The sequence below is a fragment of the Scardinius erythrophthalmus genome, assembly GCF_964197995.2.
Source record: "Scardinius erythrophthalmus genome assembly, chromosome: 23".
Classification (NCBI taxonomy): domain Eukaryota; kingdom Metazoa; phylum Chordata; class Actinopteri; order Cypriniformes; family Leuciscidae; genus Scardinius; species Scardinius erythrophthalmus.
Genome location: NC_138243.1, coordinates 30,293,810 through 30,437,988, shown reverse-complemented (window position 1 = coordinate 30,437,988; position 144,179 = coordinate 30,293,810). Strand labels below are relative to the sequence as shown.

The 144,179-nt window shown below is 36.1% G+C and overlaps 7 protein-coding genes across 13 annotated transcripts in view; 4 read left to right on the top strand and 3 right to left on the bottom strand.

Moving 5' to 3' along the window:
• cplane1 (ciliogenesis and planar polarity effector 1) overlaps positions 1-14,368 on the bottom strand; it is a 60,876-nt gene extending 46,508 nt beyond the window's left edge. Inside the window, exons 1-13 of the mRNA XM_081353699.1 lie at positions 14,230-14,368; positions 13,478-13,607; positions 12,235-12,370; positions 12,039-12,158; positions 11,155-11,393; positions 9,077-9,183; positions 8,320-8,476; positions 8,130-8,233; positions 5,990-6,172; positions 5,003-5,252; positions 3,970-4,119; positions 1,555-2,225; positions 1-75 (exon numbers count right to left, since the gene is read on the bottom strand). The exon at positions 1-75 is cut by the window's left edge and continues 116 nt beyond it. Coding sequence (XP_081209825.1) covers positions 1-75; positions 1,555-2,225; positions 3,970-4,119; positions 5,003-5,252; positions 5,990-6,172; positions 8,130-8,233; positions 8,320-8,476; positions 9,077-9,183; positions 11,155-11,393; positions 12,039-12,158; positions 12,235-12,370; positions 13,478-13,558 — 2,273 coding nt within the window. The 5' untranslated portion in view covers positions 13,559-13,607; positions 14,230-14,368. The remainder of the gene's footprint in view (positions 76-1,554; positions 2,226-3,969; positions 4,120-5,002; positions 5,253-5,989; positions 6,173-8,129; positions 8,234-8,319; positions 8,477-9,076; positions 9,184-11,154; positions 11,394-12,038; positions 12,159-12,234; positions 12,371-13,477; positions 13,608-14,229) is intronic.
• Positions 14,369-27,410: 13,042 nt separating this feature from the next.
• On the top strand, positions 27,411-28,319 carry ora5 (olfactory receptor class A related 5; the record flags this gene model as incomplete). The annotated part of the gene is made up of 1 exon (XM_081353958.1): positions 27,411-28,319. One exon carries the CDS (start codon positions 27,411-27,413, stop codon positions 28,317-28,319), a length of 909 nt encoding a protein of 302 aa, XP_081210084.1.
• Positions 28,320-30,904: 2,585 nt separating this feature from the next.
• On the bottom strand, positions 30,905-78,480 carry nup155 (nucleoporin 155). Of its 6 annotated transcripts, none has more exons than XM_081353678.1 (34): positions 78,339-78,480; positions 77,328-77,496; positions 76,224-76,361; positions 74,577-74,673; positions 74,433-74,503; positions 74,145-74,237; positions 70,762-71,028; positions 69,445-69,518; positions 69,273-69,364; positions 66,068-66,165; positions 65,224-65,492; positions 62,220-62,390; positions 62,027-62,137; positions 60,919-61,013; positions 59,542-59,627; positions 59,363-59,425; positions 57,930-58,080; positions 57,749-57,815; positions 56,781-56,896; positions 56,591-56,694; positions 54,020-54,153; positions 53,178-53,369; positions 51,768-51,906; positions 45,655-45,790; positions 44,514-44,667; positions 43,712-43,816; positions 43,465-43,619; positions 42,625-42,754; positions 39,495-39,608; positions 38,575-38,695; positions 37,563-37,673; positions 36,344-36,480; positions 31,734-31,840; positions 30,905-31,658 (listed from the first exon to the last, which is right to left on the bottom strand). In XM_081353678.1, exons 2-34 carry the CDS (start codon positions 77,467-77,469, stop codon positions 31,520-31,522), a joined length of 4,179 nt encoding a protein of 1,392 aa, XP_081209804.1. In that variant the 5' UTR covers positions 77,470-77,496; positions 78,339-78,480; the 3' UTR covers positions 30,905-31,519. The 6 variants fall into 6 exon arrangements, with proteins under 6 accessions (XP_081209804.1, XP_081209806.1, XP_081209805.1 ...); XM_081353680.1 differs by having other exon boundaries at positions 54,020-54,150; positions 78,339-78,476; XM_081353679.1 differs by having other exon boundaries at positions 70,762-71,025; positions 78,339-78,468.
• Positions 78,481-80,206: 1,726 nt separating this feature from the next.
• Positions 80,207-113,253, top strand: sgsm1b (small G protein signaling modulator 1b; the record flags this gene model as incomplete). Its single annotated transcript, XM_081353957.1, has 25 exons — positions 80,207-80,213; positions 80,302-80,345; positions 83,678-83,753; positions 87,203-87,365; positions 88,118-88,273; positions 88,620-88,687; positions 91,546-91,688; positions 93,004-93,135; positions 93,726-93,850; positions 93,935-94,002; positions 94,870-95,033; positions 95,112-95,238; positions 97,398-97,524; positions 98,045-98,109; positions 98,188-98,333; positions 99,555-99,683; positions 101,272-101,442; positions 101,526-101,597; positions 105,853-107,199; positions 108,375-108,499; positions 109,145-109,227; positions 110,014-110,123; positions 110,226-110,322; positions 111,225-111,392; positions 112,842-113,253. The coding sequence occupies 25 exons, from the start codon at positions 80,207-80,209 to the stop codon at positions 112,928-112,930; spliced, it is 4,002 nt and encodes a 1,333-aa protein (XP_081210083.1). The 3' UTR covers positions 112,931-113,253.
• Positions 113,254-122,911: 9,658 nt separating this feature from the next.
• triap1 (TP53 regulated inhibitor of apoptosis 1) lies at positions 122,912-125,563 on the top strand. Its single transcript, XM_081354123.1, has 2 exons — positions 122,912-123,208; positions 123,356-125,563. The coding sequence occupies exons 1-2, from the start codon at positions 123,062-123,064 to the stop codon at positions 123,431-123,433; spliced, it is 225 nt and encodes a 74-aa protein (XP_081210249.1). The 5' UTR covers positions 122,912-123,061; the 3' UTR covers positions 123,434-125,563.
• srsf9 (serine and arginine rich splicing factor 9) lies at positions 125,101-133,521 on the bottom strand. 2 transcript variants are annotated; one of them, XM_081354122.1, is made up of 5 exons: positions 133,360-133,521; positions 132,269-132,452; positions 131,976-132,181; positions 128,335-128,507; positions 125,101-126,595 (listed from the first exon to the last, which is right to left on the bottom strand). In XM_081354122.1, exons 2-5 carry the CDS (start codon positions 132,424-132,426, stop codon positions 126,374-126,376), a joined length of 759 nt encoding a protein of 252 aa, XP_081210248.1. In that variant the 5' UTR covers positions 132,427-132,452; positions 133,360-133,521; the 3' UTR covers positions 125,101-126,373. The 2 variants fall into 2 exon arrangements, with proteins under 2 accessions (XP_081210248.1, XP_081210247.1); XM_081354121.1 differs by having other exon boundaries at positions 125,182-126,595; positions 132,269-132,620; positions 133,360-133,508.
• Positions 133,522-136,786: 3,265 nt separating this feature from the next.
• On the top strand, positions 136,787-139,773 carry gal3st1b (galactose-3-O-sulfotransferase 1b; the record flags this gene model as incomplete). Its single annotated transcript, XM_081353956.1, has 2 exons — positions 136,787-136,887; positions 138,627-139,773. 2 exons carry the CDS (start codon positions 136,787-136,789, stop codon positions 139,771-139,773), a joined length of 1,248 nt encoding a protein of 415 aa, XP_081210082.1.
• Positions 139,774-144,179: the final 4,406 nt, after the last annotated feature.

Genomic DNA, 144,179 nt, shown 5'->3' with positions numbered 1-144,179 from the left:
TGACCTCTTTGGTGGCGTAACTCCTCCTGGTACCGCAAAGCCAATCTGTACAGCTCACGCCAAATAACCACCAATCTGAAAAACACAACAGGGAACTCAGGCCAACCAATGCTGCAATGCTGTCGACATTGTCTCACATCTGTTATAAAAAAGATAAAATAATTGTGAGTAGTGCTTGCTATGATACTGTTGTGATGGTTGCTAGGGTGTTGCTATGTGGTTTTAAGACATGCTGAGTGTTTTTATAAGTTGCTATGAAGTTACTAGGGTGTTTTGGGTGGTTGCTAGGGTGTTGCTATGTGGTTTTAAGACATGCTGAGTGTTTTTATATGTTGCTATGAAGTTATATAAACACAAGGGTGTTTTGGGTAGTTCCTAAGACTATATGAGTTTTTTTTTTTTTATATCTGAGTGTTTTCAGAATGTTGCTATGAAGTTACTTGAGTGGTTGGTTGCTAAGACAGTGTTTTTACCTCAAGTTCACAAAAAATAGTAAGTAGTGCTTGCCATGATGCTAGTGTGATGTGGTTGGTTGCTAGGGTATTTCTAAATGGTTTTAATATGTTGTAACTAGGGTGTTCTGGGTGGTTGGTAAGGTGTTGATATGAATTTGCTAATGCTAAGATGTTCTGAGAGTTTTTATATGTTGCTATGAAGTTACTAAATTGTTCTGGGTGGTTTCTTTGGTGTTGCAATGTGGTTGCTAAAGTTAAGACTATCTTAGTGTCTATCTATATTTTGCTATGAAGTTTCTAAGGTGTTCTGGGTGGTTGCTAATATGTTCTGAGTGTTTTTTATATGTGGCTATGAACTTACTAGGGTGTTCTGGATGGTTGCTAGGGTGTTGCTATGTGGTAGCTAATCTGTTCTGAGAGTTTTTATATGTTGCTATGAAGTTACTAGGATGTTCTGGGTGGTTGCTAGGGTGTTGCTATGTGGTTGCTAATAAGTTCTGGGGGGTTTTATGTTGCTTTGAAGTTACTAGGGTGTTCTGGGTGGTTGCTAGGGTGTTGCTATTTGGTTGCTAATATGTTCTGAGTGTTTTTTATATGTGGCTATGAAGTTACTAGGGTGTTCTGGGTGGTTGCTAGGGTGTTGTTATGTGGCTGCTAACATGTTCTGAGTGTTTTTATATGTTGGTATAAAATTACTAGGGTGTTTCTGGGTGGTTGCTAAGACTATCTGAGTGTTTTTATATATGTTGCAATGAAGTTACAAGGTTGTTCAGGGTGATTGCTAGGGTGCTGTTATGTGGTTGTAACTATGTTTTGAGTGTTTTTTTATGTTGCTCTGAAGTTACTTGGGTGTTCTGGGTGGTTGCTAAGACTATCTGAGTGTTTCTATTTATCTTGCTATGATGTTACAGTGTTGTTCTGGACGGTTGCTAGGGTGTTGCTATGTAGTTGCTAAGACGGTCTGAGTGTTTTTTTATATGTTGCTATGAAGTTACTAGGGTGTTCTGGGTGGTAACTATGAGCCTTAATAGATGATGACTGGAAAAAAATTGTAAGAAATTTAGGAAAAACCCCACTTCTCAAGAACACCAAAAAGTACCTATTTGAAGGTTGTTGTCGTGCAGTCTGTGTTACTGTCTCAGTGTCTTCTTGTAATATCGGAACAGAAAATATGTCAGAGGAATATGTTTGCTGGCCATCCTCCCCATGATGCAATGCTCTCGACGGGAGGCTGTAGGCCCGATCTACACTCCGAGACACTTGCTGAAGGACGAAGAGCGCCGCGCTGAAGTTCTGTGAGGAAAGTGCTACACCTGATGATGAAAGTGGGACGAAAATGTCTACGAAACATCTAGTGAGCTCCACTGTGACGCCCAGACAGCCCGTGCCTGAGGAGTGTGTGGCGTCCCACGGCAGAAACGACAGGAGAGTCCTGAGTGTGTGAAGGGCGTGTGTGAGCCATGTGCCCGTACTCTTCGAGTCGCTGACCCTGAGAAGCTTTATGAGTCGAACGATGCACAGGATTGTGTATTTGAGGAGACGCTCTCTCTGCTCCATGGACCCACCCAGGGAAACGGCCAGAGCCCAGGCTCTCAGAAGGTTCTTGTGAACCCGGTTCAGATCCTCCTGCAGATCTGAGGACGTGGACTCTGGATCTGTCTGTGCCTGAGCATGAAGAGTGTCAAACATCGATGCAAACTCAAGCTTGCCTCCATCTTCCATGCGTGAGCAGGCGTACGGGTCTTCATCAGAGTCATGATCTTCCTCATCCTAAAGAGATAATAATATTCATTATTTGGATTAGTAACTTATATAGATTTAATCACTATTAAATGTTTTTAAAAATATAATTATTTGTAAGTTATTTTTAAATAATTTTATTAAATGTGTTTTTTTTATAATAGGTATTCCACAAATAATAGAAGTAAAACCTTACAATTTATTATAAACTTTTTTTAATTCATACAATTATAAAAAATATTCTAATTTAAAAAACTATTTATGATAGTGTTATTGTAAAAAAAAAAAGAAAAAAAGAAAAAAAAAATTAATTTGTTATTTATAAACTGTCATTTTGTCTGTCATAAAACAGTATTATATTTTTTCTTGGTTTGCTTTTTTTTGCTATGCATGAGGAACTGTGAACTCTAAACAAGGACATCCGTTGTTAAAACATAGTTTATACAGATGAACGGATGTTAAGTATCGTAATGTTCTACAAATATAATTTACCTTTTATTTCTTATATATTTTAGAATTTTTGTAAAACATAATGAATATAATATATATATATATATATATATATATATAAAAAAGCATATCCTTCAGAAACTGAACACACATCTGTATACTGTATCAGTGTATACAGCATCAGTCTTTATAATGCATTTTATTTGCTTTTGATGCGATGCTCACTTCTAGTGTGGGCAAATGTCAGCCGTTAAGCGACTGAACACCAGTGGGCGGGCGCATATGTGGTCAGTGGGCGGGGCCTATGTGGCCAGGGAAATGTGACCAGTGGGAGGGGCCTATGGTGCAAATATACTTGTCAATAGGCTTGTTCGACTTCATGCAGCTCTGTGCAGACTGATCGGCGGCTGACTTGAAGCAGTGAATGCCGGTTAGAAATTTTGTCCGACTTGATATAGCGCCGACGCCACGTGACTGATGCCATCAAAGTACCGCGAGAGCGATTCGAGAGTAGCCGGAGAACTCAGCCTGCGCAGCTTCTCAAGAGCGGCTGCACGAGCTCTGATGACGACACAGCTGTTCCACGATTGGCCGGATTCACAGCATGACAACGATCACGTGTGTTTCGTGTTTATTCGAACACCTTTAGTTCCTCTAAAGCTCACAAATCAGTTTTGTATAAAAGTAAACACTCTTTCATGTAGTTGCGATGGTATATTGTGTCATGTTTATCAAATTAAAACTGATTAAAAAAACGTAGACTCCACTTCATTGATAGTAGCTTATGTTGAACTTTATTCTTGTTCAAACAGACGCTGTATGAAGCAGTACATAAAGTATTGAATGAAAATGTCTCTGAAACATCTGTGTATTATTTGGCAAATATTTCATTTATTTCACTTCAGCTGTGGTAAAGTATGCAAACACCACGTGAGCGGTCACTACGGGAACCAGAAAGTGTCCGACTTCACGTCTCCGTTTGCAGCTCCTCTCCGCCTGCACGCGGCTACTCTCGACGATCGGTTACATCCAGCCGCAGCCGATGTCCAACACCCCTAATGTCTTGCTCTGGAGGCGTCATATGCAAATGTATTTGCCCGTGTGACGTCATAGATCACCCAATATCAAAACGAGCTGTTTTAGAGCTTGATTAAATAAATGCTTTGTTTATAATGAGGAGAACATTTTAAACTCTGAAACTTGCAGGATGTTTTAATGGTATAAATACCTCTTATATGTCAAAAGATCAAGGAAAATTTTATTTCTTATGTCATGACCCCTTTAATGACCATTTATATGCAAAAAGCGTTTGAGATGAGCTTACCTGAGCTGTCTCAGTACACTGTGTGAGGTCTCCTGTAGCTCGCAGGTAGAGAGGTAGTGTGGTCAGAGGGCTTTCTTTCTCTTTAAGAGCCAGAAGACTTCCAGTGAACGTCAGCGTGGACATGGATTCCAGCCTAGACCTGACCTGAGGCTGAAACACCCAGAACACACTAGTGAACAGTGTTGGGGAACGTTTCTTTGAAAAGTAATGCATTACAATATTGCTTTACTCCCTTAAAAAGTAACTAATTAGTTACTTTTTAAGAAAAGTAATGCATTACGTTACTTTTGCGTTACTTTTTCTCACCTGGGCTGGGCTTGTTTTTTTTTTTATAACAAAAAAAAGTTATATTTTTGGGCAAATGTAAAGGCCCTTTCAGACCAAAATTTATATAATAAGGCTGAAGGAAATGCAAATTCACACGTGTACAGTAGAGGGCGCCGTAAAGCAAACCTTTCAGCTGCTGCTGTTCTGGATAACGGAAGAACATATTTACCAATAAAAACTAAAAATCTAAAGTCACTTTTGCTTATGGTTTAACCGAATCATTGAAGATCAGCAGTAAGTACACTGGTCAATAAAGTGAGATTAAATGCATAAAAATATTTGTTTTATTTAACATATTTAATTTTTGGAGGTTTGTGTATTATTCTGATTTTGCATTTCACTTATTTTATTAATTTTGAAGAACACTGAATCTTTTTTGTGCAAGTGAGACGTGTAAATGCACGCTCACATTTAGTCTAAAATGACAATATCCATCGTGTTTACACACAGCACACACACACACACAGTCTCTGCACTTACAATTTTTCTCAACATGGTAACAAAAGAGCAACTGTCAGTCAATAAATGTGAAAAAGTAACTTGCGTTACTTATTTGAAAAAGTAACTCAGATATTTTGCTGTAAATCTAAAAGTAATGCATTACTTTACTAGTTACTTGAAAAATTACCCACAACACTGCTAGTGAACCATCAAAACAGCAATAAAACATGATGAACAAACATGATTTCCCATCCCCTCCGCTGACCTGAGATGAACCCAGGACCTCGCGTATGTTCTCCAGTCCTTGAGCAGAGTCCAGCAGGAGGGCGCTCATGATCCCGACAGCAGACGGGTGTTTGGTCATCCTGAGCACAGTTATCATGTACCCGTCGGACACGATGAGGAACGGCTGGCGAGGATGACAGGTCACAGAGAACCGCTGTCTCAAGGGGTCACGGAGCGACACACTCGAGCTGGACAGGCCGCCATCTTGTGTCTGCAAAGGCACTGGAGGTCTACAGATGACATTGAAAACAGTGTTGCCAGACTGAAAATGTCCAAGTATAATACCAGAAGCTCAGAATTATCGTATTTGGAAGAAAATTATCATACAGGATAGGGCTGCACAATATACTGAAATTATCAAAATATCGCAAATGTATATATCGGGATATGCATATCGCAACGGCTTGCAATAACTGGGGTCATGAACAAAAGACGAAGAGAAAATCACTCACTGCTCTTGGCTGAATAACTTTTGTAGCTTTAATAAGAATCAGGATATATATTTAATTCATACAGTGAAAACTAAGCAGAGTTTTATTTTTACATTTGATTATTCAGTTTCTGCTGTTAAATAAACCTAATGTCGGATAACCTGAACCCTGAACCCCGTGGTTTACACTGATGTTAAAATAACACTACTTATGCAACAGTAAAACACTGCTGTTCACTTTCAGAAGTTGTAGAGATGTTTTACTGTCACAAAAAGAAACACGTATGTAGGTTATATCATTTTAAACCATTTTACCATTTTTACTTACTATTTAATGCACATCTCATTTGATATTTTTTACTTCATATTAACATTTAATGCACATCTCATTTTACCAACAATTTATTTATATTTATTGCACATCTTATATTTAATGCTTATTTCCTCCATTTCTAAAACCATGTGAGAAAAACAACCCAATATCTGATAGAGTACAATATCAACTTCAACGTCAACTAGAGGAACCAATCAGATCACCTGTAGGTGACGAGTGGGTGAAGAGGCAGGAAGTGGGCGGCACCGAACTCAACACTACATCCTGTGGTGGACAGGGACACGAGTCCCCCCAGACGAGCCAGCATGAGCAGAGAGCCTCTCTTGAGCACACAGGCCAGATAAAGCCCTTCTGGTGTCCAGCTGACACAACACACCCAGTACGACCTGCAGGAAAACACAACATTGATCATTCTCAAAACTCTAATTCTCGGTTATACTTTACTATACTTGTTTTGTTACTCCCTCGCAACTTACTCTGCATTTTTGTACTTCCTATTCTTGCACATTCTCTGTACATTGGACTACTTATTGCATTATTGCTATTTTGTTTATTAATAATAATAATAAAAATATTAATAATTATTATTATTATTATTTGAAAAGCGCTATATAAATGCCTCATTCATTCATACTACTACTTATTTTTTCATTATTATTTCTTATTTATATATTTACACCATTTTAACTACTATTTATTTATATTTAATCCACTGGACATCATATTTTTACTATCTGTTTATTTATATTTAATTCACATCGTAACTTATCATTTTTATGTATTTAATGCACATCTTATTTGACCATTTTTACCTTCCATTTATTTATATTTAATGCACATCTTATTTTACCTACTATTTATTTTTATTTAATGCACATCTTATTTTAACAATCTTCACCTATTTAAAGCACATTATGATTATATTACCATTTTACCAACTATTTATATTTAATGCACATCCTATTTTACCATTTTTACCAACTATTTATTCATATTTAAAGCACATCTTATTTCATATCGTTTCACCTATTTAATGCACATTCTATTTTACAATTTTTTCTTACTATTTATATTTAATGCACATCTTATTTTATATTTTTTACCTACTATTTGTATTTAATTCACATCGTATTTAATATTTTTTACCTACTATTTATACTTAATGCACATCTTATTTGACCAACTATTTATTTATATTTAATGCACATCTTATTTTATATCGTTTCACCTACCTAATGCACATTCTATTTGACCATTTTTACCCACTATTTATTCATATTTAATGCACATCTTATATTACCATTTTACCTACCATTTATATTTAATGCACATTCTATTTCACCATTTTTACTAAGCACTTTTTTTATTATCTAAGCAGCTGACCAGGTTTATAGGTTTATTTAACAAATAAAACAGGTGAATCTTGAAGATGGGGAGGGAAACAACCTCACAAACTCCATCAATATCAGTTATGTCATTGTAGCAGTCTGACATGCAAGCTAATATAAACCTGTTCATACAACAAGCCAATCAGAAACCATCCAGCTGAGACTTTAAAGGGTTAGTTCACCCAAAAATGAAAATTCTGTCAGTAATTACTCACCCTCATGTTGTTCCAACCATGTAAGTCTTTCGTTCATCTTCGGAACACAAATTAAGATATTTTTGATGAAATCTGACAGAATTCTGACTCTTCCATAGGCTTCCAGTGTGACCGAAACTCACTGGCCCAGAATAGTTATTAAAAACATCGTTAAAATAGTCCAAGTGACTCCAGTGGCTCAATCTTAAGTATATCAAGCGACGAGAATACTTTTTGTGCGCAAAAACAAACAAAAATACCGACTTTATTCCACTATTCAATTCCTTCTCTCTGGGCCTCGTAGTGTTTTTGCGTAGCGCGTCTGTGTTGCACGTCATCACGTAGGCTCACAATTGGCCGAAGAAGGTCATGTGTGTGATGCGTGATGACGTGCAACACAGACGCGCTACGCAAAAACACTACGAGGCCCAGAGAGAAGGAATTGAATAGTGGAATAAAGTCGGTATTTTTGTTTGTTTTTGCGCACAAAAAGTATTCTCGTCGCTTGATATACTTAAGATTGAGCCACTGGAGTCACTTGGACTATTTTAACAATGTTTTTAATAACTATTCTGGGCCGGTGAGTTTCGGTCACACTGGAAGCCTATGGAAGAGTCAGAATTCTGTCAGATTTCATCAAAAATATCTTAATTTGTGTTCCGAAGATGAACGAAAGACTTACATGGTTGGAACAACATGAGGGTGAGTAATTACTGACAGAATTTTCATTTTTGGGTGAACTAACCCTTTAAAACACTCACCTCACATATTTAGCTGGAATAATGAGCGTCTTCATGCCACATCCTCCTAACAGGCTGGAAACCGTCACAAAGTTCTGAGTGCTGATGAACAACACCTGCGTGGCCTTTCAGATCACAGAGAACAAGGCTTTTTAACACTGCACAAATGTCATTCCTGTGCCTGCAGGTCTGAATGTAGCAGTGAGCTTACCCTCGGGTCTTTCTGGTTCAGGACCACTGCTAATAGTTGAGCGTCTGGAGAGAACGCTGGAACCAGAGCACCTCTGGACTTCACTGGTTTACATGGAGGCAGGAGCTGGTTGAACGGGAAACACTTCGAGGACCAGTTAACACTGAAACCTACTGAACTGCCAAACAAAACAGAATAAAGTAATGAAGATCGAGAGGACAGGGAAATGCATGAACTGAACAAACACTATACTGTACGTATCTTGAATGCAATGCAAGTTGCTTTGGATAAAAGCAGCTTGTTATTATTATTTATAAATGCATATATTATTTCTGATATAAATTACTGTCCTCTCTGCAGGCACTAACATGTATATATGCATATGTATTTTTTGTAGATAGACATATGTATGCACATTCACACAATCATGTACATATGCACGCTTAAATATTATTACAAATATATACATATACATGCTATTTGCCTATCTGTGGTTTTTAATATTAGTTGTTGTTATGATTATATTGACTGTTTTTATTAGTTTGATGTAGCTGGAGACTTTAAATAATCTCTTCCTGCCCTGTATTTGAATTGTATTTTCTTGCATATATTTAATAGCGTGCAAAATATCTATACTAAAAACGGCCAATGTAAAATAAATATTTACATTTATTAATAATAATAATAATTACAAATCACCTTAAACAATACTTCCAAGTGAAATGAACAAATGAAGCCAGAATTCTAATAAATAAAAGCACATTTAACATCATCTGACCTGAGTTTGTTTTCCCATGTGGAGTCCCACTGGATTTTCAGCAAGGTGACGGTGAGCTTCCCATCAGCAGTGAACACAAACGCACTCAGACACGCATCACCCACTGCCTAAAAACACCACAGCAAAATATAACACATATGCAAAAACCCTAAGCAACATGAAGGGTGCTTTGCTTCAGAACGAAGTGCGTTTTCCCCCTAGGTTCGGTTCGTTTAGGCATGTGAACACGGCAATCGCGCTCGGATCCGCACCAAAACAACCTCTCTGAGATCGCCTGAACGAGAGGGTATGGAAGCAATCAGACTCAACAGACCAAATGGTATTAAAATTCATAACTGAAAATGTGCCATATAAACAGCAGTAGTGTCTGATTCTGTGAGTGAGCACATTAGTTATCACAGCTGAAAACCAAAAGAGCACCTCTTCATCTTATAATGTGTTATATATATATATATATATATATATATACAGTAGAGCTCAAACAGTAGAGCGTTGGCATTTGCAACGCCAAGGTCATGGGTTCGATTCCCAGGGAAAGCAAGAACTGATAAGAATGTAAATGTGTACCTTGAAATGCAATGTAAGTCGCTTTGGATAAAAGCATCTGCTAAATGTAAATAAAGTACAGGTCAAAAGTTTGGAAACATTACTATTTTTAATGTTTTTGAAAGTTTCTTCTGCTCATCAAGCCTGCATTTATTTGATCAAAAATACAGAAAAAAAACAGTAATATTGTGAAATATTATTACAACTTAAAATAATAGTTTTTTATTTGAATATACTTTAAAAAATAATTTATTCCTGTGATGCAAAGCTGAATTTATCACCATTACTCCAGTCTTCAGTGTCACATGTGACATCCAGTCTATCACATGATCCTTCAGAAATCATTCTAATATTCTGATTTATTATGAGTGCTGGAAACAGTTCTGCTGCTTAATATATTTGATGAATAAAAGGTTAAAAAGAACTGCATTTATTCAAAATAAAAAAATATTTTCTAATAATATAAATCTTCTTTACTATCACTTTTTATCAATTTACCACATCCTTGCTGAATAAAAGAATTGATTTATTTCAAAAAAAGAAAGAAAAAAAAATTACTGACCAGCAGTGTATATTGTTGTTACAAAAGATTTCTATTTTTAAAACATTTGCTTCTTTTTTCTTTTTTTTTTACTTTTTATTCAAAGTATCCTAAAAAAGTATCACAGGTTATGAAAAAATATTAAGCAGCAGAACTGTTTCCAACTTTGATAATTAATCATCATATTAGAATGATTTCTGAAGGATCATGTGACAGACTGGAGTAATGATGCTGAAAATTCAGCTTTGCATCACAGAAATAAATGATAATTTAAAGTATAATAAATTGAAAACCAATTATTTTAAATTGTAATAATATATCACAATATTACATTTTTTTTCTGTATTTTTGATCAAATAAATGCAGGCTTGATGAGCAGAAGAAACTTCTTTCAAAAACATTAAAAATAGTCATGTTTCCAAACTATTGACCTGTACTGTATGTAGTTTATTTGCGCTTCTCCGTGCAAGAACACTGTCCCGACGAAGCCTTGATTCCTGCTCCAGCTGCATTATAACATTCGCACAGTGTTTGCGCGTGTCTTGACACAGTAAACCTCTAGACAGCGCTGGGTGACCAGAGAGCGTGTGAACTTACTGCAGAATTAATAATAATGTAGTTTATAATTTAACAGCGGCAATGATGGCTACATTCGTAAAGTGTTTGCGTGTGTCTCGACAGTTACAAATAAAACCACAATAAGTTCATGGAGCGAACCTGTCAATCATCTTGATGGATGACGCAGACTTAACTCGAACCAGGAGGAGAGTTACTCGCATGTGACTTGCATAAACACATTTTGGTACGCTTTGAAAGGTTGCCTTGTGAAAGCGGCCCGAACCAAGGATGTATGGTTACATACTTGGTTACATTGTTGCATGTAACCAAGGATGTTACATGCAACAATGTAACAAATTAAGTCCCTGTTTCGGAACAAAACAAACAATCTGTAGGTGTGGTGACGCCCTAAGACTCTTTTCACTGTTTTTACCTGGTTCTTCACAAACACACTATGAACGGAAGCCTCTTTGTCCTTTACGGAGGGCAGTTGAGTGTTTTCACGGCATGATATGTGACTCCAGCGTCCCGTGATGGTGGCGTCCCGCGGGCCGCTTAGATCCTGAGGTGTTGTACACTCCCAGAGGAATACCTGTCCTGTAAGAGCGGCCAGGAAAACTCTCTGCGCATTCTCAGAAACCAGCAGAGAAAGTCCTAGTGTAGTCGCAGAACCTGCGTAAGATGAGCCGTGTTAGTTCGAGGATGATTACTGGATGTGCATCAGGAAAATCGTACTAAATAAGTCCTTCAGTGAAATAAGTTCTCTTGATATTGATAGCTGATGCTTGTTTTGACAATATCTCTGGATACACGATATCATGGTCTATTGATTTGTATCTTGTTGTATGATAAAGTTGTTGTTGTCTACTGGGTGGCGCTGTGAGTGTGTATAATTAGAGCACCTGAGCAACATGTGTGTGTGTTGGTAATTGGGAAGCACACAGTTTTTGACCGAGTAGCTCGCAAGGTGGATTTTAGTCTTATGCGGTCTACAAGGTATGGCTTTGTGTGTACGTGTGACCAAGCAAAGGCCACAAGAAGTTTTTTAGACCATGTTTAATGGAGCACAAGTAATAAAGAAAGACATTTGTTTGCATCTACATCCGTCTGCATGCGTTTTACTCTTATTATCAACGGCAAAGGTTTTGGAAAGCCATTACAACGTGCATATTTCACACGTATAGCTCGACGTTTGGACCGTATAGTGTGAACACATAAAACGCGAGCTTTAGTTTTACATCGCATGCGATCTACTCGAACAGTGTGAGTAGGTAACCTTGCTGAAATGGCACGGTGTATCCCCGACTTTACACAGACCTCTGATGGAAGAAGCCAGCTGATGAACCGCAGGAACTGCTGAGACCGTTTTGAGTGAATCCTTGTCTTTGTTCCACAGGAAGAGTTCTCCGGAGACCAGCAGACCCACCAGCCACACGCCTGCGGATAACACGGATGAACACACGTGTGATCCCATCACAACACACACACACACTGATGAGTGACGATCGCTCACCGTTCTGAGACGCTGACATGGACACCACCCTCTGCAACAGCGGCTGAAGTTTGGGGATCTTCTTTTTGGTCCGTCCCGAAGGCAAATGCACTTCACTAATCCGACTGTCATCTAACAGAAAAACACCCTCTTTTTCCTGAAAGAAAACAGTGACATGCACTACTGTTCAAAACTTCTAGATCAGTAAAAAGAAGTCTCTTCTACTCCCTAATTCTGCATTTATTTGATCCAAAACACAGTAAAAACTGTGAAATAACTGTTTTCTATGTGAATATATAGTAAAATGTAATTTATTCCTGTGCTCAAAGCTGAATTTTCAGCATCATTACTCCAGTCTTCAGTGTCACATGATCCTTCAGAAATCACTCTAATATGATGATTTGATGCTCAAGAAACATTTATGATTATTATCAGTGTTGAAAACAGTTCAAAAGTACAGCATTTATTTTAAATATAATCTTTTGTAACATTATAAATGTCTTTACTGTCACTTTTGATCAATTTAATGTGTCTATGCTGAATAAAATTGTTAATTTCTTTCCCCAAAAAAATCCTATTTCCTTTCTGATGCTTTCTATTTCAAATAAATGCTGTTCTTTTGAATTGTCTATTCATCAAAGAATCCTGTTTTCAACATTGATAATAATAATAATAATAATCATAAATGTTTCTTGATCATCAAATCATCACATTAGAGTGATTTCTGAAGGATCATGTGACACTGAAGACTGGAGTAATGATGCTGAAAATTCAGCTTTGATCACAGAAATAAATTACACTTTACTAGATATTCACATAGAAAACAGCTATTTTAAAATTATATAACTAAATAATAATATATCACTGTTTTTAATGCATTTTTTATCAAATAAATGCAGAATTGGTGCGCAAAAGAGACTTCTTTCAAAAACATTCAACAATCTTATTGATAAAAAAATGGTTGTGTCACTTTATTGTCTTATTATGTCACTCATTGTTTTATTTTATTTATTTTGCCACTGATCTTGTTGCTTGACACTTATTTTGTCATTTCTGTATATATGCATATTTTGTGTTTATATAGCAGTGAGGTTTATTGTATTTTGTCTGTCTATATAGTCTGTGGAGTAGTGTTCAAGTATTTTATTGTACTTGGTAACATGACAATAAATGACTTTTGACTTTGATATTGGTGTTTGTTTGAAATCATTACATTAGCTTCAAAGCATTAAAAAAGTACAAATGTGTACAGGTATGATCTCACCCGGCCAAGCCAGCAGAATCTGGGCCACGGCTTCCGGCGCTTGATGCTGGACGACAACAAAACCTCGAGCTTCACATCCATTCTCGGCGCTGAGTTTCAGAGGACCAGAAGATCTGCTTCCTACATCCAGCTTCATGTGGACCGTGAGAATTAAAAACAGCAGAAGTGAAATCTACTCTTATTTACAGCCCACATAACATGTTAAACAAGATATTGAAGTAGAATCATATACAGTATTTATCTGGGGTTTATTTAACCTGGTTTACAGCTAAATTAACAGTACAAGCACAAATAAACATACTTATTTTAATATGAGTAAAAGTGAATGCTTGTAGCATGACCACAATTTACTACAAAATTCAACCACAGCAATTAATTAGCAAGATGGATAAAATATAAGGTATTTAAGTAATAAACTTGAATCTAAAATTAACCATATTATTATTATTATGCATAATTTAACCGCAGCAAATCAAATCAGCAGCCAAAATACTGTATTACAACAGCTAAGTTACACTATTAGTATAAACACATCCTTTAATCCGTTTGAAATGGATGAAAGCAACATTTGCGAATGAAGAAACTAATACGATTGAGCTAATATTAATATTCAAGAAGTAAATAACTGTCATTAGCATGCGCAGTAATACCGTTAGCTGCGGTTTGTAAACACAACATCAAACATGATCCACACACACACACTGTAGTTCTGTACAGTCCTAAACGGATATTAAAGTGTCTTTATACTCTACCATCATCCCATGACTTTAATAAACACACTCCGCGTCTAATTTATCCGCTGTTTCGAATCTCCCTCCACTTCCGGTTTTCCAAACTTCAAACATCCCATGCCTCCCACTGCGTTTCCATAGGAGCAGACGCATTCGAGCGCGAGCGCAGCCAGTGCGCATGCGCGATCAGAGGATGAGGGAAGGCTTCTCGGGTCTCTATCAAGTACACGAACAGTACTATTTTAAAATATGTAGCTTACTATATAGTGCATAGTACAACAAATGTAACGGTTTTTTTTAGCTGTTAAAATGTTAATTAATAAATAATAAGCATATTAAGTGACTAATTGAACATCAATTAGGCCTACATTATTTTTTAAATGAAATATTTGGACATTTAATACTTAATTTAACACGTAATTATATTAAAGATGATTGTGAATACAATATGCAAATGAGGCAATTTCTAATTAAATATGCACTCATTTGCATACATTTCCCGGAACAGAAATCTGAAGATTGGAGGTTCAGAAAATGCTCCCAACAGACAAAATTGTTTGTTTGTTTTTAGGAATAAATAGTTACATTAACGTGGTGTAAATAAAACTGTAATGTTTGTAAGTGCTACTGAAGAGAAGAAAAAATCTCAAGTCTTTTTAAGAGATGTATTGAAATTGAAAACTACAGATGAAGTGCAATAAAACGAATACTTACATTTGTATTTTGGATGGGGTTTTTTTCACATTATTCTGAAGGAGGACAAGTTATGGAAGCAAAAAAAAAAAATGCTTTTTTAAATAATAAAATAATAATAAAATAAATTAAAATCGGAGGTATTGTTAGGCCTGTAGCCTATAAATGCTTTAAACTTACAGATATGAAAGATTTGTTAGAATTAATTACACAGACTGAAATATCTTGGGTGTAGCTTTGCACCACCAAAGGAAAGACATTGAAAATGATTGTACTCTTGTGTTTTGATAATTGCGACCAGACGTCACTGCAATTATGTTTATGCCACTTGACGAATTAAAAACCTGCCTATATGCGCAAGTATTGTCGTGGGTAATTTTTTACAGTCAAATAAAGCACAGAAATCCTTGTGTCAGCCAAGATGTTGATGTACACACTGGACCAACCAGAGTAAAGTTTCTTCGGCGGGAGAAATCCAGTTATTTCGAATGACGTCAGAACTCGGAAGACTAATTCAACGCTGGTTTCCTATGGGTTTATATAATGGGCTTTTTCAATTTATAGCCTACGTCAGATAAGGTCTGTAATAGCTTGATGATTCATGGACGTTTTGTTCTACAACGTAAACCACACGCACTCGCCAACGTTTCTAATCTAGTAACTTATTAGAAACATACGTTTTCAAAAATAAACTGCATACAAATCTGCGTTTTAATATGCATGTGTTATTTTTTACAGTCTATAATGCACTTCTTCTATATCTTAACCTAATATGTTTTTAGCCACAAGGCGGCATTAGTGTCTCTTCTATAACTATAATACAGTTTAACAGCATTATTATAAAATAACGTTATAAAACCCTAAATTTACAGTTTAACCTGAAAGTTAAATGTTTTTTTTTTATGTAATTTGACAATTTATCTGTTTTTCCATGGTTTAATAAGCCATTATCAACAGTAATGTACTGTAATTTAATTCATTTTTACTCTAAAGTCAATTCTGTATTTTTACGGTTTTTGCCTGTAATTTTGTCTTTAACTTTATAAAACCCAAAATTTACAGTTTAACCTGAAAGTTAAATGTTTTTTTTTTATGTAATTTGACATAATTTATCTGTTTTTCCATGGTTTAATAAGCCATTATCAACAGTAATGTACTGTAACTTAATTCATTTTTACTCTAGTCAATTCTGTATTTTTACTGTATTTTTTTTTTGCCTGTAATTTTGTGAAATGGTTATTTGCTGTAATTTAACAAATATATAGTTTTTCTGTGTAAAATAACTATGAAGTTATGTATAAAAATGCAATAAGTACATAAATTCAAAGTTTGTATATTTACAGTTTTATTTAACTTTATTTCACAACTTTGACCAATCTCTAAATAAAAAACTTAATAATAGCAAATGTACAGTCAATTTCGGTCAAATTAACTAAACGTATAAGTACAGAATACCAGCACATTTACAGCATTACTCATTAAACAAACACTGAACATCAAGATAGGTGAATGATAGGAAATACAAGCTTAGTATATAATTTAGAACATGTAAAAATATCCACATTAAAAGGCAATTGCTGTATACCTTTATACTCTAATATAACTTATTTGACACATTTACAATTACATTTTATCCAAAGCGACTTAAAAATTAAGAGAACAATAGAAGCAACAAGTGCAGTGACAAGTCCCAGTTAGTGTAGCACAGTACACAAGTTTATTTATTTATTATTAAAGGAACACTCTGACTTTTTGGGACTTTAGCCTATTCACAGTATCCCCCAGAGTTAGATAAGTCCATCCATACCTTTTTCATTTCTGGGCGTTCTGTAAGTGTTATTTGACGCACCCACCGCTAGCCTAGCTTAGCACAAAGACTGGATGTAAATGGATAAGGTAGCATACTAATCCCAATAAGTGACAAAATAATGCAAACATTTTCCTATTTACATGTTGTGATCTGTATAGTCACAGCGTGTACAAATAACAAGGCTATATGAGACAGAGACCATTTTTAATCGTATAAATACTGGGAACTATATTCTCACTAGGCGTAGGAGCACAGCGACTTGGGCGGAGTGATTAGCGCAGCACACGAGACGCCCTGTTGATGGTTCCGTAAACAAAACAAACGTGACTAACTAGCTAGTAGCGAACGTGACTCGTGATCATGGCTGACTTTGAGGAACTGTCAGAGGAATTTTACTGGGTATCAAACCAAGATCCAGAACCATACAGTTTTGAGCCAGAATACACAGACGAGGAGTTACAAACTTTGGAAGCTGTAAGACAAGATACAGCGAACACCCATGATTGTAAACTATAAATTTACTATCTAGTAATTGCTGACACTATTACTCCAACTCTGAGCGAACTCTCTGCTCCTCACCACAGGGCGTCTCGTGTGCTGCGCTAATCACTCCGCCCAAGTAGCTGTGCTCCTACGCCTAGTGAGAATATAGTTCCCAGTATTTATACGATTAAAAATGGTCTCTGTCTCATATAGCCTTGTTATTTGTACACGCTGTGACTATACAGATCACAACATGTAAATAGGAAAATGTTTGCATTATTTTGTCACTTATTGGGATTAGTATGCTACCTTATCCATTTACATCCAGTCTTTGTGCTAAGCTAGGCTAGCGGTGGGTGCGTCAAATAACACTTACAGAACGCCCAGAAATGAAAAAGGTATGGATGGACTTATCTAACTCTGGGGGATACTGTGAATAAGCTAAAGTCCCAAAAAGTCGGAGTGTTCCTTTAAAACAAAGATTTAGTATTATTGGGTCAAGTGTTTATGAAAAGATGGATCTTTAGCAGTTTCTTGAAAATGTGTGGAGTTGGGCAGGTCATCCCACCAGCAGGGAACAGTCCAGGGAAAGGTCAGTGAAAGTGATTTTGTGTCTCTTTGGGATGATGGCACCACAAGGCGCCGTTCACTTGCAGAACACAAGCTTCTGGACACACATAGATCTGAAGCAGTGAGTTTAGGTCTTGCTGCAGCATCTGGATCAGTTGCAGAGGTTTGACTGATGCTGGAAGAGCTGCCAAGAGAGCAAGAGCTTAGACAAGGAGTTGTGTGGCTCCGATAGGAAGGGCCGGATCTTTCTGGTGTTGTATAAGGCAAATCAGCAGGATTGGAGCAAGGATGGTTTGGCTGAAACCATAAGCAGTTCTGTCTTGGCAAGGTTGAGTTGAAGGTGAAGGTCATTCATCCAGCAAGAATTTTCCACCAGGTAGGCTGAGATGCGAGCAGCAACCGTCAGATCCTCTGGCTGGAAGGAAAGGTAGAGATATGTGTCATTAAGTGATAGGAAAAGCCATGTTTCTAAATGACAGAGCCTAGTTACAATACCAAAAAAAAACAAAGAAAGATGGGTGTGTGGGTGGGTGGGTGGATTCTATAACACAATCATGGTCTTACTGTGGTAAAACCAAACCGTGTGCAGCTACAGTGGCCTCACAAGGATCAAATAAATATTTACATGGGAAAATATAGTATAAAACAAATAAAATTTTCTGCAACTTTTAGTGCAATCATATGGAATCTATGGAAGCTTGTTTCCGCCACAGAATAAAATATTTTAAAAGGTGATTGCGACTTTTTATCTCACAATTGCGAGTTTACATCTCACAATTCTGACTTTATTTCTCAGAATTGCGAGATATAAAGTCAGAATTGCATGAAATAAAGTCGCAATTGCGTGTTATAAAGTCAGAATTGCGAGATATAAAGTCAGAATTCTGACTTTTTTTCTCGCAATTGCGACTTTATAACACGCAATTCTGACTTTATATCTCGCAATTCTGACTTTATATCTCGCAATTCTGACTTTATTTCACGCAATTGCGAGTTTATATCTCGCAATTCTGACTTTATAACGCGCAATTGCGAGTTTATATCTCGCAATTCTGACATCTTTTCTCAGAATTGTGAGATATAAACTCACAATTGTGAGATATAAAGTCAGAATTGTGAGATATAAAGTCCAATTCTAAGGGAAAAAAGACAGACTTTTTTTTTTTTACCTCAGAATAGTTTATATCTTACAATTCTGACTTTATAACACGCAATTGCGACTTTATATCATGCAATTCTAACTTTATAACACGCAATTGCGACTTTATATCATGCAATTCTGACTTTATATCTGCCAATTGCAACTTTATTTCTCAGAATTGCGACTTTATATCTTGCAATTCTGACTTTATAACACGCAATTCTGACTTTATTTCTCACAATTGCGATATATCAAGTCAGAATTGCGAGAAATTCGGAGAAAAAAATGTCACAATTCTGACTTGATATATCGCAATTGTGAGAAATAAAGTCAGAATTATTATTATTTATTTATTATTCAGTGGCGGAAACAAGCTTCCATAGGAATCAGAAGACTCGGCCATTACGATATTTTAAATTACTTCTTCCCATACCTTGTTTGCCTTGATCATTCTGCTTTCCACTTGACCTGAAATCACAAAAAATATATTTTTTTTACAACTTAGTATTACATTTACACATATCAGAATATGTTCCACTGGGACAATGCAAAAGTTCAACTGACTATGATCTGGAAGCTGAGCAGGAAGGGCTAACAGTACTGAGACACCTAACGTTAGGGGTGTAACTGTCTGTTCATCTGGATCAATGCAATTTTCATAACAAATGATCAAAAGTATCATATGTAAAAGGCTACTATGATGACCCGAGGCCATTCAAAATGTAGATAAGTTAATTTCTTCATCAGAACACAAACATTCTATCAACTTTTATTGTATAAGCCTAATATATGCACATATATGCATTCTATGTTGGTAAGCAATTTATCATGTGGTGTTCATATTCTAGTCTCGCTTTCCTGTATCAACAACAAGTACAGTATTTACTGAATTTGTTTTCTTAACGGTCTTGATAGCCACGTTAACGTTAACCCTTACGTAAATTTACTACGGTTTAACCACACAAAAAAAAAAACATGGTAGGCCTATTTGTAGTATAACTGTGGTTATTAAAAATGCTTATGAAAATCCGGCAAAAACTTGGTTACTATAATTTTACTTTAATAAAACCAAGGATATTTTTTAAGAGAAGAGTTTTCAGCTTCCATAGGGTGTTTCAAAATGTCCCGCCATTTAAGAGATTGATTTACTGACAAAGATTTTACTCAAAGATTTTATAGAATACACAATTAATCAGATTTTGATATTTGTAACAAGTCTATGAAAGCTTGTTTTAGGTCCTTTGAGGTGTGGGTTCAACTAATCTTTCTTAAAACAGATGGAAAACGTAAAGACGCATGCTGCATTTTCAGTGTTTTGCCCTCCAGCTCTCGTCAGTCATGACTGAACATCATTTAAGAATGCTAACGTCAGCTTGGAAACTGTAAACTAACACAAATGTAATATAAAATATCCTTCACATGTAACGTTGGTTTAATGAGACTCATCGTGTGTATTTGAATGACGAGTGCCGACCGGGAATGGTACATTGCAACATTGCAAAATTAACTGCAATAGGTTATGATTGCCCTTATTATGATATGACCGCTGCTAGCATAATTCAGTAGATGACAAAAAAAACTAAAAAAAACTTTGACAATCGATTATGGGCTAGGTTGATGTGGGTGATTGTCAAAGTTTTTTTTTTTTTTTTTTTTGTCATCTACTGAATTTTTCGTCAACGATACCAGGGACACCGAAACACCGGGGAACATGAAATTTGGTGGGCATGTAGCCCCACTAGACTTTTACGGAAAAATTTTGTTTGGTCCCCGGGGGCCACTCCCCCCCCCCCGCGCTGGGCCCCCCGAAACCCAAAAAATGCAGTTTTTCCTAAATAACTACCTGAACCGTGGCACCGAGGATGAAGAAATTTTTATGGTATGTTGCTCTTAAGGGCCCACATCAACCTAGCCCATAATCACTCATTTGTGATTTGTGCGCCCCTCCCATAAAAAATGAAAATGCAATATTATTCTGCTTTAATCGCCCCTATCTTCAGTTGAGATGTTCAGAACTGCACCATATTTCATGTGTATGATTAACTTGACATCCTCTGGGGGTGTGCTAAGTTTCGTAGAATTTCATCCATGGGGGGGTATAAAATAAATTCATTTATGTGCACATTTAGTGACTGTACACTCATCGGCCTGTAGATGGTGCTGTTGAGCGAAGGGTTGCTGGTTTAGGATGATACTGTCACACACACACATGCAGGAATACAAACAAACGCAAGCATGCACACACACTGACATCCACACGCACAGACACACACCCATACACACCCATACAAATCCACATGCACAGACACACACACACAAACACACACGCGCACACACATGTACGCACGCATACATACACGCTCACACACACACACAGACACACACATACACAAACACACACACACACACATACACACACACACAGAGACAGACATGCACATACTACTACTTTTTTTAGGTATATACATAAACACGCAATACAGCCAAATTGCTCCACGTCATTTATTTTTGCGGAAAGCCAGTGCAGGCCTGAGCGGCGGTCATATTTTGTACCGCCATGCGGTACATCTAGTTTAATTAAAAACTGGGTCAATGACCCAACCAAATGGCCTAATTCCATGATTCCTGCATATACCCTGAAAATGAAAATCCCTTTTTAGCCTTTAGTATAAGCACACTTGAACGAGTACCAAGAGTTAGCCGGAGCTAACAAAACTCTCAGTTGGCATGCCGTATGCTCCCCATAAAACTGGACTTTAGTCCGTCACTAACCTGAACACACATTTGTGGTGACATGTTTACAGCGTAATCTACTAGAGTTAATCATTTCAGAAAAATAAATAATGCTGAGTTTATGAAAGACACTCAGCATTAGGGGGAGAGTGGGGTGAGTTGTGCCAGTTTTTACTCAAAGTGACTTTAGGCCATGGCAGTAATGCCTTCAACTTAAGGATGTACATATATTTCAGGATGTGGTGCATCCCTGAGAACAATAACTTTGGATCTGAAATAAATTGTTTCAGAAATATAGCGCTCGAGAAAAAAGTGGTCTCATGGCACAACTTGCCCCTGGTGCGGGGGAAGTTGTGCCTTTGGGGGAATACATTGGGGGTAAATTGTGCCAGTGATTTCTGAAGTAAAACAGAACATTTTAATGTTATGAACCGTAATGCTATATGAAAGCAAGATAAATTCAATACAAAATTACTCATTTAAGGTTTATTTAGATATCGTCACCCTGGAATACCATAGCATGCGTTTTTCCTACTATGGTCAATTGCATAGGGATTTTGTATTGAACATAACTTTGGATCACAGTGTCATAGAGACAAGGGGGCGAAGTAAGAATCGGTCTTTACAACTTTTACTTGTAACGGAGTAATATTTGACCAGTAGTATCTGTACTTTCACTCAAGTAAGGAAGTTGTGTACTTTGTCCACCTGTGTTTGCTACGCTATAAAAGGAGCGCTGAAACGGGCACATTATTTCATTCACCTCCTGATCAAAGATGGATCTGCAGATCTCAGTTTTTCTTCTTTTCCTTATTTTTTCTGCAGGTACAAAGACTAAGTAATAACACTTGTAAGTTACTGGATACAAATACAGATGTCTATTTGTCTCTTTCTCAGATGTCAATTGATGTCTCTTTCTCTCCTTTTTATTACTCAAGGACACTCTCTCCAGTGTTTTGAGTGCGGCATAAAGACGGATTCTTGTGCAGATCAAACGGCTATAACATGTCCGGCTGGATCTTGCTGCCAGACTTCAGCAGGAGTGATAAAAGATGGTAAGTCCAATATGATTTAAAGTTGGAGATGCTGCTGTTATTTACTGGAGCTGCGACGGAACAAATACTTGTTTTTCTGATGGAATTAACCATTTCAATCACAAAATATTCTACAAATTTTTTTTTAAATTTGTTTTCTCTCAGATTGTGATCTTTATTTAAAAAAATGTAAATGTGACCCTGGACCTGGTCTTATGTGTAATTTTATTAAAATTGAGATTTATACATCATCTGAAAGTTGAATAGCCTACATAATCTTTCCACTGATGTATGGTTTGTTAGGATAGGACAATATTTGGTCGAGATACAACTATTGAAAATCTGGAATCTGAGGATGCAAAAAAATCGAAACATTGAGAAAATCTCCTTTAAAGTTGTGCATTTATGTTGGCGATTGTGCAGCATTCACTCACAAAAATCTTTTTTTTATATATTTAAGATGGGAATTTTACAAAATATCTTCTTGGAACATGATCTTTACTGAATATCCTCATGATTTTTGGCATAAAAGAAAAATCGATAATTTTGACCCATACAATGTTTTGTTGGCTATTGCCACAGATTTACCCGTGCGACTCATGACTGGTTTTGTGATCCGGAGAAAAATTCTAAATGTTGACATTTATAAATCAATTTTCCAGTTTAATTGGTCTTTCCTGTATCATTCATATTTTTTAGGTGACTTTACTGCTCAAGGGACGTCTAAAAGTTGTGATTCTGACTGTGAAAGTTGGTCCTATAACTACGGCTATGCATGGGTGACTAAATCCTGCTGTAACACAGACCTGTGTAACCGCCAAGATCCTCCAGGTATTGTACTTAAATGACAACGTCATTTTACAGTAAACTTACAGTCATTTTTACAGTAAAACGTCATTTTACTTCCAAATGACATTCAATCAGAAAATAAATGCAGGGTGTGGCTGTCTGTCGTGAACTGATGGAATGGAGCAGATAAAGAAGTGTTGTTTCATTGGATATTTTGTACAGAAAATAAAATCAAATAATCTATTGTTTTTCTTCTGTAGATCGCGTCCCGAATGGAAAGAAATGTTACACTTGTAATGAAAAGAGCTGCTCGAAAACATTGAGCTGTACAGGGGTTGAAGACCGCTGCTTTACACTCACAGGTGAGAATCTGGAAAAGGAAGATCATTATCTTTTAAACTCTCTTTGATACAGATCACAAATACCAATGTACAGCTTAGACTGAATAAACCTTTGTTTTTCTTTTTCTTCTTTCTTTATATCAGCGAATGTTAATGGCCAGTTAATGTTTAGAAAAGGCTGTACCCATAAATATGTTTGTAATGCCAGTGCCACATCATCAAATGATCAGAGCTACTCATGTTGTGAGGGGAACCTGTGTAACGGTGCTCAGAGTGTCACCCAGAGCTTCCTGTTCCTCGGCTGTTCTCTGCTCTCCTACTTCCTGCCGCACTGAATCCAGCAGCTCCACACATTCATTCTACAATCAATAACTTTTCTCTGTGTCTTTGGTGTTCTGATGGGATGTTTTTGCTGGAAAATTCTGATGTGACATTTTTCAAAATAAAATACTACCTTGTTCCTGAGTTCATAATAAAGCTTGTCATTCTGTAAAAAAGTCAGATAAAACTGCAATATTAAAAAAAATAAAAATTCTTAAAAAAAAAAAATTTAAAGGGATAGCTCGTCAAATTAAAATTTTACTCACCCTATGCTGCGTTCCAGTCCACTTTAGACACGCACTTGCGAACTTCCCTAAGCACTTCCCCTCGGGGGAATCCCCGCCGCCATTTTAAAGTGCGTTCCACTTCGTGAAGTGGACGAGGGAGGTTTAGATGGACAGACCCTCGTTCCCTCGATTTTGAGCAGAGGGGCAGGGTTTCATATTATTTTGAAGCTTCCCCGGGCGCCGCCAGTGATTAGCCGACCATCACCTGCTGTTAGCATTCCATTGACTCCCGTTCATTTTGGGAATAACTTTACATCTGAGGCGTTTAAAGACTCCATTTGGCCATTAATTATTTCTAAAGAAACACTAAAATATAAAAGGCTCCATTACCTTGTATCTTACGTTATGGCCCCGTAGAAGCAGTTTTTGTAAAAATAGGCTAACGATTGCGTCATAACCAGGCGACTCTCTATCACACAGTAGAGAGATTACCGTGTGGACAGAAGGAGAAGCTCGCGGGCGATCGGGGGGGACGTGGAGGCAAAATGACAAAGTAATTCATCAGAATACTTAGCAAAAGTTTATCCTGCTCCTGCTCATGGACAGCTCCTACTCACACTCTCCGTCTCTGCAAGTTTCGTAAGGGAATGATTCAGATTTCTCTCGGCACAGCCACTAGAAGACAGACGGGTTGCTCACGTCACATCCACGTCGTCAAGCTCAGTGTGAGTCTGCGCAGTCGCTCAGCCATCAGGAAGTGAGAGCTTCTAATTGACTTCACTTGTCTCCGTTGAATCCAATGGGGTCGCTGTGTCCAGATTATATACTGTCTATGATTTTGACAGAGGGAGCGAGTCTACTTCATATGTACACTTCAGGTACCTATATGTCCCACAATGCAGTATGATTGTGACGTCACCACAGATCTCGTCTAATCACCACCACAACAACTATGATATATTAATTTTTTTTTTTTTTTATTGAAAACAACCCAAATACCATTCTACATTTGGATGCTGCATTAAACAAATTCTTAAAGGGAAAACAAATGTAAATAATAAATCAACTACATAGCTGATTCCAAGTGATCAAGGGCTTAGGACGTTCCAATTCAGCCCGTTGCAGTTTCCGCCAGTAGTGGGCACTCGCAATGACGTACATCCGAGTGAACGAGACGGAGGGAAGTTAGCAAGTGAAGGGCACGACAATTTTGGACTGGAACGCAGCCCTGGTGTTGTTCTAATGCCGTGTGTCCTTCTTTCTTTTTCAGACCACAAAAAGAGAAAGAAACAAGTAATAAAAACTCAGTGAGTGTTTTAGTGCAATTTTCTCACCTCATGGGATCACAACACTAAGAGATAGTAAATCTTTTCCTGGATTTTTTTTGTGCGTTCCCGAGATTAGACCTTCCTTAACATAATGCAGAAGAAAAAAAACCCGAAGTCTCTAGGTGGTCTGGTTGAGGAGTAGATAGAAGTGCAAGATTGGTGCGCACAGACGCACAGAACAGAAATCATGAGTTAACAAGCGCAATTTGTCCGGTGGAAAATTGCGCTAAAAAGGTCCGCTTCTGCTTGTCCAGATAATGGCAGTGAATAGTGACCAGCATCAAGATTCAGAAGTGTCAGAGAATGGTCCCATGTAACACGTGTTGTGTATATTCCAAGCGTTCTGGGGGTATATGATAAGGTTTGGTGAAAAACAAACCAAAATGAATGTATTATTCAGCAAAAATCCTGATCTCGGCCATTGATCTTCTGTCCACGGCACACATTAAAGGCACAATATGTAACTTTTTTGCTTTAAAAATAGCAAAAATCACTATATCTATGTTATATATTTTTTTTAGTTGTGTACTGACATTATCCCGACTGTTTCCAACAACTTTCAAACCAGGAGAAATGTGTAATTTAATTCGAGAAACGTCGACCGTTTCTTTATTTCCGTTTTGTCGCCGTCAATGGCGTCATATCCGCGTTCTCCCTGGTTTCTGCTCGTGCTGCCATAGCAACCCGAGCCGTCTGATAGTAACCAAGACGACAGACGTGGACAACTGTGTAGTTCGTATAATGTCTATCTGCACGCTGTTGTTGTTTCGTTCAAACATTATGGATCATGGCAAGCAGACTTTGGATAAAAAAGGAGAACTAAGACGAGAATCAATATCAGCGTGTGTTTTCGAGATGCCGAGAGCTCCCATAGACAGTATGTAAAACTTTATAAATGAAAATAACTGGCTTCCGGCAACAGTCGACGCGCGTTCACGGCAGATGGATGCCGGCGTAGGACGTATCGTTTGATTTAGCTATAGTTCCTTCTACGTCATGACGCTTCCTACGCTACGTCATACGCCAGCATCCATCTCCCGTGAACGCGCGTCGACCGTTGCCGGAAGCCAGATATTTTCATTTATAAAGTTTTAAATATGTATATTTTTACGACAAAACCGCACGAATTACCCTCAGAAGGCCTTCGTTTATCCCCCTGGAGCCGGGTGGATTACTTTTGTGAAGGATGCATGCACATGTTGGGACTTGAAGGAGTGGACCCCATAACTTCACATTATAACCACTGAAAGATCTAAGACATTTTCTAAAACAACTGAAAATGTGTTCGTCTGAAAAATGATTGACATATGGATCTCGAACGGCTTGAGGGTGAGTAAATCATGGGTTAAATATAATTTTTGGCCGAACTATCCCTTTAAAAACACCACATAGACATTTAAACAACATTAAAAGCTGGATTTACACCACAGGGGGACTTTAACATTTTCTCAGATTCTGCAAGGGGTGTGTAAACTTTTGAGCACGACTGTAATAGCCATCAGCAAAAAAAGCTGAGCATCTTCCAGTTCACATGATCGTTTATATCTCATTAAAATAGTTCTTTCACCTGGTCTAATTTGTGCGACACTTGTTAATCCCAGCACTCACACATCTCTCCTCCTCTCACATCTCAGCATTATGGGAGGAGATTTCAGTGATGTGATCTACCTTATAAAGTCAGATCTGTAAATGCAAAGCAAGAGCCAGACTTCAGGAGGAGAACAGCTCTGAGATGCAGGTTCAAGACTGGGTCGATTCGTCGATACGAGCGTTTTTCTGCTTGACTGGAATCACAGGGAACTTCTGGCTGGGTTTGCGTTCCCTTCCCAAATCTCAACTGCGTCCCAATGATCTTCTCTTCATTAACCTGGCCGTGTCCAATCTCATCACGAACTGCCTGGTGGATCTGCCCGACACGTTGGCGCAGTTTGTGAACAACTGGTTCATGGGTAGAAGCTACTGTGGCGTGCTTCAGTTTTCCTCCGATCTCTCCGAGACCAGCAGCATCTTCTCCACCATGTTCATCAGCATGTACTGGCACCAGAAACTAGTGGGATCCACCAAACGCGGAGGAGGTCCGGTTCAGATGGACAACCTGAGACTCGTAACCCTTTTCCTCGCTGGGAGCTGGAGCGTGGCATTGATGTTCAGCGTTCCCCACTTTTTCATCGCAGAACATGATGGGAATGAGAGTTTAGAAGTTTGTGAGGAACGTTTCCCAACGCTCGCGGAGAAACGTACGTTTGACGCGCTGTATCTTCTTCTGGCTAACGTCGTTCCTCTCGTTGGGATCACGTACACCAGTGTGCGGATCGTCTTAGTGTTGCTGCAGAGCCAGAAACGAGTTATGGATCTCTCTAAAGGAACTAATCGAGCAAATAATAACTCGGGAACGCAAGCAACGGCCACTAAGGCTAAAGCGGTGAATAACGGCCAGGCGCGCGCGGCTAAAAGCGTGGTGGCGGTGGCCACGATCTTCATCATCTGCTGGCTCTCTCACCTCGTGCTGCGCATCTACAGCAGCTTCAGAAACTCAATCCTGGCTGTGAAGCTCACCAATTTTATAGGAGCATCTTACACTTGTTTCGTCCCGTACGTGTATCTGTACGGGGTGAAGAAGCTCGACTGCTCCTGCGGGTAAGGACTGTTATGATGTTATGATGTTCTGTGCAACATAATAAAGGCAAATTGTCTGAAATGTTATGTTTAACCCTTGTGCGTTCTTATGGACATTTTGTATTTTCCAGTTTTTTTTTTTTTATCACTTAGCCTGTGTTAATGCTAACTGGATAAAATTTGGCACATGTATGTATTTTTATTGTCATTTTACAATTTCACGCCCATTTCCTTTAAAAAAATCTATTTTGCACTATTAACACAAAATAATTCCTCTCTAGTTCCTCATTGAAACCCATTAAAACTGCAATTTTTTTTATCCCAGGGCCATTTAACTATAAATCTTTGCAAACTATAAACTATAAAACTATGCAATCTTTGTTAAGAGGCTTTCATTCTGTTGGCAAGGCTTCAAAATGTTTATTTTTACAAAAAATTTTTTTGATCACTTTGCCTGTGTTAATGCTAACTGCATAAGATTTGGCACATGTGTGTATTTTTATTGGAATTTTACTATTTCACACCCATTTCCTTTAAAAAATCTATTTTGCACTATTAACACAAAATAATTCCTCTCAGCGCCTTTTAGACAAAAATGTCCGCATTGAAACACTTTAAAACTGCAATTTTAACCCCAGGGCCATTTAACTATAAATCTTTGCAAACTATAAACTATGCAATCTTTGTTAAGAGGCTTTCATTCTGTTGGCAAGACTTAAAAATTGAAATTTTTAAAAAAATTTTACCAGATGGTGCCATTTTTTCAGGTTTCTGTTACTGCGCCAAAACAATATCTTACCGAAAGCTCTTTTGTTTTTGAGATATCAACCTCAAATTTGGAACACAACATATTTAGATTTATGGCTTTGATTTTCTAGCCATTTTAGAGTTCAACATGTTTCATAAAATATAAATTTGATATAATGTTCATAAATAATTTTCATAAACTTAAAGATATATAACTTTTTTTTTCTTTTTTCTTTTTACAATCTTTTTACTTCAGCAATAATCATTAATAATATGTAATAAATGAATAATTAATAATTGGTCGCCTAAAATGAGACCAAACTTAAGTCTGTGCTCCCAAGCTTTAATTGTTTATAGTTTTTTGACACATTTTTGTCCACTATGGACCTGTTTAACTTTTTTAAATTGATGCACAAGGGTTAAAGATCAAGGTTCGTACAGAAAATGTCAAATGAAATTCCAGAATTTTCAAGGACTTTAAGCACTACTTTTTTGGTTTTCAAGGACAACAATCGGAGATCTCACTTATCAAACAATATCTTTATTATCTTTCAAATTATAAAAAGGTCAATACATAAATAAATAAAAATAATACAGCAAAATGGTACAAATAAATTGCAGCACATGAAATGACTGCGGTAACTTTAACCATTAAAAGGATACTATGACCAACAAATCCTTATTCAAACTGATTTTGAAGAATGAAAGCTGTATCATATACTTGAATAATTATATGAGTAATATCACGCTCATAGCTATGCTAAATGCCTTATATCATTATCAGATGGGTATGAAAAGATTATTTTATCAATAAAATTAAACACTATTTTCTAGTAGCCTATTGTCTTCCAATAAAGGTTTTCCAAGAGTTAAATTTCAAAAAGTAAAATTCAAGCACCTTGAAATATGCAAAATGTTTTAGGAATAAAATGTTGATGATGTATGAATGAACCCCTCAGTACAAACCTTCAGATTATAGATAAAACTAAAGTTTGATGTGTGTAAAGCTGCTGAATTGGAGGATATTTTTTTGCATAATTATGAAATTTACAATGCAAATAAATAAAAGTGCAATAAAATGTTTTCTTTCCACTATGAATAAACACTTTATGGAAAGCATTTAAAATTGACCAATGCATTGAAATAAAAATCTTTGCCTGTAGCTTAACGGCAAAAACCTGTAAATAAAGTTTGAGCAATTAATCTTGCATGTAAATACATCTGTTATTTCACATTTTTGTATGAAATGCATGTGTGAATTGTAGCGAAAGGAGGATCTATAACTGCTGTATCACTTTTCCACCACCAAAGCAAAACACTGAAATGATTGTCCCTCCTGTGCTTTGCTAATTGCTGCCAGCAATCACTGTAATTATGTTCGCTATGCCACTTAACAAATTATAAATCTGCATATGAATGCAATTCTCGTTATGTTATTTTTGCTGAGACATCAGCGTAAAAATCTGTTAAAGACAAAGGATAATACAAGACATCAAATTATAGTAAATATATTTACATTATACAAGTATATAAAATTAGAAATTACAATCAACAGTTAATATATTGTTTATATATGTATATAAATCGTTTATAATTTGCCATTTTCAATTGTGTGTGTGTATATATATATATATATATATACACACACACACACACAATTTTAAATCATTTGTATTTTCAATCAATTTAAAATATTTTCATTTGTATTTTAAATGTTTAATTTATAACAATATCTCTCTATAAATATATATAATGTAAATTATTTATATATAGATTATGTAAATTACAAAGAATATAGTAAAATCTTTAAAATGCTTTCAGAAAAACAAACAATTTCTCAGAAAATGATAAATTTTACACAATTGTGATTTAAAACAAAACTTTTATTATTTCAAATCATTTGCAATAGATATTACACAAAACTAAATGGTGGTTGAAACCAATTCAGACTTTCATAAAAATGAGTAATTTTCATAAAACAGTCACAAAACGCCCGAGAGCATGACGTTTCCATTCAGAGAAGACACTTAAAAGAAAACAGCATTGATGGGAAATTTGCCACAGATATGGTGAATATTATAATGGCTTGCTTCATCCTCAGCGTTTATCCAGTTTGCACACGTAAGAAAAAGTGTTTCCGCACTCTCAGAAAGTGTTTAGCAGTAGAAAACATCTCGAATAAGTGCCTCACGGGACAGTTTATCAACAAATACTGTACAGATACCAATGATTAACGATAAACACAGGAGAATTTTAGCAAGATTTACCCTCATATCTGGAATTCTCAGCACAAAAACTTCTGCAAAGCAGAGAACACACATCTGAAGTGTTTATTTTGGCCGTCCGTTGGGCATTTCCACGGCTGGATGAGTGAGCATTAGTCAGTGTCTGGCACAAAGGCAGCAGTGAATCTAAAGCCTGAAGAGCTGGTGTGACGAGACGTCCAGCCCACTGTAAACACCGTGACCTTCCCCGTCCTCAGTGGAGCTTCTCCAGCTTGGCCTGAAGGGATTTGAAGTTGCGTATGATGTCCTGCAGGGCCGCGTTTGGACTCAAGGACTGCAGCTCCACCAGATAACCACAGATGTTATCCAGACAGGCGTTAGTGAACCTCCGTCTGAGAGAGGGAGGGAGTGAGTGAAGGACGGTATGATGTGAATAGTAGAGAAGAACTGGAGGAGATGAGGTTTACCTGTCATAGGTGGGCACACGGCTGGGATCATCCACATATCCCGACAGGAGCACATGGATGCACTGCACCAGATGAAGAGGTTTCTTCAGGCGCTGCCAACACGGGTCCTGCAGACACACACAAATCATTGTCAATCACATAAATAAATAAATATTAATAATAAAAAATAATAAAAAAAATTATATATATATAAATAATAATAAAAAAAATAATAATATATATATATATATTTTTTGACTATTTGAGTGCAAGATCCAAAAAATCTGAAATATTATATTAAAACAAAATGCATGAATAAATACACTTTGTAACTATAATATACTATATTTAAATAAATATATAACTACCATTAAGCAATCCTTAGAAGTATTATGGATTAATTACTAAATATAAAAAATAAATATTTTTGAAAGAAAATAAATAAATAACTATTGTTAAGCAATCTTATGGATTATGAACCCCCCCCCCAAAAAAAACCCTAATAATAAATAAATAAATATTTTAAAGTAAATAAATATACATTAAGCAATTTTTAGAAAAGGATTATGGAGTAATAAACAAATAAAAAAAATCCTAATAAATCAATAAATTAATAAATAAGACAGTAAATAAATATATAACTATTAAGCAATCGTTAAAAGTATTATCGATTAATTACTAAATAATAAAAAACAAATATTTTTTAAATAAATAAATAAACAACTTCCGTTAAGCAATCCTTAATAGGATTATGGATTTATAAATAATATTACAAAATACTGAAATTAGGGCTGTGCAATTAATTGAATTTCGATTTTTTTTTTTTTTTCGATCCCAACGATCACCAAAATAGTACAATCGAGTAAAAACGATTATTTTGCGATAATTTTGTCTTGTGTTCTGAATGACGCGCGCACGCGCACATCCGCCCCTCCCGAAGCCGTAAACTCTCTCAGCTTGAACGTTTAAACTGGTAAGACTTAAAAAGAAGTGGAAATGATAACCTTTAGTTACGATGCAATGCTGGCCCGATTGTGTAAGTGACAATTCCATCATGTCCCGACTCCTAAACGCGAAAGTGTAGTTTCGACGCTTGCTTTGTCCAGCGCATTTTGAGAGACCGAGACAGAGAGAGAGAGAGAGAGAGAGAGAGAGAGAGAGAGAGAGAGAGACCGAGAGAGAGAGAGAGAGAGAGAGAGAGAGACCGAGAGAGAGAGAGAGAGAGAGAGAGAGAGAGAGAGACCGAGAGAGAGAGAGAGAGAGAGAGAGAGAGAGAGAGACCGAGAGAGAGAGAGAGAGAGATGGAAATGGGCACTGACAGTCAATCTGAAAAAGACCAGTGTTCTGGTATTTCAGAGGAGAGCCAGATCTCTGGGAAATAGACAGAGTTACAACTTCACTCTGGGCAACACCAGACTAGAACAAAAGGGTTCATATAATTACTTAGGGGTTGAAATTAGTGCATCAGGGAGTTTCAACCTGGCCATAAACACACTATGTAATAAAGCTCGGAGAGCTTTGTATGCAATCAAATGCAAATTTGGAAAAACAAATATCCCCGCAAGAATTTGGCTAAAAATCTACAATTCTCTGATTACACCAATAATGCTCTACGGAAGCGAAGTTTGGGGCCCGATTTCGAATCCAGAATTTAAAAACTGGGATAAAACTCCCACTGAAAAACTGCAACTGGAATTCTGTAAAATGATTCTAAAAGTTCGCCCAAACACCCCAAATAATGCATGCAGAGCAGAACTCGGTATATTCCCTCTGAAAATCCAAATCCAAAAAAGGTCAATTAAATTTTGGCAGCATTTAAATCAAGCTGATAAAAATTCCATTGCATACAAAGCTCTCCTGAGCAACCAGCGGGGTTCAGACGTCCACCCCCTGGACCAGCTGGCTCAGAGATACACGGAGATAAACACAGTCAGTAGTGGACAGACAGGTAGAGAGAGAGACAGGTACACTGAGCATCAGAGTCACCACAGACACAATCCTCAGTCTTCAATCAAAAGATTTGAAACTAAATTAAAAGACGAGTATACAGAACAATGGCAAAATGAAAATAAAATACAACACAAACTCCTCTGTTATCAATCCCTGAACAGAGATATCCAATTGGCCGAATATCTCAAAACAAAAAATCCAAAAGAAATACGAATTTTAACAAAATACAGAGTCAGTGACCACGAGCTAGAAATTGAAAGAGGTAGACATTTAAAAGTGTGGAGACCAAGAGAGGAACGAGTCTGTACTCACTGCCACCAGGATATCGAAACAGAATTACATTTCTTATGTACATGTCCCAAATATGAAGACTTAAGAAACAAATATTTCCAAAAATTTGAAAAATATATACCAGGCTTCACTACCTACACTGAGGACAAAAAGCTTCCTTTTTTATTAGGGGAAGATAAAAGCACGGCATGGCTAGCAGCTAAATATGTCTTCTCCTGCCACAATACAAGGCTAAATAAATAGAAAATTGTATAAGAGGTATTTATACAAGTTATGTATTATATATATATATATATATATCTTTTTTTTTATTATTATTTTGTTTGTCTGTATTCTCTTTTTTTTTTTTTATATGTGTACATGTGTGTATGTGTGTGCGTATGTATATATATATATGTATATGTATATATGTATATATGTGTGTATACATGTATATGTATATGTGTATGTGTGTGTATATATATATATGTATATATATATATATATTATTGTTTCAATGCACATAATGTGTTTAGTATCTGCATCTATATCATAATTATCCTGTTTACTTGTATTACTATATCAGATGTATTAACTCTTTGTTGTTGTTTATATATGTTTGTTCTTATGCTTTGGCAACACAGATGCATTTTTTTTGTCATGCCAATAAAGCAACATGAAATTGAAAAAATTGAAATTGAAATTGAAATTGAAATTGAAATTGAAATTGAAAATTGAGAGAGAGAGAGAGAGAGAGAGACAGAGAGAGAGAGAGAGACCGAGAGAGAGAGAGGCCGAGAGAGAGAGAGAGAGAGACCGAGAGAGAGAGAGAGACCGAGAGAGAGAGAGAGAGAGAGAGAGACCGAGAGAGAGAGAGACCGAGAGAGAGAGAGAGAGAGAGAGAGAGAGACCGAGAGAGAGAGAGAGAGAGAGAGAGAGAGAGAGAGAGAGAGAGAGAGAGAGAGAGAGAGAGAGAGAGAGAGAGAGACAGAGAGAGAGAGAGAGAGAGAGAGAGAGAGAGAGAGAGAGAGAGAGAGACCGAGAGAGAGAGAGAGAGAGAGAGAGAGAGAGAGAGAGAGAGAGAGAGAGAGAGAGAGAGAGAGAGAGAGAGACGCAGCACCGCTGAACACTTGCGCGGTTTGTGAAATTGCGTCTTGGAGAAAGTTTTAAAATGATTGATTTGATTTTATAATCTGTGTGGATTCATTTAGGATACTCATACAATCTACAGGCTAAAGTGAGTCAATGTTTGCGGGGGAATTTCCCGCATCATAAGTGGTAGACCTGCGGGAATTATTAAAATACTCATTGAAGTATTATCTGTTATATTATTTATTTTAATAGTTCAAAAAGTACAATCAATGTTCAAATTTCGATTTTTTTTTTTAAGAATTCTTGAAAGGTGTATTTGGTAACACTTTACAATAAGGTTCATTAATTAGCATTAGTTAACTACCTTAGTTAACATTAACTAATAATGAACAATACTTCTACAGCAATTTATTAATCTTAGTTAATATTAATTTCACCATTTACTAATATGTTATTAAAATGAAAGGTTGTATTTGTTAACATTAGTTAATACACTGTGAACTAACATGAACAATGAACAGCTGTATTTTTATTAACTAACATTAAAAAAGATTAATAAATACTGTAACAAATGTATTTCTCATTGTTAGTTAATACATTAACTAATGTTAACTAATTAACCTTATTGTAAAGTGTTACCGTGTCTTTTTAATAAATGCAACACATTACATAATCGTGATTTCAATACTGACCAAAATAATTGTGATTATGATTTTTTCCATAATCGAGCAGCCCTAACTGAAATAATAAATACATATTTTTTAAAAGTAAATAAATATACATTAAGCAATTATGGAGTAATAAACAAATAAAAAAAATCCTAAAATAAATAAATGAATAAATAAGAAAAAAGTAAATAAATATATAACTACCATTAAGCAATCGTTAAAAGTATTATGGATTAATTACTAAATAATAAAAAACAAAAATACAACTTCCATTAAGCAATCCTTAATAGGATAATGGATTTATAAATAATACTGAAATAATAAATAAATAAATACATATTTTTTAAAAGTAAATAAATATACGTTAAGCAATTATGGAGTAATAAACAAATAAAAAATCCTAAAATAAATAAATGAATAAATAAGAAAAAAGTAAATAAATATATAACTACCATTAATCCTTAAAAGTATTATGGATGAATGAATAAATAATAATAAAAAATATTTTTAAACTAAACAAATAAAAAACTAAAATGAAAACACTACCGGGTTTCTACTGATACAAAGCTAATCATGCTAATCGGTGAAGTGTCCCTTTAATAGGATTATGGGAAAACTAAATGAGCTTGAGGTGCTCAGTGGCTCTCGTACCCGTGTCTTGAAGAGCTGGTCGTAGACCTCCAGCAGTCGAGGGAGCTGGACGCCGATCTCCTGCATGGTGAAGGTGACGAAGCCCACGTCCCAGTTCAGCCGGCACACCTCCTGCTCCAGGAACTTCACCAGGAAATCTGAGGAGCGCATCACAGCGTTAGAGAGATCACTCGAGCTTCACACACACACACACACACACAGGTGATTAGGGCTGGGGATCGTTCAACAGTTCTCCACACCCATACCATGACCTCAGTACCGCTTCCTGAACCATACTTTTATCCATACCAACTTTATGAACAGAAAATGTTATAGCAGAGGCGGTGACATCACTGTGAAGAGGGAAAAACAAGAGAGCTAAACTGCTAATGCAGCCGACCTTCAGGATAAGCACACTTTACACGATCCCTAGTGTAATCTGAGCCAATTCCGTTTGTCCCGTTTTCATTTTTCAGGATTCAATATTTGCTTTTTCTGGGTGGTTAAATTAAATTTTATTACTCAAAAACATGTGTAATTAATTGAAATCATGAAACTTGTCCAATTTAACAGCAATTTATTAACAGTTTTTAACAAAAATTCCATTCTTAATGTTTTTTTTTTCCTTCCAAATTCTATTTTATTTTTACCAAGTTCTGTGCTTTCCTTTTTATTTAATCTATATTCCATTTTAATGCTTTAATCAAAAACGTATCTAATTAATTGAATTTATAAAAATAATGTAATTTATTAATTTGTATACAATAATAGGGCCCTATGAAATATTTATTTTATTTTTTTATATTATTTTGCGTTGTGTATTTTAATTTTTCTGGTAATCAAATGAAGGCATAAACATTAATGTATCATTTATTCAAATGAAAATGAATTTTTTGGCAAACAACTGATACACAACAATTTTACTGTTAAAATTATATCATGGAAGAAAATTTGTTTTAATAATAAGTGTATTATTATTATTATTATTATTAGAAATAGAGGTAGTAGTACTATTACATTAAAATATCCATTATAATGTACAAGAGTAATATATTTCTATCAGTTTTTTTAAGTTAAACCAAACTTTTATTTTGACGGGTTAAAAAATATATTTTAATAATATAATATTATTCATTTAATATAATTAAATTAATAATAATTATTAATTTAATATTTTAAAAAGTCTTGACCTCGATACCCAGGCCTAAGTCGACCTCAGAACCGATGGGGGAAACGGTACCTAATGGAAAGTATCGTGGCGTTCCAGCGTACGACTTTCCCAGTGACACGAGCTTCAGGCTCAGCGCTCTCATCCGGTCCGCTGGGCTCATGGCCACACTGTCACTCAGCTCTGAAACACACAAGCAGCCGTCACACACACACACACACACACACACACACATCCCTGTAGGACTGAAGATAGTCCAAGATATTTCAAATGAACCAAGACATTTGCTTTACTGTTTTCTTTCCCCAAGGACCATTTGGAGTTCCTAAAGGCACAGAGGGGCTGATAGGGATCAAGACCTGTAGGACGAGATGTGTGTACTTCGGGGGTTTATGTATTGTCACACCTTTACGATGGGGGAAGTTGTAGCCTAATTATCTGATTGGTCAGTTTGAACGTCTCACATTTGGGTTTTAGTCACATGGTCAGGGAAAGGATAAAAGAAGATCGTAACTATTGCTCTTTTATTCTCTGGGTCCCTTTCTTGGGGCGCTCTCTCTTTACTTCCTCTTTTCTTTGTCTCTCTCTCTCTGGTAACATTTTTACATATATGCTGGGTACAATTAATGGTATAAATCATCATCATCATCTCACACATATATTTTGTAACTATTTTAAGTGTAACCAAAACCATATTCTGTCATTAAACATTTTCAATTACAAATAATGCGCTAACTAGTTTTGATCTGGTAATGACGTTGAAGTGCTACCTACTGCAATACAGTATCATCACTCCTCCCACATATTAAGCTCTTGTAACTGCGCTTATTTCCGTCGCTGGTGTAAGTGGCAGTGGGTGGTATTGGACAAGAAATGTTCAGTTTTCACGTTTCTTTAGTCATTCGGCAGTCTTGCAGCCTGAACCCCTGCAGGAAATCCACCCTTACATCCCTGACACAGGAACACGACCAAACTGGAGAGGTTTTACCAAAGCCACTAGATGACCAGCATGCCAACCTTTAGCCTAAAAAAGGGTCAGAGATAGATGGATATCTCCCTAATATAAGACCATCTGTGGCTTTACCCTTCTCAATGATCTCCTGCCACAGCGAGTGCACCAGGATCGGATCCGAATGTCCCGCACAGTGAATTATAGCCAGCTTACACTCCGACAACCGGAAATGATCCGCAAACTCGCCGTACAGCTTCAGAGAGGGAAACAACAGAGGAAATGTTAGTGATGCAACGGATCACAAAATACACGGTTCGGATCATTTACGCTTTTTGAGCCACAGATCGATTTGCTTTTCATTTATTACTTAAAGCTCACCTGAAGTTCTTCAATACCACATCAAAAACTACTAGCCTCACTGATAACATTATTCTGTTCAAACATTATTAAAAACAAGTGAACAGTCAGTGATAAAATAAGAACAAACACACAAATTACAAGCAGAGATGAATACTAAATAAGTAGTATTCAGGTGCAGAAATGAATAATTAAGCCTAAATGTAAAATAACACTATTTGTTCACTGTAGAAATTAAATATAGTTTCATCTTTGTTAAAGCTGTATTTAGTTGTTTTATTAACATTACTGACACAGACAACAGCAGGAATATTAGGCTGACGTCACTTTAAGAGTGAATAAACATCCGGTTTCTTTCTCCACTGTTCACTCATGACAGAACCGAGAGAACACTCGCTGAGATTGTTCGGTTCGGATTGTTCGAGTGCGGTTGTGCGCACAGATAAAGCACAAGCACCTCTTCTTCTGCATTTAAAATTGTTTGAATGTGTAAATTGGCAAAACAAAACACGTCCAAATGATACTCTTTCACTCTATGATGGTTCAATTTAGCAGTTAATCCACGAATCACGTGTGTGCCGAACCGTGGGAGCCGATCCGTACGGATCAACTGCGATCCGTTGCACGCCTAGGAAATGTTCATACAACACAACAGAAGCTCACGTTGGCTGAACCGAACCGTCTTCTTCGCTTACCTTGGTAATGTCCATGAGCTCAGAGTCGAGCTGTGTCATGGCTCCCTGCACTGAGGGATGCTGGGAATACTGTCTGCGCAGGGACTCCTGGATCTGCACCTGAATCCGCACCACCTGAGGAACAAAGCAGCATTACGGCTCTCTGCAGGATTCATGACGGAGCATTTAACACCGTTTTCAGGCCTTTAAAAGACCAAGAACAGATTTTAAGGAATAAAGTAGATGAGTAAAAGTTTGATGATACACTTTGATGTTGACTTGACAAAGCCAGGTCTGACGGTTTAAAATAACATATAAGTTATTTAAGATTATGGTCATATAAGATTGCCGAGTATTTCCTCCTTAAAACTGCAGTGAACCAAAGACAGTCTCAAAAACACGCTTTGAAATCGCTGGTGTTTCTGACGTCACAAACTACCTTGTAACCAATCAGATCAACGTGTGATCGTCAACCAGTGGATCTCTGAGCTGAGTGAGTGAGTGGAGGCGGGGCTCATTTGCATATTCATAGAACCACGGTCCACGCATACTAAATGAGGCAAGTTACATTCAAGATATTTTAAGACATGACGATTTTTCAAGGAAAAAATTTTTAAATATGTCATTTTTGTGATTAAAGATGAGTTTTAAGGGATAAAATGATTGACTACAGGGCGACTTTAATTCCTATGGAAGCAGTAGAGGTGTACTTATAGTTCGTCACCCATGCCTTTTCCATTTTGGCTTTATTTTTTGTTAAATAAATAATGACAGTACAATATGTCATGTGATGTTGTTTGTCTGAGTTTGCATTTACCTAATTTTAAGACCTGCTAACGACCAGATGATTTTTTTATTATGTCCTGATAAATAAAACCACAGTGTCCATTCTTTTTCACATGACTGTGTATATATATATATATATATATATATATATATATATATCATTGTAAATAGTATGTGCTAGGATTGGACAAAGTTATGCACATAGAAGGATGACATTTATGACAAATGAGTCATCCATCATTCCTCCTCAACTTTAAACAAAGAAAGCTGGACACACCCTTAGTGCTACGCAAAGTGTGTTTGTGCTTTTTAAATAGTGACGTGACAGATCTAGAACATGTCTGGCTCCATAGCTCAGTGGTTAGAGCACTGGTCTTGTAAACCAGGGGTCGCGAGTTCAATCCTCGCTGGGGCCTGGGAATCAATTTTGCTTAAGTATCAAAAACAAATGTATACAACTTTTAACAGGAGGAACACTAATAAGTCATCACATGTGTCTGACTCGTGTGCGCTGAAGAACTTCAGACTGTGTGCTGAGCTCCTAAAAAAACTTAAAGCAATCTATTATGTCTATGTAATATCAGATTTATATACAAAATTTGAAAATTTAAGAAATTAAACAATACAAATTACAATGTTAATATAACTTTATGTATTATTATTATCATTATTATTATTATATTTCTGCTAAATTAATAAAAGTAAATGTAAATATCCATTTTGAATTTTACAGTAGTTACATTAGCAATATTTCTTACTTTGTTTAACATTTTATTTAATAATATATAGAAATTATATAGCAATATTGATATATAATTATTAGGGCTGTCAAGCAATGAATTTAAAAAATAAATATAATTAATTTCATGATGTGGCGATTAATCTAATTAATCTAAAAGAATTACTCCCTAAAGATCATTTAAAGTCAAAGCTTCCAAAAAGAAATATTTTATTTGATTCAGCATAGAATTGATTACACACACATATTTGGACTATGTGCTTGAGAAAATTACTGAATTTTCATTTTTGGATGAGCTATGCCTTTAATGGGTTTTTTAATAATATGTAAATTAGATATTTTTGTTGTTGTTTTTCCCCCCAATGAAATTATACTCTAAATAAGAAATTAAAACTGCCAGTAGCTGGCGGTAAATGTCTAAACCCTCTGGTGCCTTCTGTCATTTTTGACCAAAAATGTAGTTTATTATTATTTTTTAACAAATTTTTTATCTTGCTGTGTGGACTGTGGACAAATTCTGTCATTTTTGACTGACACACGCGAGCAGCACCAGAGGGTTAATGATTAAGTCATTGAGTCATTCGATTCGATTGGTTCAAACAGCTGATTCATTCAGGCGTGAAGTAAATGGCTCTCTTTATGAATGGTCCATCAAATCATTGGTTCACCCGATTCGTTGAAAACGCAGATTCAGAAATGAGTTTCAGAAATGCTTTGTCTTTATATTTTTGTTGGCAAAATTGAGCAAAACAGACAATATTGTGTCTAAAATAACACTATATTAACATTTTATTTGTTAAACAGTTATATAAAATCAATATCACATTTGCATTCGTATGATATTACGCTCATTACTCGTGTGATTTTGCTTAACTATATCATATGATGCAAATATGAGACAGAAACTCGTACGGGGTATTTTTGCCTCAATATCTTGAATTTTAGGGTCATTCTTACTGTATTCTATAGGCTTCATCACAGTGAGTTGTTGCTCTGCTTCATGTTTGTCACCAATCAACTGTATGAAATGTCAGATGATCTACGTAGATCTGTGGCAAGTGCTTTAAATGCGTTTTAACGTGTTATTTTTTACCGGGATTAATTAATCTAATTAATGTGTTAAATCGACAGCACTATTAATTAATCATATTGATACTGTGCAGCCCTTCAAACACCCTGGAGCTTTAAAAAAAAATCTCATTTTAATTTTAACCATAAACGTCGCAATTAAAGGAATAGTTCACTTTAAAATGAAAATTCTGTCATCATATACTCACCCTCATGTTGTTTCAAACCTGTATGAATTTCTTTCTTCTGCTGAACAGAAATGAAGATATTTTGAAGAATGTCAGTAACCAGACAGTTTCTGGTACCATTGACTTCCATAGTATATTTTTTTCCTACTATGGAAGTCAATGGTACCAGAAACTGTCTGGTTACTGACATTCTTCAAAATATCTTCATTTCTGTTCAGCAGAAGAAAGAAATTCATACAGGTTTGAAACAACATGAGAGTCAGTATATGACAGAATTTTCATTTTAAAGTGAACTATTCCTTTAAGATTCCACAATTGGCTCATTGAGAGAACTCATTCAGGTCATCAGCAGCTGCTTCTGTGTCCTTACCTCCATCTTCTCCTCCAGCTCATGCAGGAACTCTCCGTCGGCTCCCAGTGAAGACGCGCAGGACGAGCTCTTGGCCGAGAGAATGGCCCTCGAGATGTACTCCAAACGCTGCTTCAGGGAGATCTCAGTGCTGCACGCACACAAAACCAACATTAACCACTTAAGCTCATTTGACATCACCAAATTGAACCTTTATGGGTTCATATAAATGTAAAAAAACAAGAATACCAAAAAAAGAAACATTAAGTTATGCTTGAAAAGGCAAAATTATCGTTAAGCATTTTTAACTTCAAAAGTAACAAAAGAATTGTTCATGGAATTGTTAAGAAACCAAAGTGGAATTAAGGTTCACAGATAATTGAATTTCAATAATTTAAATAAAAAAACTTATTTAAATCGATAAAAATCTAACTATTTCACTAAATAAATGTAAATAATCAACTAAAATAAAATGAAAAACTGGAATGAATCAAATAAACTACAAAAAATAAAAGAAAACAATATTCAAGTAAAAACAAATAAAAATAACAAAAATAAAATACATACATAGATAAACATAGAAAAACCTAAAATAACTAAAGTAAATAAAACTAAAAACTAATTAAAAAAGTCGATAAACAAAGAAATTGTATAAATATAAAAAATGCATGATAAAAAAAAAAAAACTAAAAATAAAATTGCAAATAAGCTAAATAATAAATATGTGCACTAAAAACTAAAAGAAAAATACCATAATGAATAAATTAAATAATACTGTGAGTGATTCCTTTCCCACAAATGTTTAATAAATGTAAATGAAGAGTGATTTGAACCAATAAGACGTCAGTGGGCGGGGCTAACCTGTGCATGTCTGCCAGTCGCGCCAGCACGTGCGCCGCTTTGCCAAAGCTTCGGTTCTTCTCGTAGTATCGCCACAGAAGGTCCATGTTACGCACTTTACTCTGGTCCTGTTTGATCATGTGCATCAGATGATCCTCGAGGTAAGGCGAATTCACCTGGACCGGAACAGAAGCAGAACGGGTCCTTAACACTCAGAGCAAAGACATCTTAATCTATGTGGCAAAACTCAGCATCATTTTTGTCGTACCTCCAGAAGTTTGTCGGTGAGATCGGCCTGAATGAGCCAGTTATAGAGAGCGATGTGGAAGAGCTCGTCTTGAGATCTCTGAGCGAGACCCAGCATCTGCTCAAACTGCGTGAGGAATCAGTGCCGTTACTGTTCATTCATCTAACCATTACAAATCCTGTTCTTTCACTGAATGAGGCTGGAAATAAAATTAAACTAATACTAGGGGGAAAACGTAAACGAAAATTAGAAATGTTGCCTTGGCAAACAAAGTGAAATAAAATAAGTCGAAAATAAAAGTCAATTGATTTTTTAGATTTTTTTTTTTTTTTTTTACATTTCATTTAAATAAAAAATAAATAGATATACATTACAAAATAAAATCACTAATGCAACTTAAATAAAATAAGTAAAAAACTAAAATAAATAAACTGAATTTAAAAAAAAATAAATGAAAGCAAAAACTAAAATTTTAAATTAAATGAAAACAAAAATATATAAACCGAAAATGTATTTAATTTCAGTTTAAGTTAACTATAATAATATTGGTACTAAACTGCTGAAACAAAAATTTGAAATATAAAATAAAAATAATGCAATAAAATATTCTAGTTTCTAAAAATGAAATAAATCAAGGCTAAATAGAAACAAAACAAAAACATTTGCACATGGCAAAATTACTAAAACTTCAACCAAAATGAAAATTGAAAATATAAAAATAAAAGCCAATTCAAAATATTAACAAGCACTTCCATTGTTAAAATTAAAATAACTGCATCAAACAGTTTTAAACTGAAGTTCTAGCAGGTGGCATGTAACTCACATGGGCGGCAGCGTCCTCATTGCTCAGCATGTTGGGGTCAGAGGTCATGACGGGCGGCCCGGGTTGTTTAGGCACGCTGGGAGACTGAGGGGCCGCTTTACTCTGGTTCACCAACTCCTGCATGGTGTCCGTGATGCACTTATAACAGGACAGTCTGGACAAAAATGTAATAAATGGTTTTTATTATTTATTTATGAGCGGATTCAAACCTGCAACTCCCACCTGAGCACCTTAGGATCTTATATGATGAGTAGGGCTGTCAAATTAAAATTCTTATTCTGAATATTTGTTGAATTAAAAAAAACAAAAACCTGCATATGCGAATGCAAAAACCATGTATTTGAGTTTTTGGTGTAACTGACGCGGTTTGTGTTTGTTAGCTTATCCAGTGTACAGCGCAGCGGCTGCGCTGCTAATTAAAAAAAATGGCGGGAAAAGGCTTCTTGCTGATGAAAACCCTCTCAGATCGTGGGGAAAATCGTGCAACGTCACACTTGACCAAACCTGCACATCGGTCAGAGCTGAGCGTGTGTGTTCATCAGCTGAAACACTGTCAACAGAGGGCACTCAGCACTCGCTCAGATCAAGATGAGCGTCTGGTGTTTTTGATGAACTATATGTAGATGTAGTGAGTAGAAGTGAGTGTTTCTGAATGCCAGTTTGCTATTTAGTGTTCATGTAGTTCATTACGCTTCATTACGAGTATTTTCTCAGGTTACTGATGCACTTACAGTTTATGCACTATTGTAACCTAATTTTCCTTGCATGCACATTAGGGAAATTATATTTTATTTAAGAACAATTGTTTCAAAAGTTAATGCACTTTAAAAAGTGAATGTCATTTCATTTCAATAAAAGATGTGATGCTTGATTTGGTTTATATTTGCTTATTGCGCTCGCTTGCGCCCTCTTGTGGGCATAGGAGACAATACAGCACTTTTTCCCTTTAACATAATAGTGCCTTTAAAATTTGAATATTATTTGTATTTTGGTAATATTTAAGAAATAAATTCGAATTTAGCTTTTCAGCCATTTTGACAGCCCTAATGATGAGTATATGTATGTGTGTGTGTGTGTGTGTGTGTGTGTGTGTGTGTGTGTGTGTGTGTGTGTGTGTGTGTGTGTGTGTGTGTGTACCGACCTCTCCTGGAAGGCCTGCTGGCCGGTGGAGTCCTCCTCTGGTTCTCCGTTCCTGTAGAAGTGCGGCCCCAGTTTCTGAGGGTCTTTTTTATCAGCGGCCGTGAGACACAGCTCCACCACTCCCTCATAGAAACGCACTGAACAGGAGCAGAAGGGTAGCAGATATAGTTTGCAATATAAAGATCGTTCAGTTCCTCTGCATTGAAAGGGATAGTTCACCCAAAAATGAAAATTACCCCATGATTTACTCACCCTCAAGTCATCCTAGGTGTATATGACATTCTTCTTTCAGACGAATACAATAGGAGTTATATTAAAAAATGTCCTGGCTCTTCCAAGCTTTATAATGGGAGTGAATGGGTATATTTTTTTGAAAATCCATAAGGCATCTATCCATGATAAAAGTGCCTCTATCCATGATAAAAGTGCCTCTATCCATGATAAAAGTGCCTCTATCCATGATAAAAGTGCATCTATCCATGATTAAAGTGCATCTATCCATGATTAAAGTGCATCTATCCATGATTTAAGTGCTCCACAGGCTCTGGCAGGTTAATAAAGGCCTTCTGAAGTGAAGCGATGTGTTTGTGTAAAAACTTTATGGACTAAAATTACTAGCTTCTGGCAGACGGCCTATGCAGAGGATTGAGCAAAACAAAACACCAGTCACAAATTAGAAATCTAAAACGATCATTTTTAAAGAGAAATGTGGGAGGAGCTTGAGTTTGTTGAACAGCCCTGTGTGTTTGAAACGCAAGAGGCTTCAAAGCTTGCGCTACTCCTACATCTACGTCACACATGCGTCACGGGTTACTCTTGTGGCGTTAGTCGACTTGCGTAGGCTGTCTTTCGGAAGCTCATTATTTAAGTTTTTAATGGATATTTTTCTTACAATAACACATTGCTTCACTTCAGAAGGCCTTTATTAACCCGCCAGAGCTTGTGGAGCACTTTTATGATGGATAGATGCACTTTTATCATGGATAGATGCACTTTTATGATGGATAGATGCACTTTTATGATGGATAGATGCACTTTTATGATGGATAGATGCACTTTTATGATGGATAGATGCACTTTTATCATGGATAGATGCACTTTTATCATGGATATATGCACTTTTATGATGTATAGACACACTTTTATGATGCAGGGGTTAAAGTGAAAAAAATTCCTGAGCCTGAACTTTTTTGGGGGGGGGGGGGGGGGATGAATACTTATTTTCAAGTATTACAGCTGTATCTTAATGGCATCTTTTTATGAATGAAAGCCAGTATCACTAATATTATAGCTACTGATATCTCATGAAAATGATTTCCCCAAAAATTTTAAACGTTAGTCTTCAAAAAAATAAAAACTTTTAATTTAAGTGAACTTAAGACAATCGTCATTAAACCCATAATACATCATATGTCATATTTATCTGTACCATTCAGAAATTGAATAAGGTTATAAAACAGTCCGCACTGCATAAATTATAAATTAAATATAAATTAATCCTTATCAAAGCTACAAGCGTTCTTTAGTAAAGAGCAGTGAGTAATTTTCTCTGCTCCCTCTGTTCTTTAGGTCAACTTTACTGACAGACAGAATTAATGGCTCCTGTCACTTTAAGATCTGCCGCTGTTGACAGGATCTCACATCTCATTCTCTCTACCATTTAAGATTTTATTTAACTCATTTAAGACTGTTCTTGTGATGATACTCGACAAAGAGGACATTCTGGCATAAATGTGTGTGTTATTGTTCGTTCAAGCGCGAAAGAGAACTCGATACTGGCGCGCATCTTTCTGTGCGTCGTACGTGTCAGGACATTCACTGAAAGCGCGTTCTCTTTTGTCTTGTCGCGCAGGAATGGTTCTAAAGCATTTGCGTGAATAAGAGCGTGATCATAACCCCTAGCTAAATGATGTCAGAAAGAAAGAACGGATGGATGCTGCGTTACTTGCGTTAAATATTTTAAAACGTTAAAGCTGGACAAAAATGAATCGCATGCGTTGACGTTGACAGCACTTTTCATACATTGCTGACAGAAAATACTGCGGTTTGAAGTAAGCTACACAGAATGTTCTACATTTAATATTTATCTAACACAGTCTGAAGTAACCCATTATCCTGACCTGAGCTAATTTCCTGAATCAACCAACTAACATCTCCTTTCTTTCTTTTCATCCATAATGACATTAGCCTGTTGTTGTTTCTCGCGTTTCATCACTAACTGTGTCGCAATCTATTTTTTTATAGTCTATGGTCGCAACGGCTATACCTGCGCATTAGAACTTTCAGTGAACTAATTTTACAGGCTCGGTCCTGCTCCTCTGTGGCAATGACGGCGTGCGGTTAAAAATCACAACAAACGAATTTGAAAGTGGGGGGACATACCCCCCCGTCCGCATAGGAAATTATACCCGTGGGTAAGACATCATCCCCGGGCTTTATGAACTTGCGCTCCATGCTTTCACCGACGACGCTAACGTATGGATCTCAATCACACTGTGTTGCCAGGACCCGCCCTGCTCTGCTTCTGATAGGCTTGTAACGTTAGTTAGAGCAGCGATCCTCTCATATGATTGGTAGGTGAAATCAATTGACTCGAAAATATTGAACCGCATGCAAGTTCCCAATTTTTTTTCCCCTCACGGCCGCACGCCGGAGATCCGGCATGGTGCCGGAATACTTTAAGCCCTGATGATGTATAGATGCACTTTTATCATGGATAGATGCACTTTTATGATGGATACAGGGGTTAAAGTGAAAAAAAATCCTGAGCCTGAAATTTTTTTGGGAGGCGCGGGTGGGGGGGGGGGGCGGGGGGCGGTGCGGTGCCTTGGGCTTCATTGGCACCATTTATTTTCAAGCATGTTAATGGCATATTTTTATGAATAAAGACCAGTATCACTGATATAGCTACTTATGTCTCTTTGTCCAAAATTTGAAACATTTATTAGGCTTAAAAAAATATAACAACTTTTAATTTAAGTAAACTTAAAACAATCATCACTTAAACCCATAATAAATGTAATATTTACCTGTACCTTACCTGTCTAACCAATGTGAATTATATAGAAATTGAATATGTTTATAAAACAGTCCGCACTGCATAAATTATAAATGAAAAATAGATTAATCCTTAAGCGTTTGGCAGTTAGTAATTTTCTCTGTTCCCATTGTTCTTTGGTTAACTTTACTAACAGAGAGAATTGCTGTCACTTACCAGCCGCTGCTGACAGGATCTCACCATAGACTGTAAAAAAATAGGATCTCACGCATTCTCTACTCTTTACGAACTATTTAAGATTGTATTTAACTAATTTTACTGTTCTTGTGAAGATACTCGACAAAACTGACATTTTGACATAGCCTAAATGTGTGTGTTATGGTTCATACAAGCGCGAAAGGGAACTCGATGGCGCGCTGTCGACTGCGAATGCGATACTGGCGCGCGTCTTTCTGTGTGTGTGTGTGTGTGTGCATAGGCGCCGATACCGTGGGTGCTCCGGGGCTCGAGCACCCACGGAAAATACTGAGCACCCACGGAAAATACCGAGCACCCACGTGTGCCAGACTGCCATTAAACATTGCAGTTGGTGCTATGTGAAGTGTTTCTCGGATGAAAACGCCTATTTAGTGACCCCGCTCTGTACGCAGAGACGCGTTGCTCCCATAGTCAGTATAACCTCCTGAAGAATTAACCGCAATGGTGAGTCAACAAAAATTTTGCTCAAACGGGTGCGGGTCGGACACAGGTCTAAACACGGGTTTAAAACAATCACGTACAAACGTAAACATATATGCACATTTTTAGGAACACATCTGCCTGTATTTCAAGTAAATAAAATAATTTAAAATCCACATCAGTTTATTTGTGCCCACGCCCTCTCAGGAGTCTCTATACCTACTTTCACTTTTAAAAAGTCATCATAACCGCACGCGCGATCTGCTTGCAGTCATCGAGATGGATGCTGTCTGAGGAGTTGAAGAAAAGAATAGCTAGTGGAGATGGTAAAGTTGTCGACAAAACTGAAGAAAACAATGTTGGGAAAGGCTTTGCTGCATGCATTTTCGTGTTGGATAGCCACAAATGTGGAACTTCATCGCTGAGGAAGCACGCAGATAACTGTTTCTGTAGTAACAAACCAAGCAGTTCTATCGAACAGTATTTGTCAGATTTAACACTGTTACATTTTGTAATTTTCACACGAAGCTGATCGCGGTTACGTGTCAGTTAAACTTTCCATCTCCAATCCTGTCTGTATTTGTGAGAAGTGGCGCTGTCCTTGAAAGATTACCGTACTTTACGGCTGTATTATCAAGTAGGCTAAATAGGTGTGTGTGTGTTCGTGTCGGCCGCTGTCCATTTCCTAAGGTTCTGAAATGCAAACATTTTTTGACTACTTTTTTTTTTTTTTTTTTAAAGGGCTTGCACCCATGAGCACCCACGGAGGAAAACATAAATCGGCGCCTATGTGTGTGTGTGTGTGTGTGTGTGTGTGTGTGTGTGTTTCAGGAGGACATTCATTCACTGACAGCGCGTTCTCTTTTGTCTTCTCGCGCATTGATAGTTTAAAACATTTGCGTGAAGGAGAGCATGATCATATAACCCAAAGGATGACAGAAAGAACAGACGCTGCGATAAATATTTTAATACGTTAAAGCTGGACAAATTAATCGCATGCGTTTACTTTGACAGCACTAACGTTAGGCTACTTGTTGTACATTGCTGACAGAAAATGCTGCGGTTTAAAGTGGACTCGTTTTCATGGTAGGCCTACACAGAATGTGTTTTTTTTTTTTTGTAAGCTACACAGAATATTTAATTAAATATTCAAATGAAATATTTAGCCAAGTCTGAAGTTACCAAGGAGCAGCATATGTTAACGTTAGCTCAGTTATCAACAGGTGTAGACAGAAAAGATGATTATCTTGACCTGAGCTAATTTACTGAACCAACTCACACCTCTCCTTTCTTTCTTTTCATCCATGATGACATTAAAGTCACGTACCGTTACCTGTTGTTTCTGGCGCTTCATCGCTGTCTGTGCTGCAACCGTCAATGACGGCGTGCGGTTAAACATCATAACAAACGAATTTGAGTGGGGGTGGGGAGGACAACGGGATTTTGGAAAGTGTCCCCATAGGAAATTACGCCCGTGCAGGACATCATCCAAAGCTTCATGAACTAGCGCTCCTTTCCCCCACAACGTTAACGTGACGTATAAATCTCAATCACACTGTGTTGCCAGGCCCCGCCCTGCTCTGCTTCTGATAGGCTTGTAACGTTAGTAGAGCTGCGTTTCTTTCATATGATTGGTAGGTGAAATCAATTGAGTCGAAAATATTAAACCGCATGCAAGATTCAAATTTATTTATTTTTCTTCCTCACGGCCGCACGCCGGAGATCCGGCACGGTGCCGGAATACTTTGAGCCCTGTGGATAGATGCACTTTTATGATGGATAGATATACTTTTATGATGGATAGACGCACTTTTATCATGGATCGATGCACTTTTATCATGGATAGATGCACTTTTATGATGGATAGATGCACTTTTATCATGGATAGATGCACTTTTATGATGGATAGATGCACTTTTATCATGGATAGATGCACTTTTATCATGGATAGATGCACTTTTATCATGGATAGATGCACTTTTATCATGGATAGATGCACTTTTATGATGTATAGACACACTTTTATGATGTATAGATGCACTTTTATCATGGATAGATGCACTTTTATGATGGATAGATGCACGTTTATGATGGATAGATATACTTTTATGATGGATAGACGCACTTTTATCATGGATCGATGCACTTTTATCATGGATAGATGCACTTTTATGATGGATAGATGCACTTTTATGATGGATAGATGCACTTTTATGATGGATAGATGCACTTTGATGGACTTACAAAAAAATATACCCATTCACTCCCATTATAAAGCTTGGAAGAGCCAGGACATTTTTTAATATAACTCCGACTGTATTCGTCTGAAAAAAGAAAGTCATTTACACCTAGGATGGCTTCAGGGTGAGTAAATCATGGGGTAATTTACATTTTTGGGTGAACTATCCCTTTAAAGCAGACGAGGCTCAGCCGCTCACCTTGCCGGTACTGTGAGCACACGAGTGGCAGGTCTGTGTGGTGGCTGATCTGCTGATAGAGACGGAGGGATTCCTTCAGCGTTCGCTCCTTCTCCTGCTTGTTCTGGATCTGTCTGGAGCTCTGGAGAAGCTCGTTGGCCTGCGAGGAGGGACAGAGATTTGATTTCAACCTTATTCTCAAACGGTTACAGTTTATAAAACACAGAGACCTTCAGTTGCATACTGACTGGTTGCTCATATGACAACATGTAGATGGCTAAACAAACAAAAAAGAAACAAAACAAGTTATGCTTGAAAAAGCATAATTATCGTTAAGTATTTTTAACTTCAAAAGTAACAAGAATTGTTCATGGAATTGTTAAGGCGGCATGGCAAGGAACCAAAGTGGAATTAAGATCATATTGAGAATATTTAATTTTATTGAATTCTATTTCACTAAATCAATGTAAATACAAATTAACTCAAATAAAATGGAAAAACTGGAATGAATTAAATAAACTAATAAATAAAAGAAAAAATAATCAAGTTAAAGCAACTAAAAACAATAAATAAAAATAAAATAAATCAATAAAATAATTATATAATAAAATATATACATAGATAAACAAAAAAACTAACTAAACGAAAAATCAATAAAACAAACGTTTTTTTAAATGAATATTAAAAATGCACTAAGAAACTAAAATAAATAAAACGAACTAATAAATAAAACGAACTAATAAATAAGTCAATAAATAACAAATACATAAAAATAAGCTAAATAATAAATGTGCACTAAAAACTAAAGAAAAACACCAAAATGAAAAAATGACCTAAATAAAACTGTGTATGATTCCTTTCCCACAAAAAACAAAAACAAACTCAAATCTAAAATGAAAAACTGCAATAAATAAATAAAATATACGTAATAAAAAAAAATCTAATAAATATAAAAAAAACTAATTCAAACTCTAAATAAATTAATAACCAACTAAAATAAATAAATAAAAAAAGAAAATAGGCTAAATAATAAATCGGTACACTAAAAAACAAAAACAAAAAAAAACACTAAATACAGCAGTGTGTGCGATTCCTTTCCCACAAAAGTTTAAAAATAAAAATAAAATATAAAATAAAAAACTGGAATAAAGTAAATAAAAAAAATCTAATAAATAGAAAAACATAAAAATACAGACAGACAAAAAAAAAAAAAAATTAAACTAAATTAATAACAAACAAAACAAAACAATGAAAAAAAAAAAAAAAAAAAAAAAACTAAATAAAAATAAATATTAAACGCATACATACACAAAAAAATAAAACAAAATAAAACTGTGTGATTCCTTTCCCACAGTTGCCTCAAGTTATTTTTTCATCTTCGTGCTGTGTGTGTGTGTGTTGTGTGTGTGTGTGTGTGTGTGAGAATGGTACCTTGGAGCAGGTGCTGTCGTCACTGCTGTACAGCAGAGGGCAGATGTCCCTCAGGTGAACGCTGACCGTGTCTACACACGCGCTGTCTTTGATGTACACGTTAATGAGCGCGGTGATGAGAGCGCCGCTCAGCTCGCGTCCAGAAACAACCACGTCCTTAAAACTCACGGCCTTAATCTGATCCTGGAACTCCTGGAAGTGGAAGAAAACCAACGATGGAAATGATAGGAACATTTGTGCATCAAGTCTCAATATAAGGCTGCATGATATATATATTTTTTAAAAATCGAAATATTACAAAATGGCTGCGATTTAATGAAATAAACATATGCACTACAAGTTAAATGAACAGTGCCGTGCTTCATTCTGAAACGAGGAGTTCATGTTTTTAGTTGACGGCAACCCGTCAAAAATAAAAGCTCAATAGTTTACAGCATGTAAAGAATGTTTAGACTCTTTAAAATACGTCCAAGAGTTTTACAAGACAGTCTGTTAGTGTAGGAACATTGACGTTACATTTTCAAGCCCCTAAACATGACGCTGAACTGTGATTGGCTGCTTTACATTTATGTTAGTTGGCTTCTGGGCGGTCCTTGGCCAATTAAAGACATTTAATAATAATTATTACATATTATTATTTTATAGCCATACTGAATTGGTCAAAAACACTGTGAATGTGGCCTATGAAAACTTTTCCAAATAGAGCTCTTCAAGTCCTCTTTTCATACCGCAGAAAAACTAAATATAAGTTTTCTTTACATTATCGCGCAGCCCTATTTCAATATGAATTTGACACTCAGGCTGTTTTATATTCAGGAAAGCACGAGAGCGATGGGTCGTACCTTGGGCATCTCAGAGATGATGAGGCTGAACTGATGATCGCACAGAAGCTTCCAGAGCGCCAGCGTCTGACAGGAGCGATGGATCAACTGCTGCATGGCCTGAAGAGACGCTTTCTCGTACGCTTGAGCCTCTGCTGAGGAGCAAACATGTCAACTCACCTTCATTTATACAGCGCTTTTAACAATATAGACTGTTTCAAATCAGCTTTACATTAGCCGCATTTCCATTACCCTTCAAATTGCGCAAATTGAAATTGCGAATTGAAAATACTTCCATTTATTGCAAGAAAGTTTTTACGCTCGCATGAGGTGGTTTTTCAGGCCATTCAAAAAATAAATATGCAACGGAAACGTAGATGACGCGGTGTGTTTGGACAGAAGACGAGACAGAGTGCTTATTAAATTCATAAAAAACAAAAGAATTACAGGAATAATGGATTCTAAACCTCAAAGAAATGCCACAATCAAGACCTCGAAGCAGAAATGAGGGAGAAACACCCAGAAACACCTCATATGTGCCGCTCACAAGTATAATAAGGGTCTTTCCTCACCATTAATGCTTGGAAAACACACATACGTCTTCTTCCATTAATAATAATGGCCAGTGCGGTGGCTGGGATATAGTGCATAAACTTACCAACATCCGTTGCCATGATTTTTGGAATGACTGATCGCGAGAGGAAAAAAAAGTTTTAGTCGCATAACATCGGTTAATGGACACGCCGTCATTTCACAATAGTTTTTTGTCGACATTTAGAAAAAAATCTGTAATGGAAATGCGCCAAGTGATAATAGGAGATTACAGTAACAGAGATTGTTTTGGCTTTACAGCAGCTCTAGAATAAAGTTATTGTCCAGATAAAGTTAGTTTTTATTGATTCACTTCCGTTGCAAAGATCATTAGTTATTAACTTAGGGGCCGCTAACACGACACCGCTCTAACAGAAAACCCTTAACACACTCCTGCCGCTCACTCGCACGACAACAGTGTCTGGTGCTAGTGCTCCACGTAGACTTCAAAAACGCTGTGAAAACGCTGACGGTGTGTGCATGCGCATTACGTGTTTAGTCCATATCTATGCACGATTGATGTGTGTGCAGGCGTGTAGTGTTTCTTTACAAATTGACCTCAACAAATTACTTGACTGGCCTTAAAAATTCATAATACAGAATTTTCTGTCGCTTCCGTGTATCCGTGTGAACTGGAATCATTTTGACAACGTTTTATCTGTACAGAGGTGAAGGGAAAACATGAAGATGGTGAATATATCAACATGCAGAGACACACAAACTAGGGGTGTGCACGAATATTCGATCTGTAATTATTATTGGAAAAATAAAATACTATTTGAATTTTACTACGTTGCTTTGCTGGCCGTATATGCAATGAATCTATAAACCCAAGCGCTAAAACTCAGTTATAATTAAATGCACTAGGTGGCGCTGTGGAGCGTGTTTAACAAGTTTATTGTATTTGATTACGTAATGTCGTCGTCTGCCTCGTAAAGTTTGGAATTACTTAGATGAAAATGATCTTACAAAATGGAATTATTTTTAATCAAATTAATTAATGAAACTGAGTTATCATATTATCACCACCACAATAGGCCGCTACAGATTTGCACAAAACTTTTGCGATTTTTTTATAAATGTCGATAAAAAACTTGCGAAATGACGGCGTTTCCATTAACCGATGTTATGTGACCAAAAAACATTTTTTTGAGGTTTAGAGTCCAGTATTCCTGTAATACTTTTGTCTTTTATGAGTTTAATAAAGAACTCTGTCTCATCTTCCGTCCAAACACACCGCGTCAGGTGACCTGTAAATGCGCAAAAGCCGTTTCCATTGCAGTTTTGCGAAATATTCCTTTTTCGAACTGCCAGAAAAAAAAACCCTCATGCGAGGATAAAAAATATTTTGCGATAAATGGGAGTTTCTGCGAAATTGACGTTTCCACTGGGCGTATTTTTAATTGGCAATTTTAATTTGCGCAATTTGAAGGGTAACGGAATGAGAAATCACATGAAATCCAAACACAGTCGAACCTTATCTGATAGCAAAAATAATTTTTAGACATATGCTTCCTTTAAGTTTCGTCGAGGGAGACAGGTTTAAGAACAGAAAACGCAAAGTGCTGTTAGAAACTTCGCTCAGCACAGTTATCTGTGTCTCTGAAACGTCTGTCAGCGCAGTGCGCTTTCTCACTCGAGCATGTGGATATTATTGTTTTTCTCGACATGAACGTGGAACAATATAAACACGATAACCATGTGCAGACTCGAGTTTATATGTACGTTCTGTACGATAATTGGCAGTCTGCTTTATTAGAGTGTTTTTTCCGCACTGCTTAAGCTTAAATGCTTTACACATATTGTTTAATGTTTTCAACTAAAAGAAAAACTTAAGATAAAACATAAGCATGTTGTGTATATTGACTAATCGTAAGCTTGTTAATATACAATACAATAATATAATCCAATATTTTTGTAAAATGCCCATCCCAAACACACACACACACACACACACACACACACACACACACACACACACACACACACACTGAAACTCACTGTGGTACTTCCGCTGAAGCTCCTGCTGTACTTGTTGGGAGCTGGAACCATCCGGACGCATGAATCCCAGAAGTCTTTGCTGTAGGTTTGCTGGCGAGCTGAAACTGAGGAGGTCGAGTCAGTTAGATAAACAAATTGCTACAAGAAACATGCATTACTTCAACATGAGAAAGAGGCGATGGGGACCTACTTGGCCACACCCAGAGACGTCGGACTGAACTGGGAGTTTTTGTCCAGGAATTCCTTCAAACCCTGAAGCTCCATGAGGACGAGCTCCAGATCGGATGAACTGGCTGTGCTCTCCATCTAAAGGTCATTAATAGAAAATGTGATATATTGATATAAAATTTGAAGCTGAATGTCGCGTTTACATCTGAGACAGTAAGCGCTTACCGGGATCAACTAAACGCTGGGTTTTCAAAAGCATGTAAAGAATGTTTAGACTCTTTAAAATACATCTAAGAGTTTTACAAGACACTCTGGTATTGTAGGAACATTGACGTTACATTTTCACATTTTACAATTATCCAATATTTGTCATTGCTCACAATAATAAAAAATAAATAAAATAAATGAATTAATTAATAAAAATAAATAAAGAATTTGTGTAAAAAAGCTCTAAAATCTGTCATTAATCACAAACAAAATCAATAAAAACTAAATAAATAAATAAAAGCAATAAAGCAATAATTTCTCTAAAATATGTCATTACCCACAATAAACAATTAATAAATAAAAAAGTATATTTGTAAAATTGCTCCAAAATCTGTCATTACTTACAATAAAAACATAATTAATAGAAACATTTATAAAAATGCACAAACATTTTACAAAAATGAAAAAATGCATTGGATAATAAATTATTGCTCACAATAAAAAAATAAAAAAATTAAAATAAATTAATAAAACAAAATAAAGCATTCTTTGTAAAAATGTTCCAAAATCTGTCAATCAAAATAAAAAAAAACTAAATACATAAAAGCAATGAAGCATTGAAATTTCCCTAAAATCTGTAATTACCCACAATAAATAATACACAAAAAGCACTGCTCCAAAATCATTAGTAACAATAAATAAAAAAATATTGAAAAACTTATAACACACAAATGACACATTTTACAAAAAATGTAAAAATACTCTAAATGTCTCATTACTCACAAAAGTCACAGTCTGACTCCCTTTGTTAATGGTGGTTTCCATCGAAAGACTCCCGTCCCAGATGTTCCTGTTTCAAAGCATCAATATAAAGCAAATCTTTATTAAAGAATCAGTCAAAACACACTGTTATGAGCGTTCGTAATGTCAAGGCTAGCATGTATTAAGTGTAACGCTGACTGACCCCAGTATACGTGTGAAGTAAATACAGATGCCGTTGTGTTTTCCAGAGAAGATGACCTCAGGTCCAGAGGACACAGCTGTGAGACCGGCACCGCTGGGGATCATGGGAGTAACCGGGATGTAAGGGGTCGACATGGTTGGCGGGAACATGCCTGATGAGTGAGTCAAACACATGTTTTAAAGGTGCAGTGTGTAAAATTTAGCAGCATCTAGTGGTGAGGCTGTGAACTGCACCCAACAGAAGTTACGGTGGCCGACAGGAAGTGATGTCGTCGTCTGAGACGGCAGAAAGTAGCCAGTTAATCAATGAGGTTTCTTTACAAAGATAAATTAAGAAATTAGGTTTACTTAATTATTCAGTAAAATGATATGTTATTGCGAATATTATTGTTACTTGTTCATCATTGTGTCAGTGTTTTATTCGCTGACTTTAGCTTTAGCTTCTTTACACGAAGAACAACATAGTGACGAAACGCGTTTGTCCGTTTAGGGCCACCGTAGAAACATGTCGATGTAAGGCGACCCACGGTGTGTGTAGAGAGAAATGCTCATTCTAAGCTAATAAACACATAACGGTTCATTAAGTAAGGTCTTTATACACCACTGAAAACATAGATGTGTTTATGATATTGCATTTCTGTCAACAGATCCTCCTAAATATTACACACTGCACCTTTAAAAACAATATTCAGCAGGAAGTAACAAGACAGGGCGCATCCATCAGGATTATTTGACCGTGATATTATTGCATTCAATTATTTAGAATAACATGCAAAACAATAAGACAAAGTCAACAACAAGATGCATTATGGGCCTGGAATAGAGAAACACACACATAACTGATTTCTTGTGTAGAATGACTGCATTAAAGAGGACCTATTATGCTTTATTTAATGTTCATCTCTCTTTAGTGTGTAATGTTGCTGTTTGATCATGAAGAAGCTCCAGTTATTCTCAATATCAGTGTTTCTGAACTCCTGAAACGCCTCCATTGTAGTCTCGAGTTTCTTCCAGGAACGAACACGTCACAATATTCCTCATTTAAATAATTCATACGCAGAATAAAGGGGCGGGGCCTGGTTGAGTTAGTTAGTAGTATGTTAAACTGGAGGTTATGGTAAGGGACATTTCCCAAACACACTTGAAGCGCTTGACCAATCACAACACACTGATCCAGCCGACCAATCAGAGCACAGTGTGCTTTCAGAAGGAGGGGCTTCATAGAGACAGGAAGTAAACAGAGCGTTACTGACAGACTGGGAAGAGAGGAGCCGCAACAATGGAGAATATGAGGAGAATAATCAACATTCAAGCAAGAAAACCTGTTCTAGTAGAGCACAAAAACTAAATAATAGGTCCTCTTTAACATCAGAATGATATACCAGTACACACAGATTAGTGAAGTGCCCACTGGTCTGAGGGGTAGTTTTATACCTGGGGCAGGTGTGGCAAGAAAACTGGGGTTTGGTAGGGGGCTGCCGACAGGCATTGGGGATCCTACAATCACAGCAGACTACAGATTAGACATTAGTCAACACTGACAGCTTCTAGTGTGATTTGACAGGGTTAATGGTTACAACTAGATTTGTGTGGCAGGTTGAAATGTTTCTCACCTGGTACGGGGGAGCCGAAGAGCGGGCCGACGTTACTGGGAGCAGAAATGGCAGATGGGAAACGCATCTGAGCCTCTCCACCGTACCTGCATCACGTCAAATCACCAAATCAAGTATTTCCATGATGATTTTGATGGCCGTAGAGTTGTCAAAAAGTAAAGACTTCGGTACTTACATTTTAAATTGTGACGCTTTGAACACTTGAGCGGAATCGTAAACTCCTCTGATTGGCCATTGTGTTCATACGCTCATCGGATATGTCTGTGATTGGCTACAATGATCAGCGCTTCAAAAACATGTTGTAAATATACATCAATGACGCTCTTCAGATGGGAATGTTTGAAAGCAGGACACTTTCAGATGCTCCCATGCGTTGATCCTTGTAGCCAATCACAGACATATCCGATGAGATTATGAACAACGGCCAATCAGAAGTGTTTACGATTCCGCTCAAGTGTTCAAAGCGTCACAATTTTAAAATTTAAGTACCGACTTGGTACCGAAGTATGTACTTTTTGACAACTCTAGCTGGCCGTATATTCACAATTTGTGAATTTGCAATGGTTTTAAAGTAAAATAGTTTTAGCCATTGAATGAACTGGTAAAATGGACCATATTTTCCAGAAAATAAGTTGGACACTGTCAAAATTACACTGAGAAATTAAACACAGAGAAGTCGCATCTGTGTATAAGTCACATTTTTTAGACTAAATAAATGTATTGAAAAGCGAAACAAACTAGTGCAGTGTGGGAAATGCGTAATACAAATAAACTTGGCTTCACGCATCTCTCATTCGCATTAATCTGCTTGTTTTGCGTGCTTGACGTTAATTTGATTATACAAGTTGCTTTGGAATAAGTCTCAGCATATTTTAGATTAAATATATTCTGGAAAATACGGTAAACACTGATTGAGTCGCTGTGCATAAAAGCATCAGCCAAAATGCATAAATTGAAATGTAATGTAAATTTCCAAACGAGTGTGTCAGAGCATTTCAGTAAATCATGAGTAATGATGCTGAAAATTCAGCTTTGATCACAGGAATAAATTACACTTTACTATATATTCACATAGAAAACAGCAGTTTTACATTGCAATAATATTTCACTGTTTTTACAGTATTTTTGATCAAATAAATGCAGTGAGTGGAAAGACAGTAGTTTATGCGTGTGTATGTGATGCGTGTGTATGTGTGTGTGGTAATTATAGTGCTGTTTATTGCTATACTGGTGCAAATAAAATGTAAATAAAATGATTAGATATTCTCTCATTTGTTCACTTGAAATTTTTTTTAACACATTTTTTATATTTGTCTACTATGACTGTTACAATAAAATGGTTGGTCTGATTTAAAAAACAGATAAATCATATCTGACCTGAAGAACGCTCGAGTGGCCCACACAGACACTTCTCTATCGCTCGCTGCAGTGGAACAGGCCAAGATCAGCGCCGTGGCACACGCCTGCTCCTCCTGTGAACCGAGATCAATGTTTATCAGGGGTGTAACGATACACTCGTGACACGATCCGTTACATATCACGATACTGAACTCACGATATGATACTATTGCGATACTCCAAGACATATGATTAAAGTTTAACAAAAAATGTACTGTTGATTAAAATGCTAAATTTGATATTACATTGTGTGTGTAAATGAATAGGATGGACTTGATGCTGAAACCAAATGAACAATAGAGACACCAGAATAACAATATTCATGATTCTGAAGCTGAAAACAGAATTATTTTACACAAATATGCTTGACTAGATATATTTAAAATAATTTAGGCCACATTTTACTGGTAACATCAGACATTTGACATTATCAGGACACACAAATATTCCCCATTGCATTATTAAACAATATATTCAACATTATATATAGTAGTTTAATGTAGTACTGACACTAAAACTTTCTCACAATAATTTTTATTTTTTTTATAACTATAACACAATAAATTTGTGACCCTGGACCACAAAACCAGTTACATGGGTCATTTTTTTCAAATTGAGATTTATACATCACATGACAATATTTGGCCGAGACACAACTATTGAAAATCTGGAATCTGAGGGTGAAAAAAATTGAAACATTGAGAAAATCTCCTTTAAAGTTGTCCATTTATGTTGGCGATTGTGCTGCATTCACTCACAAAAATACATGTTTTATATATTTACGGTAGGAAATTTACAAAATATCTTCAGGGAACATGATCTTTACTGAATATCCTATTGATTTTTGGAATAAAAGAAAAATCGATAATTTTGACCCTTACAATGTATTGTTGGCTATTGCCACAGATATACCCGTGCGACCTGTGACTGGTTTTGATTCAGGGTCATGTATTGTCCACTATCCACGATACATATTGTTGCATTTTTGTATTGCGATATATTGTGACACGATATATTGTTACACCCCTAATATTAATTGACAAATGCATTGTTGCGATATTAAACGATTAAGCATGACGACACGTACCCTGTGCAGCTTAAAGAACCTCTCGATCTCCTCGCTCTCGCCTCCAGCGCTGCTCACCAGTAGGTGGCGCAACTGATCCACCGGCCTCAGCTTGTGGAAGATGTGACTCCCCTGCAGACGGCGAAGATAACAGTAAGAGAAGAAGAGCGTGAAGAATATCACACAGTGTCATCAACGCGAAGATAAAGCACACCTGAGCAGACAAGAGAACAAATTTCTGCGGCGGGATGTTGTGCTGCTGAACGACTAAAGGAGAATCAGTGACCGGAATGAAATCTTTATTCAGAGGAGTGAGGATTCTGGGAGATTTCGTTTCCTCGATTGAACACAGAGCCCATGAGTGACCGTCCACATTCACGATCATCTGAAGACAAAGATAAAAAACAAGAGTGCCATCTTAAAAAACAGACAAACAGTGAAGAAAACACCAGACGGTTGCATGGAGATATAAATATAAGACATTTGTTCATAGTGTTATAACATATTGCACATGTATTTCTATTTACATCGTTTTTGTTTGTTTGTGTTGCTGTTTTATTTTAAACTAGACAATGCCACAATTCTCAATGCTGTAGATTGTTAAACAGGGTATCTCTACATGGCGTTTAAAAACACATTTAAGGCTTTTTAAGAGCTTTTTTTTTTATAACCTGCACAAATAAAATTAATGCCGTACGCAGCAAGATCTGTATAAACATTCAAACCATAAAATGACAACCTAAACATCTTTGCAGTTCAAATCATAAAGATTTTGACAAGAACAAAAGTTTTATAAAATGATACCACTAACATTTCAGTTTTCAAACCATTTTTATCATAGCGATTAGTGAAGGAATATATTTATATTAACCTGTTAAGCTTCACCACTTCCATCGGCGCACTGAAGCGTTTTTTTTTTATTTAGTAAAAAATTACTATCAGATTTAATGTTATACCTTGACAAACTATACATCATTAAAAAGATATAAGACTCAAGTTTCAGTATTTGACCACTATTGTATTCTGAAAAACTTATAGTGACAGTTATGTCTTAATTTGTGTCAGGAGTTATGAAATGAAAAAATGAGTCGATACCTTTGATATGAATTATGCGCGTCAGCCGCTTTCATTCATAAAAAAACTCCCGTGCTGTCGTCATGACAGCGATACACAAAACAACGTCCCTCAGGGCTTTAGCTCAAAAATGTGCAGATTTGGAGAAATATTGATATATTTTCATAAGTTTTCATCAGATTTCTATAGACAGGAATAATATTTATTGAATTTATGCCCAAATGCGTCGATGTAATCATTATGAGCGCTGGACGCTGTGATGTATTGTGTTTTCAATCCATACCAACAGCCTGAGGGCGCTACATTCACAATAATAGTCCATTTATGTAACATGAAGAAGAACCATGATCATGTGACAATCCAGGAAGTCTCGAACACACACACAGCTATCAGAGATCGTTGTTACATGCAGAAAAAAGACTTTTTGAAGACAATAAACATGATTGAAATGATATTTGGTTTACCTGTGTTCTTCAAATAATGTCAGGTATTTCCATAATAATAGATTATATTTATAATGTATTGCTAATCGATATAGACTTTATCATTGTGCAGAATAGTAAAAAATATATATTTTATGTCTGATTTTTTAATCTGAAGCGAAATTATATCACAGAAGATTATTTAAAACACTCTACTTGCGTTATAAATTAAGTTTGAAGCACAAAAATGGTTTTAATCTCATAAATTGTCGTGTATTGATGGTGTGCTAAGCTAACATGCTAGCTAGCTCTAGGTGCACCTGCCACATATTGCAGTTATCCTTTTATAATTTTTTTTCTAAATATGCTTACTAAAATGTTTCATTATTCAAGCAGGGCATTTGATCCAGTTTTTAAATGTTAAGTAAGAACTTTGATAAAATAAATTAGGGATTGAAACTCTATGAATAGCCAGTCGTTAGTAACTATAATGCAGACAAAAGAAATGCATATTTAGAGCCATAGCCAGGCTGGAGAGGTGTGAATGTGTGCAGGGGGAGACTGAGACTGAATGGGGCTCGTTTGCACCACAAAACAATAGAGACAATATACTGGATAGATGGTTAGAAGATGGCAATAAACATCAGAAGCATCTTTAACGTCAAATCAAAATAAAGTCAACTGACATGGTCTTGAAAAACATGTAACTAAATACAGAGTTTTGGACTTATTATCTTCAGATTTTAAACATAAAATGTTTAGACATGTGGCTTTAGCTGTAGTGCATTTCTAGATTGCTCCAGTGCCAACTTCAATTTTATTTTCATGAGGATGTTTCATAAAAATTAATTTCTAATAACTTTACAAAACTTTGAAGCTATTTATACCAATTTTTTTTCATTATGACAATAATTAATTCTACATTTACAATAAACTGCCAGGTGTCAGCTTTCAAATGAGATCATACTTGTGCTTTTAGTGCAAAGGGTTCATGAACTGTATCTGTTTAAGTTTGGGTATGTCATTTCTGGGGATTTTTCAAAAGTGGCGTTGCAGCTTAACAGGTTAATTTAAATGGTTTAATATTCACATTAAGCCATTTCGTGATGCTGTTTTTCTGTCTCCAAATGTAAGACCTCTTGAAATGATATTTAAGAATTTTCTCATACCAGTTTAAGATAGGGATGCACGATATATATCGGCCACAATATCGGTATCGACCGATATATGTTCATTATTAATGTTATCGGCCCGATAAGAAAATTTGGCCGATATATTAAAACTCTTCAGATGCGCACTGTTCCACATGATGGTTTTGAATTGCTTGAAATATGATTAGAATCACTTCAAAAAATGAAAATACAGTTCATTGCAACATGTGCAGCGCAAGTCTGTCATATCGGCTACATAAAATCATAAAGAGAACATCATAATTGTGTGTTTGGGACATGGCTGTTAATGATGACACTTGTTTTTTTAATCAGGCTCTCAAAAATTATAAAATAAATTTGATTTAGATTTATCAGAAAATATATCGGTTATCGGCTTTCAAATATAAAGAATTATTGGTTATCGGACAAAATTTTCATATCGATGCATCCCTAACTTAAGACTTTTTATGGCCTTAAATTTGCTACAAGTTAATTAAAGACTTTAAGGACCCGCAGGGACTTAAAATAAAGAAAAAGAAACCGATAGGCAGCAAGTGGCTTCATCTCTGACCTGAGCTTCCATGAGGGGCTTTTTAAAGGGAAACGAATCGTGGTTGATGCACCACAGAACATCGCTGTCTTCTGTCTCAGACGAGGCCATCAGCAAAACACCTTTACTGTACAGGGCCTTGTGTACTTTAGCTGGTTTCTGGAGAGTGGAGGACGCGGAGAATCCGGGCGGCAGACGCACATGAACCAGTGAAAGGATGCTGGGTCGGGCCTGGACGTGTTTGGCGTTTGGTGGAGCAAAAGGGATGCTGCTAAAGTAAAGACGCACACCTGCACAACACACACACCAACATTTATTCAGACACCTTCAACATTTCTCACATTATCAGTTTATTCGCTATAGTTTAGAAAATGGTAATAAATATGAGCAGAACTCAGTTGATATTTGACTGGTTTTGTCCGTCCTTCTGTTAGACTGTCTCACACATGAATTATGTTGAATATCTGTCAGCTGTTAAATTTAACTACACAATTAGATAATACCAGTTTAGCTCAACCAATCACCAAGCAATGCTTCATTGTGTTCAGTCTGTGTGTAAAAAGAGCATTAGCAATTAAAGAGAAAACACTTCAGCAAAACATGATCAGCTCAAAGAGTCCCAATCATTTCTGCTCCCAAATTTATAAATGTTACTGGTAGTCACTGTATGGACAATATTACTGTATAATGTGTCAGAGTTTACTTTATTTTGAGCTCCTCACTTACATAAATGAACTATAGTGTCCTGCACACACTAGTAAAAAAAAATTAAAAATTAAATCTGGTGTCTGAATAATTTTAGGTTTGACTGTATATATACAGATCGATGCTTCATTAGTCATATTAATAAATGAAGTGTTCATACCAGCATGAGTGACGGCCAACAGCTGACAGTCTGACGACTCGGAGCGATCGATCACTGCGATCTGAACGATGGGTTTGAACACGGAGCGATCAATCGTCCTGCAAAAAAGATGTAGACACACATTATCAATTTAACTCATTTAAAATGTATTAAACAATAATTACCTATTTATTAATAATACGATTATACTTAATTTTAATATAAAATTATGTTATTAACAATTACTCGCTGACCAATATTAGTATTTTGTAATACATTTTAATTCTGATTAAACATAATGATACAGCTATTGATAACACTTCACAATAAAGGTTTCATTAGTTAACATAAACTAAGAATGAACGATACTTCTACAGCATTTATTCATCTTAGTTAATGTTAATTTCAACATTTACTAGTAAATATTTAAATATTATTAATGAAAATAATGAATGTAACAAATGTATTGCTCATTGTTAGTTCATGTTAATACATTAACTATTGTTAATGAGACCTTATTGTAAAGTGTTACCAAGATTTATTTTTAAAATTAAATAATGTTATTATTAATAATTATTGTTATTATGCAATTATCATCATAATCATTATTGAAAGCTTTACATTTTTAAAATGAATTTTAAATGTATTAAAGAGAATGATCAATTTATTATTAGTATTAAAACAACGTTATTAAAAATTATTATTATAATTTCATGTAATTCGGAAAAACTAGGAGTGCACAATATACTGGTTGATTAATTTATATAATACACATATTATAATACTATTAATAATATCAATAATTATTATTAAAAAATGTTCTACATTTGACAAACTTATTTAATATATTGATCCTTATTTATATATGCATATATATATATATATATATTAGAGGTGGGCATAGATTAATTTTTTTAATCTAGATTAAAATGGCTCATTTGAATTCTGCCGAAGGCATTCAGAATATGTGTGCTACCCAAATAATGACTATAAAAGTAGCCTAAGTCTTTGAGAATGGGTTTCTCAAGCCAGGTGGCGCATTAGACCAGGGGCTCATCTCCTGTTTCCACAATGCATCACAAACTGCTTGAGAAAGCTGTTCTACTCATAGACTGTAAAAGGTTACTTCTGTACTGTTACCGTCCGTAGGCAACATAGGCCTATGTTATTATCAACTACTATAGGCTATCAATTAGGGATGGGCGATATGGCCTAAAATCTATATTGTGATATACATTGCAGCCTCTTGCGATAACGATATACAGTATATTATAATAAAACCATTTCAGAACAGGTTACACAGACCCTGCTAAACAACTGCTACATTTATTTTTTTTAAAGGGTATATGTAGTTTTGAGAACATATATTGTGCAAAACTGTAAGTATACAACATAATTTTGCAGATAAATAAAATTTAAGTAGCCTACACTAGCTGCAGATATCTTAAGTAGGTCTAATGTTTATTATGGCTTTGAGCTTATGAAACCCCAAATTTAAAGTTATAATATTGTCTAACTGATGTCTTTTCAGTTAAAAAGAAACAACACAACAACGATTCTTAAAATCGGGCGTAGACAGATTATGTGTTAACGTTACACCACTAAGATATATTGGAACGAGAATAATACGCGCGCGCTGGTATTCAGTGATATCAGTTTCAGTTTCGTTTTGAATTTGAGGTGGTAGAACGGATTAGTCGTGTGTTAACTTACCGAACCGTTACCCCACACACTCGGATAGTTTGCTGCTGTTTGTCGGACGGCTTAAATCCGAACCAAGTCCAAATAATGGATGTTGCAGCTTTCACTTACAGCCGTGTTTACTTAAGATGACGACGAATATGCGTTGCAGCCGGGTTTACCTCGCGGCCGCGGGTAGATTGCGTCATCATAGCTTGTGTAGTAGAGCCATCTCCCAACCCAACTTGGGGAATAGATTAACGGCGATATTTTTTTTATCGCGCGATAAGAGTCTCGCGTTAACGCCGATAACGGCCCACCACTAATATACATACATATATATATCATATTAATAAAATGTAATATTAATTAATATATATATATATATATATATATATATATATATATATATACACACACACACACACACACACACAAACACATGTACATATACAGTATTCTCCTCCTCACCTAAAACTCACTAAAAACCTATGCAATGTTAAATGTGTACAATAAGTAATTATACATGTTTGGTATCGTTTGTAATGTCTCAGTGCGACCGGTACAAAGGTCTCATTCTCAAAGTTTAGAGATAACTTGCACACAGAGGAGGGCGTGTCTTCCAGGCAAATGGCCTCCTGCTCACAAAAAGGTGAAAACTCTGAATGCAAATTCCCATTGTTAGCAAATGTGAATGTGAAAGAAGTTTCTGTCTTGGTCTGGGTATATAATGAATTGCAGCAAGAGGCTCGGGGCGATTTGCAACCTAAATTAGTCCGTGATGCTGAGTGTATGCAAAACACTTCACATCATGTATTTTCTAATGTCAGGCTCGCATCTTCTCTCTTTATTCCAGAGCATTTGATGTTTTATATTTATCATCTTTGAACTGATTATGAAATTGGCATGATTCATTTACCTGACATAAAAAAAGTTACATTTGATTTTATTCCGATTGACTCTGAAATTGTTTTCCCAAGTAGATTAAACGGATTCGTACGTTACCGTAAGTTTTGCATCAGATTAGTGACGACTAATATTTAGGCACTAATTCAAGTGTACGTGTTTTGCAGAAACAAGAAGTGAATTTCCGTTTAGCGCAGCAAATGCTGTTTGACCAACCTAAATCTGTGTGTGTCTTACCTCGGTTTTAATTTAATGTTACTTTAGATAAGTGTACGTGGGAAAACACGGCATGGCCATTCCAAAGCTATTATAAGAGTAAAGTAAAGTTGGTCGACTTATATCTATAATAGTGGCCATACGTCTACTGAAGTAAACGCTACTTTAATTTCAAGTGTATGCAATCATGGGGGCTATACCAAAGTATCTTTGATTGTGTAAACGTGAATGCGACCGATCTCAGGTATATAGCCAATATAGCTGACGAGATTGTGAACGAGAGACCCGCGTTAAACAAAGTAAGTAAAATTATTCAAAATGTAATCATTCAAATTGTAAACTCATATTGGTTTTCGGTTATCTATTCATCAGCCAAAATGTTTCTCTAAGAGCATCCATACAGAAAACACAGGTGAATCTCTACCTGGCGATGTTTCCAGCCGCTGAGACGATAGAGCTCTGAGACATGGCAGCGACTCGACTCATTCCCTGCCCATCAACACCGAGATCATACACCTGACAGACACCAGAACACATCAGAACGACACTCATAACCATGAACACCACACAACACGAATCATTATCGAAGCACACACCTGCAGAACGCCCTTCTCCGAGCGCGTGTACAAAATGTTACGGGAATTGTCAACAGCAATTTGGACGACAGGATCTGCAACAAACAACAAGATTCAAATGAGAAACATGAGATCAAAGCACAAACCATTAGGGCTGTCAAAATGGCTGAAAAGCTCAATTCGAATTTCCTTCTTAAATATTAGCAAAATTCGAATTATTTTTGAATTCTAAAGGCAATACTTAAAGGAGAACTCCGGTCAATTTTAACATTGAGCTCATTTTTTTGTAAATGTGGAGTGCTGTCAGTACAGAGAACAACGACAAAAATCGGTGTTGCCTACACCGTGTTATCCTCTTTTTAAAATTTGCACCCTGTTGACTTCAATGGGGCAAGTACTAAACCTGCTTTTACCCTCTTAACATCCTTGATGTGTCATACGTGCGTGATCATAGGTAACTAAACCAATGCGTGTGAACTCGACAATCAACTACTGTGGACTTCGACCGGAAACAGGATGTAAATACAGGTATGAGCGCTGGCTGAATAAACATCATTTTTATTCATATCTTTCACATCTACTGCAGTCAGATCCACTCGTGTTCACTCTGAAGGAATCACTCACATTAGCTGTGCACTTGTAATGACACACCAAGGATGTTAAGAGGCTAAAAGCAGGTTTAGTACTTGCCCCATTGAAGTCAACAGGGTGCACATTTTAAAAAGAGGATAACACGGTGTAGGCAACACCGATTTTTGTCGTTGTTCTCTGTACTGACAGCACTCCACATTTACAAAAAAATGAGCTCAATGTTAAAATTGACCGGAGTTCTCCTTTAATGTTAGAGGAAAAAGGTACTGTATTGTCTCCTATGCCCACAAGAGGACGCAAGCGAGCGCAATTAGCAAATATTAACCAAATCAAGCATCGCATCTTTTATTAAAATGAAATGACATTCACCTTTTCACTTAAATAAAATATAATTTCCTTAATGTGCAGGCAAGGAAAATTAGGTTACAATAGTGCATAAACTGTGTAAGTGCATCAGTAACCTGAGAAAACACTCGTAATGAAGCGTAATGAACTACATGAACACTAAATAGCAAACTGGCATTCAGAAACACTCACTTCTACTCACTACATCTACATATAGTTCATCAAAAACACCAGACGCTCATCCCGCCCCTCGGATTGAGCCCTGCCAATGGTGTGTTCCCAGACCCAACATCTTGATGTGGGTCTGGCTTGTCAGGCTACAGTTTTTCTGTAAATTCGGCGAATTTTTATTTGACAGCCCTACAAACCCTCCAGTTTTGATCTTCTGAATGGCGTTCTCACCGTCCTCAGAGAAGGAGAACTGCAGTAGCGAGGGAATGAGGAAGGACAGGCTGCTCTTGGAGTGGTTGATCTTCCTGCAGCGCTGACTGAACCAGCCCGCCTCGGCCTGATACGCGATCTCGTACAGGCAGCCGTCTTTACCCGCCATGAAGATGCGGCCCACGTCCGTGGAGGTGATGGCCAGCAGGTACGTGTTATCCGTGGGGATGGAATACAGAGGATCCGGCAAAAGCTGCATCGCTCCTGACATGCTGTCGTTCAGACCTGCTGGAATATAAACACAGATGGGGCCGAGAGTAAATCTGAAAGCTTTATAACGCAGTATGTAAATACAGTCAAACCAAAGATTATCCAGACACCAGAATATTTTTTTTTAATGTGTTCATTTCTGTAAGCGAGGAGAGCACAATAAAGTAAACTGTGACATGTTATACCCAAATATTATTCATACAGTGACTACCAGTAAAATTTATAAAACATTTGGGAGCAAAACACTTTGACCTGATCATGTTTTTCTGAAGTGTGTTTTCTTTAATTGCTAATGCTCTTTTTACACACAGACTGAACACAATGAAGCATTGCTTGGTGATTGGTTGAGCTAAACTGGTATTATCTAATTGTGTAGTTAAATTTAACAGCTGACAGATATTCAACATAACTCATGTGTGAGACAGTCTAACAGAAGGACGGACAAAACCAGTCAAATATCAACTGAGTTCTGCTCATATTTTATTACCATTTTCTAAACTATAGCGAATAAACTGTGATAATGTGAGAAATGTTGAAGGTGTCTGAATAAATGTTTCGACTGTATATCCGCCTAGCACAGTACTAAAGTTATTGACACATTAGATAAAGTGATATCGCGGAATCCAGTCATAAAAACAGAATTTACGGCATTACGCGGAATTTCACAGAATTTGTAAAATTGATGAATAAGTAAAAAGCAGGTTAGGGGTGGGCGATATGGCAAAAATATCATATCACGATTTTTTTCAGGAAAATCACGATTAACGATTTTATCACGATTCTTTTTATGTTGGTTTTACTATTTTGTGACTGAGCATTACAGCCAAACTAATGTCCATATTTTAAAAACAAAGCCTTAGGTAAAAAAATAAAAAAATGGCAGACAGGGGCAAAGATAAAAATATTTGTCATTATTTTCTTTGTTATTATATATTAAGATTAAAGATACACATTACATATACACAACTTAATATACAAATTAAATAGGCAAAACAGTGCTTTATGTTTTCAGCTACAGTAGGTGTATTTAACAGTAGCATTGAAGTAATTAAATGAACAAATATGAAAATAAAACAAAACAGACTTCACTGTATAAATTATACATTGATACTTATTAAAGCTACTATTAAAGTTATCCGTCAAGAGCAGTGAGTGATTTTCTCTTTACATTTTGTTGTTTTATTAACATTAAAGGGATAGTTCTCCTAAAAATTCAAATTATCATAATTTACTCTCTCAGGTTGTTTTAAACTCGAATAAGTTTCTTTCTTCTGTTGAAAATAAAAGTTATTTGGAAGAATGTGGGTAACCAAACAGTTGATGTACCCCGGTGACTACCATATTTTTCTCCTATGGAAGTCAATGGGGACCAGCTACAGTTTGGATAGCCACATTCTTCAAAATATTAATATTAGAAAAATATTAGAAATATTAGAAGGAAATTAATACAGGTTTGGAACAACATTAGAGTGCGTAAATTATGATAGATTTTTATTTTTGGGTGAACTATCCCTTTAAGGACAAGCGGCAGCGTGTTTACTATACTGTCTCTTTAAGAGTTGCGCGCGACGCGTCTATTATACACGCATTTGACAAGCAGTTTTTCTCTCAATTTTCTCAAGTTTGCTTTCACTTTAGACATAACCGACTTTATGTAAACCTTGTGTGTAAATAACAGTATTAGCACAATAAGACTCGAAAGATAACTTAACTTAGTCCAGTATCCAGGCGCTGGTAGACAGGCTTTTAGTGCATGAGCTTCACATGTACGCGCTGAGAAACGCATACGTTAGAACAGCGCATCAGCACGCGAATTAAATGTTTAACCGACAAGGCATTAAAGCACATGCAAATTATGAACTTTTGTGAACTGCAGTCTCCTGTTCCGCTGCGTTAACGTTTTATGTGAATATACGTCGCGTTGTTCAGTATGTTCGGGACAGAGGCGCCAGAACAGATACAATGCACGATTCTACGATATTTCTTCAAAAGCAGATCGTGGAGACATTTTAATCAAAAATCGTCATATCGCACACCCCTAAAGCAGGTCATTCCACTTAAATCAGGAAGTGTCTGTGACTATTAAAAAACAAAAAGACTTTTTAAATATGAATCCTGCATGTTCTGCATTTCTCTGTGTGAATGAATGCCGCAGATGCACGGTTTCATTTACCACATACATGCACACACACACACACACACACACACACACACTGAAGCATGCAGTGTTTTCAGCCTCTGCCGCCTCACTATATGAGGACATGAACATGTGAACTTCATTTCCAGAGTCACTTTATGAGCATTTTACTGTTTAATTTGAGAAACACACAGAAACTTAAAAGGTTTTCACAGCAATCCATCAAAACTTGAAATTTTGACAAATATATTACTGTTGTACAGTAGAATTTAGCTACGTCTCAATATAATAATAACACTAACACTATAATATATAATATAATAAGTAATAATAATAATAATTTATAATAATAAGAAGAAATGATTAACTATTAATAAAAAAAAAAAAAGTTTGTTTAATTTCATATGATTAAAAAATTAAGAATTAAATTCATGTTTTATGCCTACATTTGATTGCCAGAAAAATTGATAAAAAACACAGAATGAAATTAAAAAATGTAAATGAATAAATTGTTGTTTTTATTAATTAAATTGATTAGACATGTTTTTGATCATTAAAATTTTATAAAAACATTCAAATGGAATCCAGAAAATTTAAAACAGAGAAAACAGAATTTGATTAAAAAAACAATGCTTTTTGATTACTAAAATTTTATTTAACCATTAAAATGGAGTCATTAATATTAATCAAACAACAAAAGGCAAAGAGAAAATCACTTGTGCTTTTAACTCAATTACAGCTTTTAATAAGAAACAATTTATATTTAATTCATACAGTGAAGACTATGCAGCGTTTTATTTTTTACATTTGATCATTACATTTCTGAAGTATTTCTTCGTACATGTTAAATAAAACTGAAAAATGTTTTTTGTCCTATTGTTTGTAATTTACTTTCGTTGTTCAATATATATTGTGATCTATATCGTTAAATTAAGATTTTGGTCATAATCCTAGTGAAAACATGCAAATGTTGAACAAATCCAAACACGACACTCACCCGTCTGGACTTTTGGGAAGCTCAAGCCCAGGATCACAACATCCACCGGTGTGGCCAACACTAACAGGAAGTGGATGTGAGGCTGAAAAATACCTATAACAACAATATTTATAATATAAACATAAAACAGTGGTAAATAAAAAAAATTTTCCAGAATCTCCAGAAGGGAATCTTTTGATGCATTACAGGAATGTTTTCTGGAAAAACGTTCTAATAATCAATCCACAATATTCTGAACTACTTCTGAAGGTGAGCACTAAATAGTGCGCAACAGACAAACCAACTAACCTGGCTTTGGTTTGACCAGTCCAACCGACAGTATAGTTTCACTGAGGCCGTCAAAATACGCCACATCACTCCTGAACAAGACAAATCCCAATGAACATCATGCATCTGAAATATCTAACTGATATCTGACCTGTCGATACTCACCCATCCTCATAATTCCACATAAAAATGTCATTATCAATAGTGAGCCACGCCCTGGAGATTTCAGGGAAAACTCCCATCATGCAGTTGCACTGCATATCTGTTCAGTGTCAATTAAGGCATCGCAAACAACTTAAAAGTCGTCATGAAACAAAAGTTGCGCTAGTGTTTTCTTCCCTGATGTGACGTATATTTGAGTGAAGCGCTTCTGGAACAAGAACAAATGTGGGCGGGGCTTGATTGTGTATGTGGGGAATTGATTGGATGGTTGTGTTTGCTATTGGTGGATCTCATGTGAGTGACAGGTTGCCCCGCCCACATCATCAGAGAAGAGATGCAAGAGGAACTTATTCTGATTCATGATTACCAGGAACATGATTTTAAAGTGCCCCATTATGTTTTTTTCAAATATTCACTTCCAACAGTGTGTAATATAGCTTTTTGTGAATATAAATGTTCTGCAAAGATGTAAAGTCAGAAGTGCATGATAAAGTTATTGTCTCCCAAAAGAAAGAATCAACTCTGAACCGCCTTTACAAGTGTTTTTTGTTTCGAATCATTAGAAAAGACATTTGCATATAAAGCCTGTCTATGTTGTCCGCCTGCAAACTTTTACTGGTAAAATCAATGTCATAGTTACGGTCTTTCCTCTGTGTACAAGCGCTGAGCTTTAGGAAGCCTCCGGAGCTGAAGTTCAAATATGGTAATGGGCGTTTGGCTTCCGATGGCCGGTGTAAGCGGTAGACCAATTACAACAGACTGAGCAGTCTGGCCAATCAGAGCAGAGCATCTCGCGGAAAGGAGGGATTTAGAGAGATTGATTCATCCGAGGAGTCGTTTGAGAAACACTGAACAATGTCGTTGTGTTCAATGTATATTATGAGAAAATTAAAGTGATTTTTGACTTTCAATGCATGTAAACCTGTTGTAGGAGACTCCAAAACCACATTAGGAGCCTTTAAAGTGATAGTTCAACCAAAAATTTAAATTAGCCCATGATTTACTCACCCTGAAGTCATCCTAGGTGTATGGCATTCTTCTTTTAGACGAATACAGTCAGTTATATTAAAAAATGTCTTGGCTCATCCAAGCTTTATAATGGCAGTGAATGGCCGTTTGTATTTGGAAGTCCATTAGCGCATCTATCCATGATAAAAGTGCATCTATCCATGATAAAAGTGCATCTATCCATGATAAAAGTGCATCTATCCATGATAAAAGTGCATCTATACATGATAAAAGTGCATCTATCCATCATAAAAGTGCATCTATCCATCATAAAAGTGCATCTATACATGATAAAAGTGCATCTATCCAGGATAAAAGTGCATCTATACTTTTCAACACAAAGACAGACACCCATACACTGCCATTATAAAGCTTGGAAGAGCCATTTTTCAATATAACTAATTGTATTCGTCTGAAAGAAGAATGTCATATACACCTGGATGACTTGAGGGTGAGTGTAAATCACGGGGTAAATTTTAATTTTTGGGTGAACTATCCCTTTAAGACAACACAATTGGGCCACTTCAAAACAATAATGATATTTGTGGACAAATCATTTATGATAAATACTCTGAGTAATTGTACAAGACACATTCTTTGCAGAGACTATCATCATAAATAAGCGTTTGGATGGTAGGATACGACCGAACTGCTCCACGAGCTCCGGGGGCAAAGGAACCCTGCGGATGGTGCTGAGCTCGGGAAGACTCGGCACGCTGATCAGGCCCGGTCCCTGCAGAGGGTAATCCATGTCCGACACCCCCGAGAGAGAAGGCATATCTGCCAAACAACAGAACAAGCATGAGTAGTAGTAGAGTTTATATGTCCCCGTAGGGATAGTAGTTTGCAGCGAGCTCACACAGACATTTAAAGAATCACAGTTGGCATATACAAACAACAAATTAAAGGTGCAGTGTGTAATATTTAGCAGCATCTGTTGACAGAAATGCAATATCATAGACACATCTATGTTTTCAGTGGTGTATAAAGACCTTACTTAATGAACCGTTATGTGTTTATTAGCTTAGAATGAGCATTTCTCTCTACACACACCGTGGGTCGCCTTACATCGACATGTTTCTACGGTGGCCCTGAACAGACAAACGCGTTTCGTCACTATGTTGTTCTTCGTGTAAAGAAGCTACAGCTAAAGTCAGCGAATAAAACACTGACACAATGATGAACAAGTTACAATAATATTCGCAATAACATATTGTTTCACTGAATAATTACGTAAACCTAATTTCTTAATGTATCTTTAAGAAACCTCATTGTTTAACTGGCCGTCTCAGACTACGACATCACTTCCTGTCGGCCACCGTAACTTCTATTGGGTGCAATTCGCAACCTCACCACTAGATGCTGCTAAAAATTACACACTGCACCTTTAAAACAAATAAATCTAATTTAAGATAACCAGACCAGCTGACCATCATTCAACACTATTAGAAGAATTAAAAAAATCTAATTGCTTGTGGGATAAAAGATTGTTTGGACCTGTTTTTCATGCATCTGGGAACACAGTCCCGTCGGTCAGATGGCAGTAATTCAAAACAAAAGCATAAGATAAAGGATGCCCTGCATCATTCACAATGACATTAGCTTTATTTTGCACTTTATATATATATATATATATATATATATACATACATACACTCTCTATACTTGTTAACTTAATTCCCAACATGTCTCAACATGCAGTGCATTAACTAGAGGCAGTTTAACAGGAGGAACAGTGACTCTTACTGTGTGACGGGACATTGAGGAGCTCGGACAGGTCTGGGAAACAGCGATCCTCCTGCAGATGCCTGTCAATCAAGCGGCCCGAGTTTTCCAGAGCCTCCTGAAGAACTGCAGCGGGACCGCTGGAGCCCAGACTGGACGGCATGACCACTGGAGAGACTACACACACCACCTGCACACAGAAGAACATTCGCATCAGTGTTATTATACATGCATGTACATACATATCACCATATATTTATACAAATACATACATATTTAGTAAAACCTTTTTTTTAAGTAGATATTTTTTTTTATTTTAATCAATTTATTTATTTAGCATATTATTTAATTTATTTTTACACTGCTTTTATTTTTAATTTCTCTAAATCAAGTTAATCGTTTTTATTTATTTTAATCAAATGTTTAATTAATTTATTTAAATTAAATTGTATTGTTCTTATTTTATTTATCTTATTTATTTTTACACCGCTTTTCTTATTTTTATTTATCTAAATCAAGATTTAATTTACTTATTTAAATATTTTTTTATCAAAATGTGTTATTATTTAAATAGAATTGTATTTATTTATTCAATCAATTTGTTTAGTTAGTTAGTTACACATAACTTTATATACAAAAACAAGGAGGTAGATGTCTGTATTCATTCCAAACAGATTTAACCCAAAATGAAGAATATGTTAATCTGTGAAGCTGCTTATGTTATATAGTGTGGAAAGTAACGTTAACGTAAATAATAACCAAAGTAAATCGTGTCATCATCATATAATTTCTTTATATGGCCCGCTAAATCACCCGTGACTGTAATACCAGCCATATCCAAACATAATACACAAACAATGTGGTTTTATTCACCAGATCTGAAAGTAAACACGTTTGATTATTTTAAACTGAACATGAGTAGCTTTAGCCGTACAGCTAATTCAAAATACACAGCGCCCGAAAGGCTGACGACATCCCCTGAACAGCTTTACTAGAGCTCTGATTAAACATACAAAAACACAATGATCTTACCTCTTACTGAAAACTATATTCATAAAATATCAGCTGAAAGTGACAGAAGAAAGTGAGTTTGTGAACTTCAATGACTCCCGCCAAGCGCGTGCGGCTGCAGCAGTGAGTGTGAAGCGCGCAGAAACCACACACACACTCACACACACACACAACACTGCTGTATTTCAAAATAAAAGTCACCAGTTTCTCCTGCCTCTGGAGATGATCTGGACGTATAATTTTACACTTACAAGATGTTAATTATTTAAGTTGTGGTTCATATTTATCTTAAAAAAGGGCAGAAAGCATGTTCATTTACACATATAAAGTGTGTTATTAAATATCTTTGAAGATAAATAAGTTTCAACAAAAGAAGGTGATTACATTAAAATGATAATAAAGTGTCACAATTTTACAGTGACACATAATTTATTGTAATAATATAATATATAAAATATTATAAAATATGTATTGTATAATACAATAAATAAAAATATAGCATATAAAATAAAACCATAGTTAATTAATAAAAGATGATATAATATAATATAAAAAATAAAACCTTGAGATACCATACACAATGAAACCATAATTAATTAATAAATGATAATATAATATAATAAAAAACTTAAGATACCATACAAAATGAAACCATAATTAATAAATAAATGATAATCTAATCTAATCTAATCTAATCTAATCTAATCTAATCTAATCTAATCTAATCTAATACAGTATATAAAAGCTTGAGATACCATACAAGATGAAACCATAATTAATAAATAAATGATAATCTAATCTAATATATAAAAGCTTGAGATACCATACAAAATGAAACCATAATTAATTGATAATTAATATATGATAATATAATGTAGCATATAAAAAATTTGAGATTAATAAAACCATAGTTACTTAATAAATTATAATATAATACATATTATGTAATACAATATTATTATATTAATTTTAAAATAAAACATTGAGTCATTATATAAATAAAACTGTAATTAATGAATAATTATAATACAATGCAATAATACTAGGCTATATAATGTAAAAATAAAACTTTGCGTCAAGTCAAGTCACCTTTATTTATACAGCGCTTTTTACAATACATACTGTTTCAAAGCAGCTTTACAGAGATAACAGGAAAATAATGCAACAAAGTTTATTTCTAGAAGAAAATAGCGTCACAGTCCAGCTTGAGTCAGTTCAGTGATGATTCATTTTTGTTGTAAAAAAGTTATTAATTTAGTTCATTTATATATACAGCCTCTCTGGAGAAAACCGTGATGTCATCGTCCAGCTCAGTTCAGCTCTCATTATAATGGTGTCAATGCAGACAGATCAATAATATTGTTGAATATTTAATTAATCCTATAATCATGACGTAATAAATAAAACATTTACGCGCTTAAATTAGCCTGATCACGTTGTACCTCCCCTTCAATCAATGAGAACATGCAGGTATATCGTGTGATATCGTGTTATGCATGTTCTCCCACATGTGTGATTAGCGCGTTTCTCCTGATGATACATTAAAGTGGGCGTGGCCACGCCGGCTCTCTGCTCGCGGATTGGCTCTCATGTGACCAATCACAGCAGGTTGTTCCGACACCCATCATAAACATCATCCTAATGTACTAGAGATTATTAGAGTCTCTCTAAACCGCAGCATCCCTGCCGAGATCGGATCGAGACCGACAGGTGATGATATCAGTCTTATGATATATATATATAGAAGTATCGGTCGCGGTGTCGGTTATTATTGCGGCTCGCCACACCCTGCGCGCGCAGCTCTGACTCACGAGGACACACACTGTCATCCTGCGCACATCCACAGTCACTCACAGCACAGCATCTCAGCAGCACACAGCACATCAGACATGGGAGGTAAGAAGACATTCATCCTCATCCTCATCTGTGGAAATGCAGCCGTCAGAGAGCCTGTTTGCATGAGAATCTGTGTGTTTGTTCGCAGAATCAGAGACGCGTCAGAGGCTGCTGCGCAACGTCAAGAAGGAGGTGGGAGATTTTCTGGATCATTGTTTATCAAATGTGCCCTGGATGCCCAAATATAATCATCCTCATGCATCCTGACATTTAAAAGGCAGCTGTAAAGAACCAATTAATACTGTGAAACATTAATATTAAAAATGCGTACAATATGTAGTTTCTATTACGTTACATCAGTACGTTTTCTACTCTCTGTAGGACTGTACTGTTACATGCAAGTTAGGCTAATGTATTCTATTCTTTTTTTAATCAAATTTTAATGTATTAATTAAACCTAATTTCAGTAATTTATTCATTTGTTTAGTTATTTGGTTTAATCTTTTTCATGTAATCTAAATACAGATAATCTTTTTTTTTTATTTTAATTAAATGTTAATTACATTTATTTATTTTATAGTATAATCTTATTTATTTATTTTGTACATTTTTACACTGCTTTTCCTTTATTTACCTACATCAAGTTTATTGATCTAAATCAAGTTCATCATAATCATATTTATTTATTTTAAGCAAATGTTTAATTTATATGTTTTTTATTTAAATAGAATTGTATTTATTTATAATCTTATTTATTTTTACATTTTTATACTAAATAAAGTTTAATTTATTTATTTATTTGAATAATTTTACTTATTTTAATCAAATGTTTTTTATTCAAATATAATTTTATTTATTTATTTTAAACAATTTATTTAGTTAGTTAGTATTATCTTATTTATTTGTACATTTTTATACTAAATCAAGTTTTAATTTATTTATTTGAATCATACATGTTATTTATTTAAATATAACTATTCATTTATTTCAATTGATTGTTTATTTATTTAGTTAAATCTTATTTTTATATATTTAGTTTTAAATATAGCACTCTTGTGGCCCCCGGACCCCACTTTAAAACCCCTGCTCTAGATGATCAATACAGGCTGTCGATCACTCAATCTGACAGGGAATATAGGTGGTAAACGTGCACTGACACTGATCACGATAACGCAGCGTTCATCATCTGCTCATTCAGATAGCACTATTGTGTACGGTCTATTTCTTTTTAAAAGAGCATCTAAACAAGGTCATTCTGGATTGTCCTCTTAGTACCAGAATGAATCACATGTCATCAGCCATTTGCCGAGTCCAATATGAAGAAGACGCGTCATATTAATTGATTTCCTTTTATAAGAAGTATTGTGATTGTATCAGATAATGGCACAGTATTTAAATGGCACATGTCCAAAAAACGTGTGTGTTACAAATGTCACGTCACGTGCTTGTTTGTGCATTATTTATAACATTACTAAGCAACAACTCATTCATTTTAGTCAATTATATTCACATTTACAGCGCTTACTAAAGGGGTAGCTCACCCAAATTTTTTTATTCTGTCATCATCTTTCTTCAGCTGAACATAAATTTAAGAATATGGGGAACCAAACAATAGATGGACCCCATTGATTTCCATAGTATGAAAAAAAATACTAAGTCATTGAGGTCCTTTAACAATTTGGTTACCCAAATTTTTCAAAATATCATCTTTTGTGTGTCAAAATATCAACTTGAGAGTAAGTAAATGATGACATAATTTTCATTTTTGGGTGCACTGTCCCTTTAAGAGCGTAACTCTGCTGTGTTCAATAGAAAGTCAATTAGTGTGGTTTGTCCTCCTTAATGTAATGTTATTGTCCTTTAATGGTACATTGATAGCAGCACATACTATAATTATAATCAATAAGCTTCAAATACGTTAGCCTAATTGATTTCAAGTTCTGTTTCCATCCAGCTCTGAAACAAAAATGTACTGTTATGGTACAATGATATGATAATGTCAATCAGATGTTAATGATGATATGATTGAAATCACTTCAAAAAGGAAAATCCAGTTCAGTGCAACATGTAGAGCGCAAGTCTGTCATATCGGCCACATAACAATTATAATGAGAACATCATAATTGTGTGTTTGGAATGGTGAGACTTTTGTTTTTGTAATCAGGCTCTCAAAAATAATATATCAAAAATAAAATTTGGATTTAGATTTATCGGCCAATATATCGGCTTTCAAATATAAAGAATTATCGGTACCGGCCAAAGTTTTCGTATCGGTGCATCCCTAGTTAATACTGTGAAGCTTTGATAAATATACCATGGTACATGCGCAAAAAACACATGATTTTAGAAAACTAGAATGGTAGCGCCATTGTACTTTTAGGAAATAATTGAATTTTTTTACTCCAACCATCAAGTTCTGCGCAACCCAATTGACACTTTTGGTGAATAAACCAAATAATCATTTACAGATAGTAAGAGCTTATAAAGGAGCAGAAATATTATTTTGTGATTACAAGTGTGATCATTTCTACAGCTCAAACAGTAGAGTTATCGGTTATCGGTTCGACTCCCAGTTAATGCATTAACAATTCAAAATCATACCTTAAATGCGATGTAAACTGTTTTGGCTAAAAGTGTCTGCCAAATGCATATATGTAATGAAATTTAGGGATGCACCGATATGAAAATTTTGCCCGATACCGATAACTCTTTATATTTGAAAGCCGATAACCGATATATTGGCCGATAAATCCAAATTTTTATAGAATTTTTGAGAGCCTGATGTTCCAAACACACAATTATGATGTTCTCATTATAATTTTATGTAGCCGATATGACAGACTTGCGCTGCACATGTTGCACTGAACTGTATTTTCCTTTTTAAGTGATTCCAATCATATTCTAATCCATTCATAACCATCATGTTGAACAGTGCGCATCTGAAGAGTCTCAGCTGAAGGAAATAATACATTATTTATCGGCTGTAAGATATCGGGCAAATTTTCTTTTTGGGCCGATAACGATAACATCAAAAATTAACATATATCGGCCGATGCCATATTAACATATAAGGTGGCCCTAATGAAATTATTGGTGACTTTAATTCAGGAGTGATCATCCTTGTGCCATATTATAGGGCTCAAAAATCATTCCTCTGAACTTTAAATTGAATGAGCCTGTCATGATTGTTCACCCGGTGAAGGTGCCGTTTTGAATGCACCATATGAATATAATTTCAATAATGCGTCAGGAAGTGAAAGCCACTCTGATCCGAGTCACACACTCGCTTCTGTTTCTCTGAACGCATCATCACATATGTCCATCTGCACACGCCACCCAGTCATTATGATGGAGCGCAAGTCAGAAACAACCTATGAGTAAGAGAGCATGTTTTATTCCCCGTCCTTCACGACTCGTTACGAACCTCGAGAAGTCTCCTCACCCCCGTTACCCATGATTCTCAGCGGTTGAACATCATCACAATGATGCCTGTGAGATTCTCAGATGTTGGTTTGGACTTTCAGGTCAAGCAGATCATGGAGGAGGCCGTGACACGCAAGTTCGTACATGAAGACAGCAGTCACATATTTTCTTTCTGCGGTAAGATGATCTTCACTTCAAAACCCCTCAAACATTACAAATATCGGCAACACTTTACAATAAGGTTCATTAGTTAACATGAACTTAGAATGAACAATACTTCTACAGCATTTATTAATATTATTTCAACATTTACTAATACATTATTAAAATCAAAGGTTGTATTTGTTAACATTAGTTAATGCACTGTGAACTAACACGAACAAGCAATGAACTGCTGTATTTTATTAACTAACATTAACAAAGATAACTAATATAGTCACAAATGTTTTGCTCATTGTTAGTAACCTAATGAACCTTATTGTAAAGTGTTACCAAAATATCAATGAAAAATATCAAAATGGCAACATGTGTGAGATTGTGCATGTGCCTACAAGCAGCAATCTATGCCGAGCTCTTACTTAATGTAAACTGCATCAATTTAAGCCGTTTTAAAGAGGATTTATTGTGTTTTTTTACATGTTCATCTCTCTTTAGTGTGTTATGTTTGTGTTTGATCATGTAGAAGCTCCAGTTATTCTCTATATCAGTGTTTCTGAACTCCTGAAACGCCTCCACTGTAGTCTTGAGTTTCTTCCGGGAACGAACACAATATTGTCACAATATTCCTCATTATAATAATTCATATGCAGAATAAAAGGGGCGGGGCCTGGTTGAGTTTGTTAGTAGTGTGTTAAACTGGTGGTTATGGAAAGGGGCGGGACATTTCCCAAACACACTCGAAGCTCTCGACCAATCACAACACACTGATCCAGCCGACCAATCAGAGCACAGTGTGCTTTTCAGAAGGAGGGGCTTCATAGAGACAGGAACTAAATGGATGTGTTTCCCAAAAGCATTGTTTGCCAATATGGTCGTAAGTTCTGTTTTTATCAGCATAGTTCAATGAATCGGTGTTTCCCGAAAACAGAGTTCCAACGAACATTCGCAAACAGCATCACAAAGTTGTGTGGTTGGAACGACAGCTCTCGACCTGTGGTTAGAAGCAGAGTTTCGTGGACTTACTGTGGACTTATAAAAAAAAAAATGTGTGCAATACACAGCAAAATCCCCAGTGTTAAATTAACACTGCTCAGTGTTTATAAGAGTCCACACTCAGAGTGTTAAACGTAACACTGCAGCAGTGTTGAAGTTAATGAGATAATTAAGTGATTAATTGAGTGATGATTGAGCATTATTGAAGACAGATAAGGCAGATTCTTGATGTCTGTGTGTCTAAATTAAAGTTTTTTTTATTTATTTTTTATCCTTTGGATTACATTGAAAATGCTAAAAAGATTACGCTGTATAAGGACAGTGCTGCTATAATCAATAAAGTAATCCTAACTCAGAGATTAGGCTTTAAATGAGTTCAGTGATTCAGGTCAAAAAATGATTATGTCAAAACACAAACCAACACCCCCTGATCATCTTTTCTCTTTGTTCATCTGGCAGTTACAGCACCCAAACTAAATCTAATGTTAATAATTTAAGGGCCAAGAGCCCAACTAAAGCAAACACTGATCACCATAATGACGACTTACAATTTGTAATTTTCTCCTTCAGTGATTCTGCTTGTTAACATCAGGTGTCTTCAATAATGGTCAATCATCACTCAATTAATTATCTCATTAACTTCAACACTGCTTCAGTGTTACTTATAACACTCTGAGGCCTAGTCCACACGTACACGGGTATTGTTATAATAATTTTTCCTTCTTCGTTTAAAAAATCTTTTGCGTCCACATGAAAACGCAAAAGCGTGCAATGAAGCGCTATCAAGACTATTCTAAACCAACAGGTGGCGATATAACCCTAACCGTAAAGCCCTGTTGGCCAATCCAAAGCCTGGAAAAAAAGGTTATTACCGGTTCCGGTTCCGACATCACAAGCCAAAATCTCCAGGGGCCGACAGGACAGGGGCCGAGTGTGGACTCATATAAACACTGAGCAGTGTTAATTTAACACTGGGGATTAGCAAGTTCTATATCATTATTTAGAATATACAAAAATGTAATTTACGTTTTTTAGTTTGTCAAAAGATTTAAAGTGTCGTTTTTGAAGAGTGCACATGTGCGAACGTGCTCTAGTACGTAAGTAGGAGCCTATGATTGAATCTGGAAATAAAGCAAAATAACTGAGAACAATTAGAAAAAGTCCTCAGATGACATGTTCATAATTTATAGCAAAACATCTAGTGTTAATTCGATCTCAAACAGATTCTTTAAAAGTAGTTATTACTCCACCACCTGCGTGACGTCATTAACCAAAGTTGTTGAACGACCAATTTGCGACAATATGGTTTCGGGAAACAGTCGTGACTATCTTGTTGATTTCTTCAATCATGCGTCGGACTGTGATAGTTAGGTAGCGAGTTACGCTGTTGTACTGGAAACAAACCCCAGAGCGTTACCGACAGACTGGGAAGAGAGGAGCTGCAACAATGGAGAATATGGGGAATATAATCAACATTCACGCAGGAAAACCAGTTCTAGTAGAGCCTGAGTACAACATCAAGACTTTATAAAAAGGCATAATAGGTCCCAATGCATGTGACAAAAGCATTTTCCTTTTAAATGCATATTTTAGTCTCAACTTTATTTCACCTTGAACGTCAGTGTGTTGTATCTGGTATGTCAGTATGGTGAGTGGGCTGGTGAAAGGACACTAATTACTCAGGTTATCACTGATGGCTCACATCATATCCGTTTGCTTCAGTGAGCTGTCAAACCACCTCCACCTAACAATCTGTTCATGATGCTGTCAGATTACTGCGTTCTGTAATCGAGCAGATAAACACTAAGGGCTCTATCATACACCCGGCGCAACGTAGCGCGATGCAAGTGTGTTTTGCTAGTTTCAGCCCGACGCAATTTTCATTTTCACGTCCTGCGCCACGATGTTTAAATAGCAAATGCATTTGTGCCCATGGGTGTGCTGGTCTGAGAACGAGGTGTGTGTTCAGGCACATTGTTGGAGCGTTGCTATTTTGAGGAACTGAAATAGACTGAGCCATTGACCAACTCAAACCTGGTCTAAAGTCAATGGTGCTGTATTTTTTATTTATTTAAAGAGTGCGTAATAGGCGGGTCCACAAGGAGCGTACACTTTGTCCGTTTCCTCAGATCTGTTTCCTCGCTAGAGAAGCGTTCAGTTTTTCTGCTTGCAAATTCCGCCATGTAAATAGCGAATCCGCCAAGGTACGAGCGCAACTGGCTTTTAAAGGGAATGGGAGATGAGACTTAATTGCACATTACGCCCGAAACACACCCATTACTCATTAAGAGAATAGGGACAACCCTTTTAGACCATGCACTGGGAGCGCCGACCATTTTTCCCATCGTTAAACTAGCAAAGGTGGATTCGGACTCTTAGTTGATTTTAGACCATGTGCTTAGATCTTTAAAATAGGGCCCACTGTGACTAAACAGATTGAATGGAGATGTATCTGTGGTTTGTGGTTTGTGCAGGTGTGGTGGAAGCGTGTGTTCTCCATGGGCTGAAGCGACGGGCCGCCGGATTCCTGCGCAGTAACAAGCTGGCGGCTCTTTTCATGAAGGTGGGGAAGATGTTTCCACCGGCTGAGGAACTGTGCAGGAAGGTCCAGGAACTGGAGCAAATCATAGAGAACAAGTGAGTTTCTCGAAGTAATGTGGTTTTTAAATGAAAAAATATAACAAAAAATATTATTATTAAGATAATACTATATAATTAATTTTATACATTTTATTCTATTTTATCAATTTAATTATTTTATTTGAAAAATTATATTATTATTATTATTATTTAAGCTTTGGTCAAATTCTCAGATTTCTGGAATTATGTTGTTTTTTGTTCCTTTTCTTTAAAAAGGTGCTATATAAATGAAACAATAATAATAATAAAAAAGTATGTTTAATAAATAATAATAATATGAATAATTATTATTTTTAATGACAATAATAATTGTAATTTAGATTAAATAATTATTTTTTATCGTTTATATTAGATTATAATTTTTATCAATTATATTTTATAACTATAAATATAAATGTATTATTTTCATTTAATTAATTGTACTTAATTATATTTGTTTAATTATTAATAATAATAATAATCTTGCTAATAATATTATTTCTAACAACAATAATAATTATATACATTTTAATAAGTTATATTATTTATATTTATAAATGTATTTATTTATAACATATTCATATTTTTATTATTATTTTCATTTTATGAATTGTAATTAATTATATGTATTAAAAAAATTAGTAATATTTCTGCTGGTTTGAAATCAAATGATAACTGTGCACTGTTGAATCGTGCATTTGAGAGTTAAGAAAGTAAAAAGGGTAAATATAGTTGATTTTCATTCAGTATTATTTTACTTTTCACAACACAAGACAAAACCAGAGCCAGGTGAGTCAAGAGATCGTCCGAAAACATCCCAGGCCGCCCAACCTGTCCCCGCTGGCCATCAAACACCTCTGGATTCGCACTGCGCTCACAGAGAAGATGCTGGACAAGATCGTACATTACATGGTGGAGAACAGCAGGTGAAGAATGAGTTAATGACAGATATTATTTCTGTTTTAAAAATGCATCAACGGGTTTGTTGCATGTTTAATTCAGCAAGTGCCATTCAATTATCACCTCAAATGAAAATGGCAATTTTGTATATGCAATCCAATTTTGTGTTCACATTTTAAAGCATCATAGGCAGTCTGATCAAATAATAAGACCGAAAAAAAAGTGTTTAAAAATTAGCCTTCTAGTTACTTTGTTACACTTACATCAATGAGTATTCCATGCATACAGAACATTTACAAACTAGCTTAGTATGCAGAGTGCATTAGCATGTTATTCTGATCCTGAATGTCATTACTTTTATTTGTATTTCAGCAAGTTTTATGAAAGAGAAGCGCTTCTGAGAGATCCAGTCGACGGCCCAATCCTCGCATCTTTGCTTGGTATCAGCTTTGATATTTTTAAATATGTTCAAGAATTTGTATATTGCGATGTTTTTATTGTTGGTTTAGGTTAGTTAATGTTCTACCTAATGTTAACAAGCGAGACCTTGTAGAGGTTATGCACTGACGTCGCTCTGAGTGGCAGAAGAGCTGCGGAGTGACTGGAGTTAATAGAGGAAACTGTGAAAATGCCAGTAAAACAAACGATTACCAGTTTAAACTAAAGTTTGGACTCGATATAGTGTTCATTACAACTTACCACAGATCCAGTGATCATGGATATTGACATGCAGCAGGAATCGTGTTTCCTGACATTTATATGAGCCTGATTTCAACGCCGGGGAAATACATAAAGCATATTTGCCTGTGAACGCTTTATATAAATATAAGTAGGTCTAAATCCATGTGATCACTCATATCAATGTTATATATATCATCATATCGTCCAGCACTAAATCTTGTGTAGTTTTTTGTCAGTGTTTATTTAAAAACATCCAATTATCCAGAATATACAATGGTAAATATTTAATTGATGAGTTGTCAATACAATATATATAACAATATAATATATAGGGTGTGATATAATTCAGCATATTGACACAATAATCACTGCAAATCCTGGATCCAGTCGTTTCTGTGAATCACAGTGATTAATTTGCTTCTCTGTTCTGTATCTTTCATCAGTCTGTAAGAATATACCTTAGATTTCTGGTCAAATCTAGTTGTTCAGTCAATCTCAAAGCTCTTTCCCGTTTTAGATGTGTGTTTTTAACGGCATTCACGCTGAAAACAAATGTGGCCGCTCAGTGTTTCTGCCACTCAGTGTGTGTGTGTGTCGTCAAGCGCATACCCTCTATTGAAAAGTGTTACTGAAATTTTATGTATATAGAAATTAAGTATTTCTATTACATAGTTGTAACATTTTCAATTACATAGTATTTCTATTACATAGTTGACCTACAATGTAGTTCTGATTACATATAGAAATTGTGTGTAGTTTTTGGTAACACTTTATTTTACAGTGTCCTTGTTGCATGTAACATATGTACGTACCATAGCAATAACAGTAAATTATACCATAATTACATGAAATTAACCCTCAACCAAACCCTAATCCTACCCTAACCCTATACTAAGTACATGTAGTTCATTAATATTACTCAGTATTTAAATATATAATTACACTGTAACAATGACACCTTAAAATAAAGTGTAACCAGTTTTTTTTTGCTGTGTATTTTTGTATAATTGCGATATTCAATTCAATTCACATTTATTTGTATAGCGCTTTTCACAACACACATCGTTTCAAAGCAGCTTTACAGAAAATGCATGAGTCCACATTACAATTTAGCGTGATCTGTTATCAGAGGAAGCTTGTTTCCGCCACTGAATAATAAATAAATAATACTAATTGCGACTTTTTATCTCACAATTCTGACTTTTTTTCTCACAATTGCGAGATATGAAGTCAGAATTGTGAGAAGTAAAGTCGCAATTCTGAGAATTAATGTCGCAATTGTGTGATATAAAGTCAGAATTGCGTGATATAAAGTCAGAATTGTGTTATAAAGTCAGAATTGCGTGTTATAAAGTCAGAATTGCGAGATATAAAGTCGCAATTGCGAGAAAAAAAGTCAGAATTCTGACTTGATAACACGCAATTCTGACTTTATAACACGCAATATTCTGACTTTATATCACGCAATTCTGACTTAATAACACGCAATTCTGACTTTATAACACAATTCTGACTTTATAACACAATTCTGACTTTATATCACGCAATTCTGACTTTATATCACGCAATTCTGACTTTATAACACGCAATTCTGACTTTATAACACGCAATTCTAACTATATATCACGCAATTCTGACTTTATATCACGCAATTCTGACTTTATAACACGCAATTCTGACTTTATATCACGCAATTCTGACTTTATAACACGCAATTCTGACTTTATATCACGCAATTCTGACTATAACACGCAATTCTGACTTTATAACACGCAATTCTGACTTTATATCTTGCAATTCTGACTTTATATCTTGCAATTCTGACTTTATATCTCGCAATTCTGACTTTATTTCACGCAATTCTGACTTTATATCTCGCATTTCTGACTATATAGAGATGTAAACTCGCAATTGTGAGATAAAAAGTCGCAATTATCTTTTAAAATGTTTTATTTTGTGGCGGAAACAAGCTTCCATAGTGATCAGAGGAAACTGTCTAAGTTATGTATTTCAGAAATGTATATACACTGTAAAAAAATTGCTGTAGTTTTGCAGCTGTTTGCCAGTAACTTACTGTAGATTTAAATTTATGTTATTTACTGGCAACAGTTTGTTCAAAGTTAAATGAACATTAAACATTAACAAGTCTTTGTCTTTAAAGAATAAAATTATAAAATAACAATCTAATGCAAAGCATTCTGGGAACCAGAAATCTTCATCAACCTTTTTCTGTTTTTTTCCTTCAGATTTTGGTTCCCAGAATGCTTTGCATGATGATGTTATTTTAGTTTTATTCTGTAAAGATAAAGACTTGTTAATGTTTAATGTTCATTTAATTTTGAACAAATTGTTGCCAGTAAATAACATCATTTTAAATCTACAGTTAGTAGCTGCCAGTAATACTGTAATTTCTACAGATTTTTCTAACAGTGTATACAAATCCACAGTTAGCGAAAACTTAATTTAAACAATGTAATAATTTAATGCAGATATAATGAGCTCATTGAAGTATTTAATACTTGTTTGTTAACAAATGATTATGACATTTAGAAGATATTATGCTGCATTGAGGTAAAGATGTGTGTGTGATGTTTTTCCGCACCTGTGTGTGTTTCAGTCGGTCCGTGTGCTCTGGATTACACGAAAGCCAAGACGGCCAATCACTTCTGGACGGACCCGTCGGCTGACGAGCTGGTGCAGAGACACCGCATCCACAGCGGACACTGCCGGCAGGACTCTCCCACTAAACGCCCCGCGCTCGTAAGACTCGCAACATTCATGCTTTGGGTTCGGCGTGAGATCATGCAGCGCTCGACCTCGACTCAAACACCATCGGCTCAGAGAATATCACCAATGTGTGCTGAGACTGCAGACTCACTGCGTGCTCTCGGCTTATTTCGATTTCTTGTTTTGTCTATCTATCATCTATCTATCTATCCACTATCTATCTATCCACTATCTATCTATCCACTATCTATCTATCCATCCATCTATCCATCTACTATCTATCTATCTATCTATCTATCTATCTATCTATCAGTCATTCAATCTATCTATTTATCTTCTATCTGTCATTCAGTATATCTATCTATCCATCTATCTATCCACTATCCATCTATCTATCTATCCATCTATCTATCTATCTATCTATCCACTATCTATCTATCTATCCACTATCTATCCATCTATCTATCCATCCATCTATCTATCCATCTATCCACTATCTATCCATCTATCTATCTGTCATTCAATCTATCTATTTATCTTCTATCTGTCATTCAGTATATCTATCTATCCATCTATCTATCCACTATCCATCTATCTATCTATCCATCTATCTATCTATCTATCTATCCACTATCTATCTATCTATCCACTATCTATCCATCTATCTATCCATCCATCTATCTATCCATCTATCCACTATCTATCCATCTATCTATCCATCCATCTACTATCTATCTATCTATCTATCTATCTATCTATCTATCTATCTATCTATCCACTATCTATCTATCCATCTATCTATCTATCCACTATCTATCCATCCATCTATCTATCTATCCACTATCTATCCATCTATCTATCCATCCATCTACTATCTATCATCTATCTATCTGTCATTCAGTATATCTATCTATCTATCCACTATCTATCTATCTATCCATCTATCTATCTATCTATCCATCCATCTATCTACTATCTATCTGTCAATCCATCTATTTATCTTCTATCTGTCATTCAATCGATCTATCTATCCATCTTCTATCTATCTGTCATTCAGTCTATCCATCTATTTATCTTCTATCTGTCATTCAATCGATCTATCTATCTTACTATCTATCATCTATCTGTCGTTCAGTCTATCCATCTATTTATCTTCTATCTATCTGTCTTTCAGTCTATCCATGTCATCTATCTATCTATGCATCTGTCTATCTACCTTGCTTTGCTTTCCTTTTTTATTTGTTTGTTGCATATGTAAAATTCTAATGAAAAGAAAAAAAGAAAGATCTCGAATGCTATTAGAGGGTAAAGCGATGAAGCGATCCTTGATCTCCGTCTGTGTGTGTAGATTCAGAAGAGGCAGTCGAGCGGCAGTATGGACGACAGGCCTTCTCTCTGGGCTCGCGATTACGTCCAGTCCCTCCATCAGAACTCCAGAGCCACGCTGCTCTTCGGGAAGAACAACGTCCTCGTGCAGCCGGTACGTCAGCTGTCAAATATCGCTTTGACGTGTGTGAAGATACTGTAGTGATATGGCGTTTTAAAGGTGCAGTGTGTAATATTCAGGAGGATCTGTTGACAGAAATGCAATATCATAAACACATCTATGTTTTCAGTGGTGTATAAAGACCTTACTTAATGAACCGTTATGTGTTTATTAGCTTAGAATGAGCATTTCTGTCTACACACACCGCGGGTCCGCTTACATCGACATGTTTCTACGGTGGCCCTAAACGGACAAACGCGTTTCGTCACTATGTTGTTCTTCATGTAAAGAAGATAAAGCTAAAGTCAGCGAATAAAACACTGACACAATGATGAACAAGTAACAATAATATTCACAATAAATACTGAATAATTAAGTAAACCTAATTTCTTAATTTATCTTTGTAAAGAAACCTCATTGCTTAATTGGCCACTCTCTGCCGTCTCAGACGACGACATCACTTCCTGTCGGCCACCGTAACTTCTATTGGGTGCAGTTCACAACCTCACCACTAGATGCTGCTAAAAATTACACACTGCACCTTTAAAATAAAGAATGGCAATAAATCGTCTCTGGTCTTTTAGACAGACGACACTGAATCTATCCCAGGATACCTCTCTCTACATCAGACGGCGGACCTTATGACACTGAAATGGACACCGAACCAGCTGATGAATGGAAACGTGGGGGAGTTTGATTATGAGAAAAGGTGCGTTGTGATTGTGCCGTCGACTATGTGGCTGTGTAAAAGATTTTGAAGTCAACACTGGTGTCTCTTTATTTTCTCCCATAGTGTGTATTGGGATTTTGCGATGTCCATTCGTCTAGAGGAGATCGTCTATTTGCACTGTCATCAGCATGGTGAATATATCAATGCTGAGCATCTTTAACACTGTAATGCCAATAACACTCAGAAAATCTTTTTTTATTATTCTTTATTAATCAGTTTATCGAAACTTTAGACAAAATACTTGCATTTGCATGGAATATTTAGACAGTTTGCATTTGTTTTTTGAGTATCATAATTGATCCATCAGGCTTTTATGGCTCATTTAGTATGATATAGTGAGAATATGGAGGGGAAAAAACAGCTAAATTATATTCAGAGATTTAAAATGAGCAAAAAGATGCAATTGTGTGCAAATTTGGACATTTTTATGGTCAAAAAGGGATGAAAGTCTGACGCCTGTAATATAAATCAATGAGAACTTTATAACAGTACAGCAGATACTTGCATAAAATGCATATATATATATATATCAATACCTGCCAATAATATGTCTTAGTAAGTTGATATTTAAATGCTTAGTTTTATGATTAAAGCTCTTTAGTTTTAAAACAAATAATGCAATGCAATGATGATTGAGAGATATAGACAAATAAACCTTCCTCAAAAGCCTGATGATCATATTTGATACTCGTGATTTCTCCAAAAACTGATGCATGGATAATCACAAGTAGCCTCCATTTAGTCTCCATCTTGAAATATTACTAACAATATCAAAGTTATTCTAACATTTACTTGATAAAAAACAATAAACGAGCTGAAGATGGATGTTTGTACAATTATACTAAACTAATAAAGTCTAAACTCTCAATCAGAAGAACTGTATTAGATTGTGTGCAACATGATTTTTTAAATTTAGAAATGTGCATATCAAATATGATACAGTGTCTTAACAGGGTTAAAGGAATATTAAAGGTTTGTCTGAATCTGCTTGTGTTCAGTGGACAGTGGTGGTACTGTGGTTTTGGTCAGCCAAGACGGGATCCAAAGACCTCCGTTTCGGTTCCCAAAAGGAGGCCACATTCTCCAGTTCCTCACGTGTCTGGAAACGGGCCTGCTTCCTCATGGCCAGTTAGATCCTCCTCTGTGGTCCCAAAGAGGAAAGGTACGCCCAAAACTCATTCTTCAGCAGTGTGAATAAGAAACGTTTTGTTTTGCAGACCTTTTTGTGTGCTTTCCGCAGGGAAAAGTGTTCCCAAAACTGCGTAAAAGGAGTCCACATGGATCCAGCGAGTCATTCTCGGACAAAGATGAAGATGAGGCCACGGATTATGTGTTTCGGATTATATATCCAGGCAGTCAGGAGTTCGGTAAGTTAACGTGATGTTGGTGTTTCATTAAGGCTGTTCACAAGCAAGATTATAGTTAATGAAAAAAAAAAAATTATAATTTAAAAGTTTTAATTAAACTGAACTGACTCTTTCCTGCATTGCTTCAAATCTAACTCAAAAAAAAAAAAAATGGTAACAAAATATTTTCATATTTTCTTTTTAAAACCTTTACTACACGTTTAGAATGGACTCAATAGCATTATAGCAGCATAAAACTGCACAGAATGTAAAAATATGAATTTTCCATGTGTTGCTTCTATTCTTAACACGCTAATTCGGTCATTTTTGATCGAAAAATTGTACGTTTTTTGTACGGAATGGAACGAAACTTGGTAACGATTTTGGCACGTGCTATGTGAACACACACAAATAAATCAGACATGATTCAAAAAGGTTAAATGGTCCTGAAAAAACAGTCACACTTAGAGCGTTGGAAACGAATGTGAGACGAACTTCGCCTAGTGGAAGCGTTTAGTACTGCGCCTCACAAAATCCCACTAAAAGCTCATTTTTTGAGATATCAACCTCAAATTAGATTTACGGCTTTTATTTTCTCACAGTTTTAGAGTAAAATGTGTTTTGTAAAATATATATTTAATATAAAATTCTAATTTTTTTAATGCTTTTTATGCATAATAACTTTTTTTTCCCAAGTGTCTTTTTTTTCAGTCTGTTGCTCAAAGCATTCTAAATTTACGACAGTAAATAATAGGTAATAAATGGATCATAACTATTTTATAATTATAATTTAGTGCCATAAAATCCCCTAAAAATACAACCTATAATATAGTACATTCATTTCATTGAAATACCGCTACGCGGGAACCAACAGAGGGTTATTATAAATAGAAATAAAAACTAAAATATACTGATAGACTAAAACAAAACTGAGTTAGAGGGTTTATAAAATAACAAACAGAACTAACAAATAATTTGAAATGGTACAAAATGTTTTAATTATAACCTAGTTGACCTGTTTATACAGTTTCCCATCAGGGACATCTACTGGCCAAAAAACTGTTTTTATTTTGCCTTGAATATAAGAAACAAATAACATAATAAACGTAAAAAATAACGCATACAGTAGATATTTGTGTAAATATTTTTGTGTATCATTCCAAACACATCAAGCACCTCTTAAAACACCTGTTTTTCCTCTAATGTAATAAATTATGCACATATGATAAATATTTTAAAATGGATATAACTGCCAATAGTAGATTTGTATACATCTTGTCATAAATATAGTGTTTGTATTATTTTTAATTCATGAATATTTTGAATTGGCGTTACTTCATATTCTTAGTATTCATGTTCATTTTAGTTTAAGTTTTAGTAATTCATTTTATTATTATTTTAATATTGTCATTTAAGTTTAATTCATTATTATGACAGTTTAAGACTGTTTTATTTATGTCCAGTTAATAATGTTAATGCTTCAACTTAAACTTTTTATTGCCAAAACAACATTTCCAGTTTTTTAGTTCAAGTTTTTCCAACTAATATTTATATTTTTTATTTTAGCTTGATTTCAATTAACAGAAATGTTTTAAATACCATTAGTTTTAGTTAATGATAATAACCCTGCACATATATCCATATTAATTTCATACTGTGAAAGTGGCTCGTTTTAATGGTATGAGATAAAAATGAAGGCAATATAAAGAAAAGTAAAACTTTCCTTGTATGTTTATGAAAAACACATCCATACAGCATTTCTTATTGGATACTGTACATTTTTATTTTATTTATTTCTACATCTGACTAATGTCTGAAGCAGGATTGCCATTTTTTACACTGGTAATGATGGTCTTAAATACAGGGTTCGTACTGATACTGCAAAATTAAATTCTAGGACTTTTAAGGACTTTTCAAACTGTCTCATATACTTGGATATTTATATGAGCAATATCACGCTCATAGCCATGCAAAATGGCTCTATATCTATAAAATTAAACACTAATTTCACATATATTGTCTTTCAATAATTTCAAGCACTTTTCAAGTACCTCTTCATAAAAATGGCTGTTTTCATGGGTTTTCCTGGACTTAAATTTCAAAAAGTCAAATTCACCTTTAAGCACCTTGTACGAACCCTGTAAATATGATGCTAATTGATATTATTCTCAATATTAAAGTTGCACCAGAACTGATCGACCAGAGTGTGAACATGTGGCAGCCCACGCCGAGGAAGTCGTCTTGTTCTTCATGTTCGCAGAACGGCTTGTCGGACGGTGGACTTCCCAACGGATGCAACCACGACAGGCTAGTCTGGATTTGTGATGTTTGCAATATAAAATAATCTACTATACATGAACCTGGACCACAAAACCAGTCACGGGTCGCACGGGTATATCTGTGGCAATAGCCAACAATACATTGTATGGGTCAAAATTATTAATTTTTCTTTTATGCCAAAAATCATGAGGATATTAAGTAAAGATCATGTTCCATGAAGATATTCAGTAAATTTTCAACTGTAAATATATAAAACATTTATTTTCTGAGTGAATGCTGCACAATCGCCAACATAAATGGAGAACTTTAAAGGAGATTTTCTCAATGTTTTGATTTTTCTGCATCCTCAGATTCCAGATTTTCAATAGTTGTATCTTGACCAAATATTGTCCTATCCTAACAAACCATACATCAATGGAAAGCTTATTTATTCAGCTTTCAGATGATGTATAAATCTCAATTTAAAAAATGGACCCATGTGACATGATTTGTGGTTAAGGGTCACGTATGTGGTTTTAGACTGACTCCAGATGTCTGTGTGAAACAGGGCGCCGCTGAAGCTTCTCTGTGAGACCATGAAGCACCAGATCATTTCCCGTGCTTTCTACGGCTGTATGTATCGCATGAGATTTATGCTTTTGTAACACACTCTCTAATGCACTTTCTCATGAGCTGTCGTGTATCTTCAAGGGTTGGCGTACTGCCGTCACCTGTCCACCGTCCGCACGCACCTGTCGGCTCTGGTGAACGCCACTATTGTTGAGACGGACATCCCTTATGACGCCAAAGGTGGTCTGTCTGCAGAAGTGTGGAAGATGTTCCTACAGGACAGCGCTGTATGTGACCTTCACTATCTAGTGTACTTACTCCACAGCCTCATTAATAATCAGCTGATATATTGTGTACAGTAGGGCTATTATAGTTAAGTAAAATCTTATTTTCCTCATATTCTCCATTGTTGCAGCTCCTCTCTTCCCAGTCTGTCAGTAACGCTCTGTTTACTTCCTGTCTCTATGAAGCCCCTCCTTCTGAAAAGCACACTGTGCTCTGATTGGTCGGCTGGAGCAGTGTGTTGTGATTGGTCGAGTGTGTTTGGGAAATGTCCCGCCCCTTACCATAACCGCCAGTTTAACACACTACTAACTAACTCAACCAGGCCCCGCCCCTTTATTCTGCATATTAATTATTTAAATGAGGAATATTGTGACGTGTTCGTTCCCGGAAGAAACTCAAGACTACAATGGAGGCGTTTCAGGAGATCAGAAACACTGACACTGATATTGTCACGAACTGCTCTGAGACACGAAGGCTGAGAATCCAAATGAAAGGGTAATCCACAATCGTAGTAAACGACAGGCAAAGGGTCACAGCACAGTAAATCAGTCCAGTGAAACAACCAAATCCACAGGAACGGGAAAACAAGGAACATGGAAAACAGTGGAAACGCTCAGAAATGCAGTTACACTAAACAAGACTTTGCAGGGAATGAATGAGTGTATGACGGATATAGAGAATAACTCAAAGCAACATCATACACTAAAGAAAGATGAACATGTGCAAAGAACAAAATTTGTGGAAGCTTGTTTCCACCACAGAATAAAACATTTTAAAAGATAATTGCGACATTTTATCCCACAATTGCGAGTTTATACCTCGCAATTCTGACTTTATTTCTCGGAATTGCGAGTTTGCATCTTCTGCGAGATATAAAGTCACAATTCTGACTTCGCAATTGCAAGTTTAGATCACGCAATTCTGACTTTATAACTTGCAAAAGATGCAAACTCGCAATTGTGAGAAAAAAAGTTGCAATTACCTTTTTTTATTCTGTGGCGGAAACAAGCTTCCATAATAATTGGACCCTTTTAAAATTAAAGTGAAAGTGGAAAATATAAGCATAAATAAAATAAAAAGTCTCATTTGTTTTTAAAATGTTTTAAAAACTTAAGATTAATAAATACAGTAGAAGTAGTTCATTGTTAGTTATTGTAAAGTGTTACCATAAAAACATGTAAAATATTAACAAGAACTATAATATTATCTCTGATGCTGTGCAGGCGTACGAGGAGGAGGAACTTCTTCGGCTGGTGTATTATGGAGGCGTGGATCCCTCTTTGCGTAAAGAGGTCTGGCCGTTTCTCTTAGGCCACTATCACTTCACCATGAGCCTCGACGAACGTAAAGAGGTGAGCGAACGACTGATCGACAGAACGAGACCAGAGCAGAAGCAGCATAACCGTGCTATAGGGCTGTCAAAATGGCTGAAAAGCTAAATTCGAATTTCTTTGTTAAATATTATAAATATATAATTCTAATTATTTTCAAATTCTAAAGGCAATACTTAATTTTAAGAGAAAAAAAGAACTGTATTGCTTCCTATGCCCACAAGAGGGCGCAAGCGAGCGCAAAAAGCAAATATAAACCAAATCAAGCATTTTATTGAAATGACATTCACTTTTTAAAGTGCATTGACTTTTGAAACAATTGTTCTTATATAATTTAATTGCCTTAATGTGCATGCAAGGAAAATTAGGTTACAATAGTGCATAAAACTGTGTTTGTGCATCAGTAACCTGAGAAAACACACTTCAACAGAAGCGTAATGAACTACATGAACACTAAATAGCAAACTGGCATTCAGAAACACTCACTTCTACTCACTACATCTACATATAGTTCATCAAAAACACCAGACGCTCATCTTGATCTGAGCGAGTGCGGAGCGCTTTCTGTTGACAGTGTTTTAGCTGATGAAAACACACGCTCAGCTCTGACCGATGTGCAGGTTTGGTCAAGTGTGTCGTTGCATGATTTTTCCCACGATCTGAGAGGGTTTTCATCAGCAGGAAGCCTTTTCCCGCCATTTTTTAAATTAGCAACACAGCCGCAGCGCTGTACACTGGATAGAGACAGAGCGCAACGCGTCATAATCTGAAGACCACGCTCAAAAGTAATATCCAGAAATACGTTTTTATAATCTGTCGACCCCAATAAAACAAGCGTTTAAAGACACAAAAGTGGGTACAGACTGGAACGAATGGGTAAATTGGGATCCTGACACTCAGTATGCACTAAAAAATTCACTGGTAAGTCAAATATCCAAATGTCAGTTTTATATATTATATTTCTGTAAGCTAAGCTATACTGTCGCCGATTACGTTCCCTGCTCCAGTGGACATAGTTCTCAGAGTAATATGACACCTTGCGCTCTGTTTCAATTGCCTGTATCCACTTTTGTGTCCTTAAATGCTTGTTTTTTGGGGTCAACAGATTATAAAAACTTATTTCTGGGTTTTTTAGCTTGTTTGCTGTACACCTTATCACATAGCAGCCTTTCGACATTGTTTTGTTTTTTGTTATAATATTTTGACAAGGAGGCAGCCTCTCGCAATGCAAAGTCAATGGAGACGGTTGGATTGTCGTCCCCCCCCCCCCCCCGGTGTGGGCGTGGCCTAAATACGCTCTGTCTCTATAAGCTGACAAACATAAACCACCAAAAATTCAAGTGCACGGTTTTTCCATTCGAATGTGCAGTTTAAAAAATAAAATAAAATACGACGAATATTTAAAAATTTACGTTTTTATTTGACAGCCCTACCTGGTATCTTGAATCAGAAAAACTTCCTCTTCCAGCATCTCTTCTCTTCTCTGATGATGTGGGCGGGGCAACCTGTCACTCACATGAGATCAGCCAATAGCAAACCATCCAATCAAATTCCCTGCAGTTTTTTTTTTATCGAATTTTAAATGACAGCCCTATAATCCTCTCTCTAGGTGGACGAGCAGATTCGAGCGTGTTACGAGCAGACCATGAGCGAGTGGTTGGGATGTGAAGCCATCGTGCGCCAGCGAGAGAAGGAACAACACGCCGTCGCTCTGGCCAAATGCGCGTCGGGCGCCAACGTGGACAGCAGATCGCGCCAGGACTCCACCATCAGCACGGATGTAAGTGTTTACGCTCGAGTCGCCTACGCTGATCAGATGCACAGTGATGTTTGCATGCAGATTTACTGTGTTTCTCTCCCCAGTCGTCTCAGAGCAGCGGCTCCGATAAACAGAGTCACGCCGGATCACACAGCGACTCCAACAGCAGCACTCGGGTGAGACGGCATCGCATTAAACACCACGATTAACTAGGGGTCTAACAATATATCGTGTCACAATATATTGCATCAATATGTCTCGTGGATAGTAAAAATCTATGGAAGCATATGGGTAGCAATATTCAATTTGAAATGTAATATGCAAAATGACAATGCATTTCTGTTTTTAAATGTACATTTTCCATTACATTTGTGCAACGTTGTTGCAAAATGAAAATGAAAAATCAATTATATAATTTGCATTTGCCATTTCATACACTAGTTTTAATATGTAAATGTTTCTGGGGCGGGACGTGTTCGGCTCGGAATGCATTCTCAATTTGCACATTGAATTTTGCACATTCATTGCGGGACATTTAATGAAAATGCAATCGCAAGTGTCTTACCTGTGAGTGTAAATGCAATTAAGAAAAATAACATTTAAATGATCATTTTGCTACAGCTTTTGCTTGAACATATTAAACATATCTAATCATTTCTGTAATACATTTTAATTTTGCAACTTATAAAGCATTAAAATATGTATTCAATTTACATATTAAAACTAGTGCATGAAATGGCAAATGTAAATTATATAATTGAATTATTATTTACATTTTGCACCAAACGTTGCACAAATGTAATGGAAAATTTTAATTTAAATACAGACATGCATTGTCATTTTGCATATTATATTTAAAATTGAATATTTCTACCCATATGCTTCCATAAAAATCTGTATTGTGTGTAGTTCAGACAAAATACATTTTTTTTTTCAAGTTTCAGTGTCAGTACTACATTAAACTGTTATATATAATGTTGAATATAATGTATAATAATGCAGTGGGAGAATATTGATAATGCCAAATGTCTGATGTTACCAGTAAAAAATGGCCTACATTATTTTCAGCTTCAGAATCATGAATATTGTTAATCTGGTGTCTCTATTGTCCTGTGCTTTGGGTTTCCAGCACCAAGTCCATCCTATTCATTTACACACACAATGTAATATCAAATTTAGCATTTTAAATCAACAGTAAATGTTTCTTAACCTTTTACCAAGTATCACAATAATATCGTATCGTGAGTTCAGTACCGTGATATGAGGGTATCGTTACACCCCTACGATTAACCTGTTACAGAAGACGGTGTTATTGCTCAGAGGTCGCTTTTTTTTGTTGTGCTTTAAGTTTCAACTTTGTCTCAGATGATTCTTAAAAAAGGAGAAGTAAATCAGTCTCAAATGTGACATTCAGTATGAACAGATATAAATTGAGTGGAAAGCAGCCTCAATCATTTGAGCTTTAAATTTTGGTAAGAAATGCTTGAGATCTCGGACTTTTGAAATAAAAAGTTTAATTTTAACAGGGCTGCCAACTTTTGAGTTTAGCTTGGAGTGAGATTTTTTTTTCCGGGGGGGGGGGGGGGGGAACAAATATTAAACAAATATTGCATCACAATAAGTGTAATTGTGACTGTCAAAACATTTGGTAACTAAATAGAATTGTACAATGACTGGTAGGATACAGTTTTTATTATTGCTTGACAAAAAATTCAAGATTTCAATTCCATTCTTGTGATTTGATTCCGATTTTGATTCAATATTGACTAATTTGGATACATGTTTATTTTAAATTTTATTTAAAAAAATAATCTCACCTAATGCTGTAAACATAGAGGGCTCAATCTGCTGGTATTATTAAAGGTTAAAAATAACACATTAAATTAAATATAATGTAGTTTTTGTTATAATAACAATTATTGAATGACATAAGTAAGAATATAATAAATATGTAATATAGTGCTCAGCAAAATCTCCTCTCTAGCTATTTTTTCTATTCTATTAACATGCTATGGTCATTAAATGGCTTTCCTGAGGTAAATGTAACGTTATGTGACATAATTGTTCTCCTGCTGTTATAATGACCTTTTTCAGTGGTTGAAAAACACCAATTGGTTGATATTATGTATACTTTCGGTAAGTTGTACTGCATCTTTAAATAAAAAAGCAACAGATGATCGGTTCACGTGCACTTGAACTGAGGCGCTCAGCGATCTGTCACGTCACATTTGCAAGCGCCAAACGTATTTTTGTGTGAATTTCGTAATAAAATTGACGGAATCTAAGAGCTGAGAATTAGTTTAATATTAAAAGTACCTCTTTGCTCCGCAATTTTTCTGTGCGTGAGAAAATGGATGTGTGGCGTGAGAGCGTGTGAAAAGGGTCAATTGCGTGAGTCTCACGCTCAATGCGTGAGAGTTGGCAGCCCTGATTTTAAGTAAAAAAAAAAACAGTAATAAAAAAATATCTAGAGATTATAAAAATTAATATATAAAGAATTTAATAAAAAATATATATATTCGATATCGTTCTGAATAATCGGCTATCGGTTTCGGCCGATATCGTTCTGAATAATCGGCTATCGGTTTCGGCCGATATCGTTCTGAATAATCGGCTATCGGTTTCGGCCGATATCGTTCGGAATAATCGGCTATCGGTTTCGGCCGATATCGTTCTGAATAATCGGCTATCGGTTTTGGTCGATATCGTTCTGAATAATCGGCTATCGGCTTCGGTCGATATCGTTCTGAATATTCGGCTATCGATATCGTTCTGAATAATCGGCTATCGGCTTCGGTCGATATCGTTCTGAATATTCGGCTATCGATATCGTTCTGAATAATCGGCTATCGGCTTCGGTCGATATCGTTTGAATAATCGGCTATCGATATCGTTCTGAATAATCGGCTATCGATATCGTTCTGAATATTCGGCTATCGGTTTCGGACGATATCGTTCTGAATAATCGGCTATCGATATCGTTCTGAATATTCGGCTATCGGTTTCGGACGATATCGTTCTGAATAATCGGCTATCGATATCGTTCTGAATAATAGGCTATCGGCTTCGGTCGATATCGTTCTGAATATTCGGCTATCGGTTTTGGCCGATATCGTTCTGAATAATCGGCTATCGGCTTCGGTCGATATCGTTCTGAATAATCGGCTATCGGTTTCGGCCGATATCGTTCTGAATAATCGGCTATCGGTTTCGGCCGATATCGTTCTGAATAATCGGCTATCGGTTTTGGTCGATATCGTTCTGAATATTCGGCTATCGGTTTCGGTCGATATCGTTCTGAATATTCGGCTATCGATATCGTTCTGAATAATCGGCTATCGGCTTCGGTCGATATCGTTCTGAATATTCGGCTATCGATATCGTTTTGAATAATCGGCTATCGGTTTCGGTCGATATCGTTCTGAATATTCGGCTATCGGTTTTGGACGATATCGTTCTGAATAATCGGCTATCGATATCGTTCTGAATAATCGGCTATCGGCTTCGGTCGATATCGTTCTAAATATTCGGCTATCGATATCGTTCTGAATAATCCGGCTATCGGCTTCGGTCGATATCGTTCTGAATATTCGGCTATCGATATCGTTCTGAATAATCGGCTATCGGCTTCGGTCGATATCGTTTGAATAATCGGCTATCGATATCGTTCTGAATAATCGGCTATCGATATCGTTCTGAATATTCGGCTATCGGTTTCGGACGATATCGTTCTGAATAATCGGCTATCGATATCGTTCTGAATAATAGGCTATCGGCTTCGGTCGATATCGTTCTGAATATTCGGCTATCGGTTTTGGCCGATATCGTTCTGAATAATCGGCTATCGGCTTCGGTCGATATTGTTCTGAATAATCGGCTATCGGCTTCGGTCGATATTGTTCTGAATAATCGGCTATCGATATCGTTCTGAATATTCGGCTATCGGTTTTGGTCGATATCGTTCTGAATAATTGGCTATCGGTTTCGGACGATATCGTTCTGAATAATCGGCGATCGGTTTCGGTCGATATCGTTCTGAATATTCGGCGATCGGTTTCGGTCGATATCGTTCTGAAAAATCGTCTATCAGTTTCGGCCGATATCGTTCTGAATATTCGGCTATCGATATCGTTCTGAAAAATCGTCTATCAGTTTCGGCCGATATCGTTCTGAATATTCGGCTATCGATATCGTTCTGAAAAATCGTCTATCAGTTTCGGCCGATATCGTTCTGAATATTCGGCTATCGGTTTCGGTCGATATCGTTCTGAAAAATCGGTTTCGGTTGATATCGTTCTGAAAAATCGACTATCGGTATCGGCGGAGAAATTCAATATTGGTGAATCTCTATGTATTATTGTTCTGTCTTTCAGCTGTGCTGGTTTTAGGTTTTCTGATTTTGCGTCTCCTGTCTATCTTGACCATCCTCAGGTGTTTGGGTCTGTCGATGAGGTCGACCCGATTGAATCTGAGCCCAAACCAAAAGACGAGAAGCCACAGCCCAAAATCCCAAACGGCACTCTCCCGAATTGCACTAGTTCTCCAGACTCCGGGCACCCGTCATCTCGTAACTTCTCCGTGACTTCAGCGCTCTCAGACGGCTCTCCGAGCACAGAGGAGACGTCCACACAAGAGCCCAAAACCACAACTCGAGACCCGCCATCACAACATCAGGCTGACCTGGAGAAGAAGGCCAACGAGGATCCACCAGAAAACAGCTCGGCTTCTCGGGATACGGTCAAAGATGCTGTCGTTTCACTAACAGAGAGTGTCCGTTCAGAAGACGAGTCAGTAAAGCCTCTAGAAAGTGAGACTTCTGAAACACCTGGGACTGAAATGCATCAGGAAGTCGATTCAGTGAAAGATAAAGACACGACTAAAGAAAACACAGAAGCTAAAATGCAACCCAGTGCAATAAAATCTGAAGAAAATGAAAAATGTGAACTTGGTTCTTTAAAAGATCCTGTCGAAGAAATGACAAAATCATCAGAGTCAAAGGAGGTTGAGATTGAAGTCGATTCAGTGAAAGATAAAGACACGACTAAAGAAAACACAGAAGCTAAATTGCAAACCAGTGCAAGAATATCTGCAGAAAATGAAAATAAATGTGAACTTGGTTCTTTAAAAGATCCTGCTGAAGAAATAACAACAAAATCCTCAGAGCCAAAGGAGGTTGAGATTGAAGGATGTGCGTCTTCAACGTCTGGAGAGGAAAACTCAAAATCAAGGACTGATAAAGAAACAGATTTGAAAGTAAACGAAGGCCGGGATGACACAAAACCCGATCAAAAAACTGATGAATGTTCACAGAATGTGATCAAATGTGAAGCTGAAACCATCAGCACACCGCAAACAATCAGCTGGGACTCTGATCACACCATTAACAGATCATTAATCAAACAAATCACCGAATCCGAGTCGGAAAGCTGCGGTCCCATCACTTCCCAATCAAAACAATCTCCAGACATGTCTGACGACTCGCCGTCGGCTCTGGAAATGGAGGAGATCGCTTCATCCGTGGTTTACATGTCCTCAGACACTCACATATCCCGGACTCCTCTGATGCTGGCTCGTCCCGTAAACTCTCCGATGGGAACGCCTGCGCTGGAGCTCTGCATGGAGCCGGGCGTCAACACCACTCCCGAGGGAACAGACTCCGCGCTCTCGGACGAGGAACCGGAGATCGACAACTTATTCCCCAAACCAGACTCTCTTGCAGTCACGGGAGACAAGATCGACATCGCGTCTCCAGTGTCGTCCATCGGGACAACGTACTCGGTATGTCACCTGAAACATTCTCAGTTTAAACTTTAAAGGGATCGGGAGGGGAAAAATGCTCGGTCTTGCCCCAAAACATTGTTTTAGTTTAGTTTATGACTTTTTTTGCTTTTTTTGTTTGAGAACTGTGTTTTTGGTCTTTGTATTTGGTTACTGTTTTTTTTTATTTGCTCTCTTGTATGTTTGTTTACTGTAGGGTTTTTTGGGTCTTTTTTGTATGTTTGTTTTTCTTTACTGTTTTTTTTGGCCTTTTACATCTTTTTTTTTTATTTGCTCTCTTTATGTTTGTGTTTGTTTTCTGGTCTTTCTTTGTATGTTTGTGTTTCTTTACGGTGTGTTTTCTTTTTTTTTATATTTGTTCACAGTTTATTTGCTCTCTTGTATGTTTGTGTTTGTTTACTGTGTTTTTTTTTCTTCTTTTTTGTATGTTTGTGTTTCTTTACTGTTTTTTTTGGCCTTTGTATTTTTTTATTTTTTTAGTTTTTTTATTTGCTCTCTTTATGTTTGTGTTCGTTTACTGTGTTTTTTTTGTCTTTTTTGCATGTTTGTGTTTCTTTACTGTATTTTTTTGTTCTTTTTTGTATGTTTGTGTTTCTTTACAGTTTTTTTGGCCTTTGTTTTTTTTATTTGTTTACCTTTTTTTTGCTCTCTTTGTATGTTTGTGTTCGTTTTCTGGTCTTTGTATGTTTGTGTTCATTTACAGTGTTTTTTGGCTTTGTTTTTAATATTTGTTTACTTTTTTTGCATGTTTGTGTTTTTGTTTACTGTGTTTTTTTGGCCTTTGTATTTTTGTGTTTGTTTACTTTTTGTATGCTTGGTTGTTTAATGTTTTTTTTTTCTTTATATATATATATATATGTTTTCTGTTTTTTTGCTTTGTAAGTTTATTTATTTACTGTTATTGTCTTTCTTTGTATTTTTATTTGTTTATTGTTTGTTGTGTTTGTTTTCAGTCAAAAACAGCATCATGAAAGTAGCTTATCTGGCTCATAATACTATATTTCAAGTCTTCTAAAGTCATATGATGCTTTGTGTTTGGAACAGACCCAAATTTTTTGCACAATTATAAACCTCCTTTTGTGCTCCAATTAAGAAATAAACACATTTTTGGGTGAACTGTTCCACTATTAGTGTGCAATCTTCAAAGACATTTTTTCTTCTCATCTCTTTTACAGCAGGAGCTGGTAGACCTGTACACACTCAATCTACATCGCATTGACAAAGACGTCCAGCGATGTGACAGAAACTATTGGTATTTTACCCCCACAAACCTGGAGAAACTGCGTAACATTATGTGCAGGTAAAATATAAAGCTGATTGTGATGTTTTTTATATTTTAGTTTAATGTATACCATTCAAATGTTCGGGATCAAAGTCTATTCTGCTCACTAAAGCTGCAGAATAGAAACACAGTAAAATTACAGTAACAATTTGATTAAAAATACAGTAAAAATAGTGAAATATGATTAGAATTTAAAACAGCTGTTTTCTATGTGAATATGTAGTAAAGTAATTTATTCCTGTGATCAAAGCTGAATTTTCAGCATCATTACTCCAGTCTTCAGTGTCACATGATCCTTCAGAAATCACTCTAATATGATGATCTGATGATCAAGAAACATGTATGATTATTATCAATGTTGAAAACCGTTGTGCTGCTTCATATTTTTGTGGAAACCATGATAAAAAAATATTCAGGATTCTCTGACGAATAGAAACATTAAAAGAACAAAAAAAGAAAATAAATATTTTGTAACATTGTTACAAAAAAAAGCCTTTATTGTCAATTTTGATTAATTTATTGCATCCTTATTGCTAAATAAATTATTAATTACTTTGAAAAAAATACTTTTCTTGAATGGTAAGAGATAAATCTGCAGCATTACACTTATTTACTTCTCATCTGAAATCAAATGAGAATGTTATCATGTTTTTGTGTCCTAAGTTATGTGTGGCAGCACCTTGACATTGGATACGTCCAGGGAATGTGTGACTTACTAGCGCCGCTGCTGGTCATCCTGGATGATGGTACAATAACCTTAATAAGTCTTACCCTATTTACTCCAGTGACCCATATGTTCTGTTTAATTATTGAAATGAATATTTTTCCCTCTGAAATCTGATTGGACATATATAACTTGTTTGGGAAATTATTTATTGTGATTTTTAATTTAATTATTTGTTGAACAATGGTGTATTTTATTATATTGCTGTTGCCTATATTTAATAAAAGCATTGGAAGTTTTTTAGCCACTATGATTCATACTGTGCCTAAAAAAACATTGTGATTTAAAGTCCACCTGTAGTTGAAATCCAGTTTTTAATGTTGTTTATATGTCTATGTGGTGTTTTTAATATGCTTTAAGACAAACCATGTGTAAATTCATAAGTCGACAGCATTGCTGAGTATTTCCTCCTTAAAACTGCAGTGAACCAAAGACAGTCTCAAAAACACGCTTTGAAATCGCTGGTGTTTCTGACGTCACAAACTACCTTGTAACCAATCAGATCAACGTGTGATCGTCAACCAGTGGATCTCTGAGCTGAGTGAGTGAGTGAGTGGAGGCGGGGCTCATTTGCATATTCATAGAACCGCGTATACTAAATGAGGCGAGGGTGTCGAGTTACATTCAAGATATTTTAAACCATGAAGACATTTTTTTCAAGGAAAAAACTTTTAAATGTGTCATTTTGGTGATTAAAGATGAGTTTTAATGGATAAAATGATTGACTACAGGGGGACTTTAACTAAAGCAATGTGACTGTTATATTACCAAGTGAAAAATATTTCTGAATCGTCTGGTTTAAATGTAGAGGCCATGGCTTTCAGCTGCTTCACTGAGCTCATGAAACGAATGAACCAGAACTTCCCTCATGGAGGAGCCATGGACACACACTTCGCCAACATGCGTTCCCTCATCCAGGTTTCACCCACAATCACGCACTTATTAAACACATTTCTGCTGATGTTTTAGTGAGTGTGTGTGTGTGTGTTTCTGTTTCATAATTCTGTCACACCTCTTCAGATCCTGGACTCGGAGCTCTTTGAGCTGATGCAGCAGAACGGAGACTACACACACTTCTACTTCTGCTACCGCTGGTTCCTCCTGGACTTCAAGAGAGGTGAGCGCATCGACGCCACACTGCAAAAACATCTGGAAAACAAAATGAAAACACTAATAAATAATCAATATTACATGCTTAATAAATAAATATTAAATCCTAAATAAATAAAGGCGAGACACTACAGGCAAAACCATAGTTTATGCACCGGTCAATTTTTAGATCTGTGGGATATTTTGCATCCATAACTTTCAGACTAGTGGAAAGCAAACATCCATTTATTGCATTTTATTAATTTGCGTCTAGATTTCAATTGTCATAAATAGCCTATATTTAAAGAGTTTTTGTCTCCACTTCAGTATCACATACACACACCAAACTTTACAGAATCATTCCTATCTATATTATGATTTTTACTGAGGGGTTTGTTCATGTTATTTGCCTGATGTTATTACTAAAAACATGGTAATAATGTTTTTTTTTCTCCACTTCAGCAGCACTTAAACTAAACATTACAGATTTATTCCTATTTAATTCTGAAGGTTTTACTGAGGGGTTTGTTCATATTATCATTTACCTGATTTTATACAATATTTTATAACTAAAAACAAGGTAAAAAAAAAGCACTTACACACCAAACTTTACAGTTTTATTCTCATCTAGCCTATATTCTGATTGTTTTTACTGAGGGTTTGGTCATTTGGTCATTTACGTGATATTATTTGTTATTTTATTCATAAAAACGTGGTGAAAATGTATTTTTTTCTGGCTGTTGATAGTATTTTCTTATTCATAGAGTGATTAAAAAGAGAAATCCAAAATCCCCTCAGTAAAAACCTTTAACTCTAAATCAAATTTGCAATTAATTTTGGTGCCACTAGTGCTGCAAAACTTACCATTTAAAGAAAACTGATGCACTTAAAGTAAGTGAATCCTTTTTTTTTTTACCTCTTTTTTGTAAGAAATGGTGTATGATGACGTGTTCTCTGTGTGGGAGACCATCTGGGCCGCCCGTTACGCTTCCTCCGAGCACTTTGTGCTCTTCATCGCGCTGGCGTTGGTTGAGCTGTACCGAGACATTATCCTGGAGAACAACATGGATTTCACAGACATCATCAAGTTCTTTAATGGTGAGCTGACTATTAAACGTCTATCAAATGCAGTGATGCAAAATCTCACAATAGCGGTTTTCTTACACCTATTTTTAGCAATTTTTGGGTTAAAACTGCTGGATGGAAATGCATAACTTCTAAAAATGCGCATAAAAATTTATGAAGAATAATTTTTTTATCCAAAAACTATGATTTAAACACATTTACCAAATAAATGCCTCGGATGTGCAACAAAAATTTTTTTAAAATTGCGCAACTTTGCGTTTAGAGGATGCGATTGGATAACTGGACTAACCAGCGGACCAATCGCATCGCAGCATCTCAAATGTTGGTTTGATCATTCTGAAGTGCCAGTCTGTCATCTGAATGATTTAGTATAATTACCTCCCAGAAGTGTCTCACATGATTGCGTTCACAAACACCAGCATCCGAACACAAGATAACATGACGTCACGATTAACTATTTCATTCCCTTGATTTGCGATATCGTGAGCACAATTTTTAAATTGAAGGAACAAATTAGTATATTGAGCACATAATGTACTTTTTCTTTCTTGCATGTCATGTGCGGGTCATTTATGATGTATGAAAAATAGCCCCTGTGGCTTTTGCACCAAAATATTTTGCTGATATTTTGCACCAGAATAGTCACAGAATAGTTAAACACGTGGGATTGAAACTCCTTCTCCAATGTTTATTGCGATATTCCAATTTTGTGCATATGTTAAAGGGGTGGTATAATGGCCTTTTCACAAGATGTAAAATACATCTCTGATGTCCCCAGAGTGTGTATGTGAAGTTTTAGCTCAAAATACTCCACAGATATTTTTATATAGCATGTTAAAGTTGTCACTTTTTGAGGGTGAGCAAAAACACACCGTTTTTGTGTCTGTCCCTTTAAATGCAAATGAGCTGCTGCTCCCGGCACAGGGGGCGGAGCTTCAACAGCTTGTGTCCTTTTACCTCACACACATGGACTGAAAATTGTAAAAAATATTAGTCTTTTATGTTCAAACCGGAGTCAGACAATGATGGAGAGACTCTAGAAGAAGTGACAACATGTAGACAACATTTCTGAATGGTTAGTTGATGAATTTATGTAGCGTATGTGTAGTTATCTTCTAGTCATTGATTAGCATATTCTGTCATGATAATCTATAAATCGTGTTCAGGGGGCGGGGTTTATGTAAATTTTAGTGTTGGTGATGTCACTAACCCGGGAGGAATGTGGTGTAGTCTCTACCAGCCGTTTGTTGTAGTCCTTAAAAAGCGATTTCTTTAAAAGCAAATATCTCCCTTTGCTTTGAACTTTGAGCGTTGTAACTTTGCAGATGTTGTTTATGCTCAAACAGCAACATTACACACTAACTAAAGTTTAAAAAAAGGGTCATATCATATTCAAGTACTCCCAACTTTGGATGTAAACATAGCTAACGATATGCTGTTGCTCATTATGTCTTCATATAGAAATGGCTGAACATCATGATGTCCCAAAGCTGCTGGTCATGGCCCGAGACCTGGTGCACAAGGTCCAGATCCTGATCGAGAACAAGTGAACAACTTCCTCATCATTCTGCCTACCATTATCCATCTAAAGACGCTCTGTGTCTGTTTTTGGCCATTTTGAGAAAACAAAACCTTCAGCTACGGTAAATGCCAAACCAGTGTTTTCATCTGCCCAGATCTTAATATTATAATATAGAGTATAAATATTGAAATAGGAAGTTGAGGCGGGATATATCAGTGTTTTTCAAACAGCCAATAGCCCATTTGACTGGAAAAAAAGTGTAAGATGAGAAACTTTTTAATGCCCTATACATAAAGTTTATTTAGTCAGATTAGCACTAACATGTCAATGGACTCAAAGACATAATCTGCAAGCCACAAAACACTGATTTTGATTTTAACGGGGTCTGTAAAAGTAAATATGACTAGAATATATCAGAGATTAAGAAAATTATTAAAATAGAGAATAGTTTTATACAAGGTCGAAATGGCTATGAAATATATAAAGATGATCTATGAATGGCAGTGATGTGTGACTCAATGACTCAGATTTTCTAAAAGCACAAAGTATTAAAAAAATAATGCTGTATATTTATTTATTTTTTAAATGTGTGAAAATTAGACACTCGTTATTGCAGAGATGTTTAGCGTACTTCACACATCACTACACGATATTTGCACGGACAAATTGATGGCACCTTTTGTCAGGTTCATCAGACTCACGTGGGGATGAACGTGAATTATTGTCATTTCCAGCAGGGTGAAAATCAGCTCATATTTGACCTCTAAATTCAAAGGAAAAAAATAAGAAATTAAATTTGCATTCTACTTTTAGGAGCATTTGGATTATTGTATATTTGCAAATAAATACTCTCTTGATGTATAAATCTAAATATATATTTTTTTTTACATTACATTACATTACAGTACTGAAAAAGAAATTATACAGGGATGCACCGATATGAAAATTTTGGCTGATACCAACAATTCTTTATATTTGAAAGCCGATAACCAATATATTGGCCAATACCGATAATTCTTTATATTTGAAAGCCGATAACCGATATATTGGCCAATACCGATAATTCTTTATATTTGAAAGCCGATAACCGATATTTTGGCCAATACCGATAATTCTTTATATTTGAAAGCCGATAACTGATATATTGGCCAATACCGATAATTCTTTATATTTGAAAGCCGATAACCGATATTTTGGCCAATACCGATAATTCTTTATATTTGAAAGTCGATAACCGATATATTGGCCAATACCGATAATTCTTTATATCTGAAAGCCGATAACCGATGTATTGGCCGATACCGATAATTCTTTATATTTGAAAGCCGATAACCGATATATTGGCCAATACCGATTATTCTTTATATTTGAAAGCCGATAACCAATATATTCGCCGATACCGATAATTCTTTATATTTGAAAGCCGATAACCGATGTATTGGCCGATACCGATAATTCTTTATATTTGAAAGCCGATAACCGATATATTGGCCGATACCGATAATTCTTTATATTTGAAAGGCGATAACCGATATATTGGCCGATACCGATAATTCTTTATATTTGAAAGTCGATAACCAATATATTCGCCGATACCGATAATTCTTTACATTTGAAAGCCGATAACCGATATATTGGCCAATACGATAACTCTTTATATTTGAAAGCCGATAACCGATATATTGGCCAATAAATCTAAATCCAAAGTTTTATATCAGATTGATTACAATGTCTCACCATTAAAAGCCATGTCTCAAACACACAATTATGATGTTCTCATTATAATTTTTATGTAGCCGATATGACAGACTTGCGCTGCACGTTGCACTGAACTGTATTTTCCTGTTTTGAAGTGATTCCAATCATATTTCAAGCAAATCATAACCATCATGTTGAACAGTGCGCATCTGAAGAGTCTCAGCTAAAGGAAATAACCCATTATTTATCGGCTTTAATATATCGGCCAAATTTTCTTATTGGAAAGAAAATTATAACATTAAAACATGTCGTCCGATACCAACATGGTTGCCGATATATCGTGCATCCCTAAAATTATATAATAAACACATAGGAAAAACTAAGAAATTAAATTTGCATTCCTTCAAGAGCATTAAAATGTTTGCTTATTTACGAAACTATAGTAAATCATTATTGTAATAAATTTTTTATTTAAATGAGCAAAAAAGCTGATCAAAATCATAAATGTATATTGCAGTAATGAAGATTTTATTTATTTTCACAGTAAAATGGTCTTAAAAATAGGCTGAATTTTCTTTATGCAAAAAAAGTAAATTATTTATTTCTTTTGATTTTGGGGTCAAATGCGACCTGGACACTCATTTAGCATCAGGTTTTTTGCCCCAGCATCTTCGTCACTCAGATAATCTGTTGTGCTGCTACACAATGACGAACCTCACTCAGTGAACCAACTTTACTGTAAAAACAACCGATATTTTCATTTCTATTGATCTTTTTGCCTTAAGTTTCTCTGTTCAGGGACATGTGTGGTGGGCGCTTGTCATGAAGTTCATGTTTATCTGAGACAGTATATGCCATATAGGTGTGTGTGTGTGTGTGTGTGTGTGTGTGTGTACAGATGTGCTCTACTACCAGCAGCCAAACTTTTGTATGGTGTCCCAAACTTTTAGCACTTGTTAGATTTGATGTGATTGTAGTAACCTGCTAAAACACGTGAGACCCAGAGCGATTGGATGAAGTGCCAGTGTCATCAACACTAATTCCCCTCCATCATATGATCTCTTTATCATCCATCTCTATATATTACTGTTTAATGCCCTGTAACATTAGCTTACATTGAATGATGCTGTATGTAGCTCACAATATAACAATATCTACAAATGTTGGACGTGTGAATTGTAAAAACTTTAACTGATCAATGTATTTGGCTCACAGCCTCAGTGACACGAACTACAGACAACATTAGACACAAAGATTTGTTGAAATTGTATTGGAAACCTATATATTTTTATCGTACTCTGTGAAACTATATAGTATATTGTCAGAACTGCGTGCTGCATATGATATAATCTGTATTATAATATTTAATAAATGTATGTGTTGACTGTTTTTCGTGATGGATCATTCTTTACTTAAAGCTACAATCTGTAATTTTTTTCACCACTAGGGGTCGCTAACCTTTGTTACAATAACAAAGGCGTAGATTTTAGGCCGATGGATCTAACGTTAATAATGTTTATACAGTTTCTGAGTGAATACATTGATGTTTTTAACATGACTGTGGTATGAAGCAGGGCGCGATTGCTAATGAGAGACGGATATCAGCGCCACACGCGAGTCCCGCGGATATAAAGGAATAAGGACATTTATTCTACTGAACTACACGCAAATGCTGAATTACTACTCACACAGGTCAGTTCACGCGTGACCTTTCAACGTGATTACGTAATGTGTCGCATCACAGCTAGTGCAAGATGAGCATTAGTGGTTAAAAGTATATAAATGTGTATTTTGTTCTAAAATGTCCGCTGGTTTGTCTAGATGAGACTCTTATTCCTCGGCTGGATCGTGTCGAGACTTTGAAGCTGCACTGAAACTCACATCTGGACCTTCGACCCGTTGGACCCCATTGAAGACACTATATGGAGGAACATCCTGGAGTGTTTTCCTCAAAAACCTTCATTTCTTTTCCACTGAAGAAAGAAAGACATGAACAGCTTGGATGACATTGGGGAGAGTACATCAGGAAATGTTAATTCTGAAGCGAACTACTCCTTTTAACTACTATAGTTATCAACACTGAACTAACAGTTCATGGAAAACTCCTCCAGGTAGTTTGACATCAAAAAAAAAGAAAGCAAATTGTGACTGCATGTATTCTCGCTCAGAGGGCTGTAAAACAGGGGCGTTGCTAGACCCCTGTGCCCAAGGGGGTAATCTTTCAGAAAAAATTAAAAAAAAAAGCTTCCCCGGCCGCCGCCATTGATTAGCAGAACATCTCCTGCTGTTAGCATTCCATTGACTCCCGTTCATTTTCACTTCGACAGCAAATAACTTTACATCTGAGGCGTTTAAAGACTCCATTTGTCCATTGTTTATTTCTAAAGAAACACGAAAATTAATAAAATGCTCCATTACCTTGTATCTTACGTTATGGCCCGCAGAAGCAGTTTTTGTAAAAATAGGATTGTGTCATAACCAGGCGACTCTCTGTCGCACAGTAGAGAGATTACCGTGTGGACAGAAGGAGAAGCTCGCGGGCGATCGGGAAGACGTGGAGGCAAAATGACAAAGTAATTAATCAGAATACTTAGCAAAAGTTGCTCCTGCTCCTGCTCATGGACAGCTCCTACTCACACTCTCCGTCTCTGCAAGTTTAGGAAGGGAATGATTCAGATTTCTCTCGGCACAGCCACTAGAAGACAGACGGGTTGCTCACGTCACATCCACGTCGTCAAGCTCAGTGTGAGTCTGCGCAGTCGCTCAGCCATCAGGAAGTGAGAGCTTCTAATTGACTTCACTTGTCTCCGTTGAATCCAATGTGTCCATTTCTTTTACTGTTGTTGTAAAGTTTTTCTTTCTTCAAAGCAGAGACCAGGAGACAGTTGGGATCGCGTTCAACGGAAGTTATTCTTTATTGAGAACTCCTCTGTACACGGCTGTAGAAACTTCCAACATGATCTGACGTGAATGTTCTTTTACAGTTTATATACATTTAGGGGCAGGAACCGAAAAAGACAGGTTTAGGAACCGGTTTTAGACTGAAAGCATAGCCCACCCTAATCCACTCAGCATATCTATTCAAACACTGAGACCCGAGTACAGGACTGGCTGGACTTTCTTGCTAAAACACAAACTCCAAGAGTTTCAGTAAAACAGGACTGACCAGAGTCTTTTGCTAGAAAACTCTGATAATCATAATTTATACCTAACCTTAACATGCTAAATTCAATGTAAACCTAAATTAAACATTTTAATAGTCTATGGCAATAAATCTGAAGTTTGAGTTTAACAATTTATTTTATTTGTCAGTGTATTTAATAGAAATTATATTATAGGGTAATATAAACTATCTATTTGCAACGCAGTAATAAAACAATCAACGCTTGTAAAAGCAACGCAGTTTAACCGAAAACAGAAACTGACCCGCGCGACAGAAATCCATGCCCGCCCGCGCACGTCTGTGTTTCCTAGCAACTGCAGCGCGCGCACATTTGAGCACACCGAAGTCCAGTCAGGTGTTGGCACGCTGACACTATTGAGGTAGGCTATATGAAACAAAAGTTTGTAAATAATGCAAATAATCTTATTTTTATTCATTATTGGCTTCTGTAGATGGACATCATATTTTTTTGTACGAAGCAGGGACAGTGAAGCAGAAAGGAGAGATGATGAGTTTGAGGGAGGTAAGACTTGATAAACAATTTAGCCTACATCATCATCAGACATAAGATACAAAAGCATCAAGCCTCAGAAAAACCCATAAGAAAAACCTCTGCAAAGAAATGGAATTGCACTTTACGGCGGATCTTTTGTGACGTCATTGTTTATGTTTGCCGCGTTGCATCACGGGAATCGTGTGGCAGGAAACACCGCTAGATACCTGTAATTTGACTGTTTTGCACGTTTGGAGGAGGATTTAGAGAAGAGGATGGTTCACTCTTGCTGTGTGGTCGATTGTACGGCTCGTTAGGGGCCTGATAAAAAGTTTTTTCGAATTCCCTCCGAAAAGGATCGCGAAAAACGAAAGAAATGGTTGCGTGCAATTAGGCGATTGAACCTGTACGCTCCGAAGCCTGGATTCCTAACGTTCCTGATCGAGTTTGTGAGGCTCATTTTGTTCATGGTAGGCCTAAGTCTTAGTGACTATGTATTTATAGAAGATTGAATAAAATAAAAAATAATAAAACTGAGTCAAATCAACCGAGTCATATGTTTTCGCGTTCTGATTCAGGTGTCCCAAACCGCGATCCACAGCACCCTGACTACCGTATTTTCCGCACTATAAGCAGAGGCGCACCTTCCATGAATGGCCTATTTTATAACTGTTTTCATATATAGGGCGCACCGGATTATAAGGCGCATAGAATAGAAGATACTGCAGTCAAACGTTTGACTGGGTTTGCGTTATGCAGTGGTCACCAACCTTTTCAAGCCTATAAGATCACATCCAAGTCCAAATGTAAACCAAGATCTTCCACTTGCAAAAAAATATGAAAAAAAACAAGTGGCTGAGCTGTAAAACCTTGTTTATACTCGACGCGTCCGCATGAGCGCGAAGGTAATAAAAAAACTAATATCCGTCTGCTCGGGCAGATTCGGCTTAACAGCGCGCGCGCCTCCGCATCCGCAGATGCACGACTTTGAGCCGAATCTGCCCGAGCAGACGGATATTAGTACATCTCATCATCACCCAGTTTGCGCGTCTAAATCAGTTGTATGGTCTGGTGTTCAGTCTAAAACAAAACAGTTGCGTCAAGTATAAATGCCTCGACTGTTTGGGGAGTTGCACGCACAGTCAGCGGAGATCTCATATGGGCTTTGAATAACTTCGATTTTGTCACCAATACAAATTTTGAGCTTCTCTCCAAACCTCCTCCGGTCTTCAGATGTTAAAGTGCTTATATATTGTGGATTTTGCCCGCTAACTCTCTTGAAAGTGCTCGTCGCGTCTTTACAGCCCGCAATACTGTTTGATTTGTTGCCACACAACCACTCGCGCATGCGTACAAAGATGTCAACAAAGATCCTCCTATAGGCAAAGACTTTTTATACAGAAAAACAGTGCACTAGTCTCGCATTAGCCTACTATGAATGGGAGAAAGTGCAACACATGCAATATGGCGGAATAAGTCCCGTATTTTGTGAGATGGTCCTCAATGCAGTACAAAAGATCCGGGGGGAGGAGTCGGATCCAACTCCTCCCACCTTACATACCTAAACCTACCCAACTCCACCCCCTGATACCTAGACCCACCCCTAAACCTACCAATCTCCACCCCTTATATGAGATCTGACTCCTCCCCCTGGATCTTTTGTACTGCATTGAGGTGCTACTGTATTTTGTTCCGATCAGACTGTAAAAGATGGACGACGCCCCTTCATTCTCTTCCATTGAAGAAAAGTGAAGCCGCCAAAGTCTCAGAGTCTGCGCAGTAGTGAGCGTGAAGTGAGAAACTCCGTTTTGAGAAAGAAAGAAATAATTTTGACCCTCTTGAATTTCTGTTTATAGTGCATTATATATATATATATATATGTGTGTATGTATTTATATATTTGTGTACATACTACACATACATGCATACATACACACTCACACAGTGTGAGTTTCTGACTTGGCATTTTTGCATATATAGTGTGTGTGTGTGTGTATGTGTATATATATATATATATATATATATATATATATATATATATATACACACACACACACACACACACACACACACACACACATATATGAGCTACAATATATTGTTTCACAGCAGCTTCACAATAGTAACAAATTAAAAAAATCACCTGAGAAGCAGCTTGGCCAACAAGCCCATAGTGTCAATATTCAGTTAATAGTCACTTCAGTGTTGATTCAGTTCAGTTTAATAACTAACATTCATCAAACATACTGTATAATATATACAGTGTATTTGTGCACATACTGTACATGTACGTGTGACAAACTCCTATACACTCCACTGCACACTGAACAAGCAAAAGACACAAGATAGTAGTGTTTTACATAATTCATATCTGTGTGTAGTTTGGTGTGTATGTGGGCTAAGAATAAGAATCTGTAATCTGCATGATAAAACATTTATGCTACTGCTGCCCACTAACATGCTTTTAAAGCTATTGTTATCAAATTTTTGGGCCTTCAAGCACCTTAAAATACACATATATGAAATTTATATTTAATTGACCTATCGGTAAGCCACAGCCTCCTTAGTTACTGTTGCTATCTCAGACAAACAATGGGGGACCTGTGCCCCAGTAGAGCTTTGTGTCTAGCAACGCCTCTGGGTTGGTTAAGCATTTCCTCATTTCCCCTTCAGGGTGCGAGTGCTTGATTGACAGCTCATTATGTGTGGGATAAAGAACACAAAGCATCCAGGGAAAACACAACAGTGCATGAGAAAAGCCACTGATACGTCAGGTGATGTGGACTCTCACCTCGGGCCACGGCACGCCTCCTCTCGCCCTGATCTCACCCGAACCAACACTACAACTGAAGCTGAGGAAGAGTTAGCGCCGTTACTGAGAGTACATCACGACGAGAGCCGGAACTAGCATGTTAGAGGAACTTCACATGTTCAGCAGATCAGATGCATCGTTTTCCCAGGCAGGGCCAGAAAACAGGTGGAAAATCCCAGAGATCCAGAGATCCCAGAGCACCAGAGCCACATCTACAAACCAGACGATGCAGGACACTTTTCAGACGAGCCACTTGAATATGAAATCAATATTGGATATCTAAACAGTGCATGCATAATTATTAGGCAAGTCAATATTCCAAAAAACTATTTCCAAGCACATTTGACCAATTCCAAATCATATCAATCTTAATAAGTTAAATACTATTAATTTAGTATACAATCATTTATAAGTGATATATAATTGTTAACGAGGGCTGGAAGTGAAAACTCATTAACAATTATATATATCACCGTCACACTTTAGTTTAGGGTCCATTTCTCATTAACTATTAACTATGTACTAAGTAGTTGTTAAGTTTAGGTATTGGGTGGATTAAGGGATGTAGAATATGGTCATGTAGAATAAGGCATTAATAAGTGCTTTATAAGTACTAATAAACAGACAATATAATAGTAATATTCATGCTAATAAGCAACTTGTTAATAGTGAGAATTGGGCACTAAACTAAAATGTTTCCTGTCACTTATAAACAATTACATACAAAATGAATAGTAGTTATTAAGATTTATGTGGTTTGGAATTGTTAAAATGGAAAAAAAAAATGATCAGAATATTGACTTGCCTAATAATTAAGCACACACACACACACATAAATAAAAATGTACAATGTAAATGTATTTTATTAGTGTTATTCCTGCACTGTCACTCTTCTCCGCAGCGAGTGTATGAGTGTGTGTATGTGTGAGAGCATGTGTGTCTTCATCAGAATTTCTTAAGAAGTGACAAGTCAAGTGGCAGAGACGACTGCAAAGGAAAATTAGGACCACAAGGTACAGCAAATCTTTTCTGCCTAGTGCCTACAGCAATTAGACTGTACAACAATCAGCTAGCACTCAGCTAGTTTATTTATTCACACATGCTTGTTATGTTTCTTTAATGTTTACTGTTTTGTGTGTCTTGTCCTTTTTTTCTTATGTTTTAATGTTTAAATGTTTTTGTATTTAATGCTTTTGTATTTATGTTTTTATTGGTATGCAGCAGGCTATTTAACAATGGAGCGTGTAATGATGACCACATGAATTTCCTACTTGTGGATAATAAAGTTTACCTTGACCTTGACCTTTTTAGGAACTTTTTATTTATTTATTATTTTTCTGAAGAATTAAATTGTTCTACTTCAGTGAATATTGACCTTCAGCACTTTTATTAAATATTTTTCCATTTTTGTTTATTTATTATTTTTCTGAAGAATTAAATTGTTCTACTTCAGTGAATATTGACCTTCAGCACTTTCCCACTTTTATTAAATATTTTTCCATTTTTATTTATTTATTTATTATTTTTGTGAATAATTAAATAGTTACATTTCTTCAGTAAATATGGACCTTCAGCACTTTCCTAATTTTAATAACCATTTTCTGTTTTATTTATAATTTGTGAAGAATTAAATTGTTCTACTTTTACAGTAAACATTGACCTTCAGCACTTTCCTACTTTTTATTAAATATTTTTCTATTATTTATTTATTATTTTGTGAAGAATGAAATAGTTTTACACATTATTATTTATTTTTTAACATATCTATTCATATTTTATTTTAATTCCAAACAGTAAATCAACTGGGTCCCGTTTTTATCCTTGAAGACTTTTATTACGCGGCGGCGGCGGCGGCTGAGTGACGTCATCCTCGCGCGCCACGCGAGACCACGTGGTATCGGCAAAGTCAAGAGAGATTGCGGAAAAACAGCGAGATCTCCTCTGACAGACATCCTTACACCCGTGAACTGTGTCGTCTCATTGGGATAAGAAGATGAACAGTGTCGGCGAGGGCTGCACGGAGCTCAAGCGCGAGTATGATCAGTGTTTTAACCGCTGGTTCGCCGAGAAATTCCTCAAAGGAGACCGCAGCGCAGATCCGTGCAGCGAATTATTCCTCAAATACCACACGTGTGTCCAGGTACATATCCGTGCATGTGAACAATAATGTATGTGAGTGTGAATCAGCCCTCGGAGGTGAGAAAACTGAGAAAACACTTGCAACTCTGTCTCAAAACCTTCCTATAAATCTGCTGTCAATCACTGATGCTCTGATGTGTGTTTACAGAAAGCCATCAAGGAGAAGGACATCCCTATAGAAGGTGTGGAGTTCATGGGCCCAAACAGAGAGAAGCCAGACAGCTGATGTTCGCCTGATCGTGTTTTATTCTTTGCTTTATATGGACGTGTTGCATCAGACACAAAGACTGCATCGCTGACTCTGATGGACACACATTTTTGAGACTGTACATTGCTTGTTAAATTATTAAATGGGGGTTATTTGGCATGTTTGAGCTGTCAGCATCGCTGAGGCTTTTTAAACATGCAAGAAAATGCATGTGTGCATTAAAATGAAACCAGTTGTGTTTGGTTTGCAGACTGTCTTTAATGTGCCTCAGAAAATGTTTAACAATACATGTGCATTATTTTTTACTTTCATTATTTTAAACGCAAGCCAACAATTAATTCACTTCTGTCCTTCAGGCCATTTTGTTTTAGGAGGGGGGAGTGTCATGCTATTTAAATAATTAAAGAATATAAATGGATTTCAGGTAGTGATGCATCATGGGAGAAACGAAGCGTTGATTCAAAGGGGGAAATTATTCAGTTTCGAAGCTTTTGAAACGTCAAAGCACGTTTTACAAACTAATTGCAAATTTTTAAAGTGTAATTATTAATGGCCGCTAACAAAATCATCGTTAAATATGAAAAGTATGTATCATGTGTGTTATTTTATTACTGTAGTCTTGTTTTTGTTTTATGGAGCGCTTGGTTCAGGCCAATAAGAGACCAATGAAATGTCTACAAATTTATATAACTGATTAGATGGAAATCCATAAAGCATGTAGACACGGATCCATGTGTTCAGAGATATCAATAACCGTTGTGTCGAAACTAAGCATCGTTTACTGAAATCACGTGACTCAGTTTGATCGATACGCGCTCTGAACTGAATCAATCACTGGTTCGAAATATGATTCGCAAAGATTTCGAAGCTTCACAAAAGTAACGCGCCCATCAAAAAAAAAGTAAAGAATAAACCATATTTCCACGGATCCATGGGTTCAGAGAGATCAATGACCGTTAAAAACGTCGAAACAGTTATGACATAACGAAGCATCGTTTACTGAATCACTTGACTAGGGTAGTTTGAAATGCGCTCTGAATCAATCACTGATTCGAAATATGATTCGCAAAGGTTTCGAAGCTTCACAAAAGTAACGCGCCCATCATATTTCCACGGAAACATATATTTCATGGGGAACATATTTCCCCATGGGTTCAGACTCAGAGAGATCAATGACCGTTAAAAACGTCGAAACAGTTACGACATAACGAAGCATCGTTTACTGAATCACTGATTCGAAACATGATTCGCAAATGTTTCGAAGCTTCACAAAAAAAGACCAGTAAAATAACAAGTTTTTATCAATTTGAACTATTAACAAATAATAAATGTATTTTAAGATGTATACCATTCACTCTTATTCGTACGTGGTAAATGTTTCTTGTATTAAATGATTCAGCCCATATTTTACATTCAACACGAAATTTGACAAAAAAGTATAGTAGTTTGCATCACTGGATATAACTGTTGATTATCATTTATATAGTAAAACATCTATTTAAATCTTACCTCGCATTTCGCACTTTTACCATCAAACACTGAAGCCGAGCTGAAATTCGCGCGGTTTGTATGTGAAGTGTGACGCAGTAAACTAAGCCCCGCCTTCTTTGATTTGATTGGCCATCAGTCTTTTTTTTTTTTCTTTTACGTTAATGAGCTCAGTTTTTATTTATTTATTATTTATTAAACGTTTTTTCCAACAAAATATCCATGTAGCATTTCGAAAGATACAAACGTTTCACATATAATGCTCTAAAGAATTCCATAGCATCATAAAAACTTTAATAAAATGTTTTAACATCAGTTATTGATTGTATATATGATGAACTAAGGATAACTTTCAAATATATTCAAAGATATTAAAGAAAAATATATGCACACATTGAGGAAGAAGACAACAAAAGAAAGAAAAAATAACAGAAAAGGGAATACATGCATGCTCAAAATAAAAAAGAGGAATTTAATTCTTTGTAAATTAACATGTTTTCTCTATGTTAGTGTAACTTCTAACACTTCTTTGTCATCAACAAATCCGTGATGTACAGAATCCAACACATGCTATTTATTGAAACCTAATTAAATCTGTGGCGTCACATCAGTACACTAATGGAAAATATATATTTCGGACTAATTAAAAAAGTTGAAATTAAAATGATTAAAGTTTTTCTGTACAAATGGCTCAGATAAGTCAAAGAACATTTTATGGTTTAAATGAGCAATTTCTGAAAGAAAGATCAATATCTGAAATATTGAGAGCTCAGCATAACTAATAAAATATTAACTGCTATAGAAAAACAAACATTTGATGAATCTTAGCTAATGCTCATTTTAACATTTACTGACAATGCCCGTTAACCTTAATGCATCATTTTAATTAATTATTTTAAAGTATTACTGATAATTCAATGACTTGATTTTTAACTCACAATTTACTGTTTTTCCGTTATCTGTTATTGTTTCCGTTATTCCTGCGAAACGACGGTGTGTAAAAATGACTCGCGATACATTGTGGGAGTAAATTTGACTTGATGCTTTAATTGAGAAAAAAAAAAAATTATGCATACAGTCATCACATGATACAAAACAAACAGAAAAGCAAAAAAAAGATCACATAGGGGGAAATTCCAGAAAGAAACATTTTAAAAATTCCAGCCTTTTATTCAAATCATAAAAAATTGTCATGTTTATGAAATAGACCAGATTAATCACAAACAGCACGTCTTTAAATGTCACCTCATGCCAATCACAAAGGACAAAACGGGTTATTCATCTTCAGATCTTTCACATTCACAACCACATCATCTGCTCTGAAAACACACACGCATCATCCACATGATCATTTACATATTCGCATGAACTGAACGGTGAATAAGGCCATTCGGGTTCCTAAAATGGAATGTAAATTACAAAATTGAGAAAGGAAAAGAGGGCGTGACGGCCGAGAAAAGGAGCTGGCGCTCATCGATAGTGGCGTGGCGGCGGGCTATGATGCTGGAGCGGGGGGCGGCGGGAGGGCGGGCTATGGCGGGTCATGTGACGCGGTGGCGATCGGTAACGGGGGGGCGGAGACCCTCTGCTCTGGTACGCGGGTGAGTAGCGTCCGCGAGACCTGGACCGGGAACGCGAGCGACCCCAGCTTGTGCCTCGCTCCTCCATGACTCTGATGTAGGACGTCTCTCCCTGAACAACAAACAAGATGGATGAACTTTAAGTCAGGGGTATTAATGGAGCTTTTAAAGAGGTGGTATAATGCCCTTTTCACAAGATGTAAAATAAGTCTCTGATGTCCCCAGAGTGTGTATGTGAAGTTTTAGCTCAGAATACCCCACAGATATTGTTATATAGCATGTTAAAATTGTCACTTTTTGAGGGTGAGCAAGAATGCACTGTTCTGTGTCTGTCCCTTTAAATGCAAATGAGCTGCTGCTCCCAGCACAGGGGGCGGAGCTTCAAGAGCTCGTGTCCTTTTACCTCACACAGACATGCACTGTGCAATATTTCAAAAACTATTAGCCTTTTATGTTCAAACCGGAGTCAGACAATGATGGAGAGACTCAAGAAGAAGTGACAACATGTAGAAGCAACAGGACATTTCTGAATGGTTAGTTGGTGAATTTATGTTGCTAATGTGGAGTTTACTATCTTCTAGTCATTGATTACTATCTTCAAACATGATATTCTGTCGAAATCGTGTTCAGGGGGCGGGGTTTATGCAAATTCTAGGGTTGGTGATGTCACTAACCCGGGAGGAATGTGGTGTAGTCTCTACCAGCCGTTTGTTGTAGTCCTTAAAAAGCCATTTCTGTAAAAGCAAATATCTCCCTTTGCTCTGAACTTTGAGCGTTGTAACTTTGCAGATGTTGTTTATGCTCAAACAGCAACATTACACACTAACTAAAGTTAGAAAAGTCAAATCATAATCGACCACCCCTTTTATGTCGTTTATATGCAATGTCACGTAATCAGATTACTTTTTTCAAGTAACTAGTAAAGTTATGTATTACTTTTACATTTACAGCAAAATAACAGTTACTTTTTTCAAATAAGTAACGCAAGTTACTTTGCTTTCCCATAACTGACAGCTTTTCTGTCCCCATGCTGAGAAAAATTTTAAGTGCAGAGACTTTGTATTTAAAAAAGGTGTTTATTGTAGTTCTGGACTAAATGTGAGCGTGCATTTACACGTCTCACTTGCACAAAAAAGATTCAGTATTCCTCAAAATTAATAAAATCAGTGAAATGCAAAATCAGAATACTAAGCAAACCTCCAATAATTACTGTTAAATAAAACAAATATTTGTATGGATTTAATCTCACTTTATTGACCGATGTTCTTGCTGCTGAACTTCTTGGTGAAGTATGGATTCATGGAAACCTGAAAGGTTTGTTTGAGCCGCACACCTTATACACATACATTTGCATTTCCTTCAGCCTTATTATTTACATTTTTGTGTGAAAAGGCCTTTACATTTGCCCAAAAATATAACTTTTTTTTGTTATAAAAAAAAGCCCAGCCCAAGTGAGTAATGCAAAAAGTCTTTCTTAGAAAGTAACTAAGTAACTCAATTAGTTACTTTTTAAGGGAGTAACGCAATATTGTAATGCATTACTTTTTCAAAGTAACTTTCCCCAACATTGTTTATGTGTCTATGTGGTGTTTTTAGTATGATTTAAGACAAACCATGTGTAAATTCATAAGTCGACAGCATTGCTGAGTATTTTCTCCTTAAAACTGCAGTGAACCAAAGACAGTCTCAAAAACACGCTTTGAAATCGCTGGTGTTTCTGACGTCACAAACTACCTTGTAACCAATCAGATCAACGTGTGATCGTTGGAGGGCGAGATTTTGAAGCCCAAAATAATACACCCATATGAACATGTCTGAATGTGCACACTGAATCAATGCACGTTTCCTCACCTGGTGTGATCTGAACTCTGTGCTGTCCAGACGCCGCAGCGCGTACTCCATGTCCTCACGTCTGAGGAACTCAACCACGCCCTCGCCGTCACGCTGCACGTCAGCGAAACACACGTCTCCGGCCTCACGCATGTGGTCTTTGAGGTCCTGCCAGCTGCCAGTGGGAGGAAGACCTGCAGGGAAAGGTTTTTATTATGTTCATACACCCATCTACAAAACACTTTGAGAGTTAAGTGCTGTAAACATTTGTGTAATATGCATGTAAACAAATTAACATCCATTTGCAAAATTAAAGTCAAGCATTCACAACCCATTATAATTATCGGTAAATAAAAAGCAAACCCTTTTCACATTTCTATGGTTCTCAGATGCAGAAGTCGTCATAGTTGGGTAAACTTCTATAGTGATTAGGGTTTAGGAGTGGACGTCTGACTCCTAAAGTTTTTGATATTCCTTATATTCTGTGTGGTGGTCAGTTCGCAGCAGTGACAGAAATCATCTTTTACAAATAAATGAAATCAACAAAATTCATCTTTGCAACGCAGAAGCTGCATCTGAAGTGGCATTTAGATGCATTTACACAGACTGTTTAATGCAGCTCAGAGGGACATAGATGCGTTTAACCTGCAGTTACACATGCAGAAATAATGTTGTGATTAATTAGACATAAAACGCTGCATATTTATATTTTGAAATGATTTAAAAAAATTAAAAAGATACTTTAAAGGTGAACTAAGTAACTTTTTTACCTTAACTGAACAGCTTCGGAGTCATTGGAATGGTTATATTACTTATTTCGGGTTGAATGGTGGTCGTTTCGCACCCCCCTGGTGCCTGTGAGCGGAAAATTCGCACTTGCAACTTTGAGACGGCGGGCCGCCGGCCGCCGCGGCAGGAAGTATCGCGTGATATCAGGTCTCGCGATGTAAACAATTGCTTTATGGCCAAAAGAAATCTGCTCAAATACTGTCATTATTGCGCTCCCTCACGCTGTTCGAACCCGAAGGAAGAAGACGTTTTAAAGAATGTCCCATCTGCTTTGATGTCGTTGATCTACTAGCCTCTGGTGTCTGAGAATCACCAAAGAGTTTTTACAATAGTGTTGTCAAATATCTATTCCGAAGCTGTGGGGGGAGCTCTAGAGAGAAACCTGCGAGCAAAAAGCGAGAATACAGCGAAGAAATCCCGAAGCTACTGAGTGCTGCTTTAAATGTGAAATTAAAACCGCCACTAGGAGGCAGCGAGTCACTGTTAATGAGTCATTGACATTCAATCGATTCAATCAATATGCCTGATTCATTCAGAAACGAATCATTTGATCTTAAAGGGATAGTTCACTTTGAAATTAAATTTTGGCATGTTTTAGCTTACCTCAAGGGCATCCAAGATGTAGGTGTCTTTGTTTCCGCAGTAGTTTCGATTTTGATATTTTTAGGTCAAACCGTTCTTGTCTGTCAGTCATATAATGCAGGTCTATGGTCACTGTCTCAAAGAGCATGCACAGTGAAGTCCACATTAAACAATTCCCCATCGTAAGTACACATTAATGGCCTAAGACACGAAACGAGCGGTTTGTGTGAGAAAACGAACAGTATTTATATTGTTTTTACCTCTTATACACAGCCACATCCAGGTGATCTGAGGGCGCGGGCGCTTCCTGGTGTGTGACGTGTGCGCAGACTGGTGCATAGATATATATAAACTAGATGTTGCCTTGGCTACGGCAGTTCATTGGAACGAATGTCTTTAAGGCGACATCTAGTGTATATATATCTATACTGCGCCCTCAGATCAGATCACTTGGATGTGGCTGTGTATAAGAGGTCAAAACAATATAAATACTGTTCGTTTTCTCACACAAACCGCTCGTTTCGTGTCTTAAGCCATCAATGTACTTACGATGGGGAATTGTTTAATTTGGACGATGGGGAATTGTTTAATTTGGACTCTGTGCATGCTCTTTGAGGGGGTGATCATAGACCTGCATTATATGACTGACAGACAAGAACGGTTTGACCTAAAAATATCTAAACTGAAACGACTGCGGAAAAAAAGACACCTACATCTTGGATGCCCTTGAGGTAAGCTAAAACATGCCAAAATTTAATTTCAAAGTGAACTATCCCTTTAATGAGTGAGTCATTAAATCAATCATTCAAGTGATTCGTTCATTCAGTAAGGAAACACCTGTGTGTCAGAGAGCAAAACTATCCTGTGTTTTTTTTGGGGGGGGGGAACTATTTTTTTGACGAAATGTAGTAAAAACAGGCAATACTGTGTCTAAAATGCAAGTCACTTAATATTAACAATTTGTTTATTGAACTGTTGTATAAAATCAATATCACATTTGTAATAATGCTGATATTTAAAGGAACACTCCACCGTTTTTTGAAATAGGGCTTATTCACCTTCTTTCCTACATTTAGATAGGTGGGCAAATGCATTTTTGTCTCAGTGCATGCATTGTTTTATTTTGACAGGGTCAGCGCTAGCTTAGCTTAGCATAATGAATGGAATCCTTTGTTGCCAGCTAGCATGTCCTGAGTAAAAATGATAAAAATAAAAAAACACCCAATTACTTCTTGTGGCCTGCGTATTCACAACAGGTATAAATAGCGATGCAGATTAACACTAGGCGATTTCCTATGCAGATAATGACTTGGGACTATATTATTCCCCCTAATATAGTCCTTAAAATATAAGTCAATATCTGCCTAGGAAATCGCCTAGTGTTAATCTGCATCGCTATTTATACCTGTTGTGAATACACAGGCCACATGAAGTAGTTAGGTGGTTTTTTTTATTGTTTATATCATTTTTACTCAGGACATGCTAGCTGGCAACAAAGGATTCCATTCATTATGCTAAGCTAAGCTAGCGCCGACCCTGTCAAACTAAAACAATGCATGCACTGAGACAAAAATGCATTTGCCCACCTATCTAAATGTAGGAAAGAAGGTGAATAAGCCCTATTTCAAAAAACGGTGGCGTGTTGCTTTAAAGAAAAACTGCACTCTTCGTGTGACATCGATTAAAGTCCCCCGTGTTGAAAATCCAGGTTTTAGCGTTGTTTATGTGTCTATGTGGTGTTTTTAATCTGCTTTAAGACAAACCATGTGTAAATTCATAAGTCGACAGCATTGCTGAGTATCTCCTCCTTAAAACTGCAGTGAACCAAAGACAGTCTCAAAAACACGCTTTGAAATCGCTGGTGTTTCTGACGTCACAAACTACCTTGTAACCAATCAGATCATTTGCACATTCATAGAACTGCGCATACTAAATGAGGCAAGGGTGTCGAGTTACATTCAAGCTATTTTAAGGCATGAAGAATTTTTTTGTCCAAAGAAAAAACGCTTAAATATGTAATTTTGGTGATCAAAGATAATTTCACAGATCAAATTATTGACTACAGGGGGTCTTGAATATTGAGGGCATTATAAATGCATTTTAATAGAGTAAATCATGTAATGAAAGCATGCACAAGCGCACTAGTCTAAATACATAACGTAGTGAGGGACATACTTGATAATGTCAGATCGCACATCATTAAACAACAATCACGATATTATTGTAGACGATATTTATAATGTCATGTTGGTTTAAGTGAAGGTGCCAGTGTCTCAAATCTCTCAACTCACCGGTTACAATAACACGAAACTCAGATCTACGTGTCGGGGGCCCAAACCTTCCCCGTGGCCCTCCTCCTCCTCCTCCTCCTCCTCCTCCACCTCCTCCTCCTGAAGGTCCACTAAATTTGGATCCGGAAGAACGAGGGTATTCCACACGCAGCTTACAGTCTCCAAAAGCATATCCATTCCTTCCAAAGACCGCATCCTCGGCATCCCTAGAGGAAGAGAGGAAAGTGCTCCTAATTTTCGTTCTACACCTGAAAAAGCCTCGTCCATGAGCTCTCTGAGGCCGTGCGACTCACCGTGGATCCTCAAATCGCACGAAGGCAAACGGGATGGTGCCTCTGTTGTTCTTCAGCTCAATATCCCGAATTTTTCCGTATTTGTAGAAGAGATCCTCAATGTCCCTCTCCTGAACTTCCATGGGAAGGTTTCCCACGTAGATCCGTCCGTCCGACATGGCTTAAACCTCGCTGGACCTGCAGCCTTCGAGGAAATAAAGCGTTTTTTTCCGGATCAGGGTCTTTAAAACATCCAAACTCTAGTCCGTTCTTCTAAAAGCCACTATTTACAACTCTAAACTCTGGTGGAAGCAGTGCATGTCGAGCTCAAGTAACCCAGCAGAGGACCTTCTCCAGGACCACAGTCTGAAAACTTAGAAACACAGGATAATCAGTCAATATGAACATCAGATGAGGAACAAGGGAGTGAATGATGCTTCCAATCGACCACAAAACATTTGAATAACGTCTAAGAAGCACATGTGTGCATGATTTAAATGGCGATTTACATTTTGTAGGGAAAATATCATCTCATTTTGACATGGAAGACGTATTAAGCTACCATACGTTATGCCAAGATCTAGAAAAACTACTTTTAATATGTTAAATATCATTCAACACAAACATTGTAAAATATTTTGTAATGAGCAGGGCATTATGAGTGACTCTGGTATTAGCTTAGGGGCTTTGTAATGAGAATAACTCTGCAAATATGTGAAAAATATGATTAATAAAGGAGTATGTTTAATAAAGGAGTCATATGCAAATGACTGGAGGAGCCATGACAGCTGCTAACAGTGCTAACATCTCTCATCTCTTCTAATGTTGTTAAATCCCCACGCAATTTAAAATATAAACCTAGATACGTTCATTTGTTCTAGTATATATAATAATCACCTAAATTAGGCATACAATTGTCATATTTAAGTATTGTTTGGTAACAATACAACACAATGACATTAGCATACTAGTACTAGCTGCTAGCTCCTTTGTTGAGACCAACTGCTCAGAGCAAAATGACAAAACACGAGCGAATAACGAGGTCGGCCTTTTTCCTCATTCGCGAATGTGATTAAAGATTAAATATAAGGGGAATTTATAGTTTGATTTACCTTAATAAATTGCAGCTCGTAATAAAAAACCGAGGATAAACAGGCGCACGCGCTTCCCCTCCCCGGATCAGGAAGTGAGAGGATTAAAATTCCGCCCCTTCAGGCGGAAACCAGCAACTGCAGCAAACCGCTGAAGCCTGTGAGCGAGCGACGACCGGCGACGACACACAGACAAAACACGAGCAAATATAAAGTATAAATATAAAGTTATTATAGTTAAAATGTTATTATATCACGTTAAATACTTTTTATAAATGTCATTAAAGTAACATAAAATAACATAACATTTTGTTATAGTTAATTTAAATTAAATGTAATTATAGTTAAAATAAAATAAAATAAAATATTATATTATATTTAAAAAAAGATTCATTATAGCTTAAAGAAAAGACAATAATAAAATAATGTTATTACAGTTAAAATAAAATAAAATGTTATTATAGTGTTATTATAGGTAAAATAAAATAAAATGTTATTATAGCTCAAATAAAATTAAATGTTATTATAATAAAATGTCATCAAAATGTCAAATGTCATTGGTAAAATAAAATAAAATAAACTGTTATTATAGTTAAAATAAAATAAAGTCAGTAAAATGTCAAATATCATAGTTAAAATAAAATAACAAATGTAATTATAGCTAAAATAAAATTATATTATAGCTAAAAAAATGTTATTATGGTTAAAATAAAAAATAAAAACATAAAATGTCATTATAGCTCAAATAAATAAAATAAAATGTTATAGTAAAAAAAAATTAATGTTATTATAGTCAATAAATAAAATAAAATAAAATTCAGTTATTTAAAGTATATAATTAACAATGTTTTGCAAAAAAAAAAAAAAAAAAAAAAGCATAAAGAATCATATAAGTAGAGGTGGGGGTAGTAACGAAGTACATTTACTTCATTACATTTACTTGAGTATTATTTTAGTAAAATTTTACTTTTAAGCGTAGATTTAAATGTGGGTACTTTTACTTTAACTCGAGTACATTTCTAAAGAAAAAAAACTGTAGGCCTACTTTTACTTCGTTACGTTGGGCGACGTTCCTCTCGTTACTTTATTTTAATGCAATACATGTTGTTAAACGCGTAGTTTATTCCAAGCGCGCTGTATCTTTTTTCTGGGCATGGGCGATGCTCAATTCACAAATGAATCACTCTTTTGAGTCGATTCTGTTCAAAGACTTCATCAAACAAGTTGGTAGATCTGTCTAAATCGGTTCGCGAATCAGTTTGAATGAACTGTTCAGTTCCTGCACGCACTGAATCGTCTGAAGCGCTTTCAATTCACACTCGACTCGGACTCGGAGTCGAAACAGGAAGATTTAAGAACATCAAGAGCGTTGGAAGAAGTGTCCGTAGACCTACAGTACAGTCAGTGAAAGCAAATCTGCAAATACATCATATTTTTGCCAGCGATGAAGATCTTTATTAGTTGAACATCTTCGTAAACTGTCTGTGAATAAATGATTCCACAGGACGATACATTCGATTTCATTTCACTCAGGTAATACTTTTACAAACAAACAGATTATTACGCCACCATAGCACTACTACAAAGTATGACATTACCCGTTTTTGGGACATATACATTAATTTATACATTAAATAAGCTACCATTGTCCACAGTTTATGAAATGAACACCCGCCATCCCGCGGTAATGTGAATGCAAAACTCTGCAGAGTCACTTTATTTCGACATTGTCTAATAATCCAAATGTAGTTGTATAAGTTACTATTATACAAACCAAAGGACAGGCAATGAGTTTCGGGCTACAGATGGCAGAAATAATGCTCGTCTCTTCTGTTTTTGTTGCAAAGATAGCCTATATAATTATGATAATAAGTCATTTAATAATATGCCTATATATGGCCTATATATGATCCGAAGTAGTAACTAGATACTTAAGTAGTTTTTTCATTGGATACTTTTTACTCTTACTCAAGTAGCTTAACTGTTAAGATTATTACTTTTACTTTGAGTAAATATTTCTATAAGTACTTGTACTTTTACTTGAGTACAGTTTTTGGATACTCTACCCACCTCTGCATATAATATTTTTAAATTTACAATAAAATCAAATTGTCCATGATAACTCACAATTCCATTGTCATCAGGGTTATTATAGCTAACTAAAACCAAACCAGAAAATTAAAAAACAAAAAAAAAAAAAAAAAAAATCAACATTTCTCATTTTTATTTTTGTTGTAACAAGCATGTACTATAATAACTAAAACTGAAACATATCTAAATAACTATTGATTATTTCGAGGTTTTAACACAAGTCTAATGTTCATGTTATGTTAGCGTGTCACAACATGAGCGGGGTGTGCACTGACCACATCAGACATCGATGAAACAACATCTTTTCATGGTTTTATTAAATCACAGATGGGTGTGAGCGACCTTCCATTGCTCCATACTGGCAGTTTATCATTTATACACATCAAACCAATCAGAACAAAGAACGGAGAGGTTTTTCTCAGAACAGCAGAACAGGTTCCCATGAGCGCTGTAGACGTCTATCATTTCTCAATAGCCTAATTATTGGACTGAGCACTGTTATGTTATCTCAGTCTTTGGCCATGATTTCTGGGATGATAGCAAGGCTTCAACAAACACTGATCCGGTATGAGCTGCACTCAAATCTTTCATGACATCATATGGAATGATGACATCATATTAAGAATGATCATATTAGCTCATGCGATTTCGAATCAAAGCCTTTGAAAATGCATGAGAGGAGAAAGTGTTGAATGCGTTGTGACGTGTTCTTAATTAACTGCATGTCACACACGCCTTTCCGAAACGACATCATTCAGGAAGGACTTGCTTTTACAAGTGTTTGTACACATTTTACTGACGTTTTGTCATTCTGTAAACTCTTAGAATGAGGCAGACTTTATTAGTTTTAATTATTTAGACATTTAATCCACTTGATATATAGTAAATGTTGCATTTAAGGTGTGTTGGAATGAGATTAAGACTTTGAAATAAGAGTTGTACAGTAAACACTGGCATACGACTGTTTGATGTGTAAACACAGAGTACGAAACACTTTCTGTCCAAATATACAGTATGAGACTCTGTGCATACAAATCCACCACACTATTAATAATAACAATGCATATTCTAACAAATGTAGACAGGTAAACAGAGTGTCTCTCGTTTGCAAATACCAAACAAAATCAAAACATGTCTGATAAAAGATCAAAGAAAAGGTAAAGATCTGATATCATAGTTGCATAAACACCGCCACCGTCTTAAGAACTAGTCCAACTAGCAATCAGCGAGGAGTGAACAGTCTTGTTTTGTTGGTTCTTGTAAAAGACTAGTCTACGGTCTATGCAATCGGCCACATGTATAGATCAAGTGATCTCATCTATGATTTCCGTTTAAGGATCCAAGAGAGTTTGGAAGGATGATGAAGCGAGTGACACAAAAGTTGCTTTTGGGGGCTTTTGTGGTTTGCATCATGGGATTCTACTGTTTTATTGCTCCAGCCTCCCTGGACACACACAGGTAAGCACACTTTGTTGTTTCTTTTAACATTTAGCATATTGACAACTAAATCTCCCACTTAACGTTAATCTTGCACAAAAAACACACATTTTAGAACGTTCAATTTTAGCTTTTACTCTCCCTTTAAAGTGCCATAGCAAAGCATGCTGGGAAATAGAAAAAAAAAATCTAAATTAAAAGAACCAAGTTCATAAAACTCAATGTAACAATTACTTAAATGTGTCAGTTTTGTGAACGCAAAACGAAAAGAAAGTTCTAAATAGTTAAAATATTTAAACAAATTTGTTTAATTTAAGTAACCAATTAATTATTTTGAGCATCTGGGTTTACATTGGTTGCTTATGATTCAACATGTGGCTTTCTATTTTACAACCTGCCGATACCAGTCATCCATCACCAATCGTGGTCTATTTAAAGCCATCTTTTTAACTACTCCGATCAGGATTTTTCAGACATAAATACTTTTATTCAGCAAGGACGCTTAAAACTGAGCAAAAGTAAAATACATTCGTTATTGATTTTTTTCTTAAAATGGTCAAAAGATACTGAGTAGTGATACCTCACCTTCTAATCTGCATTATCATTATTTCCCCGTGCCGGACATTGAGACGGAATACACGATAAAAAAATGATGGTGATTTTAACGGTGAATAACTGTAAAAATGCTACGGTAAATCCTGTCTTATTGGTTAACACTAAAGTTTCCCTATGATATATGGTTAATCTAACTTTATTTTAAAGTAAAATACAGTTAAATTGACAGAGGTGAAAAAAGAAAACATCATTGTATAATTTACTGTGAAACCCGTAAATTGACATTCCCAGAATTCCCTGAGTGACACTTCAAAAGTGTGATGCATTTTTTCTGAAATAACTATGCCCTAGTTTGTTCTTATCAGTGTACATTAGGTTTTTATGTTACATGTTGTTAAATGAATGTTTATCGCATAACTTTAGTGTTGTGTGTTACCATGATGGTGTTTAGTGTTTGAGTGAATGACACTGTGTCTTTTATATATTAGCATTGACCTTTTCAGCTTGTGCAAAAGCTGCTTGTGATGAGCTTTGATTCATCATGTGACTTCCTCATGTTTTCGGTGGTTGTCAGTGTATTACAAAGGCACAGAACAGATATTAGTACTTCAATTGGTTGGTGAATAAACGTTATATCATTTAAGTTAAATCTGTAAAATCTCAAATGCTGCTATGCTGTATTTTTACAGTTACCGTTTTTTTTTTACCGTAAATTTCACAGATTTTTTTTACAGTGTATGGCATAAATAAAAATGTTAAAAAAATGTTAGAGTGATTTCTGAAGGATCATAAGACACCAAAGACTGGAGTACTTGCTGATGAAAATTCAGCTTTGCATCACAAAAATAAATTACATTTTAAAGTATATTAAAAAAGAGAACCATTATTTTAAATTGTAATAATATTTCATAATATTACTGTTTTTTTTTTTTTTTTACTGCAGGCTTGATGAGCATAAGAGACTTCTTTCAAAAACATTAAAAATAGTAATGTTTCCAAACATTTGACTGGTACTGTATATATATATATATATATATATATATATATATATATATATATATATATATATATATATATATATATATATATATATGGGTATTGTTCAAAATTCATGTATAACTTTGATGAAAGGTTTTGATCCACTTCAAATGTTGACTACTGTATAATAATTCAGTGTTTATCCTCTTTTTTTGTATCTTTTTCAGTGTGCCTCTGGCCCCATGTGCACCAAACATTAAAGTGTGGAACCATTCCCAGAGCATCAGAGAAGACGTGGCCTGTGCGCCTAAAGTGAACCTGATGTTCATGAAGACCCATAAGACGGCCAGCAGCACTTTAATGAACATTCTCCTCCGCTTTGGAGAAAAGCATCAGCTGAAGTTTGCTCTCCCAGACAGCCGTAATGACTTCTCCTACCCATCCAGCTTCTTTCGAACACAAGTGAAGAGCTACCAGCCGGGCACGTGCTATAATATCGTGTGCAATCACATGCGATTCAATGCGCCCGAGGTGAAGAAGCTACTCCCGGCGGACGCCATCTTCTTCACCATCATACGAGATCCCGCAGAGCTTTTTGAGTCAGCGTTTCACTACTTCAAAGCTTACATACCCCAAACATGGAGAATACCCGGAGAAAACCAATTGAAAGAGTTCCTCGCCCATCCAAACCGCTACTTCAACCCAAAGGGAATCAACGCGTTTTACCTCAAGAACCTACAGTTTTTTGACTTTGGCTTCGAGAACGATTTGGATGCTGGAGATCCAAGAGTTCAACAAGGCATTGAGTACGTTGAAAAGCATTTTCAGTATGTTTTAATAACGGAGCACTTTGAGGAGTCGCTCATTCTGCTAAAAGATGCTCTATGTTGGCAAATGGATGACGTGTTGTTTTTTAAGATTAATACTCGAAACGCCACATCTGTAGCTCTCATGAGCCCGGAGATGAAGACTCAAGCTCGGCAATGGAGCGGCGCTGACTGGCAGCTTTATCGGCATTTTAATACCACTTTCTGGGCCCGTGTGGAGGCGTACGGCCGGAGCCGAATGGAGGAGCATGTGAAGGAGCTACGCAGGAGAAACGCAGAGATGGAGGCCATTTGCATTGATGGAGGGCGAGCCGTGGAGGCGAAGGACATCACAGACAGACACATGAAACCCTGGCAGCCCATTGGAAAACCTTCCATATTAGGATTCAACCTGAGGACTGATATTGACCAGCAGTACCAAGAGCTCTGCCGGAAAATGCTGACACCTGAGATCCAGTATTTGACTGATTTAGGAGTCAATCTATGGATCACTAGATTATGGGGCTGGTTTAAGGATAGTATTATTCAGTTTGGGATGAGTTCATGACTTCATATAGATTTTTATATTCATACTAAATTAAAGTTTATGTAATTTTTAATCCTCACTGTTTCATATTTAGTAGCGATAAGTGTTAATTTGTTGGTCTTTCATTTTTAAATTATTTGTATTATTTTAAAAAATATTATAAATATTATTTATATGTATAATATATTATAAAAAATGCAAGTAATATAACTGAAAATCACGACTGACTCCGATTTGTAAGGTTACATTCACTGTTGTGTGGCGAATTTTTGCGGGTTAAAATTCGTTTAAATCAGTGTTGGGTAAGTTACTATAAAAATTTAAATTAATTACTAGCTTCAACAGTGTCAGCTACTTTACTCTCCCTAAAAAGCATAGCATTATTTATTATTACTAATTTCTTTCTAAATCCCATATTTACCTCGAGCAGTTGAACAATACAAGGATTTCAAATAAATAATTAAAAATTGCATAAATTATTCTATAACATAAGTTATTTAAATGGAGAAGGTTACATTAAAAACATACAATTTAACATTTGATGTTAAATCCACTATTGTTAGAATTGTCTATACATGGGTTTCTCGGCGACGTCATCACTGCTTGCGCACGCAACCAAGAGGCAAAAGACCCGCGGTCTTCGTACCGGAGTAAAGGGTTTAAGCTAGTAGCAAAGTGGTTTTGTTGTCGCTAAGTCAAAATGCCAAGGAGTTGTTGCGTAATTTATTTACATGCAGGCCTATCTGTTGTGTTTTATCTGCTCATTTAAATTATACGTGTTGTAAGTAATTCCAAATCTCGGCGAATGGAAGAGTGGGACAGAAGGAGGAAGTTGTATGTTATATTCTTTCTATTCATAATTTGACGAGCTGCACATGACCACATAGCACGTATATAGTTGTATGCATCAAGGGATTTGTACGCTCTAATCATTTCTCTTGTATACACACTTGGTGTCTGAATAAGATAATTATATATATCAGGCCATACAATTGCTGGCCACCTCTTGTCATCCACAATCCAAAGATCGTCATGTATTGCGCAGGGATCCGGTAAGATCTCACCATTGCTGAGATTAAGTTTTTTAATATTTATATATAGATTATAATCGCCACGGTCGGAGGTACTAATGGCTTCTCACATAATCCATCGTCAAATCTTTGATTTACAGTAAAGTAACGTTATATGTGTCATGAAATGTTGCAGGTCGTAAAGTAACGTAAACAAAGTTCACTTATATAAAAGCAAATTCGGGGTCTAGAGATGCTGCACTGCTAACATTGGCTATTACATTACTAACTTAGTCTAACATAATAATTCATACATGCATCACATTATGTCCGGATTTTGATTCGTAAACAGTTGGACGTTTTAAATATGAGACACAAACAAACAGATCCAACTCTGAAATTGCAGTTTATTATTGAGTCAACAAGAAATTACAAACAATGCGAAATCTACGTTAATTACAATGTTCTTTTACAGAACTCGGCATAACAGATAGCGGTTTTCTGCCTCCTGGATGCGCGCGCATCCGGTATAGTTTGTATACAAGAAACCCGTGTATACAGTTTTGAATGCACCTTTAACCCGCGGGAGAAAAAAAAAAACCCGCGGCAACAATTTAAAAGTAGCGAATTTGAGCCGATTTCAGAGTATTGTTTTCATTTGTAAGGCGTCACCTAGCAACGAGGCGCGTGTTTGTTTAGACCGTTTAGACAGGTGTCCTGCACAGTCAACGGTTTTTTCCTCATGAAGCTCACTCACAAGTCGAGATCTTTAGTTAATTTTAAATAACTAAATATACCTGAACTGATAAGTGTCATATTTTCATGCCATTTCATTGAATTGTTATAGCTTTCTGGCACAGTGCAGTTTCACATTATTACTGCAGCACAATGTTATTATTATATTTTTTTTACTAATTCAACACACGCCTCACTTTATATAAGCCTTAACTGATGAGTATTAAGGATTTACATTTAAATTCATGTTGTATATGATTCCAACAAGAGTTAAAACGTGTATTGTTTTAATAAACCAATGCAAACAATAAGCTGTCATCTCCTTCTTCGCCATATTGAGAAATGAGAGAGATTTTATGGACCTATTTTGGGACACAATGTTTTAATGCCATCTTATAATATTGTTTTAAGCGACTATTGATTGTTTCACAATTGTAATGAAGAGTTTTATTCAAAAAATCAAGTTTGTCTGTTTCAAAACAACGAGTGACGCTCAACGGACTTTTCAGGCGTTCGCCAATCGAACTCAAGCACATGTTCATTGCTGGGCTTTCATTGGACAGCAGCGCGTCCTCCAAATGGGCGGGGCTTATCGGCTCGTACAATTTCCTTCTTATTTTGTCTAAATAATAATGCTCCTATTTTAACGTTTCACTGTTTATTTTAATTCAATAATCGCTAATTAATGTTGAACAATATCATTATACTGCTGCTGAAGAGACGGCGTGGTCAGGTATCTGTTACTTTTCACCGCGATGGTCATAATGGCTCAATCACATCCGTGCTTGATAACGATTTTTACATCGTATTTTATTTAACTTTCACGAGCGGATTTAATTTTATTTCCGAGGCGTATATCAAATGAACATGTAGATTTAAAAGATTATCTTCCCTAGAGATCAAAAGCCATCAACAATACAAAAAACTCCTAAAGGTTTGAATGCGTCTCAATGAAAGATTCGGCATTCTGGGCCACCAAGCGCCCACACACCAACTATGGCAAGCCGTTCTCACTTTTATTAATTCCCAGGATATGCATTCTTGATATCAAAAATTCAATTGTCACTAGTTAAAATGCTAATTCTTGATATCTGGAATTACTTTTCCACTAGTAAAAAAAAACATTCTTGATATCAATAGGCTGCCATTCAAATTCAGTTGTTGAGATCAAGAATTGATTTTTTTTTTTTTTTTTTTTGTGAAACCGGCCTGATACATGTTGTAGCCTTTAGCAGTGAGTTGTAGATACTTTTTGACGCGATCGACCCAAGTTCGAATCCACCTTTTGCCAAACTTGTTCTTCTCCCTTTTCCCACGGCCACTGCATCTCAGATTGGAAAGGCATTTATTTTCAATAAATATGAAGAAAATATGTGAAAAGTGGTTTACCGTGTTTACCTATACAGTTTTTTTGATAAATGAATCAATGGTTTGTACAATCTGGCATGTTTTGTTTATGTGTGTGTGTGTGTTATGATTACCTCTTCTCAACATGGACTCACCCCCTTTCTTGCATGATCCTGGGGGCGGGGTTTATGTAAATTTTAGGGTTAGTGATGTCACTAACCCGGGAGGAAGCTTGTGTAGTCCCTACCAGCCGTTTGTTGTAGTCATTAAAAAACAATTTCTTTAAAAAGCAAATATCTCCCTTTGGTTTGAACCAAGCGTGCCGCACAAGCCCTGAAAAGTGAAGCCAAAACGTCTCGATCGCTCCCCGGTGACTGGTCCTAGTATAGGTCATAAGCCCCGCCTCCCCGTGTTATTCAACGGGACGTGAGACCAACCAGGGGCGTAGCAGCCATTCTAAAAGTGGGGGGGACAAAAGCTGTATGTGACCATAGGATGTGACCCAAAGGTGATGTTCATAACAAGGTTTTTCCTGGTTAAAAATGAGGCGTAGGTGGTAAAATCCTAATAATGAAAATGTGTATTTTTTGTAGATTATCATATTCCCACATTATTTTTGTGGGTGGAGTTTGGTACCTCTAGGGGGGTCCGGGGGCATGCCCCCCCGGAAGAAAATTTTGTACATTTTAAAGATAAATTCATTAATCCGGTGCACTTTGAGTCACCCAAATCCACTGTTACAAATAAATAATCCACCGGTCAACTGCCCAAAATGATATTCTTTGATTTAGTTATCTGCATCTGATCATCACATTACAATTATTCAAATTCTCAGTGTTAAGCATGATAATATGGTAACATATAACACTGAAGAAGGCTGATTTAAAATTAACATTTATTTAAAATAAAAGTTCTTCTTTTGGCAAAATTATATTTCCTTAATTAATAGCCTAAACAGAGGCTTTACTCCCTTCAAACTTAAATTGTCAATGTTTCATTACATCACTGTTTGAAAACAATATTTTTTTGTACCTTTATAAAGGGCATTTTCCCCTTAGTTTTATACAACATACATTTTATTAAATAAATCAATAAAACCTAAATCAATGTATTTACAAAGTTTTAACATTATTTTGGTCACCCGACGTCGCAACCGAAATTTAACCAAATATCAACGTCTTATGACGTTGCGTACCTGATGGGAATAATCGGTTACGTCTCATTTATAAAATTTAGGCATTAGGCAGCAGATGCTTTTTATCCAAAGCAACAAGTAGGAGAGCATTTAACACACACTCGGCACAATCCGGCGCGACGTGACGAGGTCCATACGGG

Bases quoted from the DNA above. Each gene is read 5' to 3' on its own strand.
- nup155 (XM_081353678.1), bottom strand. From the start codon at position 77,469: ATGCCGTCCAGTCTGGGCTCCAGCGGTCCCGCTGCAGTTCTTCAGGAG. The intron at 74,238-74,432 runs GTTAGTTGGTTT...TTGTTGTTATAG, and splicing joins ACTGGTCAAACCAAAGCCAG to GTATTTTTCAGCCTCACATC. The intron at 59,426-59,541 runs GTGAGAAACATT...CTGTGATTGTAG, and splicing joins CTTCGGCTCCCCCGTACCAG to GATCCCCAATGCCTGTCGGC.
- triap1 (XM_081354123.1), top strand. From the start codon at position 123,062: ATGAACAGTGTCGGCGAGGGCTGCACGGAGCTCAAGCGCGAGTATGAT. The intron at 123,209-123,355 runs GTACATATCCGT...GTGTGTTTACAG, and splicing joins AATACCACACGTGTGTCCAG to AAAGCCATCAAGGAGAAGGA.
- srsf9 (XM_081354122.1), bottom strand. From the start codon at position 132,426: ATGTCGGACGGACGGATCTACGTGGGAAACCTTCCCATGGAAGTTCAG. The intron at 132,182-132,268 runs GTGAGTCGCACG...CTCTTCCTCTAG, and splicing joins GTGCGATTTGAGGATCCACG to GGATGCCGAGGATGCGGTCT. The intron at 126,596-128,334 runs GTGAGGAAACGT...TTTGTTGTTCAG, and splicing joins CAGAGTTCAGATCACACCAG to GGAGAGACGTCCTACATCAG.